This window comes from Drosophila elegans, unplaced genomic scaffold, assembly GCF_018152505.1.
Source record: "Drosophila elegans isolate 14027-0461.03 unplaced genomic scaffold, ASM1815250v1 contig_520, whole genome shotgun sequence".
NCBI classification, from domain to species: domain Eukaryota; kingdom Metazoa; phylum Arthropoda; class Insecta; order Diptera; family Drosophilidae; genus Drosophila; species Drosophila elegans.
In genome coordinates, this window is record NW_024545903.1 from 3,858,897 (window position 1) to 3,968,323 (window position 109,427).

Consider the following 109,427-nt stretch of genomic DNA (forward strand, 5'->3'; position numbering starts at 1 on the left):
TATTTGTCGGGCTGCAGAACAAACAGATTTTTCTGCGCCTCCCCTCGAGTGGCCAAAAGTTTTTTAATTAAATTTCCACCAAATGGTGGATGTTTAAGTGAGGCATGTTAAAGTTTTTTTTGTACATTTAGGTCGTCCTTAATAATCTAATTAAAGGAGTTCCGCCGTGTCATCCTGTGGGGATGAGTTTGCTGGATTTAAGTTTAGTTTTTAAAATGCTTACAACGGAATTTTCAATTAGTTTTTGTAAACTTAATTGCATTTATCGTAGAGCTTTAATAATACATTTTACGCAGCCCAGAGGGCTACGCAATTAATTGATGAACATTTTGGCTAAAAGCAAAATTTTGTAAGCGGGTGAAACTGCAATTTATAGAAAACAATTTATTTTGGCCACATTACAACGCGGCTAAAATCGGTTCACACATATTAATTGTTAAAGACCCTTTTGGGTTTGTCTAATTGAGTGAAAACACGGCGGTGGTCGATTTGAACACTCCACCATTGCCGTTAATTGTTATATCTGATTGGAGCTGCATTTGAATAATGTATGAGCCTTTGATTGGCAGCTGAACTCTACACTTGGACCCAGGGCAGTTACCATCCAGATATGCGCATAATTGGAGGACCATTATTTGTGTAATGAACTGTTTCATTAGCATGCAGAACATAATGCTACATGGCTGGACAAATTAATGGATCCGTGTGCACAGCCATGCTCATGTTATTGAAGGGTTAAGCGCAGAGGGAATTGTGGCATCCATTTGAATAAATTAAGAAACACTAGATTAGTCAATTATTTACATTTGCAGTGCTTGCTTGCCATTGTCATCTTAAAACTCTATATAAAAATTATAATATAAATAAACAATTTAAACAAAAATCAACGAACGTTCTATTAAAGACCGAAATCTCACAAGCAGAATTGTAGATAAAAAATGACATAGGCAAGAAAGCGATTAAAAAACGTATTATTTTTAATTAAGTTTAAAATCGCTTTATATTTTTTAATCAGATTTTGTTTTTTTGTAACAAACCAGATGAGTGGACATCATACATTTACCCCATGATTAAAAAAAAAAAATTTAATAATTGTTTTTCGTCACAATAACTTTCTTGCGCTTTATTAACAGTGATTGCTGCCTTTAAGTTTGTTTAAATGAAATTGTAATATCTCGCTTGAATTGCATAGTATATAAAACCAAGAATTTAATTTCTTACCAATTTTATAATGAACGACAAACAGAAATCATTTCTGAAGCACTACTTAAAAGTTAACCTATTTAATGAAAGTTTTGTATTCTTTTTTTGTAAAATAAGTGATAACTAACAATGATTTGATTATATTATATTAATTCATTGAAATGCCAACCTCTTTTTGAGTGGCAAAGCTTAAGTAAATTTCAAGACGTTGAGAGCTTTGTCCCAAAAATATGGTATGTGTATTGGCTAAAAAAGCTTTGCAATGTGGATGGTATGTTATTATATTGCAGTAAAACTGTTCGAAATGGCTGTTCAGGCTATTAAATTTAAGATTCAATTCGTCAATTTAAATTCGGACGAACCTAAACTTTAACTTTAATAGTCTTGAAGTTAAAAATAGTTCGCTTGTGAATAAAGGTGATTGGAATAAAAACTAGGCAGCAAATATGTAAAAATCTCATTAAATTTCCATTGTATGCATCTGTTTATGTAAAAATATTTTTTAAATTCAGTTCTTTGATTTTTGCATTACCGTACGCGCTCTTGTTTGTCAAGCATCAATAACCGCGGGCAAACAAAAGGAAGCTGGGGATTTTGCTGATGGCCCATTCAATTAATTTAACAAGGCAGAAAACAAACACCTGCACAAATGCTGGAATGCATATGTTGTGAAACTAAGCTGTAAAATTAATTTATTAAATCCAACGTACTGGATAAATGCTTGTAGTGGATAAACAGGTGCAAACACATAATAGTATAAGCACTATTTAGCTTGTAAATATTTTAATTGCTGCTGGCATTGTTTAAATGGGGACCCTTGAATTATTCACTGGTTTAGAAGCGAGCATCAATTAATTATCAAAATTAAATGGTTGTGATGTGGAAAATTGTAATGATTTGTTTTGTTCAATTTGCCCATGAGCCACATGAGCAGCAACATTTGTAAATGTTATCGCTATACCAAATTCGCCAAATCATTTAAGCATATTTAATCAGCATAATTGCATTTCGTGGCACACCATCAATGCCAATAGCCGCACGAATCCAAGTCATTTGGTTTGACAGCAAATGACTTGGGCTGCATCCATAACACAGATGGCAATAGAGTCAACTCAGGGCGTCGGCGAAATAAAAGCAGAGTGGTGGAGTGACCCTGAGCCACATTTGCTAACCGAGAGCGCAGAAATGTAGCCAGTGGTCAAGTGAAAGGTGTCAGCCAACTGGAGTACAAGTACGTGATTTTAATACTTGGCCAAATCACCACAAGCGCCATGGACCACAAGCCGAGCTGATGTTTGCATTTTAGTTTTCGGGCAGCGAGTCCATAAGCGGCTTATGCAAAATACCGATTCGGGGCTCGGGGATCGATTTAAAATCGAGTGTAGCGTTTTACTTGCTGTGTGGTTTGCAGGGCAAGTGGCCAGAACAAACAAAAACAGAATTTAAACCAGTTTTAGTTGGTGACGCATCGGGGGAATTTACCTGTTGAACTTCCCCCAATCCTCTGGATTTAAATATGAGTTCCATTTAGGGGATCAACTTATTTGCAGTCTGCGGTCGCTGGGTAATTAGCATAAATCACGGTTACACTAATTTAGCATGAATGCATATACAAATTAGAGCAGTGAAAATGATCACTCATTTTTTGTCTCTGCCTGTAATAATTTATTTCTGGCCGTGTTTTCTAAGTTATATCTCAACCCTCTTGCGACATCATGTTCCCTTATCGAACCTTATCTGTGGAGAAAATTCAGCGTAATTGGGACGAGAGTTCGATGCCAGTTCAGTTTTGGACCACATTATTAACGACTGCCAAGGGAACGTGTTGAACACTTAACAAACACTCCACAACTCGATGAAAAGTTAATTAATGTATCTGCTTAAAGACCGGCGACTATCTAAATCAAATCGACAGTGTTTGTCGTTCATTACACTTCCTCGACATGCAAACGAGGTTCATTAGCAGCTCGCATTGTTCAACATGAATCAGTGGGTAAGTCAAGATACGCGAACAACGGGGCGTATGATTAACAATAATAATCAAATTTCTGCCAATGGAAGATGCCACCGCATTTGGTGGTCAACCGCAGACTTGCGGCCAGCTTGGCATCGGAATTAGAACCTTGACAAGCCCTCGTTGGCGTCACGTTTCTTGTAAGACGGCTATAAAATACACATCCAATATTGGGGGAGAGCTGAAACATCTGAAATGTCTGATATATGCAAATCCAGCGGCATCAAACCGAGATCGGCGAGCTCAAACCTGTTGCTGCTGTCGCATTCAGTTCATTTCCATTCCATTTCATATTTAGAAGTTGGTCGGATGGGATTTTTGCTTAGTTTTAATTGCGCTCGTAAACGGTTCAGTTCGCTCCGGTCAGTTAAAGCCCGCCATTCGAAAACACATTTGAAATTCCTTTTTTGGGCGTCAAACCAAGTTGGGAATTTCGCTAGCAGTGAACATTGAAAATTTGTAAACAAAATTTAGTTGCAGGTAAATGTTGTGCAGTTTGGTGATTTGCAAATTAATTAGTTTAAAAGTAAAGCGCGGAGTGCTGTTTAAATACAGAAAATGTTTGGTACACCGTGGCCCTCCCATTTCAATTGAAAATTTTACAACAGACATATCAAAAAGATTAACACGGAGCTTAATTAAAAGTCATGAAGTGAACAGTCAATAAGAAAATAACCATAAAATAAATTAATTAAACAGCCAGGTGTAAATTCATTTGGTGTTGCGACTAAAGAATTCCCAATATGGAATAAACCAGATTGTGTCTGTCTCACCGTTTGTGAATTGTAAATTGGTTCAACCCTATCCATTTCGATTTTCTTTTTCCACATGAGTTGAAGACAATGACATCCATTTTTTATTTATTATGTTCTTTTTTTTGTCCTGCCATTTCTTTCGTCCTTAATTAACCACATATGGATTTTATGGGCTTTCACACTGACTTTCCCCCTTTTTCATTTACTGTACGATTTCCCTGCCAGTTTTTCGGCTGACGCTCTGGTCAAACATTTTTTACAAATTAATCGAGACCGGAGGCAAAAGCCTTTTTCCGGAAGGGAAAATATTGAACAGAAAATATATATAGAAATGGGTTTTTATGTTAATTGAAATGCGGGTACTAAGTGAGAGTGAATGTCGGCATAGAAAGTGAAAACGGATAGTGGAAGTTCTTGGTTTAATTCGCATTGAGTTTTTTTTTTTTTTTGAATATATTATACCGCAGAATAAAAAGCTTTCTATGTTTATGTGAAAATTTGCAAATTTTACTTACTTGTAGTAATAAGTGAAAAATGTTAATTACTGTTTAGTTAAAGATGTAAAGCTTGTTTAAAAATGACATCTATGGCGTTTGATAGTCTTCGGGAAAAGGGTGAGAACTAAAAACGGACTTGGCAAAATGTTAAATTTTTATAGAGTCATTGAAACCGCTAAATGTAATTCCTACTTAAAAAGTAGTTGTACAGAACATTCTGGTCAAATTTCATTTCTGCAATTGGGGCCATATGCTAAGACCCTAATTAGCTTTGCCCAATTTCAATTTTCGTTTTGCAAATCCTGACCATCTTTGTTAATTAAAATATAAAACACAACGCAATTCTCAGAAAGCTAAAATTTTTCAATTTACATGGAAATACTGTTAAAATGCTCGGCAGAAGCGTGAAATTGCGGGGCTGGCACACACGATGCGAGGCGATGGTGGTTGGCTGGCCGAAAGTGGAGCAGAAGTGGGTGGTTCCTGCACTACTGCAACTATTTGCACTAGTTTACACGGAAAACAGAACAACGATGAGCGCCATTTTGTTTAGGGATAATTTCAAAATCTCTAAAACAATCAAATCGCAACCAGCCATAAAAGAATATGTGGTCGTTTCCAAAAACAAACGACTTTTAGTCATTGCACTGTAAGGTAAAAAATGTGTTTAATTTTTTTGTTTAATAGCTAATTATTATTTGAGACATGGTATATAATAACACGACTGCAAAACTGGTTTTTAACGAGTTGGTTTTTGGTCAGCTTGTACTGAAGGAGCTGGGAGTAATCAGCGATTCCAAATTAATTTAACATTTATTTCGGTAAAGTGTGAACATATGCAGGCCAGTGAAGTTGGTGCCAACCAACCTCACTTGGCTCATCAGGGTTTCCAGCGAGCAGCATATTGCACATGCATATTTATGCTATCGTTTTGTTTGTTAAATAAATTATGGTGAGTGTCGTAGGAGCGACGGTACCGCTGCTCACTTAGAATAAATAACATTTGCAAACTGTATGGAAGCGTAAGACCGTGCTTAACTTGCCCAGCGAATCGTGAGAATGCAGGGGGGGCGGGGCCGGAGTGGGTGGTGAAAATCATTCAGAAAATTGCATCATCAAAAGCCACCAGCACTTCCCACACATTCTAATGCATTTACTTTTGATCGTGCATATTTTACCATTTATCAAGAGCCCAGACTTTTCGGATCAAGGGGTCTGGGCATTCAATATAGTATTTGTGGCTGACTGCTGGCTTCACAACTATTGCCACAGAATTGGCTGCATCCGAATTGGAGTTTATTGTTAGTTGCATTCGAAAGTAATGGTATCCAGATTGACTACGAAATCGACACGGAAAACCAAAATAAATCAAAGCAAAATCAGAAGGGGTAACAAATTGGGCCACAATAGCTTCTGTTTGATACTATAAAAGCAAATCTATTTGTTAAAATGCAAATGCTTGTGCTATAAATGTTCAACAAAATATCAAGCTAAAATGAGCTTTTTAATAACTAAAATCGAGCATTGTTAATCTGAAATTTGATTGCTGGATGGCAACAATTTAGGTGCGAGCTCATGTTACAAATTTGGCCCCAAAAACTGGAAAACAAATCTGTAGTGAGATTAGTCGTTAACCTTGCTTTGTTTACCCACAAATTAAGACACGAAGCTCTGCAAATTGATTTGCATACATGCTCTGCCCGAAAAGAGAGCACTATTTACAGTTGATTCCAAAGTTGAGCACATGCCCTCGAACGCAATAGCCAGAAAAGTGGAAAATCAAGCACATCAACAAGTGCACACATACAATCATGCATTTAGTGCAGTGAGCGAACGAAAAACGCACTCACACACTACCGCCAAAAGACAAGGCAACCGGAAATGGGCGGCAAAGCGGAAGGGGCGGAACAGGGCAGCGGAAGAGAGGTGGCAAAGCGGAAATAAGCGGCAAACACAGAGTCCCAAGGGCACGGCCGATGGAAAGTGAATAAATATTTGAAGATTGTTGTTAGCAGTCGAAAGGCGTCGACTGCTATGTGTCGGGTCCTGACATTTAGCCACGGCGAAGAGTTATTGGCCACATAACCGGGGCATCCGCGAGTGTGTGTGCCACTTTCCACTTTCATTTCCGTTTCCGTGCACTTAAGCACTGCATTATGAGTGCTCACCACCTCGAGTTTGCCGCCGCCCAACTCCTTGGGCTCTGTATTGTGCACATTGTTGCTGCATCTGCTCGGCTGTAAAGACTGGAAATTAGTCAAGGTGGAAGCCATCCAAAGTTTCAGCCAGCTGCATTAATATGGTCACAATGTTGCAGCTATGTGGATGACGATCAAGACATAAAAAACACAAAAAAAATAGTTGCACTGGTAATTCTGACTTAAATTAGTATTATATAGTAATTAGTGAACCCCTACTTAAGAATACATCATTTTAAATTTATATATTTAATTTTAACTGAAAAATGGTAAATATATTAATATATTTCAAAGTGTAATAGCCGTTTGGTCTTACCCAGACGCTTTTAAATTGCTGAAAATTTACCAATTATACTCTGCAAATTTATTTTCAACTTACGTGCCTGGGCTAAATTTATCTGCTATCTCATTGCGCTGACCATTCATCAAATTGATGGATTCCCCAATATTCTTATCAATGGGATATTAGTGGAATCGAGTAGCTCTGTTAACTGGTAACTCTCTTAAGCTGTTAAATTTCGACTGTTGCAAGAGGGGACTTTTTAACAGGACTGTTAGCCCGCCGAATCACTGTACACGAATGCTATGTTAAAGTGAAAGCATTAAAGTGAAAGTAGAAGTGATTTGATTGAACAGGGTCGCATATATACATATGTATGGTCGCGGGTGGCGAATTCAGCCCACCGCCGTTGTTATTATTGTCATTTTTATTGGCCCCGAACTTCCGCTGGAGTAATGAAAACGTTTACGTTTGCATTACGCTGCTGTGCTTATTTTTATATGGCCAAAATTTTGGGCCAAACTTTTGACGCACTCGTCCACATAAAAACCAACGTCGCGTCGAAATAACTGGGCCATCGTTTAATCGGAGGCTGGGGCTGGGGTGTGCACATAAAAAAACTTATTGGCCCTGATGACATTATACATTTATGATTGACAGCCTGCAGAATTGATTTCTGTCCGTCGAGAGTGTTTAAGCGTAGTTAAAGAGTTTGCTGATTTAAGGCCGTTTAAAGCTTCATGAAAGACATAAGCTGAATTATGGCCTATTCAACATAACTGGCCCCGATCCCATTGTTTCCAATTGCCATTCTTCTCTGATTATCGTTAATAGGAAGTGGTATATGGTCAGCAGTGAATGATTTAGCAATCAGGAGATTGGGTTGAATGGGTGTTTAAATAGGAGTTGAATTCCCTTTCTTAATTAAGATGCAAGGACAATTTGTATTCAGGATTTGAGCAGACTTAACTAATTTAATTTTTTTTTTGCTGGAATCAACATGCACGGTCGTAAAAAGAAGTTCTTTTTCGGACCAGAAATGGCCCATAAAAATTTTTCCTGCCCCACGGCATAGTAAGATTTATGTTCCTCCAGCGATGGTCAAGCATTAATACTGTATTTCATTTTTAGCAAAGCGTTGTATTTCTTTGTCTCTGGCTTAAAACTTTGGCCGCACTTTCATTTTCGCCTGCTCTGCCGTTCCTATGGCCTCCAGTTTTGCATTTCTCTGAGGGGCATAAAGTTCGACTGATACAATAGTTTCGCATTCCGTGGATTCCGGTGCATTGTTAACCCTTTGAGGGCGTCATAAAAGCCAGGCACACTTTTTCGCCATGGATTGCAGGAGATCGGATAGTTTATGACAATTGAAAATCAAAGGTTGTCATGGCATTGTTCGCAGGGAACTGCTTATTTGATTTGAGCGAATGCCATAACCTTTGACAGTAAAACTTTCCAATATCCTAATCGAAAACTGCCGCCTGTGGCTAGCCGAAATGTTGGCTTCTTCCGGAAAAACACTCATTTGGGCATTTCAGGCGGCTTGCTGCCTAATTAACGGGCTAAGCTCCAGACTCCGCTGTTACATAATTGATCTAAAGTTAATTGCGAGGCATTAATGCCTGACGAGGCCAGCATGTGCGGCTAAGTGCCAAGTTGTTCCGGCCAGGATTCGGCCGTGTTTATTTGCTGTGTGTCAGCGCCATAAGTCAATCTTTTTGTTTGGCCCAACATATCCACAGCATGTATGCGAGTTTTCCCTTTTTTCGGGGGCAGTGATTGATTAGTTTTGAATGGGCGCAAGGTGAGTGGAGGGAGTCATTGCTCCCTTTTTATGTAAACAAGAACCTCAACATATGCCGGAGTCGATTTATCAAGTCTAAACAAATGGAAAACAAAGTTGAGCGAATGCAAATTGAAGTTCTGAGCGGCAGATTTATGGGCCAGCATTTATCCACTTCCAATGTGAATATAGGTACCTACTATATATAAATAATTTCACAAACCTTTACCCAAATTCCAGACTGACTGTCATCTGTGGGGCAATAATTTAACTGAATTACTGGTCAGCCACATAAAACAGAAGTCAAGGCACGACGAAATTCATTGCTATCAGGCCCAGTCCAGTGGACTCTTTCGCATTTTATGTAAAGCCGGAATGGTCTTTAACGAGCCAACGTCATGTCCTGGGGCCTGTTTCCGTTTAATGTTGGCGTCCTTCGAAGGAGTGTCGAGTGTCGAGGGGGGTTGTGCATAAAAAACAAATGGCTGGCCATTTTGGTTGCGCCCATTTTGATGATTATGCCAGATTTTCATTTAGATGATGAACGATGAAGCTTCTCGTTGACCCACCATTAGGTGGGAGTTAAGTATTGGAACCCTGGCCGTCAACAAGCAATTGAGAGAGAGTTTCCTTTTTATGGGCCAGGCCATGTTTCAAAATTTGAACAATTTTTCCCTGCCTGTTTCGTAGCTGATAAGCGCGACGGACTGCATATCTCTATGGGTGGAATTATGCAGAACTGCATTTGACACTGGCCCATTATGCATGCAAGCCATTAGGGCTCGTACCACACTGCGTATGATAAATGATGAAATTTCACCCAGTATTCGGATAATTGCTTTTACAGCTGATTTACGGCTCCGATTTCGGCCCGATTGGGGCCCTATCAGAATCGGCGGTTGGGCTAATGACGAACTCAACTTTGGGGCCAATTAATTTGGCAACGCTTCACGGGGCGCCGCAAGGTATGCAAAATCAATTTCCACTTCAAAACCGAAGGAGGAGGGGCAACATTTCAATCGGTTTGTGTACTGCCAGCGATTTACATTAAGTCAAGACAATGGCCAGGGGGTGTGGGCTCGGTGCGAAGCCACTCAGAAGTTGGCAAACAGACCTTTAACTTTGTATCAAAGGTGTAAAATTTCATAAAGTGTCGTTGGCATGGCCCGAAAATCAAATGCAAACAAAGTCACTGAAACGTTTTCGGGCACCCGTCGCCCTATTTGTGGCATTCGCCCACGCTTTTGGGCGTAGACAAGCATAAATTTTGGGAAAACCAGACGGAGTTCGTGCTGTGAGCCTGCCTAAAGGATTATAAGTTGGCGCAAGTGTCCTTGAGGCAGTGGAGCATCCGCAAGACTTTTTGGAGGGATATATGTGTGTGGGCGTGGCACAGCGGCATTGGCAGTGGGCTTATTGCCCGAAAGGCGAAACCCAAAGCCCCGAAAATGTATGGCCGAGACGGGGAGCGATATGAATAACTTATAGCTGATCCTGTGAAGTTGAGTGAGCAATCAAAGCAGCGGGCGAGCAATGAAGGGTTCTGCCTTTCGCCCGAATAACTTGAAAATCGGCGTATCAGTGCTGAATCCGAAATCACTTTCAGGCCCTCAACAAATAAGCCATTTTCCGGTGCAGCCAACAAAGTGCAATTTCAATTTGGCCTATGCCAAGACTCAGTCAGTAAGAGCCCCTATGCAGATTCTGGGAAAAGTGATAAGACAAATCGATGGGCTGGACCATGGGCGAAAGTGTAGTGACTGTGGGATACCAACTACCAAACGGCATTCCCTACATTTATTGGTTTTTAGGTAATATACTTTTAAAATCACAATTACAAGAAATGGGATAAACGCTTAAGCTACTAACAACATCCAATCTGCAAAAAAAAAAAACAAAGAACCAACTTTTAGCAATACCATCTGCTGCCATTCTTATCTTTCAAATTGTCGAAGTTTAAAACGCCATGTCCCATCCCCACATCCTTATCCATGGGCCAGCATTATGCCACACTTTGCCGAGAGAATACCGAACGACCGTTTTTGTTTCCTTGCAGGGCCTGCTGACCCCTGACCCCGCACTGGACATGGTTTACCCCAGTGACACGTCGGATACTAACAACGAGGAGCTGGCACTCGAGAGCAATGTTGCACATGGCAATAGCCACGGCCATGGCAATGGGAACTCGACTGGGACAACGGCCACTGTCAACGGGGACAACAAACTCAATCAGCGCCAATACGAGCCACACGAGCGCTTCATTATCACCAAAAACGTGGTCGTTATAGGCCTGGCCTTCATGATTCATTTCACGGCCTTTCACGGCACATCGAATCTGCAGAGTTCGGTTAACGCGGACAAAGCCCTCGGAACCACCACTCTGGCAGTCATCTATGGGTCGCTTATACTGTCCAACATATTCCTTCCCATGACCGTGATTAGGTGAGTGAAATAGTTTCGCACTTGGGTTTCGGTGATACTTCGGATCCAGTTTAGGGTTTAGAAATTACTCCAGATTAAAGTGGTAACATTTTTTAGTTATTTTTCCCCTTTTATGTTTTATAATAAAAGTATTATGTTTAGTAATAGTGGTGCATCTTTATCATTGTGATGGGATGAAAAAAAATTCTAAATAAGGCAATCACAACATTTGCTTTCTAAATTGCTGCATTGAATTGGTAACAGATCTTTATAGCTCTAATCGAAAAACGAAGATACTTTTTAAGTATTTTATACTCAATGCAATTATACATTGCATTCATTTTAATATTTTGCGGTTTTTAATTATTTTAATTCAAAATTGGTTTTCAATATTAAATTTGAATACTTTTAGAATAGATTTGAATATTTTAAACATTTAATTTATTTAAAAAAAAAATTTTAAAATCAAATATTTTTTACAAAAGTTGAAATTTTAAATCACGCAAATTATCATTTTGATAATGCATGTTATCAATTTATATTTCATTTTGATTTATATTTTTGTTACTTCATTTTTTATAAGTGCAATGCATTATCGTAGATGTTATTGGCAAACCAACTTTTTAAAATATATTTATATAGTAGTTTTGGCATCCTTGCTGTCTACAACTAAGTTAGTAAACTCAGTTAAAAATAGATGTCATAAATTAAGATAAGAAAGAGAATAAATAAGTTCTGTCAATTGAACACTGAATTGCAAGCAATGCTGAAATTCTGGCTGTGTGCCCATAGAAAAGCCCAAAGTTAGTACTCAAGCAAGTTGCACAAGATAGATGGTTTAAAGAACAATCAAAACAACACTCAAATATAGCCTCTTAGCATAATTGCCAATTTTTGTTCGGCGTTTCTTTTGTCTCGCGAGAGGATGAATCCCACTTCGCGACGTGTGGCATGCCATAAAAGTTTCGTTGATTGTCGGGCGGCGTTTTTATGGGTATTTTATGCAGATGTGACAACGACGAAAGCGCAGTCAGCAGACGCCCCCGAAAACGTGTGACTCCGAGCGCATTTGGCTGTAAAAATGTCAACAGGAAGTCCTTGGATTAGCACAGGACCCTGCCATTGTCCTCTCCGATATCCCTATTTTCGAATGTATCCCCTTTGGGGGGTCACCAGGCACCCTCGTCTGACATTTAAACAAATCGCTAATTTATAGCGAGCCTCGCTTCACTTGGCTTATTCGGAGCACGAACTGCTGGCTCAGGCAACTTTAATCAGTTAACTCGATTTATTTAGATTTATGGCCTTGGGCCCGAAATAAATGACCGCCTGCTAAGCATGTGCCACTTGCCACTTGCCACCTATGCCAACACCCCCGATTCCTCATTGTGTTTTACCTCATCAACAGTTGGTTCGGCTGCCGATTGACCATGGCGTTGGCCCTGTTCGCCTACATGCCCTACATAGCCGCCCAGTTCTTCCCGAGGTTCGAGACCCTCATTCCGGCCGCCCTGATGGTGGGCTTCGGCGGCGGCCCGCTGTGGTGCTCCAAGTGCACCTACCTCTCCACCGTCTCGGAGGCACTCACCCAGGTGCGGGGCAACAAGTCGCGCAAGGATGTGAACACCGTCCGGTTCTTCGGACTTTTCTTCATCTTCTACCAGATGGCCCAGGTGTGGGGCAACCTGATCTCCTCCTCGGTTCTGACCCTGAGTGCTCCGGTCACGCAATCGCCGGCCAATGAGAGCTCAGCCCTGGAACTGCAGCGCGAGCTGGAGAGGAGCAGGGTGGCCGAGCTGTGCGGTGCTCGCTTCTGTCCGGGCGTCGGTGCCGAGGCCAATCCCAACCTGGTGCCCCCAGCTCCCGAGCAAATCCAGCTGCTCAACTCCATCTTCCTCGCCTGCATGGCAGCCGCCGTGGTCATGATGGTGTTCGGCGTCAGCTCCCTCAAGCGGTAAGTACTGTTTATTCTCACTAATTTGCTTTTGATTTTCTATACACTTTCGGGACCACATTTTTTCTGTAGCCTGACTTTTTTTTGTATTTATTTTTATTAATGGTTATAACTTAATTCTTGTTTAATTCTTGCAATAGCTGCAAGGGTATATGAACTTCGGCTTGCCGAAGTTTGCTTTCTTTCTCGTGTTTATATATTTTTCCGATTGTTCCTATGGGAGCTATATGCTAACGTCGCCCGATCCGGCTCATTCCGACTTATTTACTACCTGCAATAGAAACACAACTTTTGGGAAATTTTTGGCGATTTTTCAAATTATTTTTCAAAATTATTTCTAAAGAGTATTTTTGTTGTAACTTTGCCAAGTCAAAAGAGTTTCTATTTTGAACAGCCGAAGTTTGCTTTCTTTTTTGTTTTTACAAGTACTTAATCTTTATTTTTCACCTTAATTGTTGTAAAACAATTAATTAAACATTTTTTTCATTTTTGAAGTTTTTTCCTAATAAATTCTCCAAATGATCTTCAGAATAAAGCCTTTGTTAGACAAATGTTAGCATAATCTTGAATAAACTTATTTTCTCAAAATATAAAATATACAATAATTATATATGTAAAATTTTATCAAAAACATAGTCTAAAATCAATTGCTAATATTTTGAATTATTGTTTTGTTTATTCAGTATATTCTTGCAGATATTTCCCATTATTTTCTTAAACTAAAATTAATGACAATATAAAGATTTTATTTATTTTGAGCAAATGTATTTTATAATAATCAATTGTGTAAAGTCCAAATTTTACTTTTGTTCTTAAATTCAATTGTTTTATTCATTGTTTTATTCAATTCATTGTTTTATTTGAGTTCTAACAGTTTACTTGTGTCTTTCCTATCTACAGCTATGGGGTCAAGCGCGGCGATACTGGCGATGGAATGTCCGGCTTGAAGCTCCTCACGGTGACCATCAACCTTCTGCGCAAGCGTCGCCAGATCCTAATGCTGCCCATCACGATGTTCATCGGTCTGGAGGAGGCCTTTCTGGCCGTGGACTTCACCCGTTCGTTTGTGGCCTGCGGATGGGGAATCTCGCGGATTGGGTTCGCCATGATCTGCTTTGGAGTGGCAAACGCGGTGGCCGCCGGGATCGCAGGTGCGCTGGTGGAGCGCATCGGGCGAGTCACACTGGCCGGACTGTGTGCGGTACTCAATCTCTGCCTGCTCACCTACATGTACACCTGGGAGGCCCGCGAGGGTGACTACCTCAGCTACTGCGCCTTTGCGGCCATTTGGGGCATCTGCGATGGAGTCTGGCTGGTGGTGGTCAATGGTTGGTGCATCCACTAAACCCAAGGTTTAAGCTTGGCTCTAAGTTTTGGTCACTAACTTATATTTACTTGCAGCTTTTTATGGCATTCTGTTTCCGAACCACCTGATTGCCGCTTATAGCAACTTTCGGCTGTGGGAAAGCACTGGTTCCGTTATCGGCTACGTCATCAGTTCGCAGCTTTGCACCTCCACCAAATTGGGGATTTTAATGGGCGTCATGTTGGTGGGCTGTGTTGGGTGAGTTTCTGTTTTAAATTTCAAGATTAGTAACCAAAATACGCTGATTTTCTTCAACAGGTATGGCCTCATCGAGTACCGCGTTTGGCAGAAGCAAAAAAACTTGGAGGTCATGCTAAGTGACTGATATTGTTTATCAAAGCCATTTTCTTGCCATTTACATTTTCAACTCTGTTTCCAAAAGCCATTTAATCTGATTGGTGACTAAATTATACTACACTCAAGAACTTAAAATACTACAAAGGTAAAGCATTTACCTTCAAAATCAATTCACTAAGCTAAATCCTTTTCAAGAAACAGATGTCTTTTGTGATATAGTCAAATAGTTGTAAGGTACGGTTGTGTTAAGAAACATTCGTTACTAAATAAAACCAAGATTGTTTTAATTTTTTAAATAGTATTTTTTTATTACAATCATTTAAATATTTGTTCAGTTGCAGCTGTTTTCTTGCTATGTACCATTTAAATTTCGTAGTTGAAATATTTTTTCGTTTCTTTTCAATCATAATTTGTTAAATTGCTACATAATGTTGCTTATTCTAAACACTTGCTGTCTTTATAGCTTGCTTTTGTTCGTTTTGAGTGCTACCATATAGAATTTTCTTAGTTTTCGAGTCTGAACTGGCTAACTGCTAGGGTTATAATTTGTTTTATAAATTTTTGAAATCAGATTCATTTCGGTATACAATTTTAGCCAACGCATTAAATGCAAATATTTTTACTCATCGCTTACGAGCTCTACAGAATTCCTTAGACTGTGTGGGTCGTACATAGATTTTATGCAGTTTTGGTTTAAATGGTTTTAAACATTTAGTATGTAATTTGTTACGTGGTTTTCTTCTTTTTATTTTGGAATGGCACATCAATGTGATAAAATTTGGCCTAAAACTGCACAAGTCTGCCTTGGGGACTTTAGACTACTTTTAGGCTATTTGGGATATGATAAGTGTTAAGTAGTTTTACTTAGATGGCTAGATATTCAATTGGATTGGGTTCTTGGGTTTCGGGTTGTTGTGGTTCGCTTGCGTAATCCGATGTCATTTGTAAATGCTATGACACACAGTATTACTTTACATGGCCTAACTGCTAAACTCTAGGGTGTTGTACAACTATCACACTGTAATACACACTCTCACTCACACGCACACGCACACGCACACGGATATCAACACACTCTCACTTAGACACCTAGCTATATACACGGGCCAGCTATTTACAAGGGCCCCTGGCCCTATACCATGCCCTTGGACATCATGCGCACTGTGTTCTTGAGCGCCTGCCGCTTGTTGCAGAACCAGATCCGGATCACTTCGCGTTCGTAGCCGAGTTGATGGGCCAGTCCGGTGATTTCGGTGCCTGTTATATGGGGGGGAAAGTATGATTAATAGGTGTTCCATTGCCCTTAACTTCTTGTAACTGAAAGTTACCACTCACCCGAAGGATGCGTATTCCGCTCGAAGTGCGCATTCAGCAGCTCAAGAGCCTGCGGCGTGAAGGATGTACGCCGTTTCCTTTTCTTCGATGGTTCCACGCCAATGTAGTCGGTGAGATGATTCTGGCCCGATTTGTAGCGGTTCCAGTGGCTATATGGGGGGATGAGAGAAACGCAAGTTAGTCGACCTTATTGCGATTTGGCGCCCAACCAGGGGCGAAAACGGCGCGTGGAACTGCCTCCATACTCTCACCTCTCTTCGGCCTCCTTCATCCAGCGCTCCAGCACAGGTTTGATCTTCTGTGCGCTCTTTGGTGTGATGTCCAGCTTCTCGAACCTGCGGTTTTGGGTGGGTTATGGTATGGAATTAGATCGTTGATCTCTGGAGCTCGATGGGCTTGTGCAAGCCCGATTAAACGCAAAAGAAACGTAACTAAAGTGCCAGGACATTGTCAATTAGCATTCTCTTTCGGTACGGGTACGCTCCTCCTCAATCGTTCAATAGAGACATATTTCGGTTCATTTCGTTTCTGTTGAGCTGCTCTGAAGCTCATTGGCAATGCCCTGGGCCAATTTTTGGAAGCGCATTTATGCAAATTAAACGTGAAACAAAAGAAATACATGGCGAAATGAACAGGTTTAATGAGCCTTGCACTTTAGTTAGGTTTCTCTTGGATTGCACACACACACACACACCACACACACCACACACAGCACACACACACACCCTTAAGGAGGCAAACATACATGTTCTGCTGCTGCGTCGATAGTTGAGCGGCGTACATCTGAGCAGCGAGTGCACTGCTTGCATTCGATAGTTGGCATTCGACATTCGATAGTAGGCATTTGTTATTCGATAGTTGGTATTCGATATTCGGTATTCAGTATTCAGTATTCAGTTTGCGGTGGGTGGCATTCGACATTCGATGTTGAGAGAGAGAGAGTTAGATAGAGTTGGCGTTTGAATCGAAAAAATAAACAAATAAAATAAATAAAATTAATTTAGCATTTAATTGGTTTGTTGTCTGTTTTTCGTGGTAAATTTAGCATTTTTTTTTAGATTTGCTAGAAAATGTCCTGGCACTCTTCGAAAATTGGTTCCAGAAGTTTACGAAAAACAAATGAGGGAAACATAAATATGTGGACTTAAGCAAAAAATATTGTTGAGAAAAATATAATGAAACACGATTTGCTGAAGGGGAAAGGCAGCCGAAATGGTTATCTTTTTTTCGCTTCTTTTAATGCTTGACATTTTTGTACAAAAAAAGGGCAAAGTTTTTTAACTCGAAATAGTTTTTAGACCTACAAAGATTTTCGGCCATTAAGTTTGGATATTAAATCAAATTTCTTTTAAAGATCAGATTGTCATTCAACGTTTTGAAGTAACTACTGTTTAAGGTTCGAGTTAAAGTAAAGCTAATGTTTTGTAAACTAGTTTATTACCCTTGTAATTTAGGACTTAATTACTAGACTAGCATAGCTCGTCCATGCATATCTCACCTGCAGATGGCACTCTGGCTGTAGGCGGGTCCCTCGGTCACCGACAGGGCCTGGCCCACCTGGGTTTGGGTGAGGCCCAGCGACAGGCGCCTCAGCTTGAAGGCCTTGGCGAACTCCTTGATCTCGTCCAGGTCGATGCCGTCCACCACATTGGTGGTGGCCTGGTTGATGGTGGGTTCATCTAATCGGCGAGAGATGGAAAACAGGTCCGGTTAGTGGAAAATCCCGTCACTGACAGCTCTAACTACATTAAGTCTAACTAATTAAGGGAATATTAGCCTAGCTATCCGCCGTAATTGCTGCCCTGTCGTGGTCTTAATTACAGCTAATTGCGGTAATGGCAAAACATTATTGCAGTGCCGTCATTTTAGTATAGGTAAATTGATAAAGCACACGGTGAAGACACCTGCCAGGTGGTTCTTGTCTATTAGGCAAGTGCGAAACTCACGGCTTTTATCTGCCTAATTTGTTGGCAGGACGGAAGCCGTTCGGATGCAAACTACTCGCGTTGAATTTTGATTTATTTATTAATGATATGCAAGAAGGGAAAGACAAGGGATCCGATGCACCGGCAATGGCAACAGCAATGGCAACAGCAATGGCAACAGCAACGGCAACTTCAACGGCAACTTCAACGGCAGCCTTGTGTTTTAGCGGTAATTAAGATGCGAGAATGCGAGGGATTGGCGGTGTTTTGTCGAAGGATGGGGGGCATGGCAAAGGATCCACTGGCAGCATCCTTTGCGGGCCGTAACTCAAGCTGTCGTCGCCCGCCCGCCTGTTGTTGTTGTTTGCTGCTGCAGCGTTTGAAATATGTCATTAAATGCGGAAGACATCTTAAGTTTTTGTATGCATCAATTAGTAGTAATTAAGCCGCATATTGTCTGCAATTTGTATGCGCAAACGATGCGATGTTGGCAATCGAGACTGCTCGAGGTGGAACCCATCCAGCCATCCTGATGACTCTGCTCTAATGGGTGCCGGGATGGGGGGAGGGGGGGAGGTGCGTTCTGCCTTGATTTCTTGTTGCTGCCGTCGGAGCTTGTGCTGATTGCATTTTTAATGCATCCAAAAGTTTCAATTAAGGCCTGTCGTTGGGGGGAATCTAATCAATTCAGTGTGCTCAAACAGGAGACTCTTTCTGCTCCGGATTTTGGGCTGGCCATAGCATAATCCGCCCTGAGCTAATCCCATCAACTCGGCTGACATGTCTTGGCCCCGAAACCTAATCCAATGCCAGAGATGCGGAGATGCGGAGCGTGACAACGTCAACGCCGCTGCTAATTTTCCTAACACTTTCGGTTGACATCTCTCAACTTTGGCCATGCGTGCATTTCTCGCAAGTTTTGTTTAGCTGCTCACCTAATCCCCGTTCCCCTCGGAATTCTGCATCAATTATGAATCCCGTCCGTCGCGAGAAGTCGTGTAAATGCACGGCGAAACTTTTCACACACACACACACCGGAAGGCAGGGGAAAATGGCTGGGGAAGTTTCAAGTTGATTTTCTTTTGGAAAATTACATAAAGTGCAGTCAACTTGTTAGGGCTTTAGCCATTGCCAGCCAAGTTGGCTTTCGACGAAAATTTCGTTAATTAATGTTGGCCAAAAAGTTGATTTTCACTACGCGCCTTTGTGCGCATATCACTCATACGCTGTGTTGCACATGAGTGTGGCCCTTAAAATATCAAATCATCATCATCAACAGTTCACTGCGGACCCCAATTATACAAGTACAACTGCGGAGGGCACTCGAATTTCAGGCCTCCGGCTCATTGGGATCATCACACGCTGAAGGATGCTTAGAAGAGTTTCGGGGAATATTTGTGTGGGAAATTAATGCTAAGCTAATTTGGGAGCTTTTAAGTTGGGATGCAAGCCGGTTTGAAAGTGCGAAATTCGTTAGTCTATTTAATTCTATTTGAGAAGTGGCAAAGTAAACAAACATAATTTAATTTTAAAAGTATTTAAAAAGTTTTTATTTCTATATTTACAATTTAAGATAATAACTGCTTTAGATTTTGAAATAAAATAATCAAGGTGGCATATTTCATATTTCTAGGTTTTTGAAACTTCTTTAAGTGTAGAAGTTCTTTGGATATTTTTGACAGACAACCTTTGTTTTTAAGCGCATTCTTTTCCATATCTCTTGAAGAGGTTACAGAACGCTATTTAATTTGGAAAATTGTTCAAAGTCGCCTTGCATCCAAGCCCAGAGTTATTTGAAAAGAAGAAAGAATCGATCTTTACTCACTCGGTGAATCCATGAGCAGGTCGTTGTCATTGTCGTTTCCATTTGGCGACAGGTGCGGCGGTTCGCTGCGTGACGAGGGGCTCAGCTTGAGCGGCTGCATGTGAGAGACACTCGACGTGGAGGGACCCGGACCCGGCGAATCATCGCGTGGCGAGGCGGACGAAGCCCTCGTGGCGGTGGCCGTAGGTGCCCCCAGGGATTTCGTGATGGTCAGCTCACCGTTCGCGGCATTCAATCTGCAGGGGTAGACAAAAGTCAGAGAAGTTCATAAAAAATCGGGGACGATTGAAACCCACCTGTTGATGCTGCTAAGTACGTTGGCCGTTGCACTCGAGCCCGCCACCGTGGGCGCTCCACAGCCGCCGCTGGTCGAGGTGGCCGCTCCGGAGCTGGGCCCGTTGCCCAGGTAGTCCCGCTCCAGACGGGGCGAGCCGCCCAGCGAGAGGGCGTGGCCCTGGGGCGAGTGCGTGCGGAACAGCGGGGAAGTGTAGCCTCTGTCGCTGATGCTGTTGACCGCCGACGAGCTCGAGGGGGGCGGAGCTGGGCGGCGATAGCCGTCCGGAGGGTAGGTGGCCCCCTCCTCCTCCTCCTCCTACTCCTCCCGAGCTGGACGATACGCTGGCCCTGGTGGCCGTCGCCGTGGGCGTGTGCGACCGCCTTTCGAGCCGTTCTTGTCGCTCCAGTCGCTCCAGCCGCTCGTGCCGTTCGTGCCGCTCGTGATGCTGGCTGAGATTCATGCCGGTGGCAGACGGGCCGCCATTGCCGCCCATCCTGCCCTGCGGACTGTGCTTCGGCGACACCGTCGAGGCTCCACGCAAACTGTGCCCGAAATGGTGACGCGGTGGCGGCGCCGGCGGCGAATTGCCGCCGGCACTCAACTCCAGCGGCTTGAGCTCCATTTGCGGATTGGTCAGCTCGTCCGGATGCCGCAGACTGATCTGCGGCAGCGAGGAGGAGATCGCCGACCCCGACTGCGACTGCTGCAGGTGGTGGTGCAGATGGGTCTGCGTCTCGGGCTTGATGTGCAACTGCTGCTGCAGCAGGAAGGCGGCTGCGGGAGGCGGCGGGGGCGGTCCCTTGCCGGGCAGGCCGGGACTACCGCCCGTGGGCGAGCCCGCCGTCGGAGATCGCTCCGCGGAGCGACGCAGATCGGCGGCCAAGTGGGAGTGCGGCAGGTGACCAATGCCCAAGTGCTGCTCCCTTTCTCGTTCTCGTTCTCTCTCCCTTTCCCTCTCCCTTTCACGCTGATGTTGCTGCACCTGCTGCTGTTGCTGCTGCTGTTGTTGCTGCTGCTGCTGCTGCTGATGTGTTGCAGCTGCCGCAGCAAAGAGCTCTGGGTGCAGAGCCGTCAGCAGCTGCTGCACGCCCGTCGAAAAGAGATTGGGCTTCAGTAAATTCGTGGGTGTCTGGGCCAATTGTGGCAACGCGGTGGCATGTTGCAGGGCGGCCAATGAAGGTGGCAACAAGTCACGCTGCTGCTCGCGATGTTGCTGCTGCTGCTGTTGTTGCTGCTGTTGCTGCTGGTAGCTGGCAAAGGCCCCGAATGCGTTGGGCAGAAACTGCTCCGTGGTGGGAATCTGCGGACTCACCGGAATGGTAAGAATGGTCTGAACAGCAATGCCTAAAACAAATAAACAACAAGATAAGTTGGATCTGGTAAGGTTTGAACGTTGTTTTTCAATCTTCCAGGTTACCTCGAAATAATGTATATCCAAATTATTGAGTTTCTAACAAAACACCTTAGTTAATGTAGCTTGCTCGGAACTCTTATTGCTTCTTATCGTTATTAAAGTCATTGGTTTTTGAGCAAGACTGATTTAAATATTAATTTATTGGCTATATAAGAAAGGTATTTAATAAAATAAAATCATAATGCACTTTAGGCAGAAACAATTTTTTTTCTAATAAATAATGAACTTATAACAGCCACTGTAATTTTAAAATCTCTTTTGATTTTTATTTAATTATACATTTCCGAATCTGAATTTATGACTTAAGGAAATACTTTACATATGTTCATTGTATAACATTTTGAATCTCTGTATGTGCCCAGTAATCATGTTTGTTGATTAAATAAAATTAACCCATTTTTTTTTTTGTATTAAAAAATTGATCACTTATAATAGTCACAAAAGCATTTAAAATTTGTTATTTCTGTAAGTTCCAAACAATCATATTTTTAGTGATTATTTTTCGTCTACCCGATTCCCAATCTAAACTTATGTCGTAATATTACTTTACGTTTTTTCATTGTATAAAATAAAAAAATACTAGTTTGAATTTAATAGTTATTATTTAAAGATTTATATAAGGCTGAGTATAACTTTTATGAGGGATTGAAAAGTGTCTATGAGTCTTTCACTTTTGTTCTTGCTTCTAAGGACCAAACATAGCATTATTTCCTTTTTCCAGGATTACGTTAAATCCTTTTTTCCCCTCCTCACTAAAGGGAGGAAATTGAAAGTTTCCCTAATCGCTTTATGAGCTTTATAATGCCCCGCGACCCCGCCAACCACGAGATGCGCCGAAAGTCAAACCAAGTCAACTATGTTATTGATACCCAGACGAGAACCCAGACGACAACCCGTAAAACTAAACCCACTCACCTTGGGCCGTGGGTATGAGTAGCTGGGCACCCTGGACGCCCTGCACCAGCTGCCCGGAGGCGAGAATCAGCTGGGGCATCTGGGCGCTGGCCGGGGGCGCCGCCAAAGTGGGCGGCGGCGAGGCGGTGGCCGCCGCAAGGACATTCGCCAGCGAGGAGGCGCTGAGGGGGTGGTGCGGCGAGCTGCTGCTGCTGGGATTATCCGGCTGCTGCTGTTGCTGTTGCTGCTGTTGGGCGGAGCTGGCCCCCGGATTCGAGGACGATCCACCGGAGTGGCTGTTGTTATTGTTGCCGGAACTGCCGCCCTTGGCGGTCTTGCTCTTGCCGCCATTGTGGGTGGTGGGGGAGGCGGCCGCCGCCGTCGAAGCCGCCGCTCCTGATGCCGTGGTTCCTGCGGGCTCACCGCCCACGCTCAGATTCAACGGCGAATTGAACACGGAGGCGGCTAATCCTTGAAGACTTGCCAGTGCAGCGGCCGTGGCGGGATGGTGATGATGATGCTGATGCCCATGATGCGGATGCGGATGTTGCTGCTGTTGTTGCTGCTGCTGCTGCTGCTGCTGTTGTAGCGTGGCCAAATTTTGTAATTTTTGCAAATTTATCATGTCTTGCACTGTGGGATTTTGAACAAGAGTCACACAAAATGTTGTCATTAGTTTTTGTTGCAAACTCTTTGCCGAATTAGTGGCGGGAATGGGGCAAGGGTTGGGGATTTGTATTGCCTGCCAGCCAGCACTAATTGCCAGTTTACTTTGGCCCCCGCCTGAGTTTTACGGGGATAAATGACTGTGTCGGTGCGGAATTCAAGGATGGAAACTCGCTGTGCAAAGAAGTCTTAGATAAATTATACAAAATTAGTCTGAGGGAATTAGAGTGTTAAATGAAAATGCAGCCCAATAAGGTTGGCTGCAAATTGTCGACGAAACAGGGCATCAGTTTAAAAAACAACGAATATGTTGTTTCTAATTTGCTAGTTTGCAACTGGAGAAGTTACTTATAACTAAATTTTGATTGATAAATATTCTGCCTTTACAAATACTCTTATGTTAGTATTTAATTGGTAATAATTATAAATCAACAATTTATTATAGCAAGGCACATTAATGTTGAATTAGGATCATAAAACTGAAATAATTATTGAATTTTTGAAGCATTATTCACATATGTATTTTAATAAATTTTTATAATTGATTAATTAATATTTTTAATTGAATTAGTGCCGCAAAAACCGGTAAGCTTTTGCCATAAATTAAAAAGGTATCAATTAAATGCAACGATATATTTTGAGTCCGAAAGTTGATATAGTTCACTCTGAATTCAGTTTCCATCCTTGCCAGAGGACCGTGTGTTTGTGCTGCTGTTTGGCTTTCGATATGTACTCACTAGTTCCGTTCAGATGGGCGGCAAAGGCCTTGGCTTGGGCCTGTTCTTCGCGCCGCAGTCGCAGCACCTCCGCAGCCTGCTCCTCCGCCTCCGCGTCCGCCTCGCCCTCCCCCTCGTTGTCGTCCTCCTCGCCGTCGATCTGCATGGGCAGCGGGAGGGGGAGTGGCAGCGGCAGGGGCGGCGAGGAGTGCTGGTTGGCCAGGGAGGCGGCCTTGGCAGCCAGATTCTTGTAGAACTCCAGCTCTTTGACGTGATCCTTACTGTCGAATGGGGAGTGCGAGTGCGAGTGAGAGTGCAAGGGGGGCGGGGGCGAGAGGAGGGGGTGGCCGTCCGTAATCTCCATTTCATCGTCGTTGTTGTTGCTGCGACTACTGTGGTGGGGATTATGATGATGGTGGTGGTGGTGGAGGTGGTGATGCAGGGAGTGGGCGTGGCTGCTGCTGCTGGGCGAATGGATCTTGTGGCAGCTGATCTCCTTGTCAAAGTCCTGAAAAAAACCAGAGAAATTTAATTAATGGCTTGGCTTGGATATTGAGTTTGGTTTTTATTTTAATATTCCAACCAGCTGAGCAACTGTACAAATAAATGTGGAAACTTTTGTGCAAGTGTGGTATTTAATTTAACCGTTGACTATCATTTAAGATCACTTTACTGCAAGCGAATCACGGCGTCCCTCTGGCTAAATTCAATTATATTTTTGCAATTAATGCAATTGCCAATTGTTCAGCAGAAATCCATACCCCAGAGCTAATGACGAGTCCTGAATCCCCGTTCATTGTTTGCTGATTGGATTATATATTTAAGCGATGGCATTTTCGGACTCGTATTACATTTCATTTGTGTCAGTCGAGGCGACACATACATGGGGCGTGTTAATAAGTTAATTTAATTTTTGTTGTAATTGTCAGCGCACATTTATTGTTTGGCATTTTGATCTGCCCGCCCGGATGAGCTGGCCAATTTATGCAAATTTAATTGGTTGCAATTGTTGCGATTCGAGGGCGCCCAAAGTGGTTTCGGAAAAGTATCAATACTTGCTTGATTAGCCGTTTAAATTATCTGGTGGCATTTTTTGCCACTTTAAATTACAATTTTCAAACGAGTTTTAATTTAAGGTAGGGCAATTTGCTCAGCTCGAGCAAGGATTCCACGTAAAATGGGTGGATAGGTAAACCAATATAATTATTGGCAATTAATGCTGGCGACGCTAAATGCGCTTGGGGCGGAGGGATTTGGGGGGCGGAACATTAATGCCAGGACAAACGGAGCAGGACCCTTCTTTGCGACGTGGCCGAGCTTCAATTAAATTTTATTTGCATAGGAAATTAACATAATTGTAGTGCAAAATACAGACCCAGAAAAAAGAGAAGAAAAAATGGTAAAATCGGAAAAAGGAGCGACCAAAAGAAAAGCCATAAAAATAAGCAGTAAACGTGACGGCAACGAAGGTAAAGTGTTAAAAAAAAATATTTATGCAAATAAATATAAATGTTTGGTGGGTGTTGCAAGTGCGGCAATTAAATGGAATTGCTGTTGCCCAGCCAATAGAGATTCTATCAACAAAATGAGGAGGGAATCCCTTAAAATCTAACGTGAGCTCCACCGTAAATCTATTAATCATCTAACAAACACTTACGAACACCAAAAGAGTAGACATTAATTAAAGCACTTGATAAATTTCACTGCAACGTGCTGCAAATTCATTAAAAATTGACGTTTATTGGTGCCGTCACCAGCACAACAGCAACTACTTAAATAGTGGCGGAAAAAAATAGAAGGAGGTCCTGCCAGGACGAACCAAGTTAATGTCATTGAACAGCAAATCGAACTAAATTTATGACACGACGAGAACGAGAGTGTATGAAAAAGGAAAAGAAACTCTGGGCTCTGGCAACATTAATGTCCTGCGAGTGTCCCCGTGTATTTTTTTACGTTTTGCTCTGTGTGTGTGTGTGTGTGTGAGTGCATGTCCTTTATGCAAACAGGCGGCAAACAGACGGCCGCTGACAGCCACTATGGCCCACACTCACATACACACACACAAGTAGTTGGGCGTCCACTGATGTGCAATGAATTAACTTTTCAACATATTTACTCACGCTCAATTGAAAGGACTTCGGTGTGACTGTGTGTGTGGGTGTGTGGGTGTGGGTGTGTGTAAGTATCCCTACGGCAGCTACATTGACGCTAAAAGTTGAAGAACAAAAAGTGGCCACCATAATGAGCCGCTGACGCTGTCGCCCGCCTTTTGTTCACATCAGTTCTATTTTTGTAGCCTCGCAAATGAGCGGAAATTAAAAACTGATTTAGCATTGGGAAGCCAAAAGGATGGGGTTCTCTCACCCGATGGATTCTAAAAAAAAGTGTTTGGAATGGCGGAACAGAGTGGTCATAGGCAAAGTTTCTGCATTCAATAGTTGATTAACTGAATTGGTTCGATTCAACCCAGTACAAAACAAGTCAAAGCCACTCAAATTTCTTTACTTTATTTGCTAGGTACGTTCATGTCTTTCTACAATATCTAAACACAAAAACATTTCGAGTATTTAGTAGTGATGACAAATACTTAACAATGTATCTTACATCTTACTTAACGAAGTATTTTAAAATGTGTTTGTATATTACAATAATGATAATGTGATACTTTAAATCAAAGTTTGTGGTTTTCGGAGCAAGATTTTTGATTCTTCTTTTTTTAGGTGGAGGGGTAGAGAATTATATTAGCCTAGCCACCGCAGTTGCTTTATATTTTTTACTAAAATAGCTTTTATAAATTATAAATGATATTGTATTTAAAATAGTAAACGTCGCCTGCTGATTGCGTTAAAGAGGCTTATGTAAATACCTGAAGAATTAAAACGAACATACATTTTTACAAGCAATTTTATTTTTGAAGAACTTTTTAATCTGTAGATATACGTAATTTTAAGCTTCGGAGATGCAGAGAAGGAAGGTAGCCATTTAATTTGCCTACCAAATAGGTAAAAAACATACACCCTGTTCCTCCGGACAGTCTGCACAATCGTATCTACTCAGATTCGGACAGTGAAGCCCACTTAAAGCCACCCAACCAACAATCGGCTGGGCATCAACGTTTTCCCTTCGGCTGCTAATTTTTGCTGTTTTTGTTGCGCCACCGTCAAATGAAAATAAGTCAAAAAAATAGAAAATGAATTGAATTATTGCAAAGAGCAAGAGATGCTCGCCGTTGTTGGTGGGAGGGGGGTGTGTGGGAGAGGGGGGTTGTGGGTTGGGGAAAATTGTGTTGGGCAGCGGGGCACTTGACAGCCTCGAATGTGATAAGCAAAAGCCCGGCGCGAAATGGAAAACGCGATGGCAGCCTTTGCTTTTCTTCTTATTATGCTCCTGCACCTCTCTCCCTCTTCGAGAGCCCCTTCGCCATCGTGCCTTCTCTTTCTCCAGGCTTCGCCCCGTCTCTTTCGCTGTCTGTGTTTTTTATGTAGCATGCTTTTGAGCGCGCCGCGAAATTATAATTCACACATGTGACCAACCAAGGGGAGTGGGTGTTTGAACGATGATGGGATGATGGGTGCTCGGCCATTTGCCTGTGGGTGGTTGGGTGGTGGACAGTAAAAAAATGCAATTGCCAAAAAGTAGCCGGCAAAAAGAAAGCGAAAACGAGGAGCAAGTCGACGTCGCCGAACGGTTGCGTTGCTTGTTTGCTTTAATTGCAAATGGCATTTTTTCCCGGGGAACGAGGATGTGTATGGGTATGGGTATGGGTATGGCTATGGTTATGGCTATGGCAATGAGGATGTGGATGTGGAAGTGGTGGACATACACGTTACAAGCTGACCAGCTTCACCAGCTCCAGCTCCACCCAGCTTCACCCCGGACACAGGGAGACTGGCTCATAAATTGTCGAAAAATATTTGACTTGTTCTATTTTTGGTCACCCCAGGCCCATCCAGCAAACAGCGCCTGCTGTGGCCAGCAATATGCTCCAGCAGCACCCCTTTTTCCCACTTTTACCGCCCCGCCCCCCAGAAAACATTTATGATTCGGTGAGGGGTGAGCTGGGCCCTTGCACTTTTGCATATTTAATGCTTTGTTTAATGCAAATGCACATAATTTCATCACTGACAGTGCGAGTGTGTGTGTAGTTTTCTTTCATACTTTCCTTTTGCCGAGATGCGAAAATATTTTTCAATTAATATTTATGTTGCTTTATGTGCCTGAATTGATAATTTCCCCATTGGTGACTCGAAAACGAAGGCAAAGGGGTTTGATAAAACTGCTTGGCAGTTGCGGTTTTTGTTTGTAACCGATATAAAAGCTTTGAAAAATGGCACATTCGTTCATAATACCCCTGATATTTTGTAGACAAGTTGTTATTGCGACATAAGATTTTTAATCATCAGAAATGAATAAAAATTAAAATGCTTTAATGAAACAACTAGCTTTTTAAGGTAACGATGAAGATATTTTTTTATAAAATATGAAAATCGGCCTATTTGTTACTGCAAAATTAAAATCTTAATAATATTGTAGAGCTTCTTAAGGACTAAGGTTACACAGAACCCCTAAAATTATGTGCCTATAATCAAAATAGTAATACATTTTAGATCAGTTCGTCTTTACATGTTTACTTATGTTTCATAAAAATGAATTACAAGTATTAAAGACAAACAAACTTCCATCACAATCTGAATTTCATAAATCTCGATTTGGAGCTGGAATATAGATTCCGAAAAAAGCTGGAGATCAGACAAACGTTTAACTTTTCGTGTCTATTAAAACACCGCCAAAAATCAACCCGCCATTCGCTCCATCAACTCTCTAAACAAAAATCGAAGAGGCCGTCAATTTTTCATGTGACGAGGCGATTTCTTGCGCAATTTGGCCGGAAAACACTCGGTGTCGATAAGGGCATAAGCTGCACCTGCACCCACCACCACCCACATGCGACAAACAAAAGCTGCACGCTGCAGACATTGCAATTTCGCCGAGAATTCGACTGCTTTCTATATATATATATATATATATATATATATGGGTATACCGGCATATACCGGCACGTGTTCATGTATCGGCGATATCGGTTCGGCCATATATATATATATATGTGATATATGTTTAAATGGGCCTTCCATATATGGACAGAGCGCAGCTGACATTCGCATGGCGAATGAGCGAAGGAAAACAAAAACGAAACAAAACAACAGCGAAGCACAAAAACCAAAACAAAAATGTGTAAAAAATGATGAACGATGGGTGGCGGAAAAACCGGCAGGCGAAATGGAAAATGGAGCAAAACAAGAAGATGGAAAAAAGTGAGGGGTGGATTCGTATTCGGCCGGTCCATCAGGAGCAGCGGAATCAGCAGAAGCAACATCAATGGGCGCGCCACTCAATCAACCCCACTTGGGTGGAAATGGGTGGCTCGTGGGCGGGTGGTGGCTCTGCTTGACAACAATGAAGGCCAAGCATTGTCCAGGACTCCGGGGACCACTCACCCAAACCTCCGCCCTCCGCCCACTGCCCACCCACTTTGTTTGCTTGTGTGTTCGGGCCTGTCCCAATTTTTTTACGTTTTTCCGTTTACTCCATTTTTTCCACTTTTTGTGTGCCTTTAATTTTCCTTTCCTCTCTCTGTCTCTATCGTTCGTTGGGTGATTTTTTTACGGCCCAGTTGCCTGCTACAACTTTCTGACTGCTTGGTCGCTGGTCAGCCGCAGTTATTCTTTGGGGGCGCCGAGCGCTGGACATTGGGGAGAAATTCTGCAGCGGTCACTGGTCACCGCTCTGGTCAAACGAATGCAATTGTACGACTGTACGTATTATTTGCCCATACCCCACCACCCCTTTCTCTTAAAAACACCCACTCCTTTGGGCCTTGAGTGGACCAAGCATAAATCCTGAGCCCCTCAGACTGCAACCTGGCAACACCCCAACCCGAACCACCTCCTACCACACCCACCCGTTCTCAAATAAAATAAAAACATACATCTCCTCCCGAAAAAAGCTTCGCACTTTTGCTTGCTTTTCACTTTTGGCGGCACACTTCTTTTTTTTGACCATTTCTTCTCGCCCAAAAATAAAAAGTAAAAGTTGTGCCACCCCCGCACCACCCACTCAGTTCTTGGCCATCGACTTTGGCCGGTCAGCGAGTGGGTGGTGTGGGTGGTTTTGGGTGGTTTCGGGTGGTTTGGGTAGCCATGGTCTCTGTCGCGGCATTTATTGCCGCAATATAGCCCCGGGGAGTTGATTCGCTCGCCTCTCCGCTGCTCATTTGCATCAAAATTTTTAATTGGAATTGAGATGGTAGAGATGGAGATGAAATGACGGGTCAAGCTGCAAAACAATTATTTATCACCTTGCTTTGATCGAGAAATAGATTTTCATTGACAAGAAAATGAAAGGTGAAAGGGAGTATTGTTATTATAATTATTATTAAAAGCCGCATTAGAAGCCACGTTTGTCGTTAATAATTGACATGAACTAGTCTTTAACATTTAAAAAACAAATTATATATTGTAATAAGAATATTTGTTTAAAAATGTGGGCAAGTTTTTGATAATTATTTTGTTCACTATCATTGATAAAAAAAAAATTGTTCAATTCACTTGTGGGTATTTTATTGCATTCTTAAAAATATGTTCTAATAATACTAAGTCTGGTTATTTATTAATTTATTGATTTTAACAAAAACGCTAATAATCAAGAAAATTCAGGGGGAATTAAGCGAACATAAAATAAAGAAAACATTTTATTTTTACTATTGCCAAGACTAGCTGGAAAATTCAATTAAAAATCTTTTTGATATCGAAAAACTTTGTTTTAACTATCGTCAGGGCTATCCACGTAAGTCGCTGTTACATTGTCGCTTTCAGGAGCGAATGATTCCTTTGAGCCATGAGTTTGGTCCTCGAATCCGGATACTTTACGCACCCTCTTAGTAGAATCCTGTACCCATTGTCCTCTGCCTGTTGCCGAGCCCTGTTGTTTTAAGCCATTTTTTCGCATACAATTGTTTGGTTGACTTTTTTAGTTTTGCCCCTGTTTTCAGCGATTCCTGCTACCATTTTTGGCATGCTCCAACGCATCTCGTTGGTCGCTGTATTGTTTGCTGTTTGTCTGCCGCTGTCTCCTTCTTATTGGCTGTACCTCTTTTGTTCTTATTTTTAGACAACCGTCGAGAAAACACACAAAAGTTTGCCGTTTTTGTGCCACTTTTTTCGTGGCGTCCACATGTGTGCGAGCGAGTGCTAACGCTTTTCCTCTACATTTCTCATTCGCTGCTGCGTTTCCATCAAGAAAACGAAAAAGTAACATTTTTGCGGGCCTCGCTGATTGGTTGCACCCTCCGCTCATCTCGGAGCTTTTCCAGCCACCCACTGCCCCCCAACCGTTTTCCATTTTCCGTGCCTGCAGGAACAACAAATTTTTTGTTTTAGCCGTAGAGCAACACACCCGTTTTATTGTCCCAGCGATGTATTGGCGGGTGGGTGGATGCTTTTGGGGCTGGGTGGTTGAGTGGTTGGGTGGTGTCGTTTCAGCTACTCACCAGAAGCATCTTTGTGTGTATCCAGCGATAAGAATATTCATTGTGAAGTGACTAAGTGCGTAATTTGAGACTGGTCACTGGCTTTAAAGACCTTACTCATACCATGTGATAAGTTTAGTTTTCTTTCTTAGCTGTAAGATTCAAGCGTTCCCCATTTCCAAAAGCCTTTAACATGTAATAATTTACAGAATTTTAAAATATGTTTCTCTTGCTACTTTATTACTCTTTTATTGCTACAGAAATCACAAATCACTTCAGTAATAGGCACTTACAGACTAACTTAGTTGTTTAACGTTAATCCAAAGGACTTCTTGATGTAAAATATATTGTTGCATACTTTTACAAATACAAACAACAAGTAACAAAACCCCAGTGATTTAAGTAGTATTTAATTACATTTTTTGCTTAACTAAAAAATTTTTTGATGCATAGCATATAACAGGCAAAATAATCTCTAAGATTTTATCTATGGCTTTTTGTAGTTGACACCCAATACTCTTTCCAAAATTAATTACTTTGCGCTGGCATATTTGTGCCATGTCTTCGGCTACTTGTACGTGCCATACTTTCGTTAGTTTTGCTCCTGGAACACTTTGGAATTAATATTCGTATTTTCAATTACCGCTGACACTTGTCTATGGCAGCCGAGCCCAAAGGGGGATTCCCCCTTATCCAAACACCTCCCCCAAAAGACACCACCAAGGGGAGCCTACTGGCATTTCTGTTGTTGTCATGGACAACACACACGCCCTATTGCAATCCCCATCGCTAGTCCAATGCGGAATGTAAAATGTCATTACCGCTGACATAAATGAATAGCTGCATTCATTGCATTTGGCAGCAGCGCCCAGAAAGAAAGAGACGGACGCACACAAGCAGAAAGAGAGAGGGCGATACCTGAGCTGCCTTGGCTTCCATCTTAGATTGTTGTAATGGCCGCATTAGCGTTAATTAAAGCCAAGCAGTCGTGTATGCATAAGTTGGACATGAATGAACTGCCCGAGCTCTGACAACTGAAAGGAATGTTATCGATGGCACTACGAATGGGTGAGTTTAAATGAAGCTAATACATAGATGTGTTGTTCTTCCATTAAATAGATAAAGATGTATTCAATAGAATCTAAAGTATTGTGACTTTGGATAACTAAATTTCCAGCTGGAATTTTTGAATTGCATAGCTAACAATAAAACCTGAAGCATATGGTCATTATCCATTTAAACCCAATATTGCCTTCTTTGTTTTAAAAACATTATTTATTCACTATTAACATGCTGCTTTAAGAAGTTTTTAGTTGGTGTAGCTCATACTTCTTCATAATAATTTCGATATATATTTTTCGGTATCGACTATAGTTTTTAATGAAGCTAAAGTTAGGTTCAAAAAATTAACCCCATTCAGCTGGAAAATGAGCAAACTGGCTAACCGGGCAAATCTTTTTGGTTCCCTCAACCCCTTTTTTTGGGAATGGCCATGACTTGAACCAACAGCATATGGAGCAAGGGAAGCCCCAGGCCAGCGTTCAACTCATATAACATTTCTAATTAAAATTTTGTACAGAGCTCCCGCCTAAGCCCCCATCGGAAGAAAGGTTATTAACATATTTGCCATAACTAGGGGGCGATGGTCGTGTGGCCAAGTGTGAGTGTGAGTGTGAGTGTTTGCTATTTGTCCAAGCTGTTGGCCATTAGTTTGGCATGCAATCGGGCAACTTGTCCGAAAAAGTGAGTTCGAAATCGGTACGGCAATCAGGGGAGAGGCGACATGTATGCATGCATGGGTGCCTAAGTAGCTACGCTGTCTTCATTAAAAATTGTGTACCGCCATACCCTTCATTTGCCAGCAGTCCTAACGATACACAGTAAGAAATTGGGTTATAAATATTATTTATTTATATTTAAGTTCACTAAGTATTGCTCGAGTTTATATAACTTAACACTGCAACCATTAGGATTTCTTAACAAAGCTACCCTTAAGAAAAAGTTGATATGATATACTTGTATCAGCAGCATGAAATTTTATAATATATTTTAAGATAACTTAATATTCAGTCAACAGAGTGAAATTATATAAGGTTTAGTTTCTTAGTATATTTATGAGCATCTTAGATAGTTTTGCAAATAAAAATTTTCAATCTAAACCTAGCATTAAGTTTAAATAGTTAAAGTCATATTATGGTTAATGATCATAAAATTTGTTGTGTAAAATTTGGTGAATTTTTAAAAAGTTTTTAAATCATCTAAAAAAGTTGACAGATAGATAAATGACTAAGGCACCGATATAATAATCTAATCAATCTAATCTAATAATCTAATCATTTTTTTGTGTGGCCTTAAAATCTCGTGATGCGAAATTAACGGAATTAAATGGCCTGTTATGGGGGTACTTTTTTCACCGTGCAGCTCTAGAAGTTGCAGTGGGTTCGCTACCCACTCTACGCCTCAAAGGGCAACAACAAATCGGGCTTCATTCCTAATTTAAATGCAAATGAGATTCATTTGACGACGACGTCGTCCAGACTGCAGCCATGGCCCTGCTTGCGAGACCCCACACCTCCACCCACCACTCACCATCCACTGCACACCCACTTGGTCAATGCCACACACACACATACACACACAGCACATTACATAGGCAGCGGGGCAGACACATGAGTCTACTGGGCTTTCTCCTTCTCCAGGGGCTCAGGGTGTTGGGTTTTTGGGTGCTGGGTGCTGGGTGCTGGGACCTGGGCTTTCTCCACGCCAGCGAGTGTGTTTTCTTTCGGGTGGGCATCTACATTTATGCAAGTAGCTTAAATGGCTACAAAATGCGTTGCTTTGGCGAGATTTGTAGCATACATTAGGGCCGTGTTGCAGGTTGCAGTGCTGCATGTTGCAGGTTGCTGCCGTCGGTGTGCAGTGGCAATTTCTGCCTACGCTTTGGTGCAACCTTTGGCTCAACAATGGCGGCTCTTCCGTTTCCTCTCACACTTCGGTGGAGCCGGGTTGTCTGGACCGCAATTATAATCGGGGCTGGAAATGTGCCATGCCTTTTGGATTTCTTGATTATGGCTTGGCAGGCCGGACTTTGCAAGTTGCTAATTTCAGAAAATCCTTAAAACACCTTGAGAATGTTCTAAGCAGTCCAATCAAACCGTTATCTAAGTAAATATTTCCCCAGCCGCTTTGTATATAGCCAGGCAGAAACTTATTACTCATGCGCCACGTTGCACTGAGCACCAATCAATATGCAGGCTATCAAATATTTAAACTAAAACTACAAAATAACAAAAATGGCTACGAAAATTTAACTCATGCGTGCGAGTGAGACGGAGCGACGGGTGGGAGCGAGAGTGAGATAGAACTGGTCCCGACAAAAGGATTTTAATTGAGTGCAATGGCATGTGAGCGATATGTGCAGCAGGAAAATTCAGAGCGAGATAGACAAAAAGGGAGACAAAGACGAAATCCAAGCAATACTACCCAATAATACACCCATCCACACCCGAAGTTATGTGTAGGTGTATGTGTATGTGTGTGGTCAAAATGCATTTGAAGTTATGAATGCACAAATATCCTGTTGATTTTTGAAATTATCAAGTCTTAAAACATACACACCACCCAAGCACATTGTTGGAAAAGTGGGTGGCGGCGTAGAGTGGGCGGCCATTTCTCTGGCCTGTGTTTGTGGCCGTTTTTTGCATGAATTATTAAATGCTGTGTAATTTATTTGATTGTGATTGTGCCTGTGCATGTGCATGTGCCTGTGTGTGCCACCTGCATTCGTAGTGGTCCGTATTTATTGCACTTAACTGTTTGGGGTTACGTGTAACAAGGCCTCTCTCCCCGATTTGTTGAAATCTTATGCATTTGTCATGAATTTGAAATATTTTCGGTTGGCTTGGCTCGTTTCCTCTTCGTGTTTGTTTATGTGCGCCCTTCAAGGATGGCAGGAGTTTGTCTGCATTGATGTAGCCACGCATCACCCAAGGCCCTCTCAACCACCCACCACCCACAACCCCCTGCTAACTGCTAACTGCCAACTGCTAAATGCATCAACTATTTGTCCAGGCACATTTGGGTTTTAAGTTATTTCTGTTGCTGCAATTTATTGATCAATATTTTAGCCCAGGCGTTGGTCATTAGTTAGTCTGGCCAGGACATCAAGAAGCACTTAGAGCGAGAGAGATGTGCAATCTGAAAAACTGTATACACAAAGTGCGTAAGATACAATGAAAAGTTTCCTCTGTGATTGCAGCTTATAAACCAATCGAATATGCAGGCCCCGATAAGAACTTCTTGCGGTCAAAACAGGTTGCCCAGGCATTTAAATCAATAATTTAGTGAGTACTCTATCGATTTTGTGGCTCAACTTTTTTCACACTATTGCTTGTAATCAAAATAATAGGTTCAAGACGCGATAAGTATATCAAAAGCAATTTGAGATATAAATTTTTCATTGCTTTAGTAAATATGTGTGTTTTTTAGCAGCTTTTTTCACACCGTTAGACCCTAAGTATATTGTGCGAAATGTATCCACCGGGGAAGCCAAAGTTTGCAAACAATTACACCTGCACATCCTTCGCGCTATCCTTATCCCGAACACAATCTAATTAACTGTCATTGTGTTAAAAAGACGCCAAACTGGCAACCGAAAACTCGCGACCCCGCCCCTTTTCTGTGGCCTGCCAGTTGAACAATGACAGCCGCCCACTTACCCCACCCCCCCTTCGCAGTAGTTTGCGTGTCAAGTTGGCTCCTTTCGCCCTCAACCCCTTCATACCCCTCAAACCCCGGTCACGTCATCCGTTGCGCTAATACTAATGCGTTAGCAATAACAAAGGTTGCACATGCTCGCTCCACCAACACCCAAAGTTGCCGAGTTGTTGGCAACTAATCAATAGAGCAAAATTTACGTTTAATTAAAAATGTCTGCGTGTGTAAACCGGGGCAGGTGGCAAATAAAAATCAGGTGGGAGAGCCTATTGCCAGCTAGTCTGCTAGTTCTTCGTATCGGTATCGGTATCGTGACATTAGCCCAACTGTCAGTAGGATAATTGCCTAGTTTAATGTGCAATTAGACCTTGGCTAAGTATATGGTGAATCTTCAGTTTCCAAAATATCGATTTATCCTAACTTAAACCTTTTTAATACAAAAATCAAAAAAGGTTGATAAAAAAAACCAACTAGACAAATAATGAATGAAAAATATTGGAAATATTTCAGATTATATAGCACTTTTACCGTTAAAATAAGTTACAAAAAGACATAAGTTTGCTTAAACTTATATTTTACATTAATAAAATAGTATACTTTTTTCCACCCTTTTAAGATTTGTAATTGTGCTTGTTGATGAGTTGATAAGTAAATTCTATATGGGCATCTTTTGACTTCGCCACTTCATCATCAATTTACACGAGCCATTATATTATTATCGGCAATAAAATACTTTACATAAGCCCCGTTCCCACTTTCTAATGTGGCCCCAAGCTACCTATTTTTGGGAAGACGAGTCCGAACGATGCCGAATGTAATTAGAAATCCTCAGCAAATATACATATGTAAAGCACTGCTCCTTCCCCCAGTGAGTTTGTGTGTGTATATCTGTATCTAGGTGTGTGTGTGTTGAGGGGGGCGAAGGAAGTGCTGCTGCAGTTGGTTTGATGTTCAAAATGAAGACATTTGAATTTGCGGTTCAGGCTTGAGCACCGTAGGCTATAGATTTTCTTACGACACACGCTCGCACATGCAGGTGTATGAGGTTGGGGGTTATATAATGCACCCACCCACTCATACACATACAGACACACACACACACCAACACCTGCTTTTGGCCTTTGTCTGCCCGCTGGCCATGCAAGTGGGTGGTTGGGCGCCGTCTCAATATAAACTGCCTTCAACATTTAATTAGTGTGTTTTCGCACACACGGCCCAGACTTGTGTGTGTGTGTGTGTGTGTGAGTATGCAAATGGCGATGGGCGCAACTGTACATGCTCACACACACACACACACATATGTGTGCAAGCCTTTCTCTATTTTCCTCTCTTTCGCTCTTTCTCTGAAGACATTGACGTTTCGTTGGTTATGCAAATTCCATGCCAACACCTTTTCGGCCAAAGACTAAGACAAACTTAAGTGGGCGATAGGGGCGGGGCACTTTATAAGCCCACACTCACACACATGATTGCCAGACTCACACACACACACACACACACATGCACAATTGCCTTTTATAATTAATTTTACAGTTAAGTGTATTTCAAGAAAGTTAAATTTACGTAAATTCGAAAATTTTGAAAGGCCATTGCCTTGCCCACAACCCCACACACACCAACAAGGGTTAAGGCCCTGTGAGCTGTAAGGAGTAAGTGAGAGGGGGAAAGGGGATTTCGCCACAAGAGAGTGTGTGTGTGTGAGTGTGTGTGGTTTGTGTGTGTGAGACGTCTGAGACATTTGACTGCTTTTTGGGCTAAGCCCTCCATCTTCCCACTTAACTCCTTGGCCGACACAAATTTTATTGAAATTGCCAGGACTTTAGTGTACAGACTGGACGAGAGGCAACACTTACATTATGCAATCTAATTATGTCTTGAGCTTTGAGTGTGTGAGTCTGTGCGGGCAGGACAAAATGGCGTCGCATTTGCTTGAGTTAGCCAGGCTAGGAGCAACTCGGCTTGGGATAAAGTTATCGGACAAGTGCAAGACACAACACAACAACACAAAAATACAAGTTAAATTTCATTCTAATGAAGACGTCAGTCTTCTAAGACAGGCAACGGTAAATATAGTCCAAGCTAAAGATTGTAAACGAATAAATATAGTTTTTTTTTACCATTTTTTTTTAATTTTGGTAAAAAGTTAGATGTGTTTTTGTTTTCTAAAGCACATATTATCACATAAACAAATAATATGATTATAGTGAATAACACAAAAATCAACTTTATAAAGAATTCAAAAACTTTCTTCCAATAAGTAATAAAATAACCAACATTTTACTGAAAAAGGGAAATGATTACATTAATTTTAGAAATTATTTTCCTAAAAATAATCCATGTCTTTCATCAAATTAATGGATGTGGTGATTTTAGGTCATAGTCTTTGACAATGAAACTTCTTTTTATTTTAAAACTTCAGCACAATACTATGAATTCAAAAACGAAGTCCCTATTTGCTTCTCAATTAAAGTCATAACAGAAATTTAACATTGGATAACTTTCTTCATAAACGAACAAGCCAAAAATCCTTTTATTCTTTAAGTCCCAAACAAACACTTTAACACATTCGATTTTGCAGAAGAAACATTCCATTAACAAAGCCCCAAATAACACATCCAGAGTTTCCCTGCACTATCAACTCGCTGCTAGCCGAACGAATAGAAAATCAATTTCTGAGCCCCGAATCGTCCTCATTAAATTGTCCGCTGTACGACTAATGAAATCATTAAAATTGTTTAAAAGCAAATTCTAGTTGGCCAAGCCGTCCACACACACACACAAACACCCCATATAAGCTAGAGCATGCAAAATTTATGTGGCAACTAGAAACTATGTTTTGGCAACACGCACACAAACCTCCAAACATACGTATATATAATGCCGGCAAAGGACATTGCCTTGAGTTAGGATCGGGGCCGAGGCCGAGGACAGACAGCAAAAGTTGCCAGTTGAAGGCGGAGATGGAGACGGAGATGGAGACGAAGGCAATGCCTTAGCAGAGACACCCTGCCCAGAGCCACCCCCTGTGACCAGAAACCCCAACCGAATAGCCCCTCCCCCGCCTTTTTGGCCGCGTGCGCTACTTAAACCCTTGCCGAAAACTATCCAAAAGGAGTTGGGGTTGGCAGTCGGGGTGGCTAGACATCGAAAACATGATTTTAGTGTTTTCAAATTTGAATTTTAAACAAGTCATAATATAATTTGGCTAAGCAGCAGCAGTCGCCGGCGCAAGTCCAACATCCTGATCCCCCTGTTACGCAAGCACTTCGGTCCAAGTCTGTGTCCACTTGCCGGGCTTTAATCCGACTCCCTGCCACTCCTAGTCCCAGTCCCAATCCCAAACTCCTCGATACCAACCCTTGCGCGACGGCTATAGAAAATTAGTCAAGGCCCTAGCTCATTTTCCAGCTTGGCGTTTTTCTTGCTGCGCCGAAATTGTGAAATTTAAATTAGATACATAAGTATCTATAGCCCAAAGTTGAAGGCGAGTGTATGCGTGCCAACTATACCACACGAAATATTGTAATTTTCCTGCAACTAAAGACGTAAACGGATATTAGCAGCAAATTAGGTCCTCCTCTCCGTCCTGTTTTTCGCTGTTGTGTGCGGTCCTGCCTTTGCCTTAGTGATGGGGAAAACTGTTTCATCGAATATTTGGGTAATTGGTTAAGATCGAAAGTTGATTCAAGTTAAGCAAGCTCCTTTTGATCGGAAACTTCAAAGTTATGGATTTTAAATTAAGCAAGGAGAGTAAGAAATTTCGATGGAACAATAAGAAAGAATAGATCTATTGTGGTGTTTTAATTAGGAATATTTAAAAAAAAAAAACAATATTTTACAAATATCTTATAAAAGTTTAATAGACTTGAACAAAAAACCTTTATATTAATAAATTTGTATTGCATTGTTATAAAAAAAAAAAACTTAAGTTTTTTAACATAGTTGCAACTTTAAACTTCTATTAACGCTTTAATCCAATTATTCATTATAGCCGAATAATTATAATTAATTTTGCCTATTAAGAACAGAAATCGATAGTTTTCAATGAACAAACCCATCTCGAGCTATAATAAGTAAATTGAAACTGCAACAGCATTTTCGATTCGGGTTGCCGCTGTCTTGGGCTTTGGTCTGCTAAAAGGGTCCAAGTATATAGTTTAAATCATACTCGTGTCGACGTCGACTTGGCTACATTTTAAATATGCTACTTGGGGGTTGGAGGTTGTGAAGGTTGTGTAGGTGGGTGAACCAGTCGAGTAAGAGGTCGACTCAGTGTGTGGGCGGGCATTTGTGGGGCGTTGTTATCGTCAACTTGGCTGGCAAGCATTCTCTATTCTCCATTCTCCATTCTAATTTCTAATTATTTCTTCATGTGTGTGGTGTGTGTGTGTGCCGGGGTGGAGTCGCCTGACCAGATGGGTGGGCAAAATCCTGCCCCGCCACATCCGTCCGTATGTCTATCCGTCCGTCCGTCCGCCCGTCCGACTGTCTGTCTATGCGAATTAATTAAGTGTTTTCGTGCGCGGGCAAATCCTTTTGCGGTTCAGAAACTTTGAGGTCTTTCGAGCCAAGTCGTATCACTGGGCCAGTGGGCGGTGCGGTGTTGGGGGGTAAAATCAATTATAAATTAAACATTTATTAAAGAAAGCGCACACATTGCCCCCGGGGGCAACGCAACCGCTTTCTAGATCTCCCACATCCCGCACATCCCCCACCACTCCAAACTTCTTAGCTTGCCTATGCAAATCAGCTGCGGCATAAATAATGCGACATCATTATTTAGGCAGAGGTAGGCGAACAACACGAGTCCCCTTTTCGGATCCAGCCAGAAGAAGAACATTTCTGTCGTCAGTCAGCGATCCATCAATTATGTCTGCAGCTGGGGAAGCTTCGTCTTCGACGTCTTTGGAGCCGGGCTTTGTCTCATTTCGATTGTCTTCGAGAGAAGGCTCCTTCCGCTCCCCTTTTGATTATGCACATGCATTTCGGCTCGTACATCAAACTCGAACTCGAATAAATGTGACGGCCTGCATGCATTCAAAAAAAAAAAAAAAAAAAAAAAAAGAAGACCAAGAAACAAAAAAGGGAGAGCAAATCCAACAGCAACAGCCTGGGGAATATGCTGATAGATGCCGGGTATAACTGATTTGTGTGTACCCGTATATATCTGAATTGGTAATTTGCTATAAAGCGACTTTAATATGGCACGCAGTTGTCCGCCAACTCCGCAACCTCCTCTTCGGGACACTTTGCATACTCATCCACAGTTGGGCAAACGCTTTCAATTTACATGGCTAAGTAGCAGTGTAGCCGGTTTTTTTTTTGTTTTTTTAAGGGAAACAAAACTTTTATGTGCATAGTAGGAAGCAAACAAAAAAAAGCCGCAAGAGCAGGCTTAACTGGCCAGCTGTAAGTTTGGAAGGAACTCAGAATTAGCTTAGCAATATCACAAAATATTTAATAAGTGAGCTGAATAAAATTGCAATGCGGAAGGAAATCTCTTGAAACATTCTTTCCTAGCAGCAAAATAAATTGAAAGTGGTCGTAGACTACCATTATGTGCATCTACATCATTTGTTCTAATCGATACTATCAAAATCCTTCACACTACTTAAATTATTTCTCCAACTTTTGTAAGAAACAGGGTATGGCGGCAATAATAAATTTAAATATGGTAAGATTACTGTATTATAATAATTCATAATACAATTCATATTTTTTCGATATTGGTAAGCTGAGTAATGGGTATCTAAACAAAATATTCTCTTAGAATCCATCAAAAACCTTGCTCAGCCCTTTGTAAATAAAACGCAGAGTATAACGGTGTTTCGGTCTATTAAGTCGGAATTTTAACAGGATCGGTTTCGTAATGCGTGGAGTCGGACGAGATCTATGCGTCTAGCCTCTGCTGCCACCGCAGTTGCCCTTGCGAGGATTTCCTTCAGTTCTTGTGGCCTCGCGGACAAGGTCGCAGGCGCTTGGAATCTCTAGGCAATGGCACTCGATGCCTCGAGCCTTGCGAGCCGGGGGACGGGAGCACTCCGAGAATGAGGGGTACGGAGCCTTTACTTTGGTACAGATTGTTTTCCGTCTGACGACGTGGCACGAAACCGAATCGACAGCCTTGCAGCCGGGCATCGTGATCTTGGGACACAGGCCCTCGGCCACCGGACACACCTGTTCCGTGGGACACTTTTCGTCCGCAACGAACACTTTGCGCTTGCGTCGTGGGATTGGAGGACGAGTGGCCGCCTCGAAGCAGCAGATCTTCTTCGGCTTGATCTGGATGGGCGGGCATTCCACCCAGGTGACCTGGTACTTGCGCTTGGCCTTGTCCGAGATCTTGTAGAAGCAATCGTCGTAGAGGGGAAACCTATCTCGGCAGGGATCGTCGCAGCATTCCGGGGGCTGCTTGACCAGGTGATGGAACTGGAAGGTGTCCTCTTGCTTTGGCGGCGGTTTCATTTCGAATCGGGGATCTCCGCAGGCGGTGAACTTTCCGCAACCCTTGCCACTATCTGCACTGCATTTGGGCGATGGATTGTGGTCTTCGGCGTAGCCACGCTGACTGACCACGCCCCCAAAACGAGGCAGCAGGTGACTCCGTGTCCTTGTCGCTACACTGCGCCACATAGACATGGTAAGCTTGCGAGGCTGACAAAAATACCCTCTCAAAAAAAGAATTGGATCCAACGAAGTAAAGGCCTTATGAACCAGCAATTACGAAACCAAAAAATTTTACCCCTCTGTACCGAGAAATTTCCAAACTAAAAATAACTAAACCGAAAACACAGTCAGCTCGACTGAGCCGATGTGAAATTTAGGAAAGTCCGAGAGGAACTGAGATCTGGACTTAATCGACATGGCTATATGGCTTTGAAGTTCAATTCAAGGCCTACTTTTAATAACAACTTTTAAATAATGTTCTCAATTCAGCTTTAAGCAGGACGAAATATTTCATAGTACATATTTCTTTAAAAAATACGATAGATATAGTCGATTTTAAAATAAATTTTATTGTTGAAAATTTACATGAAGGCATATGTAACATCACTGATTATATTTGACTTTTATTATTTATGTCTTAAAAACTTCTAAAATAATTGTATGTTTTAAAAAATTCGTGGGGAGTCGATGTATATAGGCGAAATGACCATGTTCTTCTATTACAAAAGCTGTATAGTTTTAGGGAGCTCGACGTTCATACGGCCAAAAATTAGTAAATGGTTTAATCTAGGTGTCCTGATTAAATATATATATAAATACTTTAGAGTCAGAAATGATTCCATAAACCTGTTATATAGTTGTCAACAAATACAATATACCCTCTTAACCTGCAAGTAATGGGGATAAAATTATTACAAAAGGAAAATTAGGTAAAAGAGTTTATGTAGGTAGAAAAGTAAATTAGGTGGACCTTAGGAACTTTCAATCAAAAATTTAAACGAAGTTGGCCTTGAAAGCCCTCTCCTGGGTTTTGATGTGCTGTCCCAGCTAGTCTACACTCAGTCCTCAGTCATACAAAACATACTCTCGGCTTATTTCGGCATTGAAAAAAAAAATTTGTTAACAAATTTCAGAATGTTGCGAGCGTTGCGTCAGAAGTGTCGTTCACTCGTGGACCGTGGCATGCCGTGCCTGGAGTCCTTGGTGAATGCTTGTGTCCAGTTGAAGGTCGACTGGTCAAAGGCGGTTGGTCTTCCACGTCTAGCGAGTGCCGAGAGTGGTGCCGGCGGCTCAAGTGTGCTCCGCCAGCACCTGGCTCGCCGCAACTACAGCAGCAAGGCGTCCGATGACAATTGCGGGGCGCCCAAGGAGTGCCTCACGGAGAAGGTCTCTGCATCCAAGGGCTGTGGTCCACCCCATTTCAAGGGCACCATCTGTGATGCGGCCAAGGGCGGCAAGGCCAAGAAGAAGGCCGAACCCAAGGAGAAGACCAAAAAGCCGAAAGTGCCAGCCAATATGAGGTCCATGTGGTATATTCCGGGCTGCGAGTACGTGCCGAAGTGCGATGAAGTAGTGCGACTGGACATCCAGCACTACCGCATCTCGGACAAGGAGGCACGCCAGTACCAGGTGACGTGGAACGAGTGCCCCCGGCTGGTGATCAAGCCCAAGAAGGTGTGCATCCACTCCAAGCGGCCGCGTCCCAAGCCCTGTCGTCGCCAGCGAAAGGCGTTGGCGGCCACTGCCCGACCCTCTTTGCCTATGCTGAATCCCATGGAGTGCAAAACGCCGGAGGCCGAGTCCACCTGTCCGCACTGGACGCTGCCCTGCTGCAAGCCGGGACGCATTCCGCCCAGCTGCCACCGGATGCGTCGCCTATCCGCTTGCAAGAAACGTCCGGCTCCATATCCCAGCTTCTCGGAGTGCAAAAAGGATGAACTCACCAAGGCGCCGCCCACCGAGTGCCTGTGCCTCCAGGTGCCCATGGCCTGCGAGATGTGGGCGGAGCTGAGGCGGAGGATTGCCCGTGGAAAGGGGGCGGTCCTGAAGTGCGGCGAACTTTAGGCGGCGGCGAAAGCTCTGTCATGCGACAACTGGCTAGATTCAAATCTCATATCTCAAAAATATTCTAACGACACCATTTCAATCCCCTCTCGATCCCCCAACTCCAAAATTCAAAAATGTTGCCGGAACGCGGCTGGAAGTTCCTAAAGCCACTCGCCTCCCGATTGGCCAGTTGTGCCGGCTCCAAGGGCGGCTGCTCCAAGACCACATCCAAATCGACGAGCAAATCCAAAGCAGAACCCAGCTGCAAGCGTTCCGCGAAGAAGAAGAACTGCTCCAAGGTGCCAACTCCTTTTCCCAGCTACTCGGAGTGCAAGCGAAAGCCTACTGATCCCAAGCCTTCCAAGGAGTGCGATTGCTGGGACTTTGACAAGTGCTGAGGAGGTCCGAGATTCTCCCCTTTCACACATACGCAACCACAGACTGAAGACTCAAAAACACTGTAGACTGCATCCGTTGGTGGCACTGGAAGGCTAGGTGTTTTTATTCCATCGCGTTCTCTACTGCGTTTATCTGGGCACTTATTCTGAAGCTATCCAAGTCCGACTTTTATCCAACGTTGAAGTATCTCACAAAAAATAAATAAAATAATGCCAATTTTAAAAAAAATGTTTATAATTTAATCGGAGGTCAAATGGAAGAGACGATTTCAGAATTATTTCTTACGTAAGGTTGCGGAAGAAAACAGGAATTCAAATTGAGATGTATTTATTATATGATATATAGATAGATATTGCCAATCTTATTTTTTTTAATATTTTTAAAATTTATTCATCGTGAAATTAAGTATTATGCCCACATTTTCTGTGCCAAACTCTTTAAATATGAGTACAATTCTTAAAACAATAACTTAAGCTTAGTATAAGGAATGATTAATTACAATTCAATAACTTAATTTTAAATAAAACTAAAAAAAACTTACATTGTAAAAAAGTGCCATACTTTGAAGAAACTGAAAAATTAGAATCTAGTGACTGTTGAATTTTCTTTCAAGGGTTTCCCTTAACATGATTTTCCTACTTCGTTCATTCTCACATTTGGCATCTGTGTATAACAACACGTTTTAAATTCGGTTTTTAATCCCAGATAATTTATTTATTTCTCTTCTGAAAATTGTAGTGTGTATTAAAAACAAATCTAAATTTAAGATTGTGCAAAAATGAATTCGTCGAAAGCATTGGTGAGCAGCAGGATGGCGGTCTTTGGTTTCAGCAGCCTGACAAAGTGCCGCGGAATGAAGCAGTTCCGACTAGATGATAAGTACTACAGGCCAGGAAATTTGCAAGTGCGTGACTACAAAAGGACTTGGGCGAAACAGCAGGAGCGGGAAGAGCGCATGGATGACACTAAATACAACCCGGGACGCTGGACGGAGCGTGAATATCAGGCAACCTGGCGGGAACCCATGGACGTGGATGTTGAGAAACCGCAGGAAGAAGTGAGGGACTCGCGTCACAGGGAGGAGCCAGCACCAGTCCCTGTGCGCCGACAATCCTTCGAGCCCTCGAGGCGACTCCAGAGGATCGCCATTCCCACCAGCAAGTTCATCTCGCAGTTCATCTCTGCCCAAGAGAAGAACAGGATGCGCAACCTCGAAGTTGCTGCCGATCGCACGGCTTGCGATGAATACCAATTGGTTTGAAAAACCTGGTCAAATTCTTGCTGATGACGAGGCCACTCTTACATTTTCGTGGATTTACAATACAGTAACGTTTAATTTGGATAAACCGCTTTAAAAATTATTCCATGTGTCAACAAATACATATAAAAACAAAATTAATTGACAACCTAAATCAAATCAAAGAATTTTCATTGGCTGGCTTTTTAAATGGCATTTGCATCCATTGCGGTTTTTATTTAGACTATTTTATTCAGTTTTAATTGAAATAAAATACATTTAAATCAAACAGGACTATTTTAAATATTTTTCAACATTAATTAAAATTTGTTTCTTAAATATTATTTAATGTGCATTGTATTTAATATCATGATTTCATATGTAATTTTAAAATTTAATACACAATTTTAAATTCAATAGTTAGATATTTATTTTTACTATTCCATTATTAACAAATATTAGATGAAACGAAGACGGAAGCAAGCTTCGGGATAGAATTGTATGGTCAGTATAACGGTATAGTCATGCTGATCAAAAATATATATATTGTATTTTATAGAAATGTCGGAAATGTCTGTATAAAAATTGGTAAAATTAATTTGTTTGGCGAAACAACATTTGTATTTTTTTTTATGATGCCGATATCTTGTATGTTAAAGTTTATTTAAAAATTTGTGTTTATAACATAAAATGATTATGTTATGTGAAATAATTTGTTGCCATCCATGACATATACTTCAAATGATCCGTACACCTTAAAACGACATTATGAAAACTCCGCATTGATTCAGTTATTTAATTTTTTTTAATCAAAAACAAAATTTGTTCAGTGTATTTTAACCCTTAGCAACTTGATTGACATTAGATTTTGTGAGAACAGCATGCTGCTGGTAAAGAAAACGCTTTTCCGAGCTCCGACCGCGATGAGGAGGGGTTTGACCTTACGGATCAAGCAGGTACGTGCCATGGAGACCCTATACGACCCGTACGAAGATGGTGTGCCCAAGATGCCCGGTCAGCGATTGGATTTAAAGAAAAATGACAAAAAAAACGGGACGAAGGTGCCATTCAAGGACAACTGCTGGATATCAATGCGGCGCTCTGAGTACAAGTGTCGCTCCGACCCGGAGTTCAATGTGCCCGCCTTTATCGATGCCCAAAGCCGATGCCTGCCCCCATGTGCGAGTGCCTATCCGCCGACGGACCTCACGCTCTACAAGCCCACCGACAAGCTAAACCGCCGGTACCAGCGCACCTGGTGCGAGTGCGAGCTGGAGGAGCGGAAAAGGAAGGCCGTCTGCCGCTGCCGTCCGGTGAACTTCCTGCGACGGGCCCGCCGAACGCCGCCGCTCAAGGCGACCAAAGTGTGCCCCGACGGCAACGAGAGTCTGGGGCTGGGGCAGTGTCGCCCGAAGAAGGACGAGGGCTCCTGCCCCAGGTTCAAGCTGCCCTTTTGCAAGGATGGCCGCACGGTCGGCTGCCGCGCTGGACGATCCCCTTCTAACTGCCTTCGTCGCCGCACAAAATACCCCAGCTACTCGGAGTGCAAGCTGGATCCGCTGCCCGATGTGCCGCCCAGCCAGTGCTCCTGCATCAACCAGCCGCCCATGTGCGAGGTGTGGAACTACTACCGCATGAAGAAGTCTTAGTTGCCTGGGTCGCTGTCCCACCAGTTTCGAATAGACCATATACTCATATACTTTTGATAGAATAGAAGTAAGACAAGTTGGAAATATGAAAAAGAAAAAAAGAGATCCCCCACAAATGTCATGAGTGCTTTTGAATCCAATTAAATGCATGCTTGATACAAAAAATAATAAGTATTTCCCAATAAATTAATCGATCTTCGAGATTTAAAGTTGATCAAAAAATGCTTGATTTTTTTTGAAAAAAAAGTTCGTTACATTACATACGAATGTAGACCATCCTTTGTGGATCAAATTTTTCCGAAACACCTAAAAGCATTAAGGTTAAAGCATACAGTTATGATATTGTATTGGAAACGGGTTGTAAGCTAGCATGATTAATGTCCATGCCTTGAAGTTGTGCAAATGTGCTCGAAGGACAAAGAGTCCTTTGGCTGACAAGTCAGACTTCCGCAGCTTTGAATTCGAAATTAATGATACAATTTTTCGGCCCAACGCCTCTCTAAATTCGGTTTTCAAGATGGTCACGAAGCTGGGCCTGCGCCGAGGCCCGATTCAAAGGTTATTGGCCAACAGTCGCTGGTACAACTGGGGCAACTACGATGCCAGTTCCGGCGAATGCTGCAGGATGCGGGACAAGGAGACCGTCGACTGCATGCAGGACAAACTACCTTGCCCACATAAGGAAGTGGAAAACAAGTGCTACGAAAGACCATCCATCGGCAATGAGCAGTATTCCAAGTACTTGCAGGAGATCTATCAGCGGGGAAAGACCGATCCAGACTGCTGGCTGAAGTTGATCCGCCACGACGTGAAGCACTACAAGCCGTCGGATAAGTATCGCCAGTACCAGCGCACTTGGGCCGAGTGTCCGCTCCTCTGGTTGCGTCCCAAGGACTCCTGCTGTCCCGATCCGGAGGTCTATCCGCCCATGGAGCGACGCATCCGTCCGCCGCTACAGCCGCCGCTTTCGGCCATAGAAAAGCACCTCCTCCAGATGAACGTGTTTTGCAAGTCGGTCCTCAGGTCTCCTGGCTGCAAACTGGGTCGCCGACCACCCACGTGCCACAAAGTTCGTCAGCCGACCGATTGCTGCAAAAAGGAGGCACCCATGCCCAGTTTCTCGGAGGCATGTCGCCATCTAATACCGCGCTTTTGCCGCAGCGAGTGCGCCTGTCAGGTGCTTCCGGGCATGTGCGACATGTGGAACACCTACCATCGGCGGAACAAGTCGCGCAGCATCTGCACCAAGTCCCTAATGAGACACTCTTCGAACAGATCCCGAATGCGCTTCCCATTCTAAGGGGCTTAGTGTGTACTAGATTTTCCAGATTGATTCCTGATTGACTACTTTAGCCCTCACTTGATTCCTTCTTCCTTCAAAGTATTTCCTGCTTCCAAAACGGATTTACTTTTCAGAAACTCCATTCCAAAGAACTGGATCGAAAAGTTGGACCATCTTATAACTCCCTTTTAACCATCATCTATGGATTTTCTACATCGTAATATATTATTAGTGTGATCCCCAATTCCCGGCCTTCCTAGTCAAAAGTTTTGCTTTTGAAATGTAGAAAATATCGGAAAATCAGGAGGCCCTTTCAAAATTTCCCCAAAATTATAAGGATGCAGTCGGCACTTCGCACCTTCTGCAGGCAGGCTTGCAGGAGGTACGCCTGCAAAGGGCCCAAATTTCCGGACCCGCCTTGCCTGCCCGTGGACCCCGATTGCCATCGCGTTCCGGGCAACAGATGCCAGGCGGCCAAGGAAGTGCTGACTCGCGAACTGCCTCGTGAGAAATTCTTGGAAGAGTTCCAGCAGCTGGAGGCAATGTGTTGTGTCTTGCGATCGGCGGCCAAAAACCCCTGCGCGGATCTGAAGCGACCCAAAGTACCCAAGCCGCCGAAAGAACCCTTCCGATCGATGTGGGAGCCACCCTGCCAGACGGACGAGCAGCCATTCTGCAAGGACATGCTTCCGCGCTTCGATGCGATCTACTACCAGCCGTCGAACAAGTGCCGCTGCTACCAGCGCACCTGGGTGGAGTGTCCGCCCGTGAAGCAACGCCTGAGGAAGGTGTGCTGCCTGGATGCCATCAATCCGCCCGAGGTGCTATATCGCAAGAATCCCTGCCCAGAGGTTTGCAAAGAACCCTATAAAAGCCTGAGGCTTCTTTGTAAGAGAAGCGACTTCAAGCGGGATCCGGAGTGCCAGTGCCCGAAATTATTTTGGCCATGTTGCAAGCCAGCTCGCTGTGATCCTTTATGTCGCAATTACAGGAAGCCCTCCAAATGCATCAAGCTGCGTGCTCCTTTTCCCTCATTTTCGGAACTGGCCAGATGGTCTAGACCACGTCGGAAAATCGAGTGCCACTGCTTGGATACCATCTCAAAATGTTTGGCTTTTCGGGAGAGAACGCGGCGGGAAATATTCAACCTCAAGTGATAGTCTAAGCCCAAACTTTGGCACAAATCCCCATTAAGACTCTGCCTTTTTGAACAAAGCAATGGATGCAAGCTCCCAAAAACTTGTAGCCATTGCTTTGTTCCAATATTCAGAGCCTTTACATATCTCAAAGATAATCCAAAAAAAAAAAAAAAACAAATGGTAATAATATGGTGTGAATTAAATTGTACAAATTATAAAGCATATATAATAAAAAATAGTAAAATATTAATCATAGTTTCTTGTCAATAGAAAAAAAACTTCATTAAATCAAATCATCAGACAGCCTTGCCTTTGCGGTCACCCATACAATGAATCGTACATTTCGGTGCGTCTCATTTTAATCAAGCAACAGGCTTCCAAATCGAACGTTTCCATTTAGACAATCTCGAACAAAACTCCCACGCAGACCGAAGGAGTAAAAAGGGCCAGTGATTGCTCGAGAGGATCTGACATGACTACCTCCGTTTTGGCCACCATGTGCGCCGAGCGCCTGACCAAGCTCCTGGTGCGCTACTCCCGCACGCAGCCGTCGATGGTGCGGAATCAGTCGAATTGCGTCGACCAAATGCTGAGTCCCTTGCCGCAGACCAAAGCCACTGGGGCATACCTGAAACCAGGTGTTTCGCAGGTGGCTAATCAAACACCGCCAACCAACAATAAGTGGCAGCCGATGGGCAGCATCACGAGCATCGGCCAGAGATTCCAGCAGGAGGCCATGGACGAGCTGTGCTCCAAGGCAAAGGATCGCCTACTGCCAAAGACCGAACCGCGACGACCGAGCTTCACGAGAAATCAAGCCATGTTCCCCAACAAGTCGATGGGACCAGAGGACTGGAAACAACTGGGGACTGGACGGTACTCAACCACATTTGCCAGCATTTTCCAGGGTCAGAGTTGCCCGAGTATGCCCAGAAAGTCCTTTACCCAACATTCTCTCGCCTTCGAATATCAAAAACTGTATCGGAACTGCTATTAAGCCGTACACAAACGGATGCTCTTCGATCTTGTTGCCAAACTCATCCGCAGCTCAACAAAACACTTTGCCTATAGTGTTGCTATTGAGTTGCGACTTAGATTGGCAACAAGTGTCCAGGATTATCCACAAACTGATGTATCAAAGATGTAGTAAAACTGTATAGTGTTGATGTAATGTTTTTTTTGAGTTATAGAGTATTCCTCAACGACTTTTTAAGTTGAGGGACAAAACTAGTTGGATCCTGATTGAAATATGTAAGAAAATTAATACGCTTTGCTTTACAAACATTGTCAAATGTACAATGCAGTGAGGGATTTTAGTAACTCTAATGATTTAATAGCCCAAAAACAAAGCTTGTAACGCGCCACCGAAAAAGTTCTATAAAACTCCCTGATAAGAAACCCCCCATTTAACTCTCAACCCTATACTTTGGCTTACTTTTCGGACAAACATTTGCTCCTAGAGCAGAAACTCAAATTTTAATTCAGCAGCCATGCTCAGCTTTTTGGCCAAGAGGATTTTGGGGACGCCCATTATTTCGTTGACTCCTCGGACTCCTTTTCACCTTAGCGCTATCTTGGCGAAAAGGTGCAGAAAATTTTGTCCCGAGAGTCTGGTTCCCGAGTGCAAGGTGGTGAAGAAGCGACCGTGCGATCCCACAGAACCGCCAGTTTGTCCTTGCAACGAGGAGGACTGCTCGCATCCTCGGTACCCATGTTGCGTGAACACCCGCATCGCAGAGAATCCCTGCAATGATCCCACAAAAAAAAGCCAATTCGTGTCCATGTGGGGCGACTACAAGGACAGGAGGAAAGAGCGGCCGGAAACCTTGTGGCACTATCCGCAGGAGTGCTGTCCGCCGTGCGGCGACATCCGCTTCGACGTGCTCTACTACCGGCCGTCGGACAAGTGCCGGGAGTTCCAGCGCACCTGGTGGGAGTGCTGTCCACGGATGGTCCCGAAGCGTGTGTGCTGCTGGTGTGACGCCATTCCGCCGGAGGTCCTACGCCGGGACCTGCCCCTCTGTCACCAAACCGCTTGCCTCCCGGACCACGAGAAAAAGCGCTACAAGTGCCTCAACGAAAAGTCCAAATGCGTGCGCATACGCATGCCATGCTGTCGAACCGCCCGAATTCCGCCTAAGTGCCGGGTGGGACATTCGCCCTCCGATTGCAAGAAGATCAAGTGCCCATTCCCCAGTTACTCAGAATGTGTCCAGGAGGATCCCGCCGTGATCCCAAGACGTCCGCCCGAGTGTGAGTGCCTGGCAAAAAAATCCGTTTGCGAGCAGGTCCGAATGGCCAACCACTTGGCCAAACACAACATCAGCATCTGGCCCTGTTTTTCCCAGAGTCCATGAAGATTGCGATCTGTAATCTCTGCTAGGATCTCTGAACACCGATGCGCCACTTGTCCAAACACACAACAGTCCCTGAAAATTATGATCTTAAGCTGCGGTTTTCTCATCTGTGGTCTCTGCTAGAATCTCCGAAACAGTTTCTGTTACGGATGTCCCAACAGAGCCCTCAGCAAGAGAGAACCAAAAACCATAGCCGAAGCATTATAGGTATTCCTGCCCGATCTCAGCAACCTGCGATTCAGTCAGCTTAGCTGTCAGTATGACTAGATTACCTCACTTCATTTGCAGTCTTCTGAACTTTCGGAACACCCACTTCTAGGACTCGTTCAAAATTCAAACATGTCTCGCCTGTCGGTGCTCAGCGGTTTTACTCGCAGTGTCTTCCGTTCCTCCAGGAACCAGCGATATTTACTGCGCAGCCTGTCCGACAATTCGGATACACCCTTTATCTCACATCCGACGAACCAAACCCAAAGTGAGCAGAAGGAAATGGAAAAGACAAGGAGTGTGGAACACTCAAGTCACCTGTTTGTGTGGCCGGATTTGAAGGACAAGAACTTGCATAGCGTTGAAGAATTCAAGGATGACAGCGATGACGACATTACCGCCTCGTGGGGCTGGAAAAATAACGAACTAGATGTGGAGCAATTGGCGGGAATGCCCAGTCCCAGTCATTCCGAGGATCCGTACATGCAGTTTGAGGAGGAACAAGAGGACGATCAGCTGCTATTCAGTGAGGAGGATTTGCAATTTGAAAGAACCCGCAGCCTGCGAGAAAACTTAACCCAGGAACTCAACTCCCAAGAGCCCTTTACCAGCTTCGAACGCAGTTCTCTTAAAACCGTGCGACAGAATGTGGACTTTATGATGCAAGAGCTGGGTCAAATTTCCCTTCTTTTAGACGCGCTCTACTCAAAGAAATCAGGTTCGTTTAACAACACAATGGGTCAAGATGAGAACGCCTTGGACACCATTTACCCAGGACCGGAAATGGCTTCATGGACCTTCAACCAACCCCAAGTTGATGAGAACCAAGTCAACCAACCCAATAATAACGATAATCTGGATAAGGAGGAGGTAATGGATCAGTTGATGGATTTTGAGATAACCAATGCGGCGGCTGATCAGTTTGGGTTGGATGTTCTAGAGACTTCTGCGATAACCAAAAATCCTGAGGAAATCGAAAGTTCTGTTCTAACGATTGAGGAGGGTGAGGATATCGCAAGTTCTTTGAAGACCAATGAGTTGGAGAGTGTTGAAAGTTCCGTGCAAGCCAACGAATTGGAGGATAGCCAAGGTTCAATCACAACCAATGAGTCGGATGATGTCGGCACATCAGATCCCATTAGTGCTCAAATGGGACAAGAGACCGCAGAAAGTGAAGCTCAAGAGTCCAGTCCCTCTAAAACTACTGAAAGCTCTCCCAAAACAAATGACGATCAGAAAACTCAGCCCAGTGAAACCATCCACGCCTACAGACCCTTCAAGACCATCGAAGTGCCGTCCTCTAAGCCCAATAGTAGCCTGTGCTCCGAGTTAAATGAAGAGCAGCCATTTAACCGGGAAACCCTAGCTGCCACGGGCTTTGAGGACAACCCAGGCTACTCTGTTGCTGTCCAACTTACGGAACCCGAATCCCGCCTACTGATGCGCATGGCTCTGACGCAGGCTTTGAACGATCTGGAGTCGGGTAAAAACATATACAAAGCCACCATCCTGGAGTCAGAAACTGAGTGAAATAGAATGACTAAAATACAGACATGAAAGAAGTCAAAACATAAATAAAATTTTAAATTTCTTTATTCTCCTTGGGACTGTTCTGTTTTTTTTTTCTTTCTGAGTTGTCCTTTTTCACTGAGTCAAGTGGAATGACTTATATACAGAGACCATTGTAAAAATATGGATAGAAACTTAAAAATTGTTTTTTCTCATCTTCGGATTATCAATTTCTTATCCTAGTCTTTCTTGGGTTTTTTTTTCCTTCGTCTATATTTTTTTGCTTTCTTGAGACTTTCTTTCTTTATAAAACTTAGAACGCATTTCTTGTCATAATCTTTATTGGACGGTCACCATCTGTACTTTTTCTTTAGTTTTCCCATTTTCCAGAGTTCCAAACTAAGTGAAAAAGGATTAAAATACAAAAATTAAAGTCCAAATATAAATTAAATTTAAAATTTATTTATTATTCCCATCATTCCTGGGACTGTCTTTGCTTTTCTTGCGGTTTTCTTTATCGAAACTAAGTGAAATAGAAGGACTGAAATACAAAAATAAAACTCAAAATACAAATGAAATTAAAAATATATTTGTTTATTTTTTGTCCTCATCTTTCGTGGAACTGTCTTTTCCTTTTTTGGGGCTGTCCTTATTTTTGTTGTCCTCATCTTTCTTGGGAATATTATTTTTCTTGCGACTATCCCTCTTCGCTTTCTTGAGATCATCTTTCTTTTTCTTGAGCAGGGCTTTCCTCGCCTTCTTGGCCTTTCTGACGGCACTGGGGCAGATGTGGTTCTCGCCGTGAATTTTGACCCACTGACGACCACGCTCCGCTTCGCAAGGGCTAAGGGCAAATCGGCATTCGCATTCCCTGGGTCGATGCGGTCTTTTGGCCAACACGGGCTGCTTGCAGTCCGACCAGCAGGGCATGGGGCAACACAGCCTGCGGCAGCAGGAGGGCGTTTTGGCCGCATGGCACCTGGGCGGACGACGACCGGGTACGCATCGCGCCAAGGGAGCAAAGTGGGGACAGGGTCCTGTGGCGGCCGAACTCAACGTGGTCCTTTCACGCCGCTTGGCCACTCGGCGGGCAGGATCGAGGGCCTCCAGCTTGTCGTAGGCGCAGATCTTCTTCTGCCGGATCATGAACTTGGGACACTCCACCCAGTGGCGCTGAAAGGGACCGGCCTTGCTGGAGGGTCGGTAGTACAGCTCGTCGAACGAGGGCAGCGGCTTGGTGCAGTTGGGACCGCAGCACAGCTCATTGGGGCGCGTTACCACAAAGGGATACGGCGGGGGCAGGTTCTTCGGCGGATCCCACATGGATTTAAAGCGATCTGCCTCGGCGCAAAAGGCAGCCGGCTGGCAAAACGTCCGTAGCTCGGATTCCTTTTTGTCGGAAGGCGGCTTTGGTGAGTTTGGTGGACTTGGCGGCTTTGGAGGCTTTGGAGGCTTACTAGCACTGGAGGAGCTGCTCTGGCGCAAGCTGACGCCCCTTATCAGGGTGGACCAAAACATTTGCCAAAACTTCTTGTTTTAAAAACGGAATTTAGAATATGTATTTTGTTTTTTTTTTTAAGGCTGATCTGAACATTTACGTATGCAGTAAATACAAAAATTTACTTCCCCAGTCGAAAGTTGACTGCAGGCCTGCTGCTGAGGAAAAATTTGGTGAAAATCGGAAGAGGGTCCTGTCGCACACATTCACTTCTCCTGCAACTCAACTTCAATGCTGCGGCGACAGGCAACACAAAATTGCAAACAGCGGACTGCGCATGTTTAAATTTAATTGAACATTTAGCCAAATTAAAATGCATTTTATTACGCAGCCCCAACCGCCGTTTCTGGCCTGGAAATGCAAAACAACGCGCGCCCAATCAGCCAGGCCAAGTCGAGTGAAGTTAGCGGAGTTAGCCATACCCGCAGATGGTTGGCGGAAAAGGCAAGATTACATTGAGAAAAAAAAACTGAATTCCGTTTGAAAATAAAATGCAAACTTATATTAAAGTCTAAAATATACTGATACCTTTGATATATATGAAGGAATTAAAATCGTAATAATAACTATTGTTCAGACAACATCAATTTTGGAAAAGTCTCAACAAGCTTTTAAGCTATTCCAATTTAATAAGAAATGTATCTCAGATTACAATTATATTTGTCATTTACTTAATATATATATGCCAACATATATTTAGTATGGATTTAAAAAACATTTAAGAAGTCAAGGTCCTCAAACATAAAATACATTTAAAGTTTTCTAGCTTATAGGAACTACATTTTTCCAAGTGCAATCAATGGCAGAGGCAAAGCCAAAAACCAAATACGCTGAATGGACCTAGGCACGCAACGGTTATTCAGTTTTGTCGGTTTTTCGTTTCGGCCTTAAGTCGTTGGCAGTGCTTATGCGAAATTTGGCACAGATTCGCGGGCAGATTCGAGGCAATGGCAATAGCAAATAGCAAAAGTAATTCGGTTCGATTCGATTCGAGGCGGAACTGCGAGGACAGGCCGACCAAGTCGCAAACTGGTTGGAGACAGGCTGGATGGAGGCCCGGGTTTAGCCAACATGCGTTCTGCAATTGTTTAATAGCCTAATTAAACGTGCGAGGGAACAGGTTGGTCGGTCCGGGAAAGTCGGAAAAGTCGGGCATCGGGCATCGGGCATATGCAAAGCGAAGGCAGGAGAGCGACTGTCATGTATCACCGAGTGACGTGATGTGATGTGAAGTGATGTGATGTGACGGGACAGTGACTGCCATGCGGGTGGTTTGTCAGCTGCTAATGCCAGTCTCTTATATTTTTTTTATTTTTTGCTCCTTGTTCTGGCTCGCAATTACATTTGGCTGTTAATTGCATTATGCATATTTATGGAAGCGCTCCGGCTGCAGCTCCTCCTCCGGCAAATTGAGTTAGGGCCGGAGAAGAACCAGGAGGACCAGAGGAGGGGGGAGTAGACAGATCCGGCGACAATGCCGGCTCATTAGCATACATCAGCGCGTTAAGCTCCGAGCGAGTGTCTGACTGAGTTACGAGCAGCTTTCCACTGTCTGCAGCAGCCATCATCGCCATCATCATCATCATCATCTACATCCACTGAGTGGCTTAGTGGGTGTTGCCCTCTAATTTAAATTAAAATATGAAAAATACTCAACGGGTGAAAAAGGGGTTTGCTGGGGAACAAAAACATCAAGCTGGCCAAACTGAAAAACGTGCAGAAAAATCAAATCTAAAATAGCTGCTGGACATGGCATAATCAAATTGTGTACACTGGCCAACTAAAGGGAGTAAGGAAAATGTGTATTTGCCCAGAGATCTATGTCTGTATGTGGGGAACAGCTGTTGCAACTAATTATATTATTATGATTTGTGATAATTTTTATGCTTTCTGCATTTCTGGGAAATTAAAGAAAATATGATTTTCTGAGCACTGAATACTTGCAATGTTCCACAAAAAAAGAGAAAATACATTCCTGCAACTTATTCAGCAATGAAAACTTTTTTACACTATAAACTGAATTTCTTTATAAAATGCTTTGTATTTATAAGAATAGGGAATATTTTGTGTATGAGAAAATGAGGAACTAACGTTATGTTCATTAAAAAAAGTTTGTTAAAGTGATTAAAGTACCTACTAAAACTAAGAGTAAATAAAGTATTAACATTATTATTAATCTGTTTTATTAAATACTTTCTGTTTTATGTTTTAAGTCATTTTCATTGGTGTCAATGTTTTATTAAAAATATTTAAAAACCCGTTTGTGAAACACCATGTCCTTAAACAAAGCTTATGAGTTTTGAGATTTTTGTGATTTTTTCTATAATTTATTTTAAAAATGTTGTCCTTCCTTTCTAGTTCTAAATCTCTCACTTCAAATTCCTGGCCTGCATTACTCTCAATTTCTCTTTCTCGCCAACACCCAAAAGTATTTTCTGTGGTATTTTCAAAAGTCAAGCGCTCTCAGGCGGAATTTTCTTCGCTCGAGAGTGCGTGGGGGTCCCAGTTCTGGCGGAGAAAGCTGAGAAATATATTTGGGAGCTAGGAGCTATTGACCGACCAATGCCTTCTGTGCGCCTGGTGGACTCAGGTGCTCCGCCGAGAGAACGCGAGGAAGTCGGAGAGGAAGCACGCGAGCGTAATTCGCACAAATGGCCATAATAAATAAATATGCCATTAGCCGGCTTGCTAAGTCCGTTCGAATTTGCACATGCAGAAATATTAGACGGCATTCGTATATCAATAAGACGGCGAGCGGTGGAAAACTTTCTAATCGCTGTATAATTGCAGGCGGCCAAACCAAAAAAAAAACAGTTTAAACCGAATTAAGAAAGCCAAAGGAAGGGGAAATACACACAGTATTAGCCACAAACATGGCATCAGGCAAATTATGCTGCCAATTTCGCAGGTGGAGAGCATAAGTCAGACAAAGTGTACAGCAACTTATGATTGAGAAACGCTGTAATCAGTTTGTTAACACCCGGCGACAATTAGTGACTGGGTTAAGTGCTTGGCCATATTGGACCATAAGCCAATTGGCCATCCATATAAATTCATGGAAATTTATTGCAATGCCACTCGCACGACATTAGCATAATTAAGTTAAGTCGCGTCGAGAACGGGTTTCTCTGATCCGCAGATTGATACTTCTGCTCATTTGGAGGCTATCAGTGATCGGCAAACGAAATGCCAATTAGGCCGACCCTAGTGCCGCCCAGCCCCACCCAATTAGGCAAAAACAGGATCGGGTCGATGATGATGGTGTGTTCGAAGCGAGGAGGGTATCGTTTAATTGAAATAATTACACATTAAGTGCATTAATTATTTTCACTTGCATGCAAACAGCGAGGACGCCTGCAAGTCGCCGCTGCCTCGTGGCCTGCGCCTTTTGCCTTTTGCCTTTTCGCGTAATTATTAATTTAAGCCATTCGACGACTCCGCTGGGTATCGTAGGCCATTATGGCCTGCAGCAGCAGTAACAACAACAGTAACAGCAACAGCAACAGCAACGGCAACATCAACACTAACACGACATCCACTTGCAACTCGTTTTGTAGCCGCCGTTAGCTTAGGTCATAATTATTAACGCAAAATCATAATTAAAAATGTATTTAGCCGGACTTTGAAATATGTTTTCGCCGCCCCCGAAAGCAGAAGTCAGGGCGAGACTAGTCCGGCAGGAGCCAGTAATTAGCTGGCATACGTTAGGTAATGTTGGGGGTGTACAAACGATGGGCCTAAAGGGATAACAGGACAGAGTACAACTAAGTACAATTAAAAAGGTTTTTAAAAAGATCGAGTAAACAATTAAACTTCATTAAGGGCCAATTTCTCAATGTCATGTTAAGCTTTAACTTGGAGTTAAGCATTACCTTTCCCAATATCGTGTTATATGAAAAAAAAACCCTAAAATATCGCTCAGCGATAAGATAATTCGTAAGCCAATCGACTTTGTAAACGCTAGTCAACCGAAAATCACTTTGAGAAACCAAGTTTGTGTTTCTGATCAATTAATCTTCATGTTTAATATCTATGACATTTAACAAATAATGACCTCAATTGGCAATAAAAAAACGTCCCAGATGTAAGTTATGACATAAGAAGTTAAGCACAATTTTTCTTAAAATTAAATGAAAGATAGATCCTAAAACTTATGTTTCTCTAAATGGAAATTGAGTTTGAAATGAACTATAAATAAATAAATTGTAACACAAAATATTTAATGTCGCTTAAACTTTGAGTTTGGCAATGAAGAAACGTCAATGCACAAACTTCAACTGACGATGAAGGTCAATAACTTTTCCCAATCACCAGCGTATTCCCTCAATTTACTGTCATCAGTCTCCTGTTTGCCGTTTGCCTTCTAAACTAATTAAAACATACAATACCCAAATTAATTACTAAAACAGGTTAAGTTGGGCGCATAATAGCCATCTATGCAGGCAACTGCTGTTGCTCCTGTGGATTTGGCTCCTGTCGACGTTGCTCCTGCACCTGTCGTGACGTGGCTGCTGTTGTTCTTGGCGCTTGAATAATTATTGCAGTCAACTACTGTTCAGTTCGGGTTCGGGTTCGGGTATCAAGCGGCTTTCGGTGCCCTCCCAGAACGTCAATTGTTTCATTAGTTACCCTCAGACGAGCTTGTTTGGCGGACAACCCGGCGTATGTGTATTATACCCCCGCAATGTGTGCTCTGGCGGTGGTGCAGGGTATGCAAATAGAGTGCTGAATATATTTACTAATAACTATTTTACCTTAGCGACATGTGTCGCGCGCTCACCAAACGAACCACATTTCCGTTGTCCTTTCTGGCCGAAAGTTTCGCGTCAATGTTTTTTGGCTTGTGCTGTTCGCGGGGGGTAAGGGGTGTTGGGGCGTTGACCACGCCCTCTTTTGTTTTAACTGTGTGTCGCATATGTCAGCTGCGGCACTCATAATTTATTGATGCACATAAATTTCACTTAATTGGCAGTGCCAATAATAAAGCAACAACGACAAGGACAACTAACGATGACAAAACAGCAACAATGTTTTAAAAAGTCCTTTCTCATCAATCGCTTCCATTTTGCACATGCATATTAGTAGCAATTAGTGAGTAGACTAATTACTCTGCAAAGTCAGTTGCTTATTAACTGGAATGTTTTGCCAACTTGGGGTAAAAGTGCACAAGTTTTTTTATTTTCCTTCACGTCGGTGGTATTCACCCACCGTTGCACTCATTAAGCAAACAAAATCGGCCACCAAACTTGTTCTGGCCATTGTTATTTCTATTTTTATTATCTATGCCACACCCAATGCATAGAGTGGAAAATTATGCATTTTTCTTGGAAATTTTCTATGCCATCTGCGGAGTGGATCTCGGCCGCCCTCTTCCACGTCCATTTCCTCCTTCGCCTGAGCTCATAATAAACGAATTAGCGCCTTTGGCTAAATGGAAGTAGAATGCAATTTCATTGCAATTATCAAGTGGAGGAGACTGGCTCCTCCTCCTCCACCTCCTCCTCCTTCTTCTACTCCCGCCCTCCTTTGCATGGCTGGGCTAAATAAACAACCCGGTAAGAGTTCGACTCCAACTGGGTCTGGTCTGGGTTTGGGTTTGAGTTTGGAACCTGGTCTCCAGCCTGGACTTAGACTTGGTCTTGGACTTGGCCCCACAATGAGCGCATAAAAAAATTAATGCTCTCCCGCTCGGTGAAACCATAAAGGTATGTAGGTATGTCTGCTCAGCTCATGGCCAATTTCTTTTGGGGCCAAAACGCAATGCTAACAAATAGAAAAATTATCGCAATTGTGGCATCTTTTTTATGTTTTCGGTTTTTTTTTTGCCTGTCTTGTGGGTTTTTCCTTAAGCCAGAGCGAATGTGCATTTAATTTGTGACGCATTCAAACAAATGCACCGTGAAAATCATTGGCAGATTGATCAAAAAGATGACTAAATTGTTAGCGACACAAATAATAAATTTAAGAAATCGGCTTTTGAGTTCAGATAGATGTTGAGTTATAGGATTAGTAGAACTTCACATTTTAAATTATTAAAATGAAATAGTCATATATATTTCAAAATAATTATTTTGATTAAAACAGTTTACTTTTTTTTACTTTACGTTTTCAAAATCATTAAAAAGACGCACATAAATCTTTTTTTAATTATTATGATTCAAAAACACAATAAACAATTCAATTCAATACAATTTTTTGACTTTTTAACAGAAGAGTGAAAAACATATAATTACTTAAAAAATGGACTAAAGAAAAGTATTGAATGTTAATTAAATGTTATGATTTTTCTGACAGTGCAGCCTGAATTGTCCCGCTGATGCATAAAACATCAACAATGCAATGCGAAGCGATCCGACCAATCCGAGAGCCAAAAACCAAGACACGCTCCTCTCTCGGGGGCCTATGACCAACGTTTTGAGCATTTTAGCCACAAAAGAAGCGCAAAATAAATGCCAAAACCAACAGCAACTGCAACAGCAACAATAACAGCAAGCGGTAACAACAATACGAGCAACAAATATTATGCCTTTTGGCAACGTTTTTCATACTCCGGACTCGACTTCCAGCAGGCAAGTCGAAGCCACGAACTCCGAGTCCGAGTCGGAGTTGTACTCTTACAAACATGGTCATAATCACGCGTTAAATTAATGAGTTTAAATGCTATTTTTGGCTTTAACTATTGCACACACACACTAACACACACACACAGGTTTAATTGAAGCCAAGTTGTGGAGTGTCTCAGTTTCGAGTTCGGGTTCGGGTTCGAACCGGCGGCTATGTCTGCAACTTCGTTACAGCCCCAGTCCCCTCCCCCCGCAAATTATGAGAGACTCACAGCCAAGTTCAGGCTCAGCTTTGGGCCAACCGGCTCCGACCGCGGCGGCTATATTAAATTTATTTTAATGCCAAACTCGAGCTTCAGTTCCAGCCCGACATCCAACTCTCCGCTCACATGGCCAGTGGGCATGGTTTTTATATTTTCTCCCATGGAGGCCAGTTGGCCCAAATCGCGTTTCGCTAATTATTAACCCTGCCAGGCAGCCCGATCCCTTTTTCCAGTTGCCAGTTGGATCCCATCGATTGCTAAGTGCAGATGTGGGGTCAATCGAGATTTGGTACAATTTTCGGAGCCATCTGGCTTGTGACTAAGGAAAGGTCAAGACAGCGGAAAATGGGATTTGAACGAGGATGTTGACTGTGATTCATATGTTAACGGAATTCCTAGTTACAAAGATGTATGAATCAGCCGATGATTTATGGCACAAATGGGATTACATATTCAAAGCTCGCAAAAAATCTATTAAAGATCATTCGTAATATTTGGAGTACTAAATAAATAAATAAATACAAGCCAAATCGATTTTGTTTTGTTATTTATACATTATATATATATCCTATATGTTTACAGAATACAGAAAACAACTTAACAAATATATATACGGTAATATCTTTACTTATAAGCATTTTACCAATCAAGTCTATTATCACGCAATAGAAATTACCTTATTATTTATGTTATTGTAGGCCACAATAACAACCGTAAGCCGTTCATGTTGTTGTCGTTACAACGTCAGCCATATTGTTAATAATTTTTTAATACCACCATAATTAAGACGAAGGCAATTTGCCATTTGCAGTTTGTTGCTTTTTTCTCTCGCTTTTTTTTGCGTAAATGAAATGAAATTAAGGCAAGGAGCCGGGGGGTAGTTATAGCCAGACAACGTCAAAATCAACTTGCCAGATACTTATTACATTGGCCCGAAGTCGCTTGATGATTATTGGCATTACGTGGACGTGCATAAGTTGAACTTACTGGCAATATAATTAATTTATACTTAAACTCTCTGACAATTTCAATGTTGCATGCAGCTGGCGCAGAGACGAAAGCCGCAAACAACCAGCTCGACACACAAATTGCTTGGTAATTTATTTGCAATTAATTTTGAATTAATATCAACGAAAGACGGACGCCCGTCGACCGACGAACCAAAAAATGTCTGCAAAGGAATTTGGGTCTTGCCAGGCCATGTCTTGTCTTGGCTTGGCCCAAGAATCCGAGGAGGACAGGGCGGCGGAAGGGAGAATTATTTTTATGGGGCACCTTAAACGGGGGGTATAATGTGTGAAAAGGTTTTTATGCTGCCACGAATCTAAAACTTAACCGCTTTAAGACACGGCCATTTATCAATGCATCCACCATTTAAATAACCCTCGTCCCTACCCATTTTCGGTGCCGACAATGGGCCCATCATCTGTGGCTCATTTGCAGTCAATTTAGCGCTCACGTGGTTAGTCATAAACATTTTTGCACAAAACATTCATTTAATAAGCAATTATTGCCTGCTCCTCTTTAATATTTTGTACCCCGCCTGCCTCCGCCTCACTGTGCTGCATTTACGCGTCAAGACTCTCAACTAATTACAAACGATTTACATGCAACACAGCTGGGCGTACGATAACCAGGGCCAAGAACATTGGAGCAAGAACCAGGCCAGGTTCTTAGCCTCTCCAGATAATCCCGCTCGAGTATTTGCAACATTTAAAGCAAAATGCAGAAACCGGTCTTCGTCATCATCATCATCATCATCACCATCACGATGACACTGCACTGCAGCCAGAGGAGGAGGAGGAGGAGGACGAGGAGGAGGAAAACACCCACGGGAGTAAGCAGGCAAATCAAATCCGCTTGGCACGCACGTAACATGGTCGTAGAGCAGAACCCGCGGTTCATTGCGCATGCGCAACGTGCTCCCCTTGGCCAGAAGGAGTGCAATTTGTGCTCAGCTTATAATTAGCACGGCTCACATTTGAGCCACATCCGTGCTCGACTTTCACCAGCTGGCGATCAGAGGCCAAAGGCTTGGCCACTAGCTGCCGGATGGCGGATGGCGGACGGCGGCTCATTAGACGCCCATGAGTCACCCAGCGGGTTGGCTAGCCGACTAGGCTTTCAAGAGCTGCCGCCTTGGCCCCAAAAAAATTGAAAAATGGAAAAGCCCAGTACAGCTGCGTACTCAATGAGTCCGCGCAGATCAGGCCTCGTAATTAGCTGTAATATATCTCCGTTTCGGCTAGAGTATTTTTGGACTACTATCTTAGAGTTTCCTTCGAGGTGAAGAATACTATAACTATACAAATAAATATGTCCTTGCATGCTTGGTTCTCGATAAACAGAGATCTAAATCTATGTCATAGATTAATTATACTGCGAATAGTTTATCCTTCTTCGAGTTTTAAAAGATATATGCTTTTCAGTAATTATAAGTAACTGGACATTTTTAAAATGACTTTTCTTTAAAACCTTTTTTGCCAAAAGCTGTTTAACTTTTTAACTATTATCATATATTTTAATGAAAAATAATTTTATTTGTTTTCTATTCTTTTACCTAAATAAGCCAAACAATTAAGAAAGTGTGTCAACTCGTTTCATTGATTTCCTTTTAGCACATTAATTTTCAGTAGATTGTACTTATAACTTTATTTTTTCTACTGGCCTCTAATTCGATTTTTATTGCACCTGGATTTTCTTGTTTGGCGCTGCCAATAGACAATTTATTTCTCATGTACACACTATTTTCCTCAATCGCCTTGCGAGTGTGTGTGCTGATTATTTCGCGCTTATTATTTGCTGCCTTTGAGCTTGTGTGTTTTTTCCTTTATTTTTTGCTTAATTTTCAATAAATGCTGCGGCTTTGTTGCCGCTTGTCTCTCCGTCGCAGTCGATTACTCATTTGACTGCATGCACATAAATTGTATGCACTTTTCCATTTTTTTTGCGCTTTTTCTATATTTTGATTGCTTTATTTTTTTATTAATTGCTTTTTACAGCATTTTGTTAGTGCTGCCAGGCGATGGAGGAGGTAAGTAAGTAGTTTCTCGGCGGCTCTAAGTGTGCGTGCTGTATCGTGTGAGCTGATTGTGTCATTAGAGTGGATCGCATTCGACGGATACCGAGACTCCGACAGAGACAAAGCGGCCCAAATGCCACAAAATGCGGTCGAAGAGATACTTGAGACCATGCAGCGAATTGATTTGCCATAAGAATTGGGTCAACAATCGGTAAACGTTCGAATTTAATTGGGAATTTTAATGGGTAAATTACCAACGCCATATTGGATATGGTAAATTAATATGCCAAGGCGTGTTTTATATATTTTTTCGAATTGAGGGTGCAATTTATGTAAATCAACTGTACTTTCAAATTTCGTTAATAATATATATTTATTTAAACGCTTAACTTTGAAATACCACAAGAATAATTGTAAGTTAAAATAAAAATTGCAAATTTCGGAATAAAAAATACTTCTGATCTGCTAAAAATCCTGGGAATTTAACAATCCGCATAATTTGGTATACATTTCCCGCCGAAACAGTGTCAGCTTCAAGAACTCTCAAAGCTGATCCCTTTATTATCCGAACTCATAATTTAGTCATTTTTACGAGCAACGACAACAATCGCCCAATGTCCAAATGGCAGAAAAAATTAGGCAAAATAAACTTGAAAATAGAGCTCGCATTGATCAGCAGATCGCTTTGTTGTTCTGGCTCTGGTTATAGTTAGCTGATTCGCCGCTAAACTATGTGCCACAAGGCAACAAGCAACACAAAAACCCAAGACCCCAAAACAAAACCAAGCTGCGAAGCCAACGAGGACATGCGAAATTTTTATTTATTGCTGACAATTGCACAAAAGTTTTTTTCCCTTCTGTGATCGGTTTTTTATGGTCATTAAAATTGGGACAAAAATATTTTTGACCGCGCTCGAAGTCAAAGTTTTTTTTTGTATTTTCTGTTTTTGTTTTTCTTGTTTGGTTATTTGGCGATTCTAGAGCACGACTTCGATGGAGAGACGGCCTGGGGCAAGTTCTCGTTCTGTGACGCGGATTTGCCCTTGATTGGCCAGGTTGCAACATTCTGAGGCCCGCCGGCCGATCAAACTGATTAGGCGGGTCCAAAGCGGCGACTAATTAATGATCCGTCGCCCGGGTTTTGTATGCTAATTAAATGCGCACAAGAAATCGATTTGACAATGTGAGGGCGGCACTTGGGCCACGAGGGGAGCGGAATCGCAACTCGGATATATTTATGGATGAAACCAGAGACAAGAGCATGAGCTTCTTGCTGCTAAACATATCACGCAATCTGGTCTCAGAGGTATTTTCTAACCTGTCCCTTAAGGGATCTGTAGTTTGCAGTCAGAATAATAATATGAGATAAATTAATTTCTTAAGTCAAGTAAATAAATAAATTTAAACTGTTCTAAACTCAAGCAAATCCGAAGCCATAGCGTTGTTAATTAACAGGAGTCACTATAAATTAACTAAATATTTTTGTTAATAAGCCCTATCGAAATTACTTGTTTTTATTATGCTTGTTTGGTTTAACGATTTAACGATTTGTTGAACACTAAATGGCCTGGATAAAACATAATATTATTGATGTCTTTTAAATACATATTTTTGGGAACTGAGTAAGTAAATAAAATATAAACAATAAAATCTAAACATACTCTTTGATATACTTCACGAACAACTAGTATTTTGCTATTAATTCGACTAAAAACATGGCAGTTGCTCAGTTGGAATGGCATTATTTATGAATTCAGCGATTCTGTTCGACTCACCGACTCGGTTTTAATGTTGAGCGCCAGGACATGAGACGAGCTGTTCGAGGAGGCCGACGGCGGTGAAGCGGGCGCAGCTCCGCTGCACGGTGACTTGGCGGCAAGTGCGGCGGTGGCGATGGCGTTTAGCGGTGAGCGGCTGCTGGGCAGCGGACTGGCCTCCCGGAGCGGACTGCTGCCCGCTCCCGCTCCGATGCCAATGGCCATGCCGCCGAGGCTCTGGGAATAGGGCGAAACCGGCGATTTGTTGGCATTGGTGGAGCAATTGGAGGGCACCACGGCGGCGGTGGTGCAGCTGGTCAGGGTGCTGGTGGCCGAACTGGAGGATGATGAGGATGACGAGCACGACGACGATGAGGACGAGGAGCTGCTGCTGTTGTTGTTGGTGCTGTTGATGTTGCTGGTGCTGCTCTTGTTGCATATCATAGCCTGCATTTTGGTATTGTTGTTGTTGTTGTTGCTACTACTGTTGTTATTGTTATTGTTGTTGTTGGTGGTGTTGGCATTATTATTATTAACACTGGCCCCGGCACCGGGCATCAGGCTTCCATCGCAGAACTCTCGCTTCACAATATTGCTGCCGTTGTTGTTGCCGCTGCTGGTGTTGCCGCCGATGTTGCTGCTGCTGTTGCTGCTGCTGCTACTGCCGCCGGGCGTCGCACCAATGGCCGCCTCACATGGCAGCACCGTACCGAGCATCTTGTCTAGCGTTGTGTACTGTGACTGTGACGTCGTGGATTCAGCGGCACCGGCAGAGTCCTCGCAGCCCTCGGCCATGTCACGTGTCACTGACCCGCTCGCATCCTGGGCCACTCCTGCAATGGACAATGCAAAAGCGGCTTAAGTACCTCATGATGCATTAAATATTAAGCCCATAATGGGCGACACTTAAGAAATAAAATAAAAAGTTTACATTTAAAGGAACATACTGATTCTTAAGAGTTGCGTTAAATTTCGCATAAAACAAGTAAAAACTTCTTAAGTCTCTGTAATCTCTGTAATTTAAAGCCAAACCAAACATCTAAAATGATGTATTTTTTTAAGGATTTCCAGTCAATAAAAGTCATTGTTTTAAAAAAAAAAAGTTCCAACATATATATTTGTATCTCTCCGATACTTTCAAACCTCATCATTTACTTCTTCACTCACATGTTAATATGAATCAAAAAGAAAAAGTCAAAAATGTTAGTTTAGCAGGGACCTTAAAATTTCTCTTTTAAAAGTTCTTTCTATATAAATTTAAAAGAAAATAAATAACCTCCGATTGTTATTAGTAAAATTATTTTATTAATCCATCAACAAATATAAAATTATTATAAAAAAAAATATTTAAAACACCTTCAAAAATCACAAAAAGTTTCTTTCAAAACTTTAAAACTTATTTATGATATAAAATCAATTTATGCAGATAAGTTTAAATAATATGAGAGAACGAATTCAGAAATGCAAAGCTTGCCATAATCAGAAATCAGCAAAACATTACTGCTTTACCCCTTTACCCCTTTAATATCAAATGACGTCCGGCTGTAAGCCCCCTCACCTGAAATATTTCCTCCTACTCCTGACCTCTAAGGGGCATCATAATTTAGAATTTACATTTATCGAAAATATTTCGTGCACTTAAAACTCATACCCAGGCGCATTAATTTCATTAATTATCCCTGTTGCCCGTCGGTTGACCACGGCAACATGGCACAAACAACAATAAGAGGGCTGAGAATCAAGGAGTGGCTCCAAGGGGGCGGAATGGAAAGGAGAGCCCACACACGCCACATAATTTTGCAAATGCAAAACGTAGCCGGCGTTCGAGTCGGCGTCCGTTTCTCGATTCTGAGGCCATGTCCTTGCCAAACCACGACGTTCTGCATCGGACAACGAACGACTTTTACCGCCGGAATTGTGAGGAAAAAACTACATAGAGAAAAACCGGCCAGTTATCTGATTAAAAAATCCATATCCAAATCATATGAAAAATATGATATGAATTTATACTTCTTTATACGTTTTATAAAAATATAGAAATGAATCAAAATTTCTGATTTAAAATCCCGTTCGGAAATCAAATGGAAAATATGATCTATGAAGAACCACTTTACTTTAATTTATAACTTTGAAAACGGATAATTAAATCAATACGAATTTTATAAAATATTTCTAGATGGTGAAAATTTTCCGAAACTATTATATTTTGTAGCCCAATCCACTAGCATTTAAGAATTGTACCGTTTTCATGAAATTTCTCTTATATATTTTGAAAGTACATTTTTTTGTTCTGTGTAGGATTCGGCATTATGGGCACAAAAGCAACAGCATACGGGTGGTTTCTGCACAGGAGGGATGCAAGTCCCGTGGAATGAGGATGGGGCAGTTGGGTGGTCTGCACAGTCGTAATCGAAAATTTTACACCTACTCTGCATTATAATTTATACCCGAAGAGGGACAACTGACCAAAAAGTGTGCGAGGGAGGAGAAATGTGGCGAACGTGTCTGGCAAGAAAGTTTTTCCTGCATTCAAGAAGAAGGAAAAGTATGTACGATAGGAAAAATGAAGAGTGAGATGCAGAGAGAAAGAGGAAAATTACCGAAAATGTTGTTCAAGTGCAAGGGGAAGCATGGCAAGTTATCTGGGGAGATAACGATAATAAGTAGGAGAGTTTTCGAAAGGTTTAAGGCCTACACTCATCTGAAATAGATTCCACTAAATGTCATTTTCTCTGAGCTCAGGCTGCAGCAGCAAAGCCTGGGGCCTAAGCCGGACCCAGAGGCGTCTAAATTTAGGCAACAATTTGCACTAAAGAGCTTACCTAACTCCAAGCCACAGAGGAACCATCAATGCCTATGCCTTGACATTTGGCCCCAAAAAACAGGAGACCAACATTTTGGGCGAGAGGAGTGGAAGAAAAGGTCCTTCGTTGCATTGTCTGCAGGTCTACACAAAACGGGCGTTGATTTTAATGCATAATGCATACAGCTGGCTCCTGTCCCGTCCACTCCACTCCTTTGGAGCCCAACAGCCCATCCTCGCAGGACGTGCCATGTGTGTGAGTGTGTGTGTCTGCAGTTGTAATAATGCAAGCAACTGCACTCGGAACTCAGAACTCGGAACTCGAGTCGCAGTCGGACTCAAACTTCTGCAGCTCCGATTCAGACCCTCAGTTTGCTGTTCCTAATGCACTGACCCAAAAATTCTTTATACATATTGTTACGATTAAATATTTCATTTTAGTATATATATTTTTTTTTTCAAAATGATTAAATACAATTTTAAAACTAAAATGAAATAATGAAGAAATGCTTTCCCAATTAGTTTAATTAGAGAATTGTAGTTTGTTAAGAGTAGGTTGTAAACTGCAAAATTCTATATGCCTTCTCGGGTTAGCTTAATGATTGATTTATCGCAAAACATGAAATAAGTTGTTTTTAAAAGAATTAAAGCTTTTTGTATAATGTAAATTATTTAAATGTTTGTTTAAATTTAGTTGTTGAGCTTTTGTGATTTTCTAATAAGTTCTGAATAATTTCACATTGGAGCAGAATTATTAGAATAAAATATGCAGCATATATACATATATATGCGGAAATAATTCAAAATTTTTAACTGGTAAGCAAGTAATTAAATTGTTTTTTGAAGTGCCTACTGTTTGTGTCGACGTTGGCCAGCCGGCACCAGTCAACGAACGCACTTTTCCGGCCACACAGCCATTCACGTAATGAGCCACAAGGAGAGGGGGCTGGGGGTTGGGGGTTTGGGGGGGGGGCAGGATCTGGATCTGGAGCAGGGGGAGCGAAATGCCAGGACTGTGCCTTGAAAGTTGGAGTGTGCAGGACATGCAATGCCAATGCCTGAGTCTGAGTTCGAGTCCGAGTCCGAGTGCGAGCCTGTGCCTGAGCAAAGCCTCGTGCTGTGGATTTTGGCCAGGAAAAGGCTGGCTTTTTGGGTGGTGAGAGGGCGTAATAATTAATTTCGTACGTTGCATGCAAATGTCTGGCCATCGCCAACCAACCCTTCTCCGGCATCTGGCATATGCATAAGAAGCAAAAACAATGCATAATATCAAGAACAGCAACAAAAACAGACTGCACATCGGCGACATACAAAATAATTTCAAGTATGCGTCAACGGCAAATGCCAAAAGCCTGTGCAGTTGCAATCTAAGGGAGCGTTTCTGGTTTCTAGGAGTTGCAAGTTGGTGCAACATGTTGTGAAAGCAAAATGTAGCGACAAAATGTGCAGCCAAATTAAGTACAATTTGCGCATATTAAAGTCTGGCCAAATTACACGGAGGCAGCAGCAACAGCAACAGCAGCATGCAACAACGGCAACATTTTGTCGCTTCCTGCGATCGCCGTTTGCCTCGAAATCTAATCAATAACCAGCAAACTAGTAGAATTTCATGTAGCACACTAAATAGCACGATTAATTATCGCCATGCTGGCAACTATAATTCAAATCAAGCTCGCTTCATTTTCAATGCAAGCCAGCCAACATGCCATCCGCAACGCTCCTATCGACTTGCAAACGCATTACAAACCGGTCTAATTATACTCATTTTCTTGCCTGCCTGCCACATGTTGCTGCTGCCAGGCTATAAATTGCAATTTCCATGCAACTTTCTATCGCCGGTTAAGAAGCCAACTGAACCAACTGAACGAACAAAAAATTTATCATTCAAAGTCGCCCCTCCGCTGGATCACTGGATCGCTCCGGATCGCTGGATCGCTCCGGATCGCATCTATAGCATATGGTCGTTTGGCGAGCGTTTTGTCTTCGACAGCAATTCGTAGGCAATATTCAAATTAATAAAATCATCAATAATTTCGCCCCGGCTTGGCAAACATGTAGAACATGTTGCTGCTGCACTGCAGCAACTTGTTGTAATTAATAGTCTAACTAAATTGTAGCACACTTGCCATCATTTAGAGTTAGGAGCCGAATGTGGCACAAAGCAATTTTTGATTAGAAACCGGGCACTGGGGGTCTGCACCAGCGGACATCGATCCCCCCAAAACCCCCTTCATGGAATGCCCCCCTCCCTCTGCGGACAACTTCATTTTTATGGCCAGCTCTGGGGCTATTAAATTTTTCTTTTGATTTGTAATTAGCGCAAAATGCATATTAAATAGCAAGCGACAAACTCGAGTGCCTCGGCCTTTGAGGAAGTGAACGGAGGTTGGCAGGTGGAGTTTTTGCGTTTTTGCTGTTTTCGGCAGCTTTAGCCAACTTTTACCATGGCAAAAATAATCAATAATGCGCCGGCATTAAGTCATTGAGTAGAACTTATTTATGCAACATTTATTTACGCACATACACACACAAACACCCAGAAGGAGCATAAAAAGTTTTGCAAGTTGCCGTTGTTTTTGTTCTTGCCGGGCTGCATTGTTTTGGGGTTGTTGCTGCTTTTCCCATCGGGGGTGTATGCCAGAACGTGCAATTTTCTTAAAAATTACACACGATTACACATGAAATACACCGTCTGATATATTATGGTAAGGCCAAGGGTTACGGTGGAAAGAAGGGAAGGGGACTTTAAGTTGTCGGCGTCATAAAGTTTCCAAGGCGTTGGAGGGATTACAACTGGGAGTGGCCTTAATAAAGGAAATTAACCAGGAATGACTAAGACTTACGGCTTAAAAAAACGTAGAAATAGCTCTAAATTATAAGAGCTTCCTTAAAAATGTGACTTCATATAAAAAATAATATTTTAATTTCAAGAGAAAGAAATCTATTGATATCAAGTCAAATATGATCTATTTATCTTGATGGCAAAGGGGGGTTTGTGTTGAAAAAAAAAGCTTTTTTTTTTCCATTTTCCACGGAAAGGGCCAAGAACAATGGGCACTTGCAATCCGGTCAGTGGACTACAGCCAACTGGCTTTCATAAGCCCATTTCATTCATTCGCCATATATTTTCCACTCAAATCATTAAAAAAATAATAATAATAATAATGAAATTTGCGTGATTCAAGCGGAGCACGCACTAGGCGATGCCAATAACAGCAGCAACACAACAGCCGGAGGCGTACTCAATACAACAGCAATAACAGCAGCACGGCAGCAACATTGGCAGCAACAATAAACATGTGCAGGCAAACGCCCCCGGAGGGAAGAGCAAAAAAGCAAAAAAGCAAAAAAGCGGTAAAGGAAGTCAAAGTCAGGCCCAGTCTGAAGCTGAAAAATCAACCCTCTCATAGCACGAGTCCTGCGTCCTTCCTGCACACTCACACTCGCCCAGACATTGTCCTTAATGCGCCGCGTAATGAGTTATTCGCATTTTTTCCTGTTTTGTTTGGCCCAGCTGACTCCCCTGATCGCCCACATTTGGCGATTTTAATTCATTTAGAGAAGGAAATAACAATGAGGAATAATGGGGCGCCACTGGCTCACTAAATGCAGAAATTTAAATGCCCTCAAATACCCTATATAACGGTGAACATTGAAGTAATCTTTTGTGCTTTAGTTTATTTTTAATTTGAACTTATATTTTGTAGCTCTAGACTCTTTGAATGGGAGATACAAACTTACTTTACCAAGTGTAGACTTAAAAATATTACTTGTTACAAACGTTTTTCGTCTTACTCAAGATTTTAGCCTATTAAAATCGACACATAAAATTAAAACAAATGGGCACCATTACATAAACAGGGCTCTCTATCCTCTTCTTTGTAAATAACAAATATATTTTAAAATCTATGCTTAATTCATTATAAATAAAAAGGCAAGCCCTATAAGAATTGTGTTTTTTAATATTTATTTTGATAAGCCACAACGAAGTTAGTTTCTCTTTGATTAGAATGCATAAACAAAATATATGATCTCGAATTTCTTTTCCTTAATTTTCGTATGCAATTTTATTAGCCCACATAATTGTTGGGAAACTTAGCATACCCTCATCTGAGAGCTCCTTGAGTGGGTCGAGAATTGCATGTCCCGCTCCGTGCTGCAGTCGTATAATCTAGGGGTTGTGGGGAAGTTAGGGAACGGGCCACAGGATTGCACCCCGAACCGCACACGACATCTAGACATGAGAGCACAAAACATAATTTCGCTAAATTAGCGAAAAACAAAAGAAGTGCCGGGAGGAAGGCGGCTCAGTTCAGTTCAGTTCAGTTCAGTTCATTTCGGTTCCGTTCGCGTTTGCATTTGCGTTTGCGTTCGTTTTGAAAACTCCCCAATTGAGCACGCACCAAAATCATTTGCAGACTCGACTCAAGGGGTGAAGCGCCCATAATCAACGTCTAAATATTTGGTAAAACGTAGAAAAAAGCGGTAAAGAAATTGGATTGAAACCTGCATTTTGGTGCCGGGCAACGGACAACTAATTATAAAATTTTTGCAACCCCCGAGCGAACGGGAAGGCAAACCCTTTTTGGCGAACTGCATGTGTCCGGGGTAAGTGATTGTGTACGTGCTCATTATGGAAATTTCTTGCTTTCCCATTTTTTATTTTTCATTTTTTTTTTTTCTGCAGCTCTGTGGCAGTGCAAAAATTAATGCAAAGACCACAGTCGGGCGGTGTGGGTCGTTAATGACACGAAGCCGGAATTTAGGAGGGGACCTTAGCGAGCGAATCGCTTGACAAAGGTTTATTGGGGCTTTGGCACATGCGATACGCGATTATAATTAGAATTTGGCCGCGGGGTATTGCACTGAACATGGTCAAAAGGACCTCGTGCGGCATGACATGACCATTCGACGAGGGTGGTTCTCAACTTATCTGGGGTTGCAAAGACTTTTATTTCGGCCGAGGGGCAAAGTGTTATGGTAATCGAATTTTGAATCGATTAACCGGGTAAGAGTCGTTGTCGTTCCACAGCGGAAGTAAGTCGCTTAAATTGCCAGGCTTATTCAAAAGAATTTAATGAAATTCGGCACAAGCCTATCTCTATAGATTCGCAATGCCAGATTTAAGACCGATCATCACCGAAAACTTAACTTTACTCAACTTAAAATGCAATGTATATTTTCAGCACTGAAATTTCATCTTTATTGTGAAGTGTGCTATTAAAATATCGGTAAGTATCCGATAAGCCCAGGCTATTATTGGTAGTTTTTTTTTAAATTAATTACTGACTTGCTTTTAACCCAACTTTACTGCCTAAAATATAAACGGAATGAGGCAACTTCAGATGGATTTAAGTGTGCAATAAAATTTCAGCGATTTCCCGATTACACTTAGAAATGCATCAAAATATAACCGGGCCTTTACCATTTCCCATTACCATTTGCATACCCTTAAAATGGCTATCTATAATGAGCTGCAAAATATGAAAATGCAACTAAATGGCCCGCACTCGATCGTCAAAGGTTGCATTCAAATTGAGTCTTTAAAGCGCTCAATTAACTCCCGATAAAATAGGGCGCAGGGGATCGAGGTGGGTGTGGGGCGTTGAATCAAATCAAATGTTGCACTTTGCATGTGCCATTTGGCGAGTGTAATTAGACGGAAGGAGACGGCATCATTGTGTGACTGTACCCGCCAGGCCGACTGCACGGTAATTTATTATTTATTTATTATAATTATTTATTTGCTTGACGCGGTCGCTTATTAAAAGCTACTTAAAGCGCCGCTAGCGAACAATGGGCCAGGCCATTAGGAGCCACCAGGGGCAACAAAATCCCCCTTCCTTCCACCACACAACCCGGTCATAATTACTGCAGGTTGCAGTTTGCCCACTGCAAAAACATTCCACTTGATATGCCGTCCACGTAGCTGCACGCACCGCTCGCTAGATGGCGCTGGTGTATGGTACGGCATGTCATTTGTTTATGACAGCTAACCTCTCATAATCAAGCGACGTTATAAATTTGCCAGAATGTAAGCTGATTATAAGCTGATTGTGAGTGTGTGTGGGTGGGCGGGGGCTATTTTTTAATTAACTTGAGTTAAGGGGAAAGTCATTTGAGGAGCCATTGACTGGCTAATGGCCGAGTTCAACTTAGATAAGGACTGTACATTGTTAGTTGTTAGTAGTTTCACATGCAAAACTAACGCATATAGAAATTTCAACCATGGCCGTTTGGAAGTGAAATTTTTGATTTCAATTGAAATAAATTTCCATTAATATTTGTTAATTGTTAGTTAAGTGAAAGAGGGAGAGAGGGAGTGAGAAGAAAGCAACAATCGTTATATTTGCTAATTGAGATTTGACCTGATGATATGGCGAAATGAGCACAACAATAATAACTAACGATGAGCGAAATTGACGTCAACGAAAAATTGTTGCTAGAAAGAAATTCTGTGAAAGTATGTTAATTAATGAAAGAAGAACAAGAGGCTTTAGCCCCAGAACCAGAATAGGAAATTTATACGCTACTGTATTTGACTTTTTATGAGCCATTGCAAATAAACTGAGGAAAATTGCGTGTTAAATTGAACAAATTGTGCTTTGGTAATAAAATTTGACGATAAAATTAATATATTTGCAGTTAAATATGAACAGATCATAATTAAATCATATATCTTATTTTTATAAATTTAAATCGCCGTATTTCTGATAATTTAAAATCCATAATGTTTGAACGTGTATTGTATTTTGTAGTTTAGGGTACTTGGTTAGGTTTGTGTAGCTGCTACCACACAAATTTCATGTTTATTAGATTTGAGTTATTCTAAGTACGTTTAGGAATTCAAAATAAAAATGTCTTAGCGATATTGGATTTCAATAGACTTAACCATATACATAAGTGGAAAAAACCTGCTGACAAATTTATACATATGTGTTAATGCAGGCATTTTTATGGGTCTTGCTGAACAACCTTCGATTGGGCGGCGTTAATCCAGGTAAACGGCAACCCATCAGGTGATTGTCTCGGCATTCGCAGACACCTTTCCATTATGCAAAGGCCCGTAACTAGATGCCCGCAAATCTGCGTAGATATTTAGCCGCTCCACGGGCCTTGCGGCATTTGGCTGAAAACCCACCGAGAAACAACGCCCAACAGACACAAATAAGAAACAAACGAAAAAAAAAAAATAAAAATACGGGCACGATCAGGATCCCGTACCGTCGTCACACTTGCCTATAATTTGTGCCCAGAGTGGCAACAACAAAATCAAATGGCACGCATGAAATTAAAGTTTAGGCGCGCAAAAATTTATATGTACGACGCCGTGTGCCAATTAATGTAAATTACGCGACGGCGACGACGGCAACACGACACCGACAACGGCAACGGCAACGGCAACAACAACAGCAATGGAAATTGCAACTGCAACTGCAGCAGCGATATGGCAACGCTGTCGGGCTTCAAATGAGGCCCCCAAGGGGTGCACCACGCAACTTTTTGAAAGTGCGCACAATAACGCCTGCAAGAAATTAGCGGGCTGAAAACACACATTGTAAAATATTATTAAACGCGTCAATTTGTTGCCGTCAGTCGCCGACTCAATCTCGGAGGCTCATTAAGTGCGTGACGGCCACAACTGATGCATAAATGCATGAGGCCAACTAAGTCGAACTGGGCCAACTGTACCACACTTCCACGCATGATCTATAAGCATTAGGGAAGCTGGAAGACAGGATGATCAACCTTTGTAGTTTCAAACTGTAAATTTATATTTTCCTGATATAACTTTTTGCTGTGATTTATTTTTAATATTTAAAAAATTATTCAAACAAATAAAGCATTGTATGTTCTATAATATTAAAATAGGTATTTTGAATTAAAACAAATAATCTTTGGCTCATTATATAAATGTAAATTGAAATATAAATATAGATGAAAAAAAAATTGTCAACAAAATTAAAATAAAAACCTAACTTTATGCTTTCATTCTCTGCGATCAAGATAAAAAAATATTGGATAGTCAAATGTGTGCTAACTGTACCGCTTTCGATAATTACATTTCAAACGCTTGATTATCTAACATCAAGCTCTGCCCGCCGACCAGCTTATTAAAAGGTTAAATATCTTTGCATTGAACTCGTTATCGCAATTGCCGACGACGATAGCGTAATATCGCAAAAGACCAATCAACAAAAGTATATTTATTTAAATGAGTCTAAATTACGGCTCATTGAAAACGAATTGTTGAGAGGCATTCTATGATTGGAAATCAATATGAAAACACAAGCGGAACGAATACGTAAATTAATAAAAAATCAGAAATCAGTGAAAAACGGTCAGTAAATGTTCAATTTATGTGACAATAATTGAGGCCCGTAAGGGGTACTCTGACGACAATGAGCCAGGGAAGGAGAGAAAATGAAAAGAAATAACCAATCAGGGCCATATTAATCAATCTTTAATGAAAGTAATTTAAATGTGTTAATTTTTGTTCAACATTCTGCTATTGTTTTGCTGGCGGTGGTGATTTCTTGGAAATTGGAGGAACGCATTGCAAAGTATGCCTCTCTAGGTCTCCTTCAGTATCTTCAATTAAATGAGGCGTCATAAATGACGCAATCAAGACTTACTTTGCTCTTCAATTATGGCCCGGCTTGGCCATAATGCCAATTAATCAACTACGACAACACAATACATATTTATTAATAATCAGTAAAAATAATTTAGCCAATTAACAGCAACAACATTCCACGAAGTGTGGACTCAGAAATCACAGAGAACTCAAAAGCAACAACATGAAAAACTCCGCTTGATTGTCGGAATATTTCCATTACTGTTGCAACTGTCGGCTTTTGTGGAAAGACATTTTTGAGTTTGACAGATTTAATTATTATAAATAAAATACGAGCCCAGCCAAGCAGGCCAAAGGGGTAATTAAGTGAAGTGGCATGAGGGCTGTGAGGAAATATAAAAACTGCAGACTTTGTTTATTTGGTTCTCCAAATTTATAGACTCTTTGATTAATCCCTGCCAAGAGAAATGCACTCGTAAAATATTCGATTTCAGCTTGCCAACATCAAACCTTAGAAAGCAGTAGTGGTTAATAAATTACGATAGGAAATTTCATTCTTTGGATGGAAAATTACAATTATTATTGTAAAGATTGTATTGTATTTTTTGGTTTCTGCAGACAATAAGTGTTTTTGTCTAAGCCCATATTTGTATTAAAGTTTGGGATTAGATAATTAATAATTAAAACTCATTTTTAGCATAATCATATTATTGATTAAGATTTATTGGTGTCATAGGCAATTGCTTAGACCTCATATAAGCAAACCAGAACATACTTAAACAGACAAAATTATATTGTATAATAAAAAGAATAATAAATACATATATTTTTTCAACCATATAATATTTTGACTTTATAATTCAGTTCCTTATCTATCGGGACAATCCAGAAAATTCCTACCCGACACATGTCCCCACTGCAAAACCGTTCGTCTCGTCTTTCTATCTGTCTCTGTTGCTCTGTTGCTCTGTTTTTGTCAGTCAATGGAAAATTGATCAGAAATTATTGCCAATTGAGCGCCAAAATCGCTCACACACGACTCACAAATGCAAAGTGTGCGAGTGTGCGAGTGTGCTCGCCTATATACACTGAAATTTGCGCTCATTTAGGCTCATAAATTGCAGTCAAGACATGGATATACGAGTATAGACCCCAATAGAGGGAGACGGCAGGCCGAGAGGGAGAGAACGAGAGGCAAATATCGCATTTGGCATTCCTTTGCCAATAGAAATCAGTGTTGTTTGACGCTTTTTACATGCCAAAGTTACCATAGTCGCTGTGGCATTGTTGGATTTCTTGGTGTGTTACCGTTTATTAATTATACCAGCTCCAGTTCGCGTTGCTTTATGGACTGGGTCGTGCATTTGGAATTATGCTAAATTACATATGCAAGTGTTGATGCCGGTAATGAAAAGTCGGTCGAAATGGTCCGACTTCGGCTTCGGATTGGCTGCAATGCAATCGCAGGGCAATTACACATACGCAGTGCTGGCCAGATCCATAATTGCTAGCAATAAAGCCGAGACTCATTTAGATAACTTATTCCTGTTCCGAAGCCCGTAATCTCGGTGTATTTTCGCATAAGCTTACAGTAGTGAAGGGGGAAACTTTTGTTCCCAGCCAGATTGCCACCGAACAACTAAAAACAAACACTGGCTGAACAAACACACACACGCACACCTGCGGAGAGAGAGAAAATCAAGTCAGCGGAATAACAGAAGCCCAGCAGACAAAGTCCAACGCCACTCGCATAAAGATATATATATATATATATATATATGCACAACTATACATATGTCTGCCGAGTGATGCGCGAAAAAAGTGGCAACAACCGCCGTGACATTGCAGCCAACTTATGAAGTTGTAAGAGCCTCTGCTTAGCGTCTTGGCCATGGCAGCGAACACAAACTTGGCCCAAAACAGCCGCACAGGCGGCGCAACAGGCGGCAGCTGCGACAACCGCAAACACGGCCGAAACGACCGGCGCCTCCACTTTGGCTAAGAGCAGCAGGCGCTCAGCAGTCTGAACACATCGACACATGGCCAGCAGCAGAGCGTGCGCGTCGGAAAAAAGCTCGGCGAGGAAAGCCCCACAGAATCCCCCGCCCACAAGCGATTGTGGTGTTGGAAGTTGTGTGCTGGCTGGTGGGTGGTGGGTAGTGGGTGGCTGGTGGCTAGTGGTGGGGAAAATCGGGCAGATGAAGTCAAACAGATTTGAGCAAGTGATTGCACTTGGGAGTGGAGCGATGCGGCGACAAAGTGTCATGAATGAGATGTGCAGATTTTGTACGACAATAAAACAATTTGTTTGCGAATGCATTTTCATAACAGATTTAATCAAATCAAAATTAAAATCATGGAAATGCTAATAATAATATGAAATATGAAAGAATACATAAAGTTACAAATAATTGAGCTAATATTAATAGAACAATTCTGTGAAAAAGTTTTGTATAATGCCTTAAAAAACCATATTTCAGCTAAGATAGCTCATGTGCAGAATAAAAAATGTCAGCATTGTCTTACATTTACTTGTTTCTAGATAACCTAAAGTGCGATAAGCTAAATAAAATAAAAATAAAACGCAAGTTTGTTAAATCAAAAAAAATTAAAAACAGGAGATTAATTAATTAGAAAATCTAATTTGAAAGACAAGTCAACATCTAACATAAGCAGGTAACAAAAGTATATTAATGGGAAATAAATAAAATATTTTAGAAAATATTTTGTTCTTGCTTTTTCAACCTTTAAATCTGAATAAATCTCTTTCATACTACTCCTTTTATTCCACCCTTTCTAAAAATGAAACTCTAACCTCGGCCAATGATTCAACCAGGGCGTTATAAGTCAAACTCAGCAGCTTGATCTTCTGAGAGTCCATGAATTGCACTCAGCAAACACTCAAGATACTCCCACAGAAACACACATATTTTCCTGTAAGCCACCACCCAAAATTACTCTCCTTCTTCCTCACTCTCGCTGGAAATTTAAAGGGAAAAACCTCAATTAGAAACACCCACTAAAAGAAAAATTACAGTCTCTTGGTGTATACACAGTTAAAAAAGAAAAGGGGGAAAAAACAACTCTATAAAAAAAGATAAAGTTTTTTCACCTCTACCCATTTCAACTTTGGCAAATCTTTTCTGAAAATAAAACAGGAGCAAGTTGAAGAAATCAGCACTTCTCACGCCGATGTTTTAACATATAATTTTGGCACACGACCCAGCAAAAAAAAAAGAAGAAATAAACTGTGGCACTTTTGAACCCAGAAGGGGGGTTGGGAAATTTGGAGTGACTGGATGGATTGAGGGTTCAACAGGTTGCTTCTGTCGTCATCCTCAGAAAACTTCCTTTTTCTATGTGCGACTGTGTGTGTGCTTTGGCCCTTTTTGTGAATGAGCTCATAAAACGTTTTTCTTTTCACAGCGCCCGGGTGTTGATGTCGTCGTTGTCGGTTGTCGGTTGTCGTTGTCGCTTGTAGGTTGTAGGTTGTCCCACGTCCGTCCCTTTTTCAGGCATGGAGACTGCCGACTGGCGTGCGCCCCAAGTTGCTCTTTAGTTTTCAATTTTTTGCTTTTCAGCTCAGTCCATGCTTTGGCTTTTGTGCTGCCTTTGGCTCAAAAACCGACGACTGGGGAGCTGCCTTTGATAGTCTCGGTTTGGGCCAGTCCGCTGCTCGTTTTGATTAAGTGCGAAACAATTAAGGCGGCTGCTGCTGATGCTGCTTACGAAGTTAATCGAGTCGGGGTCACCAAAGGGGGCGTAGATGGGCGGTGGGGGCAGAAGGTAGCATGACCCCAAAACAGCTGCTTTGGCTAACCGAACAAACTGCTTGTGGCTGAGTGGCTGGAACACGACGGATAAATATGGCTTTAATAAAGGGACAGATAAGAGGGAATCTCAAATGTTAAAACATTTTAAAAAGTTTAAAACTATATATGAACTCATACAATGCATTTTTGAGGAAAGTGTCTTTAAATTAAAGGAAAAGAGACAGAAGCGAACCATTATTATAAAATTAACAGGTCATCAACGACTGTAATATGTTTTAAAAAAATCTTTGAACTCTACAAGCCAGTCCACTTCGTAAGGATAATTCGAATTTCTTAAAACAACACCATACTTTAAATTCTAAGAAATTATAAAATTGAATAACGACTTGATAACCTTTTTTTGTAATGTTAAGCTTAAATAATGTATAACGCAGGCTTTAATTTTACAATCTATTCTGAGTTTAAAGTTGATTAAAGACATGAAGCAATTTTTAATCAAAATCCGAAAGAGTCCTTTCGTTGTAACTTGGACAAAATAAGAGTGACTGTTTTGTATAGTTGCCGACCTATACTACCCATCCACAATCGGTTTAGAAAAATGAATTTTGTTTTGGTGGAAAAACAGATTTTTAAAAATCGATTTTTTTAAGAAAATAATTCTATGACCAATTTTTTTTCATTTTTGATAAGGGTGGGGGTCATCAATTTTTTCAAACATTTTAAAATCTGACAAATTTTTAACTGCGAATGCCATTTGATAGGCAATTTAATGACGAATTTAGCGATGTATGATATTCAAACATTTTACTATTACAGCCTCAGCGTTTTGATAGAAAAACTGATTTTTAAGGTGTATTTCTTGAGTTTTTGGAGACTTGTCAAAAAACAAAATCCGAAAGAGTCCTTTTGTTGTAACTTGGACAAAATTAAGTAAATAAAATTAAAGTACTGGATGTGAAAAATGTTAAGTTCTTTAAGCGTATCTTGCAAAAATTATGTAACATATATAAAAAAAAATTTTATAAATATAAATTTCTAAAAAAAAGGTATTAATTTAATATAAATTAAAAATAATATTACATTTTAGTGTAAGCCGTGTATAAATTTGAGATTGCGGTTTTCTTATTTTGAAATATAAATAAGTTTTAATTAAGTTTCTTACACCTATAATAATAAAACAAACTTTAATTCACATTATTCAATTATTAGTAATTATTTAAAAAAGTTTTGGGTAGGTACTTGTCATCAGCATTATTTTGCTCTCTTTTTTCGGAAGTCTTAGGACTAGCCACTTAATGATTGTTTCACTTCTTACGCAATCATGGTACTAGCAACTGAACAAACTGTCGGTTGCAAGAAAACCCTCCACTCAGAGAGCAAAACGCCCTGGGCCTTATCACACTACTGCTGCCAACACCTACACCAAAACATGATTCCTTGCCATCTACTCTCCGCAAACTGCTGCTTAGCCACTTTAGCCATAAAAATATAACACCTGCTTATCTCGGATGCCACCAGGGCACAGAACGCCACCCACCCAAAAAAAACCCCTTCCAAAGAGCCCCACCGAAGGGCAAAGCCACAAGCCCAAAGGCAACCGAAAAACATTTCTCAAAACGAGGCTAAACGGGGAAGGAACACTGGGATGGGGATGAAAATGGTGCGGGCACTGACCTAACCTCCCGTAAAATGCTTGAGCCAACAAATGCCGTAGAAACACTTATACGGAATTCCTCAACGCCTGGTAAACCAGGGCTGGGGCGTAAAATCCACCCCAGGAAAAAACAGCCCAGGCATAGCCCAAACCAAAAAATCTAAAATACAAGAAAAAAAAAAGGGAGAGTGGATTGAGAGCCAAACAAAACCAAAACCAGAGCAAAGTTTCGAAAGTCGCAGCCAAGTGCCGACGGCAAATGGAGACGTACCCCTAACCCCGTGAAATCTTGGGAAACATTTAACGGATTTTCTCTGGGAGGCGCGTTAGTCGTTTAACATGCATTATCCTGGCCGAAAACCAAACGAAAAACGCTGAAAAAAAAAGTGTTGACATTAAAATAATAATTTTAATTGCCTCAAATAACACAAAGGTCCGTGGTGACCCTTGGACAAGGATGCAGGATAACTGAACATGTGTGTGTGTGTGTGTGAGCGGGGTCTATTTAAACACAAAGGGTAATTAACATTTTTCTTTTCGTCCGGGTCCTGGCCGAAAGGATAAGCAGCTTGTTTAGCCTGGCCAAAGTCAAATGAGCAAAAAAAAATACAAGTAAAAGGGACCCAGCAGCACACACATTACGTGGGTTCGTATGGCAGTTCCTTTTTTGCGGTTTTCGCATTTGGTTTAACTTAGCTGGTAAGTACCCCCAGGTTCTTGGTTGGGTTCTGGATTCTGGTTTCTGGATTCTGGATGCGGGATGCTGGATTCAGCAGGATTCAGTCGACCGCCTTTCAACACCTTCAACAAAGCGTGAATTAAGTGCTCGAGATTTTCCACACTTAATACAACAAATTTACAGCAGCTCCGTGCAACATGTGGCATGCCCCTTGCCTCACTTCACCGCTCCCGATCACCGCACTCCCCATTCTGTCGAGTTATTTGCGCAATTAGCTGGTTTCGGTGGACCATCTGTGCAACTGTGTCGCGTCTCATTAAGTACGATCTGACTGCTCAAATAGCCAGAGAGACGAGCGACGGGTCGGGCGTAGAGAAATTTTTAATTGCATTTAATTAACAATTATTTAACGAAAAACACTAAAACGAGAAATAAAATTAGTTGAAATTACAACCGAAATTCCTCATCTGCGTGTGATCCGCAAATGAAAAGTGTTATTTACTCACAAACATATTTAGCAGTCCGGTTTGAAAAGTGTGTTAAATAGAATTTTATTGAGTAATTCAACATTTTTTAGGATATGTTTATAAAGCATGTCGCTTACGTTTTTTAAAACAATTTAAGTTAGCAAGAAGATTTATGCAGATAACATACAATGTTCAGAAAATAAAATTAACTCTTGATTCAAATTAGAAGTTATTTAAACTGTAAGTATATTAACAAGATAATGTCTTCCAAAAAATCAAGTATGGTAAATTCTGGTTATTCACGAAAAACGATAAATAAATAACAGTACGATTTAACAAATTAATTAATATTAATGCATTTATAATCAATACTGTTAAAAAGTGTTTTTTTAATAATATTTTTGAGTATTTCATCAATTCATTTCATACATTTATCAAACCTTTGTATTAATACAATAAAAAACTTTTTATTTGCTTAAGATTCTAAATCATGATCTTAAACATAATCTACTCCGAGAATTGTAAGAAAAATGTTAAAAAAAATACTTTAAACTTAAAAGAAATGAATTTTCCCACTCTTAAAATTGATTATGTTTCAAATAGGAGTTGTCCATCGGCATAATTACCTAAGCACGACAGACTTACATTACTCCTATCGTTTATCTGGCATCTTTGACAATCCATCCATCAAGCATGATTGGATCCATCGAGCAACCCCGAATTTTGTTCCTCGGAACTCCATTTCCATCTTCACAATGCACGCAATGCCAACGCGGTAAAGTAGTGTTTTTAATAGCTAATTGAGCAAAATACTTTATGGAATGAAATTAATTATGGCTTCATGTTTTTGGACTACAAAAATTCGGCTTGTTTCACTTAGTTTCTCATTGTTCACGCAAAAGCATAAATTGTTTAATTGCTAATTAAGAATAGGAAACGGGCAACAAACGATAAATGTAATGAATTAGAAGGCGAATCGAAGGCAGTTGACATTATTTCAGTTCTAGCGTGTGACAATTCGCATTAATTACAAGAAATGCTCCAAAAAACCAGCCATTAAAGAGGGGGATGGGCAGCCAACTATATGGACAAGAAGTCGCCGGAGGGGACTCTGAAATGGCGAAATGAAAGTGCGGAGATCCCCCGACTTTCCGCATTTGGCGTGTTTTAGGCTGCTGCCGCTGTTTGCTGCTTGGACACTTGTGACATTTTCTTAATTGAAATGATGCGCGTTCGTTGATAAAATTTCGTAGCCTCCGTATATGCGAGTGTGTATACATATATATTGCCGCACTTGGACACTCTCTTGCACGTTTTGCTGATGATTATTATTACTCTTCATTATTGTTCATTATTATATGAGCGGCGTGTGTGCGTGTTTTTCGCTTTTTGTGTAGGCTTTGTGGCATGTGCGGCATGCAATATCTTATTTTGGTGGCCCGGCGAAAAGTGAGCCAATCCTCACAAGATCATCTCCAAATGGCAACGCTCAGCATATACTAAAGCGAAAATAATTGGGAATAATTTTAGTACTCAACAATTGAGGATGCTCAAAAATGTTTCCCGCTAAGAACATTCTTGGGTATCCAAAAAAAGTCACAATTTCAGTAATAAATAAGTACTTTAAATTCTTTTTTTTTTTTTAATTTAAAAGTTTGCTTTCTTTGATATTTTTAATGGTTAAATATGGATTTTTGAGACTAGTAAATAATAATAATAATAATAATACAACACAAACATTTGTGTGACCTACTAAATAGTTGAGTCAGTGCATTAATTGATTATTCATTTGCAAGCGACTTTATCTTATTAAAAGGAAGTGGTCAACTGATTTTAAAATTTCACAAATACTTGTTTCCCTTTGATTCGCCTTCTGGTTGGATGGGCAATGCATTTCCAATTGCTGTTGGCATTCGGAGAAACACACTTCCTGCATTTACGCCACCCTGCCTGTATTAGGGCAATAAAATAGCATTTTATGTTTGCACAAGTTTGCCAATTGGCCACACATCAAAAACAGCAGTGAAATCCTTTCAAGATGCCAGTGCCCGCCTCTCGAGTTCGCCTCATTTGCACAAACTTCAATGCCTTTACGGGGCATAATTATTGCTTTAATTATGCTTAATTAAAATGGCCGCCCACATGGGGAAGGCGTGGCCCAGGCAGCTGTCCAAAATACGAGGCATATAATTAAGCGTTTTGCTTTGCAGATTTTCTTTCTTTCATTTTTATGATTTGCCTACGTAAAGTGACAACGTGACGCGATCGTTGGGTATATATCTTCATTTTTTTTTTTTTGACGAGGTTACGGGGGAAATTGCAATTCTCCGCTGGCTTTTGGTTATTTTTAATGAGGTGTGTGTGTGTGTGGTGTGTTGGTTTGCCTCCTTGTTGATTTGTGCTGCAGTCGTTTTGTTGTTTTTCCGCTTCTTGTGCCACTGCATTTTTATGCGTTCGTCATCCGTTTGTCATAAACAAGAAACAGCAACTACAGCAACAACATTTAATTTATAATTTAATATCTAATCATTTTTTTTTCGTCGTCGTTGATTTTCTTTTTCACAGCTATTTGTGCATTAAAAGTTGCCGCAATGCGTTTGGCAGCAGACACGCGCATTTAATGGATTTCACTGATTTGCAGAAGATGCCACTCAAAATCCAAAAAAAAATCACAGTCAATTTAATGATGTTGATTAATTTCACAATCAAAGAAAACCGAAATTGTAAAATGGATGTTTTTACTGAAAGACCGAATAGTATGCATATTTAAAAGTATACATTTTTGTGCAGTAAACAAAGCTTAAATCGAAATAGATTGCGATTTTTTGAGCGTTGACTATAAATGCCGACGGCATTTTGAGAAATTGTGGTTCTAACTTTTGAAAAGGTATGTTTCGATTGGGGGGTCTCAAAATGTCACTGTTATTCAAAAAATGCTCAGAAAATTGTATAGGTATTTAAAATGTTTAATTTATATTGATTTATAAAACTTTCAAATCATTTTTTGAGGATATTAAATGCTATACTTATCGATTTTTAATATAAGTTATGTAATTATCAACATCAACATCAATCAAATTTAATCTCAGCTTCTGTATTACTGGCAAATAGTTGTTTTGGGTCTGAATAATTTAAACCTAGTCTTGAAGATTCAATTGAATATTACCACACAACATTGCTAAGAAAAATCCTACTCTTTCTACAACGCATCAAACCCAGTTAAGTACTTGAAAAATCTTAAATTTAAATGCAACTCATTAGGCCGCGATATGCACACGCTGAATGTCATTCCAGAGTTTGGCCATTATATTTGTGGGGGCCTTAGAGCCCAGTTAATTCTCGCTAAATAATTGCCGGCGATAACGAGGCGTGTAGAACGAGTTGGGAGCAGGGAAATAGCTAACTCTGCTTGGCAACGACAATGAAACGAGCAACAAAGAGACTAAATTCTGTATTAATTTGCAATTAATGCAGCTAATTATATTTAATTAAATGAGCGAGCCACGCTAACAATGCACTGCATAGATACTTTGTTGGGACCTGGATGCATATGAGGGGTGGTGCTGGGTTCGGTGGGATCGGTGGAAATGCTAGGGGAAGGGGCAGGGGCATGGGCATGGGCAGGGGCTTCCAAGTAGAGCTTGAGCACTGGGAAAAAAATGTAGCGCGCAGGTTGGTCCGGCTTTGAAATGAAACTGATTATTACAATTGTTGTTACGCCCGCTGGCGCTGTTGTTAGTGCGAATTGTGCGCTTGCTGCTGCTGCTGCTGCTGCTACTGTTTATTGTATCTCATAGATACGTTTATTTTCGCAAAAATGACACTGAGCCACGGCGAGTCAATTGTAATACGTTTTAGTCATTTTTCGTGGGGTGGCAGCAGTCGCAAGGCTTAGCACATTAAACTATTTATGTGTAGAGTTTCATTCTGATTTCGTTTTAGCGATCGTTTGATGAGCCTCATTGTTGCAAATTGCCACTGTCCACGTCCACAGCCGCCGTGCCGTATTATTAGTTTGTTTATGGCTATTTATTATATTTGGTTTTATTATTAGAACGTCGCAACTATTTTTGAGCCGCTCGCACAATTCGCTCATGCACATGCCCATGCTCATGCCGACGATAATGCTAATATTGATAAAATTAACGTTAATTAAAGTTATTAACCGCCTGCAGCGAATTCGCATCAATTTATTGGTTATTTCATATTACCATGTCAGGGTTGAGATTTACATAAAAATTGCATTTGGCTGTTTCGAACAGTAATCAAGTGACTGAAGTGCGTGAGAGGCTTAAAAGGTTTGATTTTTCTTAATTCTTGACGAGCTCTTCAGTTAAATGATGATTATTATTATTTATATAAAACTCATTACTTAGTATTAAATTTGGGGTCAAGTGGTTTGCAAAATAAGTTGTTCTGCTTCTAACGCAAATTTTGTATTTTAATTGACATGTTTAGCCCAGGCACTGCACAATGATTTTCTAATTTATAGAATCTAGGTCCTTGAAATACAAAACTTCCAACAAAGTACATATATTTTTTTTTCTTATATCATAATGTTCTATTAATAATACATAATGTAACCACTGGAACTAATTAAACTTAGACTGAGACTTTGAATATTGCTTATACAAAATATTCATAAAAATTATACATAATTTTAACTTAAAAAACAAAATTTATCCAGAGTATAAAGAATTTTAATTTAAATAAGTATATAACATATTATTTTTGTCTTCGGTGACTTTAAAATAACTTTCACGTTTAAGGAATAAAAATAAGGATATTGCAATGGATAGATGATGACTATTAGTATTGAAATGTCATTGTTTGACAAAAAAATCCCACTTATCGTAATTATATTTGGAAATAAGTATGCTACGATTTCCCTAACATTTAAATATATATCGAAAAAGTTAAATATCGAGATCGAAGATGAAACAAATACCAAATGTTAATTACCGTAATTTTTGTAGTTTTCTTAATCAATCAGCTGCCAATGTCAACGAAGCTCTGTCTGTTTTTCCTCTGAACAGTTGATTTTCTTGATTCCTGTTTTTCCAACACTTGCTTTTCAGCCTTTTTGTTTTTTATGTGAATTTATCTTGAAATTCTTATCACAAACTAGCACGGAATTCAAAGTATTCATGAGTATCTATGAGTAACAATGAGTATCTGATAGATAGTTTTCACTCACGCACGATCGCAACGCGCCAAAAATCTCGAACTGGGTGTTTCTCTATCGAAAATCGCGGCACAACTACTACGGAACTACTATATGGTTCAAAAGTTGCAATGATAATGAGATGTCTTGGGCACACGCCGAAGATTGTTGGCTTGCTTTGGGTGGTTGCACTTTGTTTGTTTGTTTGTTTGTTGCTTGCGTTGCGTTGCACGAGTTGAATCGTATCGACTCGAATCGAATCGCTTGAGATATGGCCGTTCGATTCCGGTTCAGATCAGCCGTCGTACGTTCAGGCGCAGCGTCGCTCGTCGACTGAATGAACGTGTGGCGCACGAGCGGCGCTTTGGACCCCCAGCAATCATAAGCATAAGTAGCAGGGGAGCAACAACAACAACACCACGCGACGGCGGCAAACACGAGCAAACAAAACGAAGGCGCAGAAACCCGAAGCTGCAGTACCAGCTCAACAGGAGCAAGCGAGAGGGCAATGAGGGAGAGCCTGCGCTCTTTCTCTCTTACTCACTCACTCATTCACTCACTCACTCACTCTCCCCCGCTGTTGTTGCAGCGACGTCGACGTTGGCTGTGCGCCGACTGCGCAGGAGCAGCAACAGTATATGCAATTTGCTTGGCGCTGTTAAAATAAAAATAATGACGTCATTAAGCGCACAAATGAGCGACGCTGCTGCCTGCAGTCAATGCCGACTGCGACGCCGGCAGCGGCAATGGCAGAGCTTATAACTGTTGTTCTGAGGAGGAGAAGTTGCACACACACTTGACGAAAAGCGAGCACTTAACGACAGCAAGAGAGGGAGCCAGAGAGCGTTAGGAAAAGGGAGAGAGTGTGGGTGAGTCGCGGTGTGAGCGCTTTTTATGAGCGCTATTTTGAGCACTTATTACAACCAAATAGTGCACTTCTTACACATCCCCTTATAACTTATTAACTTTTTGAAATCTTCGGACACTGCTCTCTATTCGTACCCACACAGCCTCCATTGCGGATGAGTTATTTTATTTTAGGGAAATTTTTCTTACACCCTAACAACAATTTATTATAAATAGAAAATCAATTCAAATTGAATGTATTTCAAAATGTATGTACTTTTAACCTGTTTTATATTCAAAATGCATGCATTTTTAAGTATACGATTTACACTAACTATAATTTGTGAGGAACCAATATTTAAAAATGAAAATTAAAATTTGAAGAGTATGTTACAAAAATGGTAATGAACTTAAATCGATAAAGTATTGAAGATCACTGGTCAACCTATTTTAAACTTGTTTTTAGCTTTGAAAACTTTTCTAAATTTCCAAATCTTTTCTACAAGCATTAATAAATTTAATGAAGGTAAAAGTTTTTAATACATTAAACAAATAATTAGTTTTGTAGGCAAAACCGTTTAATTTTGCAGTTCTCATTTAGTTAAGCCAAATTGGGGTATAATACCCAATGAAGGATCTGGAAGAAAGCAGAAGTCTTTCGAGGCTTTATGCGAGTGTCCACCCCCATATGTCAATTGCTCCAAAGTTTGACCTCCAGCCTCACCCCTCGACAACTATTGCTGGGAATTAATAATTAAGTTTCGATCCGCAGAGCCAATGCCAAAACTCCGGCCACTCAGCTCGTCGGTCAAAACCTCACTCGAAACCCAGAACTCTCTCGCTCCCTTTCTAACTCTCCTCTGTCCCTTCCTCCCACCCACAATGTGACGTGTGCCTGGTCCACTGAACCGTAGCCCCGCTTTCCCCTCTTTTATTTGCTGGAACCGCTTCCAGAAAACCGAAAAGTGCCAATAAATATGGAAACGTTTTGCCTTGTTCTGCCCACTCTTCCTCCCACTCTTCCACCCACTTCCTCTTCCCTCCTTTTTAGCCACGTCTTCTGCTCCTTCTTCGGCTCTCGTTCTACTGCACTGAAAAAAAAAATTACCACAATGATTCTTAATGGTTTTTAATTTACAGATGGTTTTTGACAGCTCAATATAAAACAGACATACTTTCCTACTTTCTTATATAATACAAAACGAAACGATTATTTTTTTTATTTTTACTTGTATATAATATGAATTGTCTTAGCTTTTATATTAGATTTATTTGTATTATGGTAAACTTAACATTTCTTTTCAATTATTTTCCTTTTGACATTAATTTGAACTGGGTAAAATTCAAAATTGCGCAACTTAAAAGTTCTATGTTTCGAAGAATATAAATACCCACATTGAGAGATCGTTTTGATTATATTGATGTTATTTTATGAGTCCAGCTTACCAGTTTAGTTTATTTAATTTTACTTGGAATAGTAAACTTTTAGTAGCTTTTATTATTTCAAACGAAATGTTTAAATTGGTTGTTTTATATTATATTTAAATGGTCCATGTAATTTGATTAAAACCAAATATTACCGCAACATTTTTGTGGTAGGTATAAATTTATTATAACAAGTTTTTGCCAGTATATCCTTGCTCCTTGGCTACCTTTGCACTAATTCACATTTGATGTTTTGTTGTCTACGCTTGTTGCTGTTTGCCGCTTGCATTTTTCTGGTCAATGAGGTTACAGTCAAGTCACTACACAAGACCACCCCCCCCCCCCCCCAAGGGGCTGAAGATGCAGCAGCGACTGGTGCGGTCTTCAACCGGTCGCCGTCGGTCAGTCGAGGCTGGCAAACAGGCTGCCTCTGCTGATTTAGCTGCCGTTGGTTGTCCAGTCTAGCCACCCACCCACTCTGACTATCGGAGGTGTCGATGACGTCGTAGTTGTCTGGCTGCCCCCTTGAGTAACCCCCTTGAAAGCCACCAAGTTCGGTAAAGTATCTCTCGCTCTGCCTCCCGCACAAACCGAATCTGACTGCAACTGCCTACGCCATTTGATGGTTTTGTTGTTGCTTCTCTAATGTGATTTGCTAGGGTATGCACTCAGGCCTATTCGGTTGGCGATTACCAAGATTCCAAGGCCAAAGCCAAAGCCTAAACCAGACTAATGATTGAAAGGAAAGTGTGCGGACTTCAACTCAATATGTGATCGAGCATCACATTAATTTGAACAGGCATTGAGACGGAAAATAAATTGTTTTATTAATATTTAGTTAATGCTTAGATGGCACAAGAAACTTAAATTGGATTCAATAGCACTTTTAAGGGCTTCAATAAAATAGCTTTTGATGAAACAAAGTTATATTAAAGACCAAAATAAAGTGATGTAATAAATTTTATTGTTTTGGTAAGTTTTATTTTCCCATGGTTCAAGCAATAGGTCCTTATAAAGCTTTTTTATTTTTTATAGAATTACTTTCTCTTAAGAAAGCGGCATAATACATTTTGTACGTTTTTTAGAGTACTCCCGATTCGCACATCTTGAAAACTTACTTTGTTCATCGTTCATTCTAGTGGTTGCTGATTTTGTTTTTGGCCAATTTTGGTCAATATTTAAGTGCCGTCCGATGCTTCCACTTCGGCGGGCACTTCACTGCTATGTCGTTCCATGTCTACGTCTGGTCCACATCACCTCATCAACTTAATTTTCCGAATTTTCACGTTGTCCATCTCGCTCACTCCCTCGCCCCGTCTTTGTCTTTTATGTCTAATTTTGTGCTGCATTTCACCGGCAGCTATAAAAGCGTATTACCGTTAAATGTTGCACTGTCGAGTTGTCGTCTAATTTACGTTACCCGTCGGCCAAGGGGAAAATGGGTGGTGGGAAATGGGCGGTAGGCGGTGGGCGGTGGGTTTTGTGACTGGGGCTGTGGCTGTGGTCGAGGATGCGGATGCAGTGGGGCCACTGCCCACTTTCCATCTTGGCTTGATTGTCATTGCAGCTCGCCGGTCTGGCCGGCAAACTGATTAAATCCAGCACGCGCCCTGCGGGCATCTTGGGAAACTTCTTCAGCAGCAAATCGAGAGGCCCGAAAAGGGGTATCAAGGGGGATATGGGGGGATAAGTGCACACAAAAAAATGTATGTTCATTTTATAGGGAAATTAAATGCTGATATAGTAAAATATGTATCATTACACACACATTTAAATAGCGCTAGATCTAGTTACTACAACTGCAAGTATAAGAAATGCAGACAATATATTCTCGGAATACCGATACTAAAAGGCGATCTCAATATTATACCAATTGAAAAAGTCATTGACTTACAACGTTACTTAAAAATCTTACTTAAAAAGCAGTTTGAAGTGATCTTCAATTAATAACCATTTCTTGATATACTGAATCAGCTATAATCCATTGTAAACTAGTGAACTTACAAAATGGTGAATACAAAATTGGTATTAACTTAACATCTTTTTGCTGTGTATTAATAAAAGGAGTTTGTGTGGAGAGGGTGGTGGTAACTCAAAGTCATCAGCTTAGACGGGCCAGAAACTAGACGCTCTACATAAATTTGAAATTAACGTTTTCTAGCACATCCTACGTCTTCCTCTCTCTTTCTGTCCAATCTCCGTGTCTCTTTCTACACACTCTCTCCTTCTCTCTCTAACTAGAGCTTACATGCTTTCTGTAATTATCATTTGCCAGTCCGTTTGCCTTGGAACACACACGCAGACCAGCGCCTTGACTCAATCTTAACTTGGCTTTCGGGCGTACTCCATAGACCAACCCCCAACCCCGAATCCCCTCCCCTAACCCACCAACCGACCGCCCGTAATTAAATGCAAATCTCTTGTCCCCCGACTGCTTCTAATATATTGCCATAGTGCCACGGGGCAAACTGTGGCCACATTTTCAGCAACGTTCCGAAACTTGTCAGCACCGTTCGCTGGTGTAAGAAAAATGAAGTGAAATACTTGAACGTGTATAAACCAAACAACATTAAAATTATCGCCACAAAAAGCCATAAAGACCATAGAGCTAAAGGATCGCCCACGACACCGGATCAAAGGTACTCTTTCGGGAAAATATGTTATTTTACATGTCAGAAAATCTATTTCCTTTAACCTTAAAGAATACCGCCCCATGTTCCTAACCATTTAAGCAGCTTTGACACTTTAAAGGTAGTTTGATTTCATGCTGTTTTTTAAATATAAAGGTTTTTATATGCAAATATTTTGTAACATTGATGTTACAATGATATTAATTAAAAAGCGTCATTAAAAAAAACTATAAATAACAAAGGAAAATTTTAAAAAAATTGTTATAAATTAAATAATATATTTAAATAATATATTTAAAATAAAATCAATTAACAAATCGAATTCTAAGAACAGGTAAAATGCACCAAATGGGGAGTCAATGACAAAGAGGGGGAATGTAATTAAGAGTGCGCAGACTTTGTAGCTTTTGTTGGATGGTTCTCGTTGAAATGGCTGCTAATTACAAAAGGCATCCTGGCCAGCATCATTTGAGATATTTTTCCATTAACCGGCGACGGCGTCGTCATGCCCATGAAGTTAGAGGATGGGAAAACTGGAGGGACAGGGACGGTGCATACAAAACATATTAAAATTAACCTGATTACTCCGCAGGCGCTGCCAGCTCTCAGATTGTGGGATTGGAATCGTGAGTGTGTGTGAGAGTGTGTGTGTGAGTGTGTATATCTGGACTTGGAGGAGTTTTGAAAGCCGGGCACAAACTAATTTCAAATAACATAATTCATTCGCTTAGCCAGCGGGAAAAGGGTGGGGAAGGGGGTGCCTTGGCATCAGGGAAAAGGCGGCAGCAGCACTTGGACTTGGCCAAGACTTCTCGACCGGTTTCTTCCGGAGCACCAAATTAGTTGAAGTTTAATCACAAGACACTGAGCACGGAGAATGGATATCATTTAAGGATCAGTTCAGAAATTCTATTTGAGTTTCAATTATGGAAAAGTAATGATTTATAAAATTCCTTAAAAAGATAACCTTTCGTATAGTATAAGTATAAGTATTAATTTAAAACTAAATTAAACTAAAGCTCATATATATTTTAGTTGAAAGCCTTGTTGTTAAACCACTTAAGTTTAAATTTGACACTTTCGTATTATGAATTTAATAATTAATAGTAGTAGTAGTATTAATTTAATAGCTAATTGAGATACCAATAGTTCAAATTCAAAATAGTTTAAGTTAACAAAAGTTTACTTTCAATGACAATTTTTTTTGTATTTATCTTAGTTTCTAAAATACCTGAATAAACCTTTTAGTATAATTGACCACTTTAAAGTAAATTAAAAATATGTTAATTGTCTTGTGTTTTTAAATTGTTAAGAAGTAACAATCCTGATGATTCCATAACACTAAAAGGAAAATACAATTTTCCAATAATATATTCTAAAAAAATGTTAATTTTAATTTTTAAAAGACGTATTTTGTTTTTAAAACACAACTTTAAAACCACTATTGAATATTATTAGTTAGATAATAATTGGATTTTTTCTCGGTGAAGTCGGCGAGAATTTACGGGGACCAAACATAGATTCAAGCTGTCATAACAGAAACAAAAGAGACGGGACTATCAAATAAGAGAGAGAGGGTAAAACAGAGATTGGTGTGCGAATGCGGAAGGTGCTAACTGACAAATGAGCAGACTCCGACTCCGACCATTCGAATGCTAATTGTTATTGTACTTAAACCTGAAGTCGGCCGCCTTCGATGGTACTTTACATCCTCCCCCCGCACTCCTTGGAGCATTCCTTACCAAACATGTCCACAAACTATGCGCCGTCTGCAATAATTTCGCGCGCATAAAAATTTAATATTATTGAATTTTTTATTATCGCTTTCTGTCTTATATTAGCCATTGCTGTTGTTGCCCAGAAACAATAATCGAAACAACTGCAGCAACACGGGCAACTGTAACAGCAACTGCATTAAAAATCACCCGATGGCAACACGGAAGCTTCGCAAGGCGCAACAGTGGGGCGCCACCGATTCGCAACTATAATAGTAGGTCCTAAAGGCAAAAATGAAGGTTTGGAAAATTTTTTTTATATTGATAAAACTAAATAAGCCAAAATAATTTCTAAAAATACATTTTGAAAAACAGAAAAGATATTCTAGTTTGATATTTTTTGGCTATTTGCTGTAGCCAGAAAATGTTTAGAGGGTGGAAAACAGTTTTTTTTCAGTTAAATCTTTAAGAAAGTTATGCTTTTAAATAATTAATTTAATTCAAATATATATTTTTGTCAAGTGTACTTTAATACTTATTGATCATAACCACGTATCTAATGACACTTTACGGTTTTTAAAACTTAATTTTTTAGACAAAAGTTTTGTTTTTTAATTCAACTGAATATGTTTTGTAGTCGCGAGCACTTTTGGGGTCCTTATTAAACACTTAATTTTTTACCACTGTGGTCAGAGATGCCAGGCGCAGTCTGTGCCCCAAGTGGCGTACTTAATGCCATTGGAATTATGCGCATGCGTACCATTGGAGGACGTTGCTTCGGAGCTCAGCTCTTGAGCTTCGGCTCGAGCTGCTGCTTTTCGCGAGGAGGCCGACTCCTATGCCCTTGCAACCGCCCATTCTTCCAGAATGACGCCCCTCCGATCCACCAATGCCACCACACTGGTACGTGGTAATTTTGTAATATCGTAAAGTATTTTTTAATTGAACGCACCACCTTCGGCAGTCGCGTAGAGCGGGCCTTACGAGGCCCGGCGGACTTGTGGCTTCTCTTGCGGCTTTGACAACTCTGGAGTCTAGACAGCGACTGCCGCAGTCGAGATGGTGGCAACCCTAGAGCCAGCCCACTTTTATGACTCACTTCCTTTTTGGGTGATTTATGCGAACGCGAATGCGAATGTGAATGCTTCTCTTGCGGCATTAAAATTAGCTCTAATTATGAGAGTGGATCGGAACGTAGCCAATTAAAAGTGCATTTCCCGCCAGCATAAATCAATAAAAGATTTATGTGACTCTGGCCTATAGATGGGTATAATTTTAATGATTAGTCGCGAGCACATTTGGCGTTTTGCATAACCTTTGGCAGGCAGCCTTTTGCCATCGCCAGTTCTTCCTTTCTCGTTTTTTCGTTTTTTTTGTTTTTTTTCGGCCCGATCCGAGCGGGTCTGAGCCATTCATTCCGCATTCATTCATGGGCGAGTCAGATCGGCTCAACTGGGCACTCTCGTTCGGGATCGAAGGTAACCTGTTCCTGTTCCCCAGACTCACGACTTTATAATTAGGCAGCCTCGCTTAGCTGCTGCTGCTGCTGCTGCTGCTGCTGATGCCTCTTCTTCTGCTCGGGTGGTTAATGCATTCATAATAATATTTCTTTTTGCTGTTAAATTTATGTTTTCTGCCTTGTAGCCTTTCGCTGAAGTCGCCTGCCTCCTGCTCTTGGCCTCCTCTACATCATCTCCTTTTTTATTTATTTTTGCCAGTTTTAATTTTCTCGCTTCCACTTCCCCGCACCGCCTTCTTTGGCGAAATCGTTTTGCATTCTTAAACATAATTGCATGTGGGCGTGGTCACATATGAAATTTCTTTGATTAAAGTCGATTAAAATCGCGGCCTGTTTTGCCTGCTGTTGCTGTTATTGTTGTTGTTGTTGCTGTTGTTGCTGTTGTTATTATTATTATTGTTGTTGTAGTGGCCAAGTAGTTGGCCAGCAGAGATGAGGCAGCCACAGCCGCAGATGAGACAGAGTTTTATGGGTTCAAGGATTAGGGCGGGAGCAGCCGCCCAATCCTTTTGGATCTTAAAAAGCATAGGGAATAGTCATTGACTTCACCAAGAACATCTGAATGCTGAAATGAGCAGCGAACAAAGAAAGGGAAACACCAATTGTTGGTTTGCAAAGGAAATCTATATGGAAGAGATCTTTAATATACAAGAGTAACAATAATTTAAAGAAAATATAAGGTAGAGTCTATCACAAAAATGTATAATTGAATAATAAAGTCAATCACTATAGTGCTCAGCTTATGCTATGCCATGGCTTAAGTTTATAATATTATAACATTTTTTATTAAGTTACTTAAAGTAGAAGAAAATTGTTGTAAATAAGTTTATAAAAAGAATTTAAATCTTTTTTATGATTTTTCTTAGCTAAAAAACATCTATCGAGCTTAGCTTCCGAAGTCACATGTTGTGCCTATTAATAAGCTTCTTTCGAATCCTATCAATTGATCTGTGGTGTGTATATTTTTAGTCATTTATAAAAGTCTCGTTTAATAAGTCTTCCACTTCTATAATTGATCTAACCAGCCTGCTAAGTACTCCACTTGTACAAGCTGATCAATGCAAGATCCCAATGCAGAGCTTACATGCCAGCCAAAGACTGTCTGTCCTTAACATTTTTGTACACTGAAAAAAAATTTTAAAAAGGATATATTATTCCTCAGATAGTAATCTGATTAATACAAAGATAAATTATATATGCCCTGTTCTTTAATTTACTGCAATCGATAGCACTATCTGGACTATAGATGGATATGAACATTTTCTTTTTAATGTTGTATAAATAATATTTACAATAAATATGAATTCGTAATTCACCAACAAATAGAATATTTCATTTTATTTGCTTGGAGGCTTTACAAGCAATGTTTTACCAACCCTAACTGGATTAGGCAATGTTCTAAAACTTAAATCAATATATTAAACCATTTTTTTGTAATCTTAATTATCTAATTGTTTATTAAATACCAATTTGGTTAAACTTCTCATATTAATAAGCAATAAATATTGATGTTTTGATCCGTCTTTTGCTCCGTGTACACATGCCCGTCCCCACCATCATCATCATCATTTTGATCAGCGGCTGCGTGGCCAGTTGGCCACTCCCAACTCTAGCTCCCATTGCTTAGCCCCCTGGTGCCCCACTCCCATCAGCATCCCCCCTCTGCGACGGTGGACATGCCGCTTCTAATCTGCACTCGAGTGAATTGCAAATTACGTGTCTTAAATTGAAGTTTTACGAGTTGCTACTCTAAATGTTTGCACCAAAGTGCTCGCCTGGATGTGTTTGCTCAGGGTTCCACACTCCTTGGGATTCTAATGGGCTCTGGTCGAGAAGGAGAGGAGTTGGATGTGGGGACCTGGGGATCCGAGGATGGAGCCCTGAAAGACCCCGCTGATGATGAGGATGGTGCTGCGTGTTTAGGCGCGAGTGTTGTATTTCATGTTCCCAGTTCGCCCCGCCAGTTGTTGCTGGTCGTTCTCTACTTGGGATGGTTGTTTATGCGATGCAGGATATGATAATAATTACACCTTCAACGTTTGCTGCTCGCTGCCATCTCCATCTGGCCAGGAAGTTGTGCCTGCTGCTCCTGGCCCGACCCCCTCCTCGTATCGCTCCTGCGGCCTGGCTGGCGATTAAAAATTGATCTCATTATAATTATTTTTTATAATTTATGAAGCCTTAAAACTGTGTCTGCTGCAACATGGCCACAAAGTAGTCATTATAAATGCCATAAATTTCGCTCCCCCCCAAGCTCCACGTCTCTTTCACTTAATGATGGAAGAGCTTGTAGGATTCGTGGCAAAGCCTCGCTTCAATCCCTATTGCTGGCAAATTATGAGCGAACGAGTACGATTTTAATGGTCTTGACATTGGACTCTTTCCATATGCCCGCTTGATGTGACAAGGCAAAGGAAATATTCAGAAAACTCCTACACATGTCCCGGCATCTCCGGAGGCTCCTGGCCCACCTTCCCGGAACCCACATATCTCAGATAGAATTCAGGCAAACATTATGCATATTGCACAGAGTTGAAAAGCACCATCAGCTAGAGAACACGCACAGAGATATCTGATGATAAAGCGGGAAGCTGGAAACACATAGAAAATTTAAGTTTCAATAGTTTTTAGTTCGAAAATCTTAAGTCGTGTTTTTTAACTAATAAGATTTATTTTTAACAAGAAAGAAAGCAAACTTCGGCAAGCCGAAGTTTATATACCCTTGCAGCTATTGCAAGAATTAAACATTTTTGAAAACATTAAAATTATAATTTACTTGCGTATAAGTTTAAAAACATTGAAGCTATGATGATTTGCAGCTCAATTATTTGATAGTTATTTTATATATTTTTATTGTTCCTATGGGAGCTATATGATATAGTCGTCCGACTTTGATGAAACTTAAACCGTAAATTGGAAATATTTAACCATTACTAAATGTCGAAGAACTAAACATAAAATTAAAAAACAGAAAAGTTATAATTTTTTTTCATTTATTTCTCCGATTGTTCCTATGGGAGCTATATGATATAGTCGTCCGACTTTGATGAAATTTAAACCGTAAATCGAAAATATTTAACCATTACTAAATGTCGAAGAACTAAACAAAAAATTAAAACACAGAAAAGTTATAATTTTTTTTCAATTATTTTTCCGATTGTTCCTATGGGAGCTATATGCTATAGTCGTCCGATTTTAATGAAATTTAAACCGTAATTCTGAAATATTTAACCATTGCTATATGTCGAAGAACTAAACAAAAAATTAAAAAACAGCAAAGCTATAATTTTTTTTCATTTATTTTTCGGATTGTTCCTATGGGAGCTATATGCTATAGTCGTCCGATTTTGATGAAATTTAAACCATAATTCTGAAATATTTAACCATTGCTATATGTCGAAGAACTAAACAAAAAATTAAAAAACAGCAAAGCTATAATTTTTTTCATTTATTTTTCCGATTGTTCCTATGGGAGCTATATGCTATAGTCGTCCGATCCGGCTCGTTCCGACTTATATACTACCTGCAATAGAAAGACAACTTTTGGGAAAGTTTCATGCAGATAGCTTTAAAACTGAGAGACTAGTTTGCATATAAACGGACGGACAGACGGACAGACGGACAGACGGACAGACGGACAGACGGACGGACAGACGGACATGGCTAGATCGACTCGCCTAGTGATGCTGATCAAGAATATATATACTTTATAGGGTCGGAGATGTCTCCTTCACTGCGTTGCAAACTTCTGACTGAAATTATAATACCCTCTGCAAGGGTATAAAAATGCGTCTTGGCTTGGATTAGTTTCTTTCTAACTTGCCTTTAAGATAGTCGAAAGGAAGATAGAAATATATTTAAAATTCTGTTAGCTTAAACATCTAAAATTACTAGTTTCTTTTTTTAATAAATGTTATAATTTTTAAATACCAACAAAAACTCAGTGCTTCAACTTAATTTTGATTCAAATTAAAATCCTTTAACGTTTATCACATTCTGCTCTTAAAATAAAATAGTTATAAGTTTTAATTTTAAATAATAATATTTTTCAGTGCAAGCAGGGACACCCGCACATCCAGAAATAAGGGGTAAATCGGGGGCCCTCCTGCTCATTTTGCATTTTAGTTTGTAATTTAGTTTCATTTATTGCGATTTTACATTGACGCCTGACACGCAAATTCGTGTAATCCTTTCTGCCTGGCCAAGGAGCTCCAGAAGGCAGGGACGTCGGGCCAGGGGGGCTCACTTCGAGTGGCTGTCTTAGCCATGGCCCAAACCACTGGCACATCGAGGCATCGCCAATGCGCCACACAAAGTCCAATTAAATTATGAGGGTCCACACGCCAAGACAACGACGACAGCGACGACCACAGCAGTCTCTGATTCTGGTCCCCCCTTACCAGAAAGTCTCGCAACTCATTCCAGCTAGCTACACTGGGAAAAATAATCAAAGTCTTAACATAAATCTAACAAATTAAATTTAAATCTTTAGCTTACATTAATAAACTAGAGGTCACTCGCAAGACAGTTGAACATTTGAATCAATTGTAAATTAGTTTTCTTAAATTACAAACTTGAGACTTTTATTTTCTATGTGCATCATTCACTGAAACGTAACGATTTCAAGAACTGCTTATGCCTCACTTCAGGATGTTGGACTTGGCCTGGCTCATTTCGAGAGCCTCCTTTTTGGCCACTGCCACTAACTTTGCCATTGGCTTTGCATTGGCACTGGCATTGGCACTGGCATTGGCAATGCGGTGTAAGAGTAATTAAAATCCCTTGATTAATATGTAAATTTAATGAGATTACGAATTCAGCGAACAAGATTAGGAATGCATGGGTCTCTCAGTTTCGACTCGGTCCTCACCGCCTTCCCTTCTCCAGGTATTTTCTGTCACTTTCTGAACGGGCTGGTCTCCACTCGCCCCGTCTCGATCGCTCACCCTCTTCCGCTCTCTTTCCCACTTGCACTGCCAGCACTGAGTACGGCTTGTAATTTTCACGTTCTTAACCCTTTCGGGCAGGTTTTCATTATGAAAGTTGTTTTATGACATAATATTCACATAACAAAATATATTACATTAGTTTTATACCTAACCAACTTTTATTTTAAATGGATTCACAAGAAAACAACATTTTTGTTAGAGCCCAATCTATGTTCAAGAAATCTTCAATTAATCATTATTTAAATTTACATTTTAACTTTCACAGCTTTCCAAGTACTACCAAACTAAATTCTTTAGTTTACTAACTTTTTTTAACTAAGTAATCTAAAACTAAGCCTAAGTTTTGCTTAATTTTTAAAACTATTTACATAATATTTAAAAACCGGTACACATGCCATCGTTTATTTTGTTTAATAAATTCAATGCCAACAACTGAGGCAGACTTTTAGATATGGTTTAAAATTGTAAAAGATTTCCACCAATTTAAAATATTTTTAATAAATTTAAAATATTTTTAATAAAATTCTTGAAAACGGACAAAAATAAATATAGTTACCTATGGGTAAACATAAATAAATAAAATTCTATCGTTCAGTAGATACAATTGTCAACGATTATAGGTGATTTTAACTGTTCATTTATAGTAATTAAAAAAAAATGTTTTTTATGTACTGGCACAAAGACATATTTTTTTAAATTTATTTTAAAGAATTTTACGTACTTGTGGGGTTAAACAGCGAACCCCAAACAAGCCGAGTTCCAGGCCAGGCCAATCTAGACATTGGCCAGGTCCTCAGCCCCACACACTCGCGTCTGGTCATGTGTGTGCTAGTGTGTGTGAGTGGGTCTGCTAAGAGCTTGTTAACATTTCTGTGGAAAGCCGCAGCAGAAACTCGAGTCCAAGTGCAAGTCCAAATCGAAATGCTTTGAGCCACCCAAAAAGCAAATCGACATCGACGGAAAATTGGAAGCGCGAAATAAACTTGTACATAAATTGTGTGAAATGGATTTGCTTGTAGTTCAAAAGGTTTTCGATTTGTTGTTGCCGTTGTTAGTTGCTTGGTTAGTTTGTTGCCTTGTAGCTGGGGGTCTCATTTGGTTAATCTGTCAGCATCTGGCATGTAGCCGTTTTTGATCCCCATGTGATAAATTTTCATTTAATTTTACGGTTGAGTCTGGTGGCCTCTTTAAGTTGGTTGCTGGAGTAAGCTTAAAGGAATAAAAATACTCGAATGGGGAAACAATACTTTATTAGCATGTTTATTATATATAATGGCGCATTTACTCTTTGGAATTAAAGACTATATGTATGTATAACCCGTTAACATTACCCATTCAAAGCAGGAACAACTTCGTTTAATTTTGCCCATTTGCTTTCGGCATTTTCATCCCCCATTTGGCATCCTCGGTGTTTAGTGAACTCTGCGAGGTTTTTCATCAACTTTTTGCTCATTATCCAAAACGCGCCCGCGTTTTTTGCCACGCCAATTGGAGGCACTTGGCAACTGCGTCTGCCATTGGCCTGCCAACTAGGAATCCTGCTGATTGGATGGCGGAGGTCCTTAGGCGCCAAATCGGGAATGGCTTTGCTATGCGGGGGTTCACTGCGGATAATGAAGTTTTACTGCTTTTTCTATTATGATGATTTAATCACCCTCCGATAATCATATTTATTAATATGACAAATTTTTTATATTATTTATAAAGAATTTGTTAAATCTTTTGTGGGGTATATACATACTATATTTCTGAATTGCTCAAATTTCAGCAAGTTGCAGCAGCCCGAATTTCAGTATATTATCGCTGAATTTTCAGCAATTCAGAGATTCAGAAGCTTAGGGAATACCAAAACTATGTAAATTAAAATATTGCATATGTATTGTGAACATAGTTTGGATTATAAATTTAGCTTTAGCTTTTTTGTGTATATTAGTCTTATCTACTTTACACTTTAGTTTTATGAGTGTAAATAATAATGTTTTGCCTGATAGACAGTTTTTATTTTAATATTTTTATAAAGTCCTGTGACTGTTTGTAGCACAAGCAAGTTTCATTTGAAAAGTGCAGTCGCCCAAAGGCGAGTGCATAGTACTGGGTTCAGGATTCAGGAGACAGGAGACAGCATGCAGGACTCGGAAGACAGGGGGACGTGTGGTCAGTGAGCTGGCGTCAGTTATGAGCTCAATGGCCAAATAGCAAGCCAAAGGCTTCAATGAATGAAAGTGAGTCCGAGTCGAGAGTCCAGAGTCCAGGGTGCAGACAGATAGACAGACAGACAGATAGACGGCCTGAAGGACAGGGTGAAGGGGAAGCTTTTGTGGGTGGCAGACGCACGCAGACAGGCGACAATAGTGTCCGTGTCCGTGTCCGTGTCCGAGTGCATGTTCCTCTTCGTCCTGCCAACTTCGCTCCGCTCTACCCCCGTCCTTGTCCAGGGCCCGGAAAAACTGCACCGAGAGGGGGGCGGAAAATGCAGTTGCAGTGGGCAACAAAAATTGGGAAGTGCCTGTTGCCTTTTGCAGGTGCAGTGGCTTGCTAAACATGCTGCAAACACGAAGCGCTGAAATATGCAGGACATCTTCTCTGGGTCGTCCTCGGTCAAGGTCGCTTAACGCCGGCTTCGAGCGACTCGGAAAAGTCGCAATAAAAACGCAAACAAACTCGGCAGACAGGAAAATGGAAGAAGGAAAAAAGCGGACCAAAGGAGGTGGAGCAGTGCAGAAGATATAGACGTTCGTTCAACTTTGGCTGGCTTAGACATTGTCCCGCTGTGTGAGAAATGCCTTTTCAAGGACTGCCACCTACACAGGCGCACACTCACTCACATTCACACCACCACACCAGCACACCCACACACCCCATACTCATGAGGGTGGGTGAAAAAACGTAGCATACTTTTTCGAGCGAATGGCTCGAGTTTTTCCTGGCAACTGGTTTTCGGTCCTGCCACTTGTTTCTGGCCACCTTTTGCCCCCCTTCCCCTCGTTCTTTTGCCGTATCCTTCACACTCCCAGGATTCCTTGTGTCTGTCGTCTGTCTGGGTGGAAAACTTCAACTGCGAAGTGTGCAATATATTTTTGGTCCCGACTAGAGACGTTTGCAGCTCGTTTTGCCATTTCCGCCCCAAGTAAAACCCCCTTTTTTTTATTCGTTATTCGACACAAAATGTGTCAAGGTCGTTCGCCTGGTCTCGCCACTTTAAAAACACAAAAACCGTTTTGGCTTTAAAAACTTGCCGGTTGGCCAACTGTTGCTGCGGCCAAAAACGGATATGCATAAAATGTTGCGTGCCTGTCACGCCCCCTGGACCACTGCCAGAATGCAGCCGCCCCCCTTTTGCGCTCGCCCTCTTGTTAACACACAACAAATAACAGATTTTCATGGTGCGTGTGTGTATGTGTGGTTGTGTCTGGTGTGTCTGTGTTCGATTCTGTGGCATACTTTTGGCGCCTGCTACGGCCTAACTATAAAATCGGCTGATCCCCTTTCCATTTAGCACGGCCACTTGTCGTTATGATGATTCATGTGGCCCGCCACAGGACCTCGCCATCCTCTTCGCTTGCTGCCAAAACTTTATGCGCCTTCCAAAAACACACAAAACACTGTTCGTTTCGAGTGTTTTGTTAAAAGCCGCTCAATTGGAATGCAATTTTCTGTGTGGCTGTGTGCGTTTGGGTGTTGGGGTCAACGCATTACGCATACGCCGGGTATGGTTGGCATATTAAAGTGATTGTCGTCAGGCTAAAACCAAAAGCGATAAGGAGATAAATTAAGCAAGCTTCGTGCCCTAAGGCTAATGCGACTAATTGGAGACAGCAAATAAGCCTTTACTTACAGTGGCATATTCCTAAATTTTGTGCACACCATTTAATTGAATTGAAAATTGAATATGCAAATATGATAACTTCTCTTACTTTACCAAGTAGGTTCAAATGATTTTAAAGTGTTTGCGATTTTGCAACATTAACAAGTACCAGGCTTTTTTCTAATTAATTAATTTATACAAATGAATTATGAATTTTTATTTAAAATCAACGGTTTCCAGTTTAAATCAATTTAGATTAGATACATTTGTTTTTTGACATTAACTTTATAATACTTTAAATAATTTCATCTTGTTTGGCAGTACATTATGTAGATGTACCTACCATTTAAAATATTCAAATTATTATCCGTAATACTTTGATGCACTAAGCTTAAATCAAAAGATACCAGTAAGAATTGTCGACTAGCTGCAAAGGGACACAACTTTTCGTTTAAAAATATCCTTTGCCTTGTAGGTCCTGACAAATCTCAATCCACCGCATCCTTTCACCTCATCGGCAGTCATCAATGTTTATCAATAAACTGGCAGGCTCGCCTCAAACTGAATGCAGTAAGGCAGGAAAAGGGGTAAAAAACAACAACAGCGCTGTTCTTGACAAAACAGCGAGCAAAACACCCAGCAATACACACACTAGCATACATTTGCATATACGAAAATAAAGCTCAAAAAGTCAGCTGGCAAAAAAATTGTCAAAAATCAACTATAAGCGTTTTTTTGTGTTGATTTCTTGCCGCTTTCGCAGCTGCGACGTCGACGGCGCTGCCCGCTTTTTTGGTGGGCGGAGCCTTGTGTGGGTACGACTGTTGTTGCTGTTGCTTTCCGACGCTTTTCCCGCTGCCGTCGCGGCTTTTTTACTGAGCCGCCATTGCGTAGTTTTTGCCGGCATTTGTTACATTTTCTTCTTTTTTAGCAATGGGCGTGTGTAGGCAGGCTGCAGGATTGGGTATACGGCACGATGGGCGGCGGGCAAGGGAGAAAGAAGAAAGGCTCCCCGTTCGGCAGAAAGGGACAGATTGAAAGCGAGCGAGTGAGAGAGAATATGGCAAATGTAACCTGCCAGCTGAAATTAAAACAAAAATATTTAAACATAAGAAGGAACAACGTTTTTTCGCCCAAAATTATGCCGCGTGCTCGAAAGTAAATATGAATATTATATTTTTAAATTCGATAACCGTTATCTGCTTGACCACTGAACCTTATTTTAAGACATGGAGGGTTTCATTGGAACTTTAACCCGCTGTCCAAAGGGAATACTCATGGAAGAAATTATATATATTTTTCGTTTCGTTTATGATACCTTATTCGATCTTTTAGGTCACAAATTTGTTAGTTAATGTAGAAACTAAATTTTAGTAGGTAATATAAAGAGTACAAATGTTGAGTAAACTTAAGAATTAATAGTAGATAATCAAATTGAAATTGATAAAGAATTAAAATTTTTTAACTGGGGTCAACAATTTTTCAAATATGAGAAACTTACATAGCAACTATTAAACTCAGTTTAAATGAATGAGCTACACGTATAACCAGAGTAAAGATTGCTGAATCAAAATTTTAAACAAATCAATTCTTGTGATTTTATATCCTTGCAGAATCCTACATCAAATAGCTCCCATTGAAACAATTGAAAAACAACAGTTGTTTTTAAATTTATGCATTATTTAAGAATAACTGTATCGCTGCTTCATTGTTTTTATAAACATTAAAATCTTGAAATAGTTGTTTTTCAAATGTGTTTTTTTAATACCGGCAAGGGTACATAAACTTCGACTTGCTGAAGTTTGCTTCTTTTCGTGTTAAAGTTTAAAAATATTTTACGAGGATTTTTTCGCTTACCGCTTTGACACATACGGTTACGGCGTTACCTCCCTTTGATCCTACGTTTCAGTGCTGGATTTCCGTTTGGCAATCCAACACTTCCTTCACATGAAATCCTTGAGCGTAATCCTCACTTGCATAT

The 109,427-nt window shown here is 41.1% G+C and overlaps 12 protein-coding genes across 13 annotated transcripts; 9 read left to right on the top strand and 3 right to left on the bottom strand.

Annotated features, from left to right (window-relative positions):
• The first annotated feature begins 3,169 nt into the window (after window positions 1-3,169).
• On the top strand, window positions 3,170-15,064 carry LOC108145416 (UNC93-like protein). Of its 2 annotated transcripts, none has more exons than XM_017270824.2 (6): window positions 3,170-3,196; window positions 10,787-11,172; window positions 12,560-13,105; window positions 14,006-14,433; window positions 14,507-14,669; window positions 14,730-15,064. In XM_017270824.2, exons 1-6 carry the CDS (start codon window positions 3,185-3,187, stop codon window positions 14,794-14,796), a joined length of 1,602 nt encoding a protein of 533 aa, XP_017126313.1. In that variant the 5' UTR covers window positions 3,170-3,184; the 3' UTR covers window positions 14,797-15,064. The 2 variants fall into 2 exon arrangements, with proteins under 2 accessions (XP_017126313.1, XP_017126314.1); XM_017270825.2 differs by lacking the exon at window positions 3,170-3,196 and adding an exon at window positions 3,547-3,697.
• Window positions 15,065-15,085: 21 nt separating this feature from the next.
• On the bottom strand, window positions 15,086-90,876 carry LOC108145415 (histone-lysine N-methyltransferase 2D). The gene is given in 12 exon segments (XM_017270822.2): window positions 15,086-16,025; window positions 16,104-16,252; window positions 16,355-16,438; window positions 16,849-16,902; window positions 17,602-17,782; window positions 19,854-20,089; window positions 20,150-20,379; window positions 20,381-21,474; window positions 22,460-23,071; window positions 23,842-24,328; window positions 67,458-68,272; window positions 90,356-90,876. Coding segments are annotated over 11 exon segments (4,029 nt in total). The 5' UTR covers window positions 68,235-68,272; window positions 90,356-90,876; the 3' UTR covers window positions 15,086-15,900.
• On the bottom strand, window positions 41,883-42,910 carry LOC108145425. Its single transcript, XM_017270834.2, has one exon. It carries the CDS (start codon window positions 42,701-42,703, stop codon window positions 41,963-41,965), a length of 741 nt encoding a protein of 246 aa, XP_017126323.1. The 5' UTR covers window positions 42,704-42,910; the 3' UTR covers window positions 41,883-41,962.
• LOC108145418 lies at window positions 43,558-45,184 on the top strand. Its single transcript, XM_017270827.2, has one exon. It carries the CDS (start codon window positions 43,646-43,648, stop codon window positions 44,573-44,575), a length of 930 nt encoding a protein of 309 aa, XP_017126316.1. The 5' UTR covers window positions 43,558-43,645; the 3' UTR covers window positions 44,576-45,184.
• On the top strand, window positions 45,599-46,368 carry LOC108145427. The gene has a single exon (XM_017270836.2). The coding sequence runs from the start codon at window positions 45,735-45,737 to the stop codon at window positions 46,215-46,217; it is 483 nt and encodes a 160-aa protein (XP_017126325.1). The 5' UTR covers window positions 45,599-45,734; the 3' UTR covers window positions 46,218-46,368.
• Window positions 46,932-48,026, top strand: LOC108145424. The gene has a single exon (XM_017270833.2). It carries the CDS (start codon window positions 47,075-47,077, stop codon window positions 47,840-47,842), a length of 768 nt encoding a protein of 255 aa, XP_017126322.1. The 5' UTR covers window positions 46,932-47,074; the 3' UTR covers window positions 47,843-48,026.
• On the top strand, window positions 48,198-49,142 carry LOC108145419. The gene has a single exon (XM_017270828.2). The coding sequence runs from the start codon at window positions 48,213-48,215 to the stop codon at window positions 49,140-49,142; it is 930 nt and encodes a 309-aa protein (XP_017126317.1). The 5' UTR covers window positions 48,198-48,212.
• On the top strand, window positions 49,447-50,479 carry LOC108145423. Its single transcript, XM_017270831.2, has one exon. The coding sequence runs from the start codon at window positions 49,463-49,465 to the stop codon at window positions 50,279-50,281; it is 819 nt and encodes a 272-aa protein (XP_017126320.1). The 5' UTR covers window positions 49,447-49,462; the 3' UTR covers window positions 50,282-50,479.
• On the top strand, window positions 50,567-51,429 carry LOC108145426. The gene has a single exon (XM_017270835.2). The coding sequence runs from the start codon at window positions 50,736-50,738 to the stop codon at window positions 51,258-51,260; it is 525 nt and encodes a 174-aa protein (XP_017126324.1). The 5' UTR covers window positions 50,567-50,735; the 3' UTR covers window positions 51,261-51,429.
• Window positions 51,537-52,710, top strand: LOC108145422. The gene has a single exon (XM_017270830.2). It carries the CDS (start codon window positions 51,754-51,756, stop codon window positions 52,618-52,620), a length of 867 nt encoding a protein of 288 aa, XP_017126319.1. The 5' UTR covers window positions 51,537-51,753; the 3' UTR covers window positions 52,621-52,710.
• On the top strand, window positions 52,897-54,399 carry LOC108145417. The gene has a single exon (XM_017270826.2). The coding sequence runs from the start codon at window positions 52,960-52,962 to the stop codon at window positions 54,355-54,357; it is 1,398 nt and encodes a 465-aa protein (XP_017126315.1). The 5' UTR covers window positions 52,897-52,959; the 3' UTR covers window positions 54,358-54,399.
• Window positions 54,915-56,209, bottom strand: LOC108145421. The gene has a single exon (XM_017270829.2). The coding sequence runs from the start codon at window positions 55,852-55,854 to the stop codon at window positions 54,931-54,933; it is 924 nt and encodes a 307-aa protein (XP_017126318.1). The 5' UTR covers window positions 55,855-56,209; the 3' UTR covers window positions 54,915-54,930.
• Window positions 90,877-109,427: the final 18,551 nt, after the last annotated feature.

What these genes read in the sequence shown, in the direction of transcription:
- LOC108145416 (XM_017270824.2), top strand. An exon ending in GGCGTCAGCTCCCTCAAGCG is followed by an intron (nt 13,106 to 14,005) that starts GTAAGTACTGTT and finishes TCCTATCTACAG; the next exon opens with CTATGGGGTCAAGCGCGGCG. An exon ending in CTGGCTGGTGGTGGTCAATG is followed by an intron (nt 14,434 to 14,506) that starts GTTGGTGCATCC and finishes ATTTACTTGCAG; the next exon opens with CTTTTTATGGCATTCTGTTT.
- LOC108145425 (XM_017270834.2), bottom strand. Translation starts at nt 42,703, where the DNA reads ATGTCTATGTGGCGCAGTGTAGCGACAAGGACACGGAGTCACCTGCTG.
- LOC108145418 (XM_017270827.2), top strand. Translation starts at nt 43,646, where the DNA reads ATGTTGCGAGCGTTGCGTCAGAAGTGTCGTTCACTCGTGGACCGTGGC.
- LOC108145427 (XM_017270836.2), top strand. Translation starts at nt 45,735, where the DNA reads ATGAATTCGTCGAAAGCATTGGTGAGCAGCAGGATGGCGGTCTTTGGT.
- LOC108145424 (XM_017270833.2), top strand. Translation starts at nt 47,075, where the DNA reads ATGCTGCTGGTAAAGAAAACGCTTTTCCGAGCTCCGACCGCGATGAGG.
- LOC108145419 (XM_017270828.2), top strand. Translation starts at nt 48,213, where the DNA reads ATGATTAATGTCCATGCCTTGAAGTTGTGCAAATGTGCTCGAAGGACA.
- LOC108145423 (XM_017270831.2), top strand. Translation starts at nt 49,463, where the DNA reads ATGCAGTCGGCACTTCGCACCTTCTGCAGGCAGGCTTGCAGGAGGTAC.
- LOC108145426 (XM_017270835.2), top strand. Translation starts at nt 50,736, where the DNA reads ATGACTACCTCCGTTTTGGCCACCATGTGCGCCGAGCGCCTGACCAAG.
- LOC108145422 (XM_017270830.2), top strand. Translation starts at nt 51,754, where the DNA reads ATGCTCAGCTTTTTGGCCAAGAGGATTTTGGGGACGCCCATTATTTCG.
- LOC108145417 (XM_017270826.2), top strand. Translation starts at nt 52,960, where the DNA reads ATGTCTCGCCTGTCGGTGCTCAGCGGTTTTACTCGCAGTGTCTTCCGT.
- LOC108145421 (XM_017270829.2), bottom strand. Translation starts at nt 55,854, where the DNA reads ATGTTTTGGTCCACCCTGATAAGGGGCGTCAGCTTGCGCCAGAGCAGC.